This window comes from Lissotriton vulgaris, chromosome 8 (assembly GCF_964263255.1).
Source record: "Lissotriton vulgaris chromosome 8, aLisVul1.2, whole genome shotgun sequence".
NCBI classification, from domain to species: domain Eukaryota; kingdom Metazoa; phylum Chordata; class Amphibia; order Caudata; family Salamandridae; genus Lissotriton; species Lissotriton vulgaris.
In genome coordinates, this window is record NC_141696.1 from 18,744,357 (window position 1) to 18,888,535 (window position 144,179).

The 144,179-nt window shown below is 48.4% G+C and overlaps 1 protein-coding gene across 3 annotated transcripts; it reads right to left on the bottom strand.

Moving 5' to 3' along the window:
- Window positions 1-27,794: 27,794 nt before the first annotated feature.
- LOC147693250 (uncharacterized) lies at window positions 27,795-88,886 on the bottom strand. 3 transcript variants are annotated; one of them, XM_086933646.1, is made up of 8 exons: window positions 88,696-88,886; window positions 71,332-71,370; window positions 67,613-67,639; window positions 59,067-59,099; window positions 50,816-50,848; window positions 49,637-49,669; window positions 34,171-34,302; window positions 27,795-28,026 (listed from the first exon to the last, which is right to left on the bottom strand). In XM_086933646.1, exons 1-8 carry the CDS (start codon window positions 88,772-88,774, stop codon window positions 28,010-28,012), a joined length of 393 nt encoding a protein of 130 aa, XP_086789772.1. In that variant the 5' UTR covers window positions 88,775-88,886; the 3' UTR covers window positions 27,795-28,009. The 3 variants fall into 3 exon arrangements, with proteins under 3 accessions (XP_086789772.1, XP_086789773.1, XP_086789774.1); XM_086933647.1 differs by lacking the exon at window positions 50,816-50,848 and having other exon boundaries at window positions 88,696-88,832; XM_086933648.1 differs by lacking the exons at window positions 50,816-50,848; window positions 59,067-59,099 and having other exon boundaries at window positions 88,696-88,831.
- Window positions 88,887-144,179: the final 55,293 nt, after the last annotated feature.

Sequence of the window (144,179 nt, forward strand, 5' to 3'; positions counted from 1 at the left end):
GCCTCGAGATAGCGTCTTCTCACATATGCTGCACTCACCAATTTAGCTGTGGTATTCAATTCACCAGATAAAATAGCGAAAAAATCCAAAGCTATGATTTGTTGGTTCTTCATCAGAAGCCTGTTCATGTGCAGCTGAGTCCTTCTGCTGTTCAACAACTTCAACCAGTTGTAGGTCTTACACTGGTTCTTCTGATGCCATTTTTTTTAAACTGCCAAGGAAATAAAAAAACAGCATAATCTTGAAAATCAGTTTGGGACAGCTAATACAATAAACTAACCAATACCTGGAAAGTTAAAGAATGCAGAAATGGCTGTGTAGTTTCTTTCATAAAGTAAACTGTGTAATCCAATGAAATGTCTTTATTTGGTAGTCATATGCTACTGGCGAGTACCGGTGTCGTTGCGGCTTCCTGCTTCGCCGCAAAAACAAAATGTTTTTAGGGGGAACTGTTCTTTTTGACAAATGCATAGAAAAAATAAACTTAAACCAATATGTTACTAAACAGGTAGAGTCATAATGTATGTAAGACATGTCTATATATGTGTTTTACACTTTTTTTTAAAAGCAGCAGTATTTGTGGTTACTGACGTCGTCGCGACTTCCGGTGTTGCTGCAAACAAGGAAAATGCATTTTTGATGTTTTTTGACAAGTGAATATAAAGGGTAAAGTTAAATCAATATCTTACTAAACAGCTAAACTCAAACATTACGTAAAACATGTAAAGACAAGTTTTACACTTTGTCAAAAAGATGCAGTATTCACCACGAATGTCTGACATAATATTGACAGACAGAATATCTACATACAAAAATATCGACACAAAAATATCGAAATCAAAAATATCGGAGTCATATCTTCATAAAGGTAAGTACAAAAATATCGAAAAATTAATATCGTAGTACAAAAATATCGAAATTAAAAATATCGTTTTTTAAAATGTATTAATAATAATGTAAAAATAATTTTAAAATACATATAATTTTACAAATATTAAATAAAAATATTAAAACATAATTAAAAAATTAAAACTAATACATATACATTTAAAATAAATTAAAAACCTAATAATTTAATGTAATTTTATTTTTTTTAATTTCATTTAATTGATTTAATTTAAATTTATTTTATTTTTACCCTGTACGACTGTACCCCAAAAACCCAAAACTGACCCTGAACCCTAAAAATACCCCTTTACCCAAAAGCCCGAAACTGACCCTGAACCCTAAAAATACCCCTTTACTCAAAAACTGAAAACTGACCCTGAACCCTAAAAATACCCCTTTACCCAAAAACTGAAAACTGACCCTGAACCCTAAAAATACCCCTTTACCCAAAAACTGAAAACTGACCCTGAACCCTAAAAATACCCCTTTACCCAAGAACTGAAAACTGACCCTGAACCCTAAAAATACCCCTTTACCCAAAAACTGAAAACTGACCCTGAACCCTAAAAATACCCCTTTACCCAAGAACTGAAAACTGACCCTGAACCCTAAAAATACCCCTTTACCCAAAAACCCAAAACTGCCCCTGAACCCTAAAAATACCCCTTTACCCAAAAACCCAAAACTGACCCTGAACCCTAAAAATACTCCTTTACCAAAAATTAATTAATATTATTTAATTACCAATTAATTATTAATTAACAATAACAATAAAGTAAATATATTAGCACATTCGCTGTAATTAATTAAATTTAATAATTAATATTACTTTTTCCCAATTAATTAATTAACAATAACAAAAAATTATATATATAAAAAAATTACTCTAATTAATGTAATTAACTAATTAATATTAATTAATTACCAATTAATTATTAATTAAAAATATGTACAAAATTATATTAATTAATTAACTAATTAATATTAATTAATTACCAATTAATTATTAATAAAAAATATTTACAAACATATATTAATTAATTAATTATTATTAAATTACTTCCCACCCTATTCCCCTATAAACCCACAACCCGCTCTGATACTAAAACGCAAAATGTAAACAAATTTACAAATTTTCAAACATACATTACAAAACATGTTTAACAAACATATAAACAACATAATAAAATACATAACACTAATTTTTTTTTCGATATTAGTAAAATTCGATATTAGTAACATACATACCTTAAAAAAACGATATTCTGTCTGTCGATATTTTGGACATCGATATTCTATACTGTCGAAATTAAAACATCGATATTATTGTATATCGATATTTTAATTTCGATATTTTGTCTGCCTACCATTCACCACTACCAACGTCATCGCTAATTTGAGTGTCTCTGCGAACAAGGAGAAAGCATTATAGATGCGGATTTTTCAGAAAGGGAATACAAAGGGTAAAGTTAAATCAATATCTCACGAAACTTCACTAGACCCTGGAGAACTTTTAGAGAGCCTACCTGCTTTCCTGGGGTCGCTATCGACTTGGGACCGCTGCCCTGCGCTACTGTGCTAGCTCACCCCCCGCCGCCGATCTCTTACATCTTGGTGCGGCCACTGAGTGGGGGGAGCTTGAGGGACAGCAAGACTACAATTCCCAGCAATCGTCGTGGCCGGAAGTAGCATACCGGGGAATCGCGCCAGGAGGCGCTGAAATATCTGCATCATTCCCCGTGTCGCGGGAGCGCGCGGGAGTGTCCCGGTAGAAGCTCGGGACAAGGGCAGGACAGTTCGTGACTGTGAGGGACTGGACTGGGCCACCCCATTTCTATCTTTGATAGCGAATGTATGTTTTACCTGTGATACTGATAAATTGCTATACATACCCGTGTGCACTTTAGAGGCCATGACCACAAGTAATGATACAGGGAAAAAGGGTGTAGTTGGCGGTAGTGTCATGGGAACCCTAGATAATTTTATAATCAGAGCAGTAAGAGTCCTCGAAAAAGAAATCGCTTTAACAGAGACACGTTTGTCTTTGGACCCACTATATCACAGACGCTCATCTATGGGGGAAAATGTAAACTCTAGCACACCAACACAGGGAGGACTAAAAACAGGGCGTAACAACTTGATTACTGAAAACGAGAGTCCCATTATTAGTATAACAAACACATCATTGGCACAGAGTAGTGACTCTACCGAAGAACTGGAGGAGCCCAGTGACTCAAACGATGATAGCGTAGTCAGCAGTAACATATCGCTTCCCAGAACCAGGTCCAAAACTAAAAATACCATTACCATGGAGGGGAAACTAAAACTCATAAGGAAATCCCCACTAACCAGCCTAAAATATATAGGAAGAGAAGGGCAGATATGGTTAAAATAACAACGGGGAAAAGGAAGACCCAAGCAGCAAGCACCCAGGAGTGCAAGCATAGCAGTGCAAACTCACACAGCTACAGACCACACTCCCCCAATATACTCCCAGGTAACCACAGGCTCTGAAACTGAAACTGGTACGATAGACAATGCAGGCCAGGCATTGGGAAACTCACATTTTGTAGAGGGTCTTTTTCTAAAAATAGAACAACTGGACAAATAACTTATGCTACCTCTTCTCGAAAGAGTAAAGGGCAGGGGGAGAAACAGGTAAAAATAGAGGAAGTTTCAAGTTTAAATAACGAATTGCTGACAAAGTATGCAGTGCCGATACTGAGTCTAAATACTGCGATACCAGTAAACCCGCCAAAAAATACGAGTAGCTCCCCGGCTGTATCTGGCATAAGCAAGTCTGCCAAACGCACGCAACCACCCATAAGATCTGCTATGGGGCATGCAGATCTACTAAATAAGCCACAAGCAACATTGGGGGAAGCAATAACGGTACAACAAAAAATGCCCAGCATAGGGATTTAGAGTTAGAAACCGGAAACAACTGTGAGAAGAACCGGGACAAAGGGGCAGTTGAGGGTCTGAGAAATAAAGATTCAGATAGAGTAAGTTCAAAGCCTAAATACATACATATTGACCTACCACCTGATTCATTCCCATACACAGTGGTATTAATAGGGCTTACCTGAATTAGTAGAGGGCAAGTCGGAAAGCTATTTTGAATTAAAAAACAAAGTTAGCTACTGGCTAAATATGAATAGGCCCATTCCCCCATTCATGCATGGTGAAATCCTCCATGTTCGTAGATTGAGTTGGGTAGGGCAGAGACAGAAAGATCAAGAAGGGGACTGCATAGTAGTGAATTTCAGGGACAGGCGGTGGTAAAACATATCTGCGGATGGAGGGTGGGCTATACAGGGAGTAGGATACAAACAGTAGATCTGAGGTATTTCTACCCCCCATTGTCAATGGGCCAACGTAATATGCACCTAGAAAGCGCCCAGGGAGAGTGGTATAGAGATCTTTATAACAACCACTTTAAAGTCCCTATCCACAACCGCTTTGACATCCTACACCCACAGGAAGATCTTGAGGGAGTGGATTGACTGTGTAAGGAAATATCCACTCTTAATACACAAATTCTCCCTGATTCACGTAGGGCTATAGGCTCCAAGGAAAATGATGGAAAATCCTTAATCCCAGTAATATTAACAATTGCTTTAGATGATAAACTTGGAAATTCTAACCCAGATATTGTTAGGGATGTAAATCCCCAAGGGGACTTTGCGGTAGATAGTCAAGTCAAGTCAAGTCAGAGAATTTATATAGCGCACTACATACCCAGAGGGTCTCAAGGCGCTTAGGGAGGGGTGGGGGATTACTTGTCAAATATCCACATTTTAAGTTGCTTTCTGAATGCTAGGTGGTTCTGGGTAAGGCGAAGGTAAGTGGGAAGTGAGTTCCATGTTTTAGCTGCCAGGTAGGAGAAGGATCTACCTCCCATGGTGGTTTTGTTGATGGGAGGTACAGTGGCGAGGGCTTGGTTGGAAGATCGTAGTTGGCGGTAGGGGGTGTAGAAGGACAGTCGTGTGTTGAGGCATTCTGGTCCGATTTCGTAGAGTGCTTTGTGTGCGTGGGTTAGGAGCAGGAAAGTGATCCTCTTATTGACGGGAAGCCAGTGGAGGTTTTTCAGGTGGCCAGAGATGTGTTCTTTACGCGGGATGTCTAATATGATCCTGGCTGAGGCGTTTTGGATTCGTTGGAGTTTTTTCTGGAGTTTAGCGGTAGTACCTGCGTAGAGGGTGTTTCCGTAGTCCAGTCGGCTCGTGACCAGAGCATGGGTGACCGTTTTCCTAGTTTTGGTGGGGATCCAGCGAAATGTTTTTTTGAGCATGCGCAGAATGTTGAAGCAGGATGAGGAGATAATCCTAGTGACTTGGTTGAAGTATCAAGCACTGTGAGTCATGTGCTAAAAAGAGTCACCCTAAACCCACATGACACTGATTGCAATCTTAAAATACCCAGCTGGAATATCGCAGGTCTTGAAGCCAGATTAGCGGATAAAGACTGGCTAAATTTGATTTCCATGTATGACATTGTAATGTTTCAAGAAACATGGGCACTGCACGACCTGCATATAGATGGGTTTCATTGCTTTAGCACAGTGGCCACCAAGTCCCACTATGGCCGAGCTGTAGGAGGCCTGCTTGTCCGGATTAGCATAATGGCCGGGGGGAGTTTTAAGGACATAAATATAGACAACCCCAACATACAAATTATAGAATATAAGCGCCAAGTTTCCTTCTTTCTAATACATTTTTACAACAATGATTTTATCTCAGTTCCGAATAAGAATTTCGTAGCACTTTTTAATTCAAAGTCAAAGTCAAAAAGATTTATTGCATAATTAATAAAAATTATTACAATTTACACATGGTAAAATATTAATACAAAATTTGATACATTTGACTAAAATTGTTTCTCCTTCACAGTTAGAACATAGTGTAAAATGATATTTAAAAACTTTCTTCCAGAGATACTCCCCCTATCTACGGGTCTCAGATTGATTTTGCAAGTTTGTGCGATCTTTTACAGTCCCTAACGTTAAGGTGGTCAAATGTCCCGCCTCTTGACCTACCCCCTGTCCAGCTTGACTCAAACGTTTTTTCACCTCTGCCAGAAATTTAGTTCCCCGGCACGCCATGATAATAGAACTCCCTCCCAACCAACATGTTACAGCTTGTCTGCAGGAACGGATCTTTAGCTCATTAAAGGTGGGTTTCAGAAGTCGTTGCCTCTGTGCCATCAGTGCCGGGCAGACACACAGAAAATGGGCCAAAGATTCAGATTTATACCCACATAGTCGACATTGCTCAGTCTGGTGGGCTCCTTTCCAGGAAGGTTGTAGGTCCTTCGAGATGTGCATACCCATTCTATAGTCCATAAAAGCTTTTTTTAGATGCTCGTTAAAATGGGAAGTTAAGTAAGCATGTGGTTTTCCTGCTATGAAGGAATTTATAATGGACCAGCCATGTCGCTGTTTTATAAATGTACCTTTATCTTCTTGAAAAGATTTCTTTTTTGCTGCCATGTTGGCCGATCTATTTAAGCCTGCTTTGTCAATCCCGGCTTCCCAAGCTGCTTTCAACTCCAGCTCTTTCACACAGACTTTCAAGTACTTTCCCCAGGGGCACGGGGTTCCGGACTCCCCATGATTTTTTATTTCTCCCCAGCTTAGTTAGTCCATGGAATCTGGATCTGCAGATCTAAGTTTGTAGCACAGTTTTACGAAGCCTCTCATGCTCCTGTATTTCTGGTTTTGCAGACCAAATTCAAGCCTGACTTGCGTAGCTGAGGCACATTTTGGGAGATTAAAAACAGCTTTATAGATTTTGGTTTGATGATCATTTAGTGCGTCGGCTTCCTTGCCACACCAGGTGACCAAACCATAGGACAGGGTGGGCAAAATTTGGGCCGACATGACTTTCAACAGGTGCTTGTAATTTGGACAGTCCATTTTTGCCTTTAGTAAGCAGTAAGCGAAAATTAGGGTTTGAGCTTGGGCACATAATGCTGTTTTGTGCTCCGTTAGTTTTGCTCCCTGAGATATTGTAATTCCAAGGTACTTATAAGACCCTTGTTCTTCCACCTTTGCCCCGTTCGGCATCCATGTATACCTGAGTGTTTTAGGGTCTACTAGCCGGACCATTTTCGTTTTTTCTTTGTTTAGGTCCAGACCTTCCTGTTTCAAGTATGCTACTAATTTATTTAGTGCTCTTTATAATCCTATTGGCGGTTTACTCAGCAGTACTATATCATCTGCGTATTGCAGGCAAGGAATTCGATGATTAGACAATGATGGTGGGTGAACTTCATCCGACTCCAGCACGGTTGAGAGGTCGGAGAGGAAAAGATTAAAAAGAGTGGGAGCTAAAACACAGCCTTGTTTTAGGCCTTGGTGCGTTGGTATGCTCCTTGTTGTATAGGATCCTTTGCCCAATTTCACTCTTGCCCAGGTATTTTTATAAAGAACTTTTATTGCCTTTAAAAGATTGGTCGGCACACCCCAGGTCTTTAGTTTTCCCCATAATCGCTCTCTGTTAACCCGGTTGAATGCCGATATGATGTCGACAAAGCAGGCATACAGTCGTGTTCCCTTTGCTACCGCTCTGTCCATTAATATTGAAAGACAGGTCAAGTTGGTAACTGTCCCCATTTTCCGTCTGAAGCCTGTTTGGGACCGGGGATTCTGTTTGTTTCTTCACTCCAATCTTGCAGGTTTAAAAGAATGCAAGAGGCGTAGAGCTTTGCCTCCACATCTATTAAAGATATGAGCCTGTAGTTTGTTGGTTTGCGGTGGTCACCATGTTTAAATATTGGGTGAATGATACTGCCCTTCCAGGATGCCGGGACCTGGTCTTCTTTATAAATATGGTTGAAAAGTGGTGTTAGTGTTTCTGCCCAGAAGGCTGGGTCATGTTTGAAGATGCCGTTTGGCAGCCCATTCGGGCCAGCTGCCCCTTCTGCCTTTAGTCTTGATATTATTTTACACAGTTCCCCTCTGTTGGTTAATTCCGGAAATAAGAACGCTTCTTTTAAAACCTCCTCCGTCTCTAAGCCTTTGATATCTATGTTTTTTATTCCGATTGATTCTGCCTCATTTGTATTTATTGCCCTTAAATCATTCATGAGGCCTGCAGCTGATGTGCAATATAGGGTTTGTTCGTGCAGGGACCAAGAATCAGCTCCCACTCCTGCTTCCTGGTGAAATTTTGATCCTTTATTTAGATCATTTTTAATGCCCCAAAAGTCCCGACTGTTAGGGTGTTTTCCTGCACTTAGGAGTTTATACCACAACATTTCCTTGTAGGAGGACTTTGCAACACTCACTGACTTTCTGTAAAAGCTTCTGGCTTCAATCAGGTTTCCCTTGTTTGTCTGTAACCCGAGTTTTTTTTGGCGGGCTAGTGCTCGGACCTCTTTAGCTACCCTTCTTTTTTTTGTGCTCAATTCCATATTAAACCAAGGCTCCTTTTTGGAGATACACTTGCTCTGTTTCCCTGATGTTACTTGAAACTTGTGAAGCAAGTCCGAAATCAATTGCTCCCGATTTTTTTACAAGGTCTTCATCTTTTTGGGACCCCAGGTCGAATATTCGAGCTTTTGCGGCGGACTGAATTTTTTCCAACCCTTCTCCTCGCCATTTTAATTTCTTTAAGTTGAAGTTTGAAGCATGGTGTAAAAGACTGGGCATAATCGGAGCCAAATTCAATTTCTAAACTAGAGGAAAGTCGGGATAAAGGTGAAGGCCTGGGGACCGTATTGGGAGGGGACTTCAATGCCAAACTTCCAAATGATACCTGGGACAAAGGTATAGGACGAGGGGACCCAGCGATGCGGAGGGGATTGGAATTCAGAGCTCTGCTCAATGAACATATCATGAGCAACATAATGGACTCTAGCCCACAACCCACCACCCAGCCGGTACCAACACATAGAGGAAGGACAAGTACTTCAACTATCGATTATATTTTTGTCTCTCCGGGCCTAGCGGACCGTATACTGTCAACTGAGGTTGTGGCAACAGATTTCGGGGACCATAACCCAACGACAGTCATCTTACGATTAGCTCAACGGCCTGTATATCTTACTACACTGGGGGCGAGGGATATAAGCGTATCTACGGATAAGTTGAGGCTGAAATGGAGAGGCATAGACAAAGAGAGGATCACCGAGGCCCTAATAAAGGAGAATCAAACACTAATTAACTCATGTTCAGTTATAATGGCTAAAGCCAATGAAGTTATTGCATATTTCACCAAAATATGTTCTACGGTCAGAACCTTATTAACAGTACCGATACCCCATGGCCCAAAAGATCCGAAGTGGTTTGACGACAACTGCTCTGTGGCAAATAGAAATTTGCGTAAGGTCCTCACAGAGATCCCTCGAATCAGGGCAAATGTTAGTATGGAAAGGAAAGCCTATAAATCAGCACTAGAAGGGCGAAAGAGCAAACTCCTGGGAGAACGTTGGAAAGCCCTGGCAGAAACTGCAGCAGGGAAACATAGTAATCAATTTTGGGCAGCTGTAAAAGATCTCCGCAACATGGGCCAACAATTAAAATTGGAAAATTGTATTATTGCCAGTAGTATATGGGAATGTCATTTTTCCAAGATCCATGCCCCCCGCTCAACGACAGCAATAATAGTAGCAACTACCATGCCCCAGAACAGATTGGTAACCTGCAGATAACTATGGGGGAAGTGAAAAAGGCAATTTCCCAAAGTCTTGGGAAGAAGGCACCTGGACCTGATGGGTTGCCAATAGATCTTATCAAATGGAAACCTGAGCTATGGGCCCCAATCCTCGTGAAGGTTTTTAATAGCTTACCCCAAGCACCGATGCCTGAAAATTGGGGAACTAGTATAATTGTCCCTATTTATAAAAAGGGAGATAGGTTGGATCCTATGAATTACAGACCGATCTCGTTATTAGATAAGATTTTGGGTCGTGTTATTTATAATAGAATCGTTGTTTGGACAGAGGAAAGTGGCATTTTATCCCCGTGTCAACTCGGTTTTAGAAGCAGGGTGGGCACTGTGGAACAATGTTTAAATCTTAAATTAATTATTGATAAATATAACATTGCTCGCTCTGCCCCGATTTATTTAGCGTTTATGGACTGTTGTCCGCTTTTGATTTCGTTAATAGGTCCAAGCTTTGGTCTATTTTATTGGATTATTGATTAGACCATACATTGGTCCATTTTTTAGCTTTTTTACATACAGACCTCAAATCAAGGGTCAGGATAGGAAAGGGAGGGGAATTATCAGGGCCAATTAAAATAGGAAGGGGAGTTAGGCAGGGGTGCGTTTTAGCACCCCTGCTTTTTATCATTTACATCAATGGCTTGAGTACCTACCTTGAGAATTCCACCCCAGATGTCCCAAAAATAAACGGAAGACTGCTACCCGCACTCCTCCACGCAGATGATGCGGTCCTAATGGGCCGCACTCCTAACTCCCTGCGTATTTTATTGAAAAGTTTTGCAAAATATATGGATGAGTTAGATCTGCGGGTGAATTTTAAAAAGTCCTTTATAATGTCATGTGGCCCAGGAAAAAGACAGTTGAACACTATATCGGTCGGGATGAAAGACTTAGCACCACACATATGTTTCCATACCTAGGAATGGCCTTTGCTGCGAATGGCTCGTGGACTGGGCATTTGGCCCAGGCCACGAGCAAATTCTCAAAGGCCATCAATTCAATTTTAAGTATCCCCAAACCAAAGAAGCTGGGCATTACTAAAGCTATCACCAAAAGTTTTAATTTGCAATGTCTGCCGGTAGCTACTTACGGGGCAGAAGTATGGGGTTTTGGAAATAAACACTATATACAGCAGGAAGAAAAACGGTTTTGCAGAAAGTTGCTAAGTGTGCCAATCTCAACCTCTAATTATATTCTACACAAAGAATTAAATTTGCAGTTCATAGCGGATTACGTTAATGCTCGTCTGGTGGTATTTTGGCATTCCGTATGGACGAATAACTTAGCGACTTTGACTCAAGAAATTATAACCGATTGTCTCCGTTGCGATAGGGGAATGGAGATCCCATGGCTGTCGATTGTCCATAAAAGCCTGTGCAGAATAGGCAAAGAAAGTATTTTTACTGATCCTAGTGAAGCTAACATGGTGAATAAATCTGATCAGAAGAAAGCACTTTATGCACTTTATACAACGGACAGAATCACAATAGAATCAGTGAAAACTACGGTTGCTAGGTACATAGATAATGAATTATATAGATATCCTTTAGCAGTGTATCTAACATTACCTTTGACACAATGGGAAAGAAGTCTCCTGTTTCGACTGATGGCTGGTACTGCTAGTTTTATGTTAAACTTCCCTCTGGGTTATAATCCACGTCTAGGTACAATAAGCTGCCCCTGTGATGGGTTAAGTAAACAAAATGACTTGCATTTTTTCTTTTTATGTAATTTTTATTTGAAGTATGCAAAATGGCTTTTAATCCCACTTTTTAAAAAATAAAGACCAATTACTAGGGAAGAATCATATCAATTGTTGCTCACCCTGGACAATGAGGAGATAGTTGTTCTCACCTGCACTTTTCTAAAAATTGCCGTTCGTGCCCGCAAAATGATGGACAATGCCTAAAGCCCCATTTATTTAACCGTGCTTGATGTATGCTGCTTATAAATTTTTGAGGATTTTTAGAATAATTGTGTAAGTGGTATATGTACTTTTTATGGATTTTATGAAATTGTATGAAACGTATAGGTACTTTTATGAATTCGACGAAATTCGAATAAAGATTCTGATCTGATCTACTAAAAAGCTAGACTCAAACTTTATGTAAAACATTTATATATGTGTGTTTAACACTTTGTCAAAAACAAGCGGTATTTGCAACTACCAACATGATCACGACCTCTGGTATCTCTGTGATGAAGAAAAATGCATTTTTGACAATAAATACAAAGAGGAAAGTTAAACTAATATCTTACTAAAAAAGTAGACTGAAACTTTATGTAAAATATTTCTATATATATATGTTTTACACTTTTTCCAAAACAAGGGGTATGTGCTGTGTGTCCTCAGTGATTACAAATTCGTTCCAAAAAACTAAAAATATCAAAAATAAAATGATTAATGTACTTTTTAAATACATGGATGACAAGTACAACAATAAGTGGTGCACCACAAAGATGTAATGATCAATATCGAATTACAGAAAAAAATACAGGGCCATTATAGTTATGAAATTGAATTGAAAAAAGCTTACAAATTCACTGGAAAAAACAACGGCTACAGGGACATTATAGTTAGGCTGACATTTCAGTTGTACAAAGACTGAGAAATTCGAAAGTTATAGTTATCTGAGCCAACTAGAACTCAGTTACCCACAATGCACTGCTTATGACCTCTCACATATTACATCACCCATGACATAGTCAGTGACATAACTGATGACATCTCAAATGACATCACTGATGACATTTCAAATGACATCACTGATGACATCATCCAGAGAAACACTGACAAACCCACTTATACCCCATAAAACCTGTCATATATCCACTTCCATACAAACTCACCCACAGAACACACAAACTCTCACACATTTTGTCATTCATCCATAAGACCAGTAACACATCAACTGGCCATAGAGCCACTAACTCAACCACTAATTCACATATACAGCCACTCGTGCACCTGCTAGCTTACCAATACAGCCAGTTACAGATTAATTTATAGAGACATAGACACACATACACATCCACGCATACACCCATACATCTACTGATACAGTAAATGAGTTAACTATACACCTACTCACACATCTACTCAGTCACCCATACAGTCACTCACACAGTCACTAATTCACCCATACAATTACCAACAGAGCCACTCAGTTACTTATACATACACTAATACATATACTCACTCAACTATACAGTGACTAGTAGAACCACATACTTCCCCATACAACCTCTCTACCACTCTCTTACCCATACAACCACTCAAACACCTATTTGCTCACACATACAGCCACTCATACACCCACTCACTCTCCCATACACCCACTTACACACGTTTTGATACACTGAGACAGCCACACATCCACCCTGCACTCACCCACACAGACACATGCACTGCTTATGACCTCACATATTACATCATTCATGACATGATCAGCAACATCACGGAGGACATCTCAAATGACATCACTTATGACATTACTGCTGACATCTTCTGTGACTGTGAGTGTTTTAAAAAAGTGTATGTGTTTTAAATACATGTATACCACGGTGTATTAGTAAATTAGTGGGTGTATGAGTGCCTGTATGGATGATTTAGTGATTGTGCGAGTGATTGATTAGGTGTCTCAGTAAATATATGGGTGAGTGACTGGTTGTCTGAATGGTTGTATCAGTCTGGCAGTTGCTGTCTAAGCGCGTGACTGGGTATGTGAGTGGCTGTATTGGTGATTGATTGGTTGTCTGAGTACCTGCATGGGTGTCTGAGTGTCTATGTTGGTGGGTCAGAGTATGTATCTGCCTGTATGAATAAGTGAGTGAGTAAGTCAGTGCCTTATGGGTTAGTGAGTGTGCATATTGAAATGTGGGTAATTTAGTACATGTGTCAGTGGTAAATGGGTAACTGGATATGCTAAAGGCAGTATAGGTGTGTCATGGGGTACATGAGTGACTGTATGGCTGAGTGACTGAATGTGAGTGGATGTATAGGTGAGTGTGTGCTTGTGTCAGTGACCATATAGGTGAGTTAGTGCTTGTTAGTATCTGTATGAGTAAGTGAGTGTGTGTGTGTATGGGTGAGTAAGTGGTGTGTAACTGACTGCATGGGTGAGTGAGTATGTGTGTGAGTAGTTCTGTGGGTCACTGGCTCAGTGTGTGAGCGGCTATATGAGTGCATGAGAAGATATGTCAGTGGTTTTATTAAAGAGTGAGTGGGTACATGACTGGCTTTTGGGTGAGTAAGTGGATGTGTGTGTGGATCTATGAATCAGTGACTGGGTGTGTAAGTACTGGTATGGGTTTGTGAATGGGTTTGTGAATTATTGTGTGGGAGTGGGAGAGCATTCATGAAAGGTTATATGGGGGTGTGAGTAGGTACGTCAGTGATTCTGTGGATTATGTCATCAGTGATGTCATAAGTGATGCCATCAATGATGTCACTGATCATGTCATGAGTGATGAATTATGTGAGCTCATAAGCAGTGCATTGGGGGAAAGTTATAGTTAGGTAAGCTAATTATAACTGCTGAATTTCACTGCTTTTGTAAGAATGAAACCTGTCCCGAGCTATAATCTCCCTATAACCTTTGGTTTTTTCAGTGAATTTCTAAGGTTTTTTAAATTCTTTTTCCTAACCATAACGTCCCTGTACCATTGTTTTTTCAGTGAATTTCCAAGGCTTTTTAATTTTATTCCCCAACTATAACATCCCTATAACCTTTGTTTTTTCTATACATGTCTACGTTTTTTTAATTCTATTACCTTTTAGGGTGGGTAAGGGTTTTTGGGTAGGAAACGAGTTTTAGGGTATAGTGTGGGTATAGAATTTTAGGTGCTAAAGGGTTTTGGGTTGTGGGGTGGTTATGAGATTTTGGGTGATACAGGACATTTTTGGATTTAGGGGTTAGGGTGTGTATGGGTTTTTGGGTGGTAAGGCATTTTTAGGGTTTAAGGTAGGTATGGGTTTTTTGTGGGAAGAGTTTTTAGGGTGTTGGGTGGATTTGGTATTCTGGGTGCTAAGGGTTTTTTATGATTTAGGATTTAGGGTTCAAGTGAGTATGCGTTTTTTGCGAGTTACAGCTTTACATTGCAGTCATTACAACAACTGCAACACTACCACACAAGTCTATACCATGCAAGTCTTAAACACGCATATGCCTTTACTACGCATGCTTTAGCAAAGCAAGTTTCCCAATTAAGACATATGAATGTTAAACACTTGGATAGTTAAGACTTGCATAGTAGTGTCACTCCTGTTTTAATGAACCTGTTATAAAGTCATGCATGGTCATGGCTTGCATGGTTCTGTCATACATCCTCACCCAATCAATGTTAGGCACAAAGAGGATGTCACCATGAGAATGCTAAGCAAGGAGTCTTAGGCATGTGAAAGTGTAGACAATGTCCATGACTCCAGAAGTGAAGGACTTGTAGCATCCATATGGGAGGTACTATGCAAGCAGAAAAGGAGGTTATGACAGAGCACCTCTAGAAGCAAACTATGAAGCCATCACTCAGAGCTTTAGAGGACATGCTGATGCCTGCCCATCTACGGCTCCTCAAACTGGAGATGGAATTCTTGTTCTCAGCCAGGCCAAATGCCTCAAATGGGCCCATCCCAAGCTCACATGATCACCTATCATTATCCATGCTGACCAACTTATCTTGGTTTTCAATGTCTGAAAATGGTCTCCTTTTGTATAGCCCTTTTTGCACAACCTGCCTGTAACTATGAAGGGAATACGACATTGTTGGAGTCTGCTTCAAGTCCATCCAGTTTTAAGTGATGCTTTTGATGATATGTCATTCAACTATCCATCGTTTTTCACTACCTTATCTATGAAATTCATTGTACAATCACATTTATATTCTATATAGTCTTCACCATTGTGTCAGCCTTGAAAAGCTTAAAACACACTGTTCAGTACTAATTTCCCAAAATGTCCTTGATGGGTGACCTCTCTGTAAAGGTATTGTATATTAGTGGGGATTTAAATTAAAACTTCACTTACAAAAGTTAGGCAGAGTTAGTAAACTCCACAATTTATGAGGAAGATTAACACCTTGGCTGCTAGGTGTTTTCCCCTCCTGTGCTGACTTTTGATTATTTCCATTCTTTCATGACGAGCTCAGCTCATCACCAGCACAGCTCAACCGTGCATCATGACGAGCTGAGCTCGTCATGAGCATGGAAAGGGTTAAGGATCAGATTTAGAGTTTGGTGGATGGGCTACTCCACCACAAACATGATGGTTATCCCATCTGCCATATTACAAGCTCATAGAATATATAACTCACTTTTAATATAACAGACAGGATATCTGTCATGTTTGTGACTGAGTATCCCATCCTCGAACTCTAAATTAGGCCTGAAATTTCCTAACTTTCTCTATGGTAAGCTTTATACCTTTGGGCCTTCCTAGTGTGATGATTTCCAGATGCAGAATGTCCCAAGTAGAATAACCTCCAGAAAACCAAATGCTGAGTGTGGAGGAAAGCTTTGCATTTCATAAAGTCAGCCGAATTTACAACTTAACCTTCCTCTACATTGAATCCCATCTAATGGCATTTTTTAGTTCACGCTGACAGGGATTGTGTTTGTTGGTTGGGTAGGGTTTCACTCTCCTTGGCCAATAACATGATTTCTCAAAGCTTGGAAGAAGAAAAGATCAGAAGTGTTTATTATACATTTGGGTGGGAATGGATTGGTGCAGACAACGGTGTTAGAGCCAATGGAACATGTGTTAGAAATGAGACATGAGCAACAGATGATCACACATAGAGGAGAGATGTGATGCCAGGAGGAGTTGTGAGGAGTGCCAGAAAGTTTTTTCAAAAGCCCAGTACCTCTAGGATTCTGAAGAACCAAAGAAATAATAAGAATCTCTAGACATTAACTAACCTGGCCACCGAAAAACACTTGTATATATATATGTATATATTGATTGTATTGAATTTATTCTCCACTGTATATATTTGTTCACCACATGATCATCATTCACGATCTTCACACATTTGCACTTTTAAATTGACGTTGACAGTCTTTGTATGAAATATCTTATGGATGAACCAATTGATCTCAGGTCCTATTTTAATTTGTTAATAGGCCTTTGAATTGTGCTTGTTAGAGGGCATTACTTTCAGATTGCATTAATAGCATGCTGAAAACATCTGCGTTCTACCCGACAGAACCATTCTTTGTTTAAACTTTAATCATTGCATAGCAGTCATTGTGTCATTATGCTATCCTTTTATGGGAGTGTCTACAGCCCCCACACACCTCCCTCACATGTACTGAAGAACGACGGCAGTCCTGTGGGTTTCACTGCGGATAGGGCACCAGGAAACGCATGTAACCAGAACATGTCTCCTAAAGGATTACCATGGGGCACGTGACTATCAAGTGCGCCGTTGGTTCAGTGTCCCTTGGCCCACAGAACCCCAGTCATCGCTGGCTCACCTCTAAACTGGGATATGGATGGTCTATTTTATTGCTTCAATAGGGACCCTGGCACCAAGGGCACACAACTGACTGAACTGAGCACAACTATAGCCTTTTCATTTTTCAATAAAGAACATGACTTGAATATTCAGGTCTCGTTTTTTCTAATAAATTTCAATTGACATTTCAGATGTTTGTTCTCGACAGTATTTTTCTTCGAAATCTGAGATTTGTCCCTCCTTTTTATGCAAGTAAAATTAATTTTCTAAAGCTCTCTGTCACGTTGTGCCCTGAAATCTGCCATCATGGATGCCATCATGGATGCCATTTAGGTGAAGCCAGGGGTAGGCTCTGCCTCCTTGGACCTTCCTTTGTCATGAAGGCAGCACAGAACCAGAAAGTAAACAAGTGGTTAGCTTGCCTAGCTTCATGCTTGTCCCTTTTGCTCAGCAGTAAACAGAAGGCTGCAAAAGGGTAAAGGCTGGGAGCTGGTGATGTAGCACAGATTTCATCTGGATTCAGGCATTGCTTTATTTTTGTGTTTCAGACAGACTGCATTTAAAATGACACGCAGCATTTTGGTGCATACAAAGTGAAAGATATGAAATGAGGCCTGGCCATAAATGCTTTCAGCCTGAAATGCTTGTGCTGAATTAACATGTGTTTTTGCAGTGTAGAGAAAACTCGTGATTTCAGTGGCCTTTGTAACTTTGAAGATAATCATGGGATGTGTTCTCTCTTCCCAGCTCCTTTTCCTTGTATCTACACCCCCTGTTCTTGTCTTAAGAGACTTTGGCTTTGTTGCATATTTAGACAATGCATATTCAGTTCATAAAACATCTTCTTATAATGTGTATTAATTGACAATGCACCAACACTACACGCGGGGCAAAACGCATTTTGCATGAAAAGCTATCTAAAACATTAGAGCATGTTGCTATTAGTATGTATTAACTATGTGCGCTTTGAAAATTTTCACTGGTGCATGATTATGCTATGTAGTACATTACACATTTTTGCATGTTGTGCATAAATGATAGAAAAGCTGCTATAAACTAATAGCTTTTGCTAATACAGGGTACTAGTATGGGGGAGGTAAACATAATGGGTTTTATTTTCATAAATTAATACTTTTTTATTTTTGTTTTGTTTATGGGACCACCATAAAATGGCTGCCTGGGAATCCAGCATGGCTGGGAATTGTGCTGAATAGGAGCCACATGCGCAGAACGAGCTTGCCTCAAGTAAAGAGCCAAAGAGTCAAGGCTTCATTGAACTGTACATTCTTGTTATCGTGCCAATGTACCAGTGTTCGTGGAAAGTAACTTTCCTGCGTGCGATGTAAAAGGAAAACGGAAATGGACTGATACATTTTTCTGCCTTAATGTTGCACATTTGTATAATTATTGATTGTGAAACATAAGACTGTATTAAGCATTAATGCTTCCTTTGTTAAAACTGGTATGGGTTGGATTTGGCAATGAGAACAGGATGGTGAGACCCTCATGTCATTTATGCTAACCAATCACGGTGCAAGTTCTACTGAAAACTGCAACATTATTAGTACAGTCAGCCAAGAATTAGAGTATAAATAATGACCTCTTAGGGGGCGTGTTGGCTTCTCTTTAAGCCTTGGGCCTTAGTCTGAGAGGAAGGAGAGGAGAAGAAGCAGATGGGATCAGACGTCATATGGGTTAGGTACGCGAACGTCGTGGGTGCAGTCTGGGAAGAGATTGCGTCCGAGGAGAGATAGAGGGAAGTGGGGGGCATAGGCTAGCCTTGCACGTCATACTTTTGGCAAGGCAAATGCCCCTCCTTCACAGGCCTCTGTGGACCTGTGAAGGAGGGGCATTTTAAAGGAGCAGCTTTTCTGTCAGTCAATGGAGAGGGAGAGAGATAGAGGATCAGACCAGGGCAGAGAGTGCATCTGATGGGAACAGGTTTGGATTTCGATACTAAAACTCTAAGTTTATGCTTTGACAAACTAACTAGGTCTGAAAAAGATGTATTTGTCTTATGCATTTATTTCTCACTATGGGAGATTTCTGCCAATTATTAATTATTGATTAGCCTTGCATGAATCGTTCTTGAATTATAATTTTGATGAACTCCTTAAAGAATTGTGATTGACATTTAATGCCTCATTCCCTTCCTTTATGGAATGCATTGTATTCAATCTATAATATGTTCTGCATAAATTCCATTTCTTCTGTTTTCCAAATTCTGTAACCTGATTGATATTTAACTAATGAATAAAGGGTCAGAAAAACTTAACTTTTGACTAGAAAATAAAACCCTTTAAAGTACTCACCAACTCTCATTATTTCCTTAAATATTAATTGTATTTCGATTTTTCATGTTTATGGACACGGTGTCAAGGGTTCAACACCTTTTCAGCGGTAAATTAGAAGTAAATGAGTTTTTGCATTGAGAAATTACTGTGAAATTACTGCTGGATCAGTTTCTGATAGAAAGATGATGGTTATTATAAATTAGCTTGGTGATTAAGGATTATTATTATCACCATCAACTATTTGACTAACGATCCATTGACCTTAGGAGGAAAGTTGATCCGTGAAAAATAGTTTAGATATTGTCTAATACAGATCAAAGTGAAGAAAAACCCCAACCCTCTAGATCAGTTTCTAGTAGGAGAGGTAGGGTTAACACCATCACTACAAGGAGCATAGTTTAGTTTTAAAGCCTAAATAGTGCTAGAAAATAATAAACAGGATGAGGGAGTTGTGCTTACTCATTGACGGAAAATGGGCTATGGAAATAAAGTGAACTTGCGGCATTTCTGAAAACATTCCCACAATTGAGAGACAAACATATGCTGCGGTACCCACAAGTTGATGGATTGGTTGAAATTTTAAAAGATTTGTGCATTAATTTTACATTGCCATGCAAACTGAATTGTGGTTTGACTATAAGTTGTTGTGCAAAGGCCAGGTGAGGAGACAATGACAAGGGTTTGAATGAATACACCATCTTTTTCTGTTGTTATGGAGAAAAACGTAGCGGTGGTTACTTTCCTGAAGGGCAGAGTGCCAGCAAAGGATGTTGATTGGGTACAGATTAAAAGAACACAGAATGGAATTAAAGGTGTTTTGGTATGTGCAAATTCAGGTTTGAATGTTGTACTGCTGGAAAGGATGTCCTTTTGCCATCGTAATAACAGATTTGAGCATTGGAAGAAGAAATGTAAATTAAAACATGATGCACAAACACAGGAAGAAATGCAGGTGCAAATTATGCCAGTTAAGCAAATGCAAATGTCAGTTCAGAAACAAGTATCAATGGCAGTGGTTTTGCAAGCTCAGATGCTCTCACAAAATATGGAAAAAGCTCAAATTAATTTAAATATGTTGTCCAGAGCAAATGGGCATTATCTTGAGAGACCAAATCAGAACCCAATCCGACATGTTGCTTTGTTTGAAAATGAGAGTTTTAACCCTCAGAATTCGGAATTTACCAAGTCCATTGTGAAATCAGTGGAAGGTCCAGACTTAGTTGTAGGAGTTTTAAATGAAGAAATTACAAACCCAGTTTTAGAAGAATTTGCCCCAAAAATAGGCCCATTTGAGGAAAATTGCAAAGTTGTTGTTTGTGACTCAGGCCTACCAGGAAAACAGTTGTTTTGCAAATTAAACAGCACAAATTACTGTACGCAGATAATGTTAATATACAGATGCCTAATGATGATGTACATTTAAAAATGGCCCAACAAGAGACAGCTGTAGCATTGTTTTCAGAAAAGACAATCGAAAAATTATCTTCTGATTTGAAAGAAATAATATATACAGAAGTAAGGGAGTTCACAAAGAAGGATGTCAGAGTAATAAAAAGTGCAGAGCATGTCTTATTAAAACTAGAATCAGATGACATGTATTCAAGAACACCATCAGTTGCAGAAATGTTACCAATAAAAAGATTTTTGATGGAATTGATTGGAAGTTTATGTAACTTTTTTCTGATCACAGTTTCACAGAAACTAAATGAAAAGAACAGATTAGTGGAAGAGATTAAACGCATAACTTTTCTATGTTGTCCTATGGTACCAAATCCAGCCAATATATATTTTCACATTCCATGTGCTGAAGAATGGCTTACTGTTATTGATTTTTTTCAAGTTCATGTCACAGTGCCATTGCATGAGAATAGGCATGAGTACTGTCAAAAAGAAGATGAATGTCTGGGACACAAAATTGGAAAGGGAGGTAGAAAGGTGTCACCAGAGAAGGTGGAAATAATTCACCAGATGAATCCACCTCAAATTCAGAAAGAAGTCAGGACATTTTTGGGAATGGTTTGCTGCTGTAGAGAGTGGTTACTAAACCTTTCCCTAGTGGCTAAGCCTTTACTGAGGCTTACACACAAGGATGTGTCTAATCCGCTTCCATTGGACAACAATTGCACCAAAGCATTCCTAGATTTGAAAGAGAAAAAGTGTCGCACCCCAGCACTAGGAATGAAAGTTTATTTGAAAGAAAATACACTAATTTGCAGTGAGAGGGAAGGCTGCACTTTCGCAGTGCCTATAAAATAACACGAATGTTTTCAAAGGTCTGTGATGTATTTCCCAATGACCTTTGACCCTAACTTCACAGAAATGCCAGCAAATTAATTGGTTTGTGATGAACCTGAATATGAATGTCTAGATGTCATGAAAAATGCATAAAGCCAAGATCAGACTTTAAGGATGAATGTCTGATTCAGCCCAACAATGTCCATTTTGTAGATGGCCCATATTTGAAAGGTAACAATGACACATTAAGAGCAGCACATTCTGTGCTCCTTATACAGTATGTTGTCAAAGCTTCATGGCTTTCAGTAGTTACCTCAGTAAAAAATTCGAAATTGATTGCCCTTACCATAACATGCAGTATATCTGCTCAAATGGGAGTTACTGTTGTCATGGGAGAGCGAAATTCTAATTCAGTTGCACAAAATTGTGTTCTGTTAGCATATACATTCAATGGAATCTTCACAGGTGAATTAAAAGAGGATCAAGAAAATGTGTCAGAAGCAGAAAAACAGGGTTGTTTCAGAACTGTTTTTGAGAAAAGTGACAAATGCATAGTGGCAATTGTGTTATTGCAAAAACTGATGCCCAGGTATAAATTGCCAGTTTCTCTGCAATCAGATCATAATGAGGTCTCAAAGATAATGAGTGCAGAACAACAGATTGGACAAGGAGTGGATTATAGCTATCTGCCTGAAGTTTCAAGCATAATAAAGCAACAAAAAGGCAGCAGAGTTACACTTTGCAAAAGACTGTGTTTCAGCAACACCAAAGTGGCTTGAAAATGAATATGCAAATGCACTTGTGGAAAACACTGATGTGAACACTAGCCATTGCTGTGTAGGTCTGGTTGATGTACAGTATGCAGTTTCTCATCAGATTGCAGCTGCTACACGAGATCTGCATAATGGATGGTGCAACGACTTTGTTATGAGAGATGCTGTGGTGAAACATCTGAATCTGATCAAAATGAAAATAAAAGTGAAAGGTTTGGATTGAAAAAAGGTGCAAAGAATTGATGGTGCTCTGTCAGAGTTTCCCAGCGCCTAAGTAGTCTAATTTGCATGGGAAAAGTACAGAATGTCACACTGTATAAGCCATACTGATGGCAAGCTGATGACGAAGGGCAAGGAAATGCTGAAACTGTCCTATTTAATTCTCCTTTTATTATTTTAGTAACTTATTTTAGAGAAAACTAACAGTTCCAAGAAGCTACTTACAGAACTCTGCACTAAAAATGTAAGCTTGGCTATGTATGATCTGATTACAGACAAGACTTGTGCTTGCCTTAGAAATAGAAGTAACATTGTTATATGCCCAACTTTTGCAATAAAAATGTCACCTGTGAAATTAAATAAGTTTGATGATTTACAAATCATTTGAGGTATCATGATTTGATATCATCAAAAGGGAGGATTGATGTAGCTCAGATTTCATCTGGATTCAGGCATTGCTTTATTTTTGTGTTTCACACAGACTGGATTTAAAATGACACGCACATTTTGGAGCATTCAAAGTGAAAGATATTAAATGAGGCCTGGCCATAAATGCTTTTAGTCTGAAATGCTGGTGCTGAATAAACATATGTTTTTGCAGTGTAGAGAAAACTTGTGATTTCAGTTGTCTTTTTAGCTTTGAAGATAATCATGGAATGTGTTCTCTCTTACCAGCTCCATTTCCTTGTAATCTACACCCATGTTACTGTCTTAAGAGACTTTGGCTTTGTTCCAAATTTAGACAATTCATGTTCAGTTGATAACACATCTTCTTATAATGTGTATTAATTACCCATGCTGCAGCACTACACACGGGGCAAACACATTTTGCATGGAAAGCTATCTAAAACATTAGAACATGTTGCTATGAGTATGTATTAACTGAGTGCGCTTTGAAAATGTGCACTGGTGCATGATTATGCTCTGTAGTACATTGCACATTTTTTCATGTTGTGCACAAATGATAGAAAAGCTGCTTTAAACTAATAGCTTTTGCTAGGTAATACCTAATACAGGGCACTAGTATGGGGGAGGTAAACATAATGTGTTTTCTTTTCATAAATTAATACTCTTTTATTTTTGTTTTGGCTGATACATTTTTCTGCCTTAATGTTGCACATTTGTATAATTATTATTGATTGTGAAACATAAGACTGCATTAAGCATTAACGCTTCCTTTGTTAAAACTGGAATGGGTTGGATTTGCCAATAGGATGGTGTGACCCTCATGTCATCTATGCTAACCAATCACGGTGCAAGTTCTACTGACAACTGCATAATTATTAGTATAATCAGCCAAGAATTAGAGTATACATAATGACCTCTTAGGGGGCGTGCTGTCTTCTCTTTAAGCCTTGGGCCTTAGTCTGAGAGGGGAAGAGAGGAGAAGAAGCAGATGAGATCAGACATCATATGGGTTAGGTAAGCGAACGTCGTGGGTGCAGCCTGGGAAGAGATTGCGTCCGAGGAGAGACAGAGGCAGGTGGGGGCATAGGCTAGCCTTGCATGTCATATTTTTGGCAAGGCAGATCACATTCCTCTGTGGACCTGTGAAGGAGGGGCATATTCAAGGAGCAACTTTTCTGTCAGACAATGGAGAGGGAGTGAGAGAGATAGAGGATCAGACCAGGGCAGAGAGTGCTTCTGATGGGAACAGGTTTAGATTTATATGCTAACACCCTAGGTTTATTCTTTGACTAACTAACTAGGTTTGAAAAGATTTATTTGTCTTATGCATTTACTTTTTCTTTATGAGAGATTTTTGCCAATTATTAATTATTGATTAGCCTTGCATAACTCATTCTCGAATTATAATTTTCCTGAACTCTTTAAATAATTCTGATTGACATTTAATGCATCATTTCCTTCCTTTATGGAATGCATTGTATTCAATCTAACACATGTTCTGTATTATTTCTATTTTTTCTGTTTTCCAAGTTCTGTAACCGGATTGTTATTTGACTAATGAATAAAGAGTCTGAGAAACTTAACTTTTGACTAAAAAATAAAACCCTTTAAAATACTCACCAACTATTTAAATATTAATTGTATTTTGATGTTTCATGTTTATGTAAAGTTTCCTGAAGGTAATACACGGTGTCAAGGGTCCAACACCTTTTTAGCTGTAAATTAGAAGTTAATGAGGTTTTGCATTGAGAAATTACTGTGAAATTACCACTGGATCACTGGGACAGGTGGTTAAACATTTGATGCTATCAGAGTCAAAAAGTTAATGATATCACCTTTCCCACCACCGATAATTTGGTGACTTATTTTTTTATTTTGAATTTTTACATAGCATGAGCTCGACCTGAAGGTATTGAAGTGCTTTATATAGGCACCAATAACATTACACATTATTTTATTTTGTAGGCACAGGGAGATTAAGTGATTTGCATAGAATCACAGGATGCTGAGCCAACGCCAAGACTCAAACCTGGTTTCCAGTTCCAAAGTCGGCAGCTCTGGTTGTTATGCCTTATCCCGTGGCGGCTCCTCCATTAAGGTGGAAAAGCATTGTACCACTGCCCTCTGAACAGTGCAAAAAGGACCAAGAAAATGATAAAAGCATAGTTATTATCTTTTTATTTTTCTGCAATGAACAAGCCTCATGGTTTGATCGGTCATCTTAGGACGGCCAAACCAACATGAGCATTTAGCATTTCTACACCAGGCTGTGCTGCACAGACGGGTGGAGAACAGTCACAGGCTCCCAGGCTCTGTCTGAGTGGCAAACCAGGCCGCTCATTCCAATCACAACTTTGTTGTCCTACTGGTAATGCTATTACCAGCAGGACAGCAGCATTGTGATTGGCTTAGGGAAGTCTGGGAGCCTGCGAACCTGTGTGGTGCCGGGAGTCGACAGAAACAGATGAGGATGGACAAGAAGTGGCAGCCAGAAGGTAAGTGATTTTCTCCCCCACCACTGTTCTATAGCAGCCGCCAATGGCCACATCCTCTCTTTTAGAATAATCCATAATCCAGGACGTGGAGAAGTGTGGCTCAGGGGTTAGAGGCGGCAGACCCGGAAGCTGAGATCGGCCCTGGACCAGGGTTCAATTCCCCGCCTCGACAGAGCTTGGGCTCAATAATTCCACAGACTCGATAATTCTCGCTCCGGTGCCTACTCGACTCACGGGTTCACACTCTGCGACTCTGGGCAATAGCTTGCTTAATCTCCACAACGGGCCCTCGCGGCGGGATGCCTGGCTTTCACCTTGTGGATACCCTGCCGGGGTTATCTCACAGGGGAATACCAGGACGGGTTCCCTAAGCAAGCGCTTAGATGCCTGCGATGTGGGTGGTTTGCGCTATATAAATACATGTACATTTACATTTACATTTAAACTGGCGTGAGTATGTGCATGGACGAGCTCCCTTTTTGTGCACAAACAGTAAAGAATTGTGTGATGTCTAACTCAAGAGAGAACACCTGCACAGGCCACGTGACCTAGTGAGACCTCTAGTGGACGGAAGTGTGAATTGCACTCAGTCAAACACATGGCTTTGTACATTATCCACCCAAGGATGACAGCAGCATTTCTTCTCCCTCTTTTGTTGACCCCCAATGTCCCCCTCCCAAGGGAGAACTCACCACCCTCCCCCCCATAACTAAGGAATCTCTGACCTCCTTAGTACCTCTGGTCAAATCTGGCTCTCCACTTGACCCCTGTCCTGCCCATATTCTCCGCCACATCTTTGTCACCTGTCCTGACCCCCCCCTTCATCTCCTCAATAGCTCTCTTGCTCAAGGCGTGGTACCGAACCCCTTGAAATCTGCGGTTATTGTGCCTATCCTGAAAAAGCCCGGTGCGGACCCCTCTATCCCTGCAAACTTCCACCCCATCTCCCTCTTGCCATTTCTGGCAAAGGTGCTTGAGCGCCATGTCACCTGCGCTCTGAGCTCCTTTGTGGAGATGCAAGGAGCTCTTGCCCCCCGCCAGGCCGGGTTCCGCCCGCACACTCTACGGAGTCCGTTGTCATTTCGGTCTTGGACAACCTCAGGGAGGGTATGGATACCAACCAGCCCCAGGCCCTGGTGCTCCTCGATCTCTCAGCCGCTTTTGACACGGTGGATCATACCATCTTGCTTTCCCGTATCAAGGCGGCGGGGATCGGGGGCACCGCTCTGGTCTGGCTATCCTCCTTCCTGAGCGACCGCACCCAGGCCGTCCGCCTGGGTGATTTCACAGCGGACGTCCGGAAAGTTCAGTGCGGGGTCCCCCAAGGCTCTTCCCTTTCCCCCCTTCTGTTTAATCTTTATATCGCCCCTCTTATCTTCTCTCTGCAACAAATGGAGGTCGCCGTATTTAGTTATGCGGATGACCTCCAGCTTGTTTTCAATCTGTCCTCTTCCCCCTCTTCTGCTCTAAACTTCCAATCTATCATGCTCCATATCCGGGACTGGATGAACCACAACCACTTGAAGCTCAACCCCGATAAGACTGAGCTGGTGTTGACGGGTGGTTCATCCAGCCCCTGGTCCTCTCTGTTCTGGCCCCCCTCTCTTGGCCCTTCTCCTGTTCCCTCTACCTCAGACAAAACTCTAGGCATAAAACTCAATTCTCAATTCACCCTTCACTCCCAGGTCAGCTCTGTGGTTTCTTCTTCCTTCCTATCACTGCGCACTATACGCAGGGTGTCCCGTTTCTTTTCCTTTACCGCTCTCAAACTTATCATCTTGGCCATGGTGGTGTCCCGCCTGGATTACGGCAACGCCCTATATGCAGGTATTCCTGCATATAGCTTACGGCGTTTGCAACTGATCCAAAACCAGGCGGCCCGCCTGGTCTTCAAACTCTCGAAATTCCACCACTCCACCCCCCTCTTGAAGTCTTTACACTGGCTCCCTGTGCGGGCCCGGGTCCAATTTAAGCTCGCCTCCATCACCTTCCTGGCTCGACTGGGCTTGGCACCGGCGTTCATCTCATCTGAGATCACCCCTCACGTTCCCACCAGGGAACTACGCTCGTCCTCCCAGTCCCTCCTCACCATCCCACGCTACCGGAGAAAGAAGTGGGGAGGCTCGAAATTTGCCACCCTTGCCCCGCTCCTTTGGAACTCCCTCCCCCTTGAACTTCGAACCCTTACCCTGTACCCACAATTTCGGAAACTCCTCAAGGCTCATCTGTTCATGAAGTCCTTTGACTAAACCTCCGCAGTTTCCCCTGTCTTCTGGCCCCGGATTTTTGTTAGTTGTAGCGCCAAGAAACCGCTGGTGTATGTGCGCTTTAAAAATAATTTTAAACTCAAACTCAAACTAGGAAAAAACACTTTATGTAGATAATAATTGACCCACAGCAGTACATGGTTGACAGTTTGCAAACTGCACGTTTTCACAAAAAATTATGTGTGGGTGATAAGCTTCAGGTGTGTACACAGAGCGCCCGGGCGGAGATTTGAGAATCACATCTCTTGGTCCAGGGTCAGCAAAGGTCCGGTATTAGCGGGTCTTGTCGCTGAATCATTAGAACAGTTAATGATGGTGAAAACCTGCAAAATGAAACATAGCACTGATTACTAATTGCACAAATGTGTCTAACTGAGGTTTCAAAAAAAACTCAGAGGGGCAGATTTACAATAAGTGGCACATCCCGGCATATCAGCAGGGATGCACCACTAATTGTGCGCCATCCCTCCGCCACCATTGATGCGCTGCATTTACAATGCGGTGCAACAACGGGCAAAACCTGCACAGATGCATGACGCCTCTGTGCTTTGAAGGCGGCGCATTGCTGGAGACGCAGCTCCGGCAAGGCTCTAGGGGCCCTATCTGTACAATGCTGCGTCAATCCTTATGCCTGCTTCAAGCAGTCGCAGGGTTTTGACGCAGCTTGGGCCCCAAGGTGACTGAGTGAAATCTTGTAGATTTCATTCAGCCACTTTTAGGAGGCATTCCTGCGCCGGAACGCCTCCTTCTGGTGCAGGGCTTTACAACGTGACACATCTCCCAGATGCGTCAGGTTGTAAGTACCCCGCACCATGGCGCATCTTTTGTGCCACCGCTGCATCACAAAAGTGAGGGGGTAAGGGTCTTGTAAATGTGCCCGGGAGTGTTTATCAATAAATACATACACTTCCACACTCGGCCTTCCCGATGGAATCACATTGAGATATATGTCCTGAAAGTTAGCCAAGGCAGTATATTATCACAGATCACTCACTGTGCACCAAACCATCCAAGGTCTATGCCGTGTAATATGAGTAAGCTAAACAATGACCCAGATTATCCCAAGCCCCTCAGAATTACTCATACCACAGCCAGCGGAAACTGGAAGGGGAGTAATGATAGTTCCCACATCTTTCCCCGTATTTCATGTAGACTTTTCCCACTTGGTCTGTAGATTTTCTGACGTGTTTGCAGTCACAATGGAGCCGACACATAGCACTAACAGCCCCGGCTGCATATCTGGCCTACGTGTAATGAAGGCGTAAAGGTCTTGTTGAAATGCTCCTGTTGATCTATAGCATCTTTAATGAAGGTGTAAATGTCCTGTTAAAATGCTCATATACTCTAAACGTTAGAGTCAAAAGCGTCTTTAATCAAGGTATAAGTGTCTTGTTGAAATGCTTCTGTTACTCTAAAGCACCTTTAATGAAGGCGTAAGTGTCTTGTTGAAATGTTCTTGTTACTTTAAAGCCAAGGATCTTGGACATTCAAGCTAGGTTTAATACCACAAATGCACAAGTAATACATATGTTAAGGTTCTAAGTTAAGGATTATGGTCCTTCCCTGAAAGGACAGTCTTGTCCTTGGGTGTGGACAGGACAGGGTGGAGGCTTCACATACACACCCCATCGGTGCTAAGAGACCGGAAGAGGAAGAGGTGTTATTTCCTTTGGAGATTTTGTATGGATGTTCTGGGTACATGTCACATTTGTCTGGGCACTCCTGTTTATGTGTATGTGTAACCCCTCAAATGTAAGATTTTCACCGAACATTGGGTAAAGCCACATGCAATAAAGTGCGTGGTTACAGTTCCTTGCTTTGAGAGCTCCCTACTGAGGGGACCGGAGACACCCCATTCATGACGCTGCTCTAGACAGCGTCATTCAGGTCAGCTTTACAGAAGGGCTGGCATCTGAACAGACACTCTTGTTGCCATCACCCACAAAGACACCCTCCAATGCCATGCATCAGACGACAACATCACGGTAATCCTGGCACACCTCAACTTTCAGATCAGACTCAATGCAAGAATCATCATCAGAGGAACCCTCACCTACAGATCCCCAGTCCCCTGTCCTAGCTCTGACTTCATTGCCCCCGGCAATTGACTCCCAATACTATATCTTCCTTGGGGACCTGAAGTTCCACCTCAAAAGACCCTAACAACACCAACATCCCTACGCTCCTGGACAACATGAGCAACCTCTGCCTCTCTCAGCTGGTCTCCACCCTCAAGCTCATCGCAGGACACACACTGGACCATATCTTCTCCTCCAGTAACAGAATCAGGTTCTCCCTCACAACGGAACAAACTGAATGGACTACAACATTGTCCCTTTCACCCTCACCGGCTCACCAGTACCTCCAACCAGACCATCCACTGACCTAGCTGAAAACGGAATAAAATCACGAAACCCCTCTCGACCTCTGCCCTCAAAGCAAACAGTCTCAACCACTCCGACAACATCGAACACAAAGTCCAGAACTTCTTGAAGTGGACACCATCGCCCCTATGAAAAACACCCACAACAATAGACCATCAAAACGCGCCACCTGGTTCACCCCCACACTACAGGCCCCCAAACATGACTACAAGAAACAAGAAAGATGTTGGTTCTCCAACAAGAACCCCTCTGATCTCTGTTCCTTCAGTACAGCCCTCAACAACTACCACCAACATCTCAGAGAAGCCAAGAAGGATGCCCTCACTAACCACATCGATGCAAGCACCAACCATGCTAAAGCACACTTCACCATCCTCTGAGAGTTCTCCTGCCCAGATGTCACCAAAAACACAATTCATCCCTCAATAGCTTTCTGCAACACCCTAGCAGGCTACGTCTATAAAAAGATCACAGACATCTACAGCCACTTCGACCCCCAGCCCACCTACTTCACCCACCCCCATGCACACACTGACAGCCCCTGCATCCACTGAGTATTCGACTGGAAACAAGTCTTGATCTAAGACACTACTGTCATCACAAACTCAATCCACTCTGGTGCACACTTGTACCCCTGCTCTCACCACATCTACAACCTATGGAGCGAAGAGATCAGCATCATCCTCACAGAGTTCCTCAACACATCCATCATGACAACCACTGTCCCCGCCACATGGTAGTATGCAGAGGTCAAGCCACTCCTGAATAAACCCTCCACCAATCCCAGAAAACTCAAGAATTACCAACCCATATCTCTACTCCCTTCCCTGCCAAGGTCTTAGAGAAAGCCATCAACCACCACCTCACAGAATACCTTGAGCAGAACAACATCCTCAACACCACCCAATCAGGATTACAGGCCAACCACAGCACAGAGACTGCCCTAATCGCAGCTACGGAAGACATCAGACTCCTCCTCAACCAGGGGAAAGCGGCAGCCCTTATCTTGCTCAAGCTTTCCATAGCCTTTTACACTGTCTCCCATCACACCCGCATCACCAGACTCCACCACCAAGTCATCCAACACAACACCCTCAACTGGATCACCTCCTTTCTCTCTGGCTGAGCACAGAGGCTCCTGCTACCACCTTTCTCCTTAGAATCCAATGACATCATCTGTGGCGTCCCCCAGGACTCCTCCCTCAGCCCCACCCTCTTTAACACCTGTGTGATTTTTCAAGCAGACATTGCCCACACCCAAGGACTCAACATCATCTCATACGACGATGACACATAGCTCATCCTCTCCCTCATAGATGAAACCAACACCACCAGAGCCAACTTTCAGAGCACCATGTATGATGTTGAAAACTGGATCTGGGCCAACTGCCTAAAACTCAACTCAGAAAATATGGAGGTACTCATCTTTGGAGACAACCACTGCCACTTGAACAACTTGTGGTGGCCCACCACTCTCGGCCCAGCCCCTGTTACTTCCAACCAAGCACGCAACCTAGGAATCATCCTTGACAGCCAGCTAACCATGAAGAACCAAGTCAATGCCATCTCCTCCTCCTGCTTCAACACCCTCTACATGCTCCACAAGATCCCCGATGGATCCCCACCTCCGCCAGGATGACAGTAATTGAAGCCCTGATCTCCAATTGCATCAACTACGGCAATGCACTCGATGCCGGAACCACCACGCAACTACTCAGATGCCTCCAACCCATCCAGAACACAGCAGCAAGACTCATCCTCAACCTCCCCAAATAAATCTGCACCACCCCGACCTCAGAGCCCTCCACTGGCTCCCTGTTCAGAAAAGATACCTCTTCAAGCGCCTTACTCACGCCTTCAAGGACCTCAAAATCCTCGCCCCTCCTACATGAACCATCAAATGAAGTTACATTGTCCCACCAGGGAGCTCTACTCCTCCTTCCTTGCCCTGGCCCACGCCGCCTGAGCCAATGCGGAGACCGTTTCTTCTTCTACCTAGTCCCCAAGTCCTGGTACGACCTCCCTCTTCACCTGTGCACCTGCCTTCGCTTCTAGAATTCACCAAAAAGCTCAAAACATGGCTCTTCGATCAAGGATGGTAAGACCAAGTGCCTGGAAAAACCCCGGGGGGACAAGGTGTGCTTTACGAGAGAGTGCTAATAGGAAGCTGTTTCCCTTACCCGCCATTTCGGGTTTTTGATGATAATAAACTCGGTAAGTGATCCAGGGGGGACTCTGATTTTGGATGACAGTGGTGCCTCTAAAATACTTGATCTTATTCTGAATTTAGTGATCTAGATGGATTATCATACACTAGGATGAGAATAATCCAATATCGTTTGAAGCTGTTGAGAATCATGAATACATGAAGCGAGGGCCTTCACGTGGAAGAGCACCCAGTTCCCACGAGATCTATTGTGGGTGGGGGCAGCCCAAGGTTATAAAGAATAGATGTAGGTTACTCGGAAGTTTTGGCACCAAAGACATTTGTCTTTTTAGACTGTTGTATGTTAGTGATTTTGATACATATGAATATGGACAAGGGCCACTGATATTTTCATATCTTTGTTTTTGTCGTTTTGTTATTGGTTTATGTGTACAGGTTCCCCTTCACAAAGCGAAGGGCTCTATTTTATAAGGTGATATTTCCCTTTTTCACTTCTGGGCTTGTGGAAGGATAAGGGTGGTCACTCAGGGTCACAGAGGTGAGAGTCCTGAAGAAAGCCGGGGCACTGTCATTAGCTGCTGAAACATGTCGACACTTATGCAGGGTGGAGCAGGGGGCATTTGATAAATAGCGTTCCTCTACCTAGCATCCACGATTTCGTTTTAAATTCTGGACAGGGGACCTAATGTTAAAATTGTAGTAAGGATCCCCTGGTACCAGCTTTTATTACCACTGATTCTGGACCATTTTCTCACCTTTTGAGTTTTCACTAACCACTCACTGTATGTTGTATTGTCTTCCCCTCCAGTGTTGGGTGACCACGGCGGTGTGTTAGCAGCCCTATGATGAAGCATGACACTGCTGTGTGTGAGGGCACTTTTAAAAATAAGGTGCTTTTTCCTCTACTTACTATTAGAAACCTTGTATGATTTATTTTCATCCCTCTTCCTTTTTGTGATATAAGTCTGAGCGGGAGGCCGAAGGGGGTCTTGTTCCTCTCACCCCTCTGTTCTAGTGTGTTTTAGTGCTTTAGAAGAACCCTATGATTGGTGGTTGGTTGTATACTGGTTACCTACCTTCCTTTTTCTGCAGATTGCATATAGGTCAGTTGAATGTTGGCTCTGTTACAGCCCCTATTCGACTGGGGTCGGATGCACTTGTTATTGTCAGGTACTTTACCCACCCTACCTGTTATCCAGGTGTACGTGTGACCTTACATCAGGCCTGCCATCATGTCCAAGGAAGTGTGTACTATAACCGGAATCATCACAGCCAATCCGGAGCGGAGGCTGGGCTCTGTCTCCCCGGCCGGATGAGTGCCGAGGGGGGTGTACAGCCAGCCCACATTCTTAGTGGAGCAGATCACTCTGCCACCCCTGGGCCACCGTCTCTGTGAGACCACCTCTTTCCTGCTAGATCAAGGCGAGGTGGACATAATGAAACCCCTACTTCATTCAAGAGACGGTGAAGCAAGGCAGGGGCATTCTGCTTATAGTAACTGCAGCAGGAAGGAAGACCGGTGCAGGGGGACATGAATGGGGCAGGGGGCAGCAACGACAGGCATTTGGGGCTACACACAGACCTGGGACCCCAAAACAGGGTATCCCACCCTTCTCTGCAAATGTACCTTTTACATTCAGAGGAAATTGTGGGGCACAATCATGATGGAATATTCAGATTTACTCATGGATAACGAAAGAGAGAGAGAGGGGGAGAAAAAGAGAGAAAGAGAAACAAAGAGAGAGAGAGAGAGAGAGAGAGAGAGATTAGAAATAGAGGGGGAGAAGGGGAGAGTGCGGAAATGAGAGAGAGAGAGAGATTTAGAATGAGAGAGAGTTAGAGATAGTGAGAGACAGAGAGGCAGACAGAGAGATCGTCATGCTAACCTCAGTGTACTTTACTTTGCTCCCACTCACCTCCACCTCCGACACATCTTGATCCACCAACACACCCTGTTAAGGGGACACACCTCTGACGCCCTGGGCATGGGCGAAGAGACCAACACTCACGAGTACACTTTCCGAACCCTAGGAGACTGCCTAAAAACCCTGATAAAAAAACACAGAAAATGATTAAAAGCAAACTCCAAATATTCATTCCAAAATACAACCCTGTGTTGCCATTTTCAACCATTGTTACCATCACTTCACCCTTATTGTGACGAGACGTCAGTCCCAACACTTGTAGAACAGGAAAAGAGGCCAGCTGCCACCCACACATGTTGTGACGTCAGAGGACACGTCTTTTCTTCTCCAGGGGTCGTTGCATGTTTCACCTTGGCTTCCCGGCTAGTTCACGTCTTGCAGCACTGAGAGGGTGAGTGGACCCTGCTCTGTGCATTCCCAGCAGAGCTCTTACTAACAAGTGTCCCCTGAATCCCCCACCTGCCTTAGACACACAGGGGGACCCCTCACACACAGCTGCCCCCACTCCACCCTGTGGAGCACATTCATGACATCATCAGTGCATCACGTCTGTCACTGGAGGTATCAACTGCATTTCCAAGGACCTTCACGTTTCATGTGTATTTTCATTTTTAGGTCAAGCCTGGGCAGCGCATGCGCTGCTCTGCGAGGAATGCTGTATTTGAGTATGGACTCGAAGATCAACCCACTCTCCGCCCGTATTTTTAATTGGCGTGTGTCATTGCCCTTCGTAAATGCTGGTTTCTGATTCGTTATGAGGCTTGTTAGTCCCTCCTTAGTACCGCCTTGTCTTCATTTGTAACCGCCCGTTAGGACTGCCCCTTTTACATCTGTTGTTACACCGTATGTCTGTATTTAGCCTGTAGGCATTATTTTCTTTAATGAGTTTCTCCTACTGCAGGCACGACATGCTTTTCTTCACCATTCAGCGCGCCATGTGCGCTTTCACTTTCCACGCAGCCCGGGACAATGGCAGACGCTACTTTGAAATGAAATAGGTCTCATATTTATAGGACCTACTGGCATTGTAAATGACAATGCCTTTTATTTATTTGTCAAATATCAAAACAGATAAATAAAATGCATTCTCATTTACAGTGTCAATAGCTTACACTCCCGCAAATGTGCGACCTATTGTATTGCAAATGTTTGTTATGCAAGCTTTAAATGACAGTGGCATCGGTCTGCAGGTATGTCCATGGTATAAAACAAAGCATGCAGACCTTGACTCCTGCTGCAGCTGCCCCCTGTGGCCTCACTCACTTCCTGACACAGGCTGGTGACCTTTAAAGTCCAAGTTGATGTATGTCTTGACCCCGGTGACCCTCTCCCAGGTGCACCCAGGGGCTCCCCATCTGCACATACACTTGTGGTGAGGTGGATATAAAACAGCAGAGAGACTTTATTCTCCAAGTTATACCTAGGCCAAATCGACTGACACCTTCCCACAGTAGTAGAGCTAAACTGAGGGTAAAGTCCCTACATGTTTATGTAGTACCTATAAGGACAACTGTGAAACATGTGTTCATTTAGCTCGCCCCCCCACCTGCCACCTTAACCCCTTCCATGCTCATGACGAACCCCAGCCGTCATGCACTACGGTGCTCGTGTGCTGATGACGGCTGGGGTTCGTCACGGCCCGCCCCTGTGCGTGCTGTTTACAGCACACCAGGGGAATCGCGGCCGCATCGAAGGGGTTAAATGTGAACAGTAATTTGAGAAGTTTCCCAACCACTCTCAACTATTATCAACAGAAAGAATTAGAAACAAGTAACAATAGGCAATAAAGAACAAATACATAAAAACAATGATCCATAAATGTAAATGTTTGCAAGAAATGTTTATGTCCATGTGCTTAAGAAGGTGCAGCTCACCATCAGCCTTGAGCTGCTCTAGTGAAGGCACAATGCATGTGTGGATACAGCCTTGAGCTGCATTAGTGAAGTCACAATGTATGTGTGGATACAGCCTTGAGCCGCACTAGTGAAGTCACAATGTATGTGTGGATACAGCCTTGAGCTACGCTAGTGAAGTCACAATGTATGTGTGGATACAGCCTTGAGACGCACCAGTGAAGTCACAATGTATGTGTGGATACAGCCTTGAGCCGCACCAGTGAAGTCACAATGTATGTGTGGATACAGCCTTGAGCTACGCTAGTGAAGTCACAATGCATGTGTGGATACAGCCTTTAGCTGCATTAGTGAAGTCACAATGCATGTGTGGATACAGCCTTGAGACGCACCAGTGAAGTCACAATGTATGTGTGGATACAGTCTTGAGCCGCACTAGTGAAGTCACAATGTATGTGTGGATACAGCCTTGAGCCGCACTAGTGAAGTCACAATGTATGTGTGGATACAGCCTTGAGCCGCACTAGTGAAGTCACAATGTATGTGTGGATACAGCCTTGAGCCGCACTAGTGAAGTCACACTGTATGTGTGGATACAGCCTTGAGCTACGCTAGTGAAGTCACAATGTATGTGTGGATACAGCCTTTAGCTGCATTAGTGAAGTCACAATGCATGTGTGGATACAGCCTTGAGCTACGCTAGTGAAGTCACAATGCATGTGTGGATACAGCCTTTAGCTGCATTAGTGAAGTCACAATGTATGTGTGGATACAGCCTTGAGCCGCACCAGTGAAGTCACAATGTATTTGTGGATACACCCTTGAGCCACACTAGTGACGTCACAATGCATGTGTGGATACAGCCTTGAGACGCACCAGTGAAGTCACAATGTATGTGTGGATACAGTCTTGAGCAGCACTAGTGAAGTCACAATGTATGTGTGGATACAGCCTTGAGCCGCACTAGTGAAGTCACAATGTATGTGTGGATACAGCCTTGAGCCGCACTAGTGAAGTCACAATGTATGTGTGGATACAGCCTTGAGCCGCACCAGTGAAGTCTCAATGTATGTGTGTATACAGCCTTGAGCCGCACTAGTGAAGTCACAATGTATGTGTGGATACAGCCTTGAGCCGCACCAGTGAAGTCACAATGTATGTGTGGATACAACCTTGAGCCACACTAGTGACGTCACAATGCATGTGTGGATATAGCCTTGAGCTGCACCAGTGAAGTCACAATGTATGTGTGGATACAGCCGTGAGCCACCCAAGTGAAGTCACAATGTATGTGTGGATACAGCCGTGAGCCACCCAAGTGAAGTCACAATGTATGTGTGGATACAGCCTTGAGCTACGCTAGTAAAGTCACAATGCATGTGTGGATACAGCCTTTAGCTGCATTAGTGAAGTCACAATGCATGTGTGGATACAGCCTTGAGCTACGCTAGTGAAGTCACAATGCATGTGTGGATACAGCCTTGAGCTACGCTAGTGAAGTCACAATGCATGTGTGGATACAGCCTTTAGCTGCATTAGTGAAGTCACAATGTATGTGTGGATACAGTCTTGAGTTGCACTAGTGAAGTCACAATGTATGTGTGGATACAGCCTTGAGCCACCCAAGTGAAGTCACAATGTATGTGTGGATGCAGCCTTGAGTTGCACTAGTGAAGTCACAATGTATGTGTGGATACAGTCTTGAGCCGCACCAGTGAAGTCACAATGTATGTGTGGATACAACCTTGAGCCACACTAGTGACGTCACAATGCATGAGTGGATAGAACCTTGAGCTTCACTAGTGAAGTCTCAATGTATGTGTGGATAGAGCCTTGAGCCACACTAGTGCTGTCACAATGCATGTGTGGATATAGCCTTAAGCTGCACCAGTGAAGTCACAATGTATGTGTGGATACAGCCTTGAGCCACACTATTGACCTCACAATGCATGTGTGGATATAGCCTTGAGCTGCACCAGTGAAGTCACAATGTATGTGTGGATACAGCCTTGAGCTACGCTAGTGAAGTCACAATGCATGTGTGGATACAGCCTTTAGCTGCATTAGTGAAGTCACAATGCATGTGTGGATACAGCCTTGAGCTACGTTAGTGAAGTCACAATGCATGTGTGGATACATCCTTTAGCTGCATTAGTGAAGTCACAATGTATGTGTGGATACAGTCTTGAGTTGCACTAGTGAAGTCACAATGTATGTGTGGATACGGCTTTGAGCCACCCTAGTGAAGTCACAATGTATGTGTGGATACAGCCTTGAGCTACGCTAGTGAAGTCACAATGCATGTGTGGATACAGCATTTAGCTGCATTAGTGATGTCACAATGTATGTGTGGATACAGTCTTGAGTTGCACTAGTGAAGTCACAATGTATGTGTGGATACAGCCTTGAACCGCACTAGTGAAGTCACAATGTATGTGTGGTTACAGCCTTGAGCTGCACCAGTGAAGTCACAATGTATGTGTGGATACAGCCTTGAGCCGCACTAGTGAAGTCACAATGTATGTGTGGATAGAGCCTTGAGCTGCACCAGTGAAGTCACAATGCATGTGTGGATAGAGCCTTGAGCTGCACTAGTGAAGTCACAATTTATGTGTGGATACAGCCTTGAGCCGCACTATTGACCTCGCAATGCATGTGTGGATATTGCCTTGAGCTGCACCAGTGAAGTCACAATGTATGTGTGAGTACAGCCTTGAGCCACACTATTGACCTCACAATGCATGTGTGGATATAGCCTTGAGCTGCACCAGTGAAGTCACAATGTATATGTGGATACAGCCTTGAGCCGCACTAGTGAAGTCACAATTTATGTGTGGATACAGCCTTGAGCCGCACTAGTGAAGTCACAATTTATGTGTGGATACAGCCTTGAGCTAGGCTTTTGAAGTCACAATGTATGTGTGGAGACAGCCTTGAGCCGCACTAGTGAAGTTATAATGCATGTGTGGATACAGCCTTGAACTGCACCAGTGAAGTCACAATGTATGTGTGGATACAGCCTTGAGCTGAGCTAGTGAAGTCACAATGTATGTGTGGATAGAACCTTGAGCTTCACTAGTGAAGTCTCAATGTATGTGTGGATACAGCCTTAAACCACACTAGTGACGTCACAATGCATGTGTGGATATAGGCTTGAGCTACGCTAGTGAAGTCACAATGCATGTGTGGATACAGCCTTTAGCCACACTATTGGCCTCACAATGAATGTGTGGATATAGCCTTGAGCTGCACCAGTGAAGTCACAATGTTTGTGTGGATACAGCCTTGAGCCACACTATTGACCTCACAATGCATGTGTGGATATAGCCTTTACTGCACCAGTGAAGTCACAATGTATGTGTGGATACTGCCTTGAGCCACCCAAGTGAAGTCACAATGTATGTGTGGATACAGCCTTGAGCTACGCTAGTGAAGTCACAATGCATGTGTGGATACAGCCTTTACTGCATCAGTGAAGTCACAATGCATGTGTGGATACAGCCTTGAGCTAGGCTTTTGAAGTCACAATGTATGTGTGGTTACAGCCTTGAGCCGCACTAGTGAAGTTATAATGTATGTGTGGATACAGCCTTGAGTCACACTAGTGACGTCACAATGCATGTGTGGATATAGCCTTGAGCTGCACCAGTGAAGTCACAATGTATGTGTGGATACAGCCTTGAGCCACCCAAGTGAAGTCACAATGTATGTGTGGATACAGCCTTGAGCTACGCTAGTGAAGTCACAATGCATGTGTGGATACAGCCTTTACTGCATTAGTGAAGTCACAATGCATGTGTGGATACAGCCTTGAGCTAGGCTTTTGAAGTCACAATGTATGTGTGGTTACAGCCTTGAGCCGCACTAGTGAAGTTATAATGTATGTGTGGATACAGCCTTGAGTCACACTAGTGACGTCACAATGCATGTGTGGATATAGCCTTGAGCTGCCCTAGTGAAGTCACAATGTATGTGTGGATACAGCCTTGAGCTACGCTAGTGAAGTCACAATGCATGTGTGGATACAGCCTTTAGCTGCATTAGTGAAGTCACAATGCATGTGTGGATACAGCCTTGAGCTACGCTAGTGAAGTCACAATGCATGTGTGGATACAGCTTTTAGCTGCATTAGTGAAGTCACAATGTATGTGTGGATACACTCTTGAGTTGCACTAGTGAAGTCACAATGTATGTGTGGATACAGCCTTGAGCCACCCAAGTGAAGTCACAATGTATGTGTGGATACAGCCTTGAGCTACGCTAGTGAAGTCACAATGCATGTGTGGATACAGCATTTAGCTGCATTAGTGAAGTCACAATGTATGTGTGGTTACAGCCTTGAGCTGCACCAATTAAGTCACAATGTATGTGAGGATACAGCCTTGAGCCACACTATTGACCTCACAATGCATGTGTGGATACAGCCTTAAGCCGCATTAGTGAAGTCACAATGTATGTTTGGAAACAGCCTTGAGCTAGGCTTTTGAAGTCACTATGTATTTGTGGAGACAGCCTTGAGCCGCACTAGTGAAGTTATAATGTATGTGTTGATAGAGCCTTGAGCTGCACTAGGAAGTCACAATGCATGTGTGGATACAGCCTTGAGCTACGCTAGTGAAGTCACAATGTATGTGTGGATACAGCCTTGAGCCACACTATTGTCCTCACAATACATGTGTGGATATAGCCTTGAGCTGCACCAGTGAAGTCACAATGTATGTGTGGATACAGCCTTGAGCCGCACTAGTGAAGTCACAATGTATGTGTGGATACAGCCTTGAGCTAGGCTTTTGAAGTCACAATGTATGTGTGGCTACAGCCTTGAGCTGCACTAGTGAAGTCACAATCTATGTGGGGCTACAGCCTTGAGCAGCACTAGTGAAGATATAATGTATGTGTGGATACAGCCTTGAGTTGCAGTAGTGAAGTCACAATGTATGTGTGGATACAGCCATGAGCGGCACGTGTGAAGTCACAATGTATGTGTGGATACAGCCTTGAGCCACACTAGTGAAGTCACAATGTATGTGTGGATAGAACCTTGAGCTTCACTAGTGAAGTCACAATGTATGTGTGGATACAGCCTTGAGCCGCACTAGTGAAGTCACAATGTATGTGTGGATACAGCCTTGAACCACACTAGTGACGTCACAATGCATGTGTGGATAGAGCCTTGAGCCGCACCAGTGAAGTCACAATGTATGTGTGGATACACCCTTGAGCCACACTAGTGACGTCACAATGCATGTGTGGATACAGCCTTGAGCCGCACCAGTGAAGTCACAATGTATGTGTGGATACACCCTTGAGCCACACTAGTGACGTCACAATGCATGTGTGGATACAGCCTTGAGACGCACTAGTGAAGTCACAATGCATGTGTGGATACAGCCTTGAGCCGCACCAGTGAAGTCACAATGTATGTGTGGATACACCCTTGAGCCACACTAGTGATGTCACAATGCATGTGTGGATACAGCCTTGAGACGCACTAGTGAAGTCACAATGTATGTGTGGATACAGCCTTGAGCCGCACTAGTGACACCACAATGCATGTGTGGATGCAGCCTTGAGTTGCACTAGTGAAGTCACAATGTATGTGTGGATGCAGCCTTGAGTTGCACTAGTGAAGTCACGATGAATGTGTGGATACAGCCTTGAGCTACGCTAGTGAAGTCACAATGCGTGTGTGGATACAGCCTTGAGCTACGCTAGTGAAGTCACAATGTATGTGTGGATACAGCTTTGAGACGCACTAGTGAAGTCGCAATGTATATGTGAATAGAACCTTGAGTTGCACTAGTCAAGTCACAATGTATGTGTGGATACAGCCTTGAGCTACGCTAGTGAAGTCACAATGTATGTGTGAATACAGCCTTGAGCCGCACTAGTGAAGTCGCAATGTATGTGTGAATAGAGCCTTGAGCTGCACTAGGAAGTCGCAATGTATGAGTGGATACAGCCTTGAGCTGCACTAATTAATTCACAATGTATGTGTGGATGCAGCTTTGAGCTGTACATATGAAGTCACAATGTATGTGTGGATATGGAGTCTTGAGCCGCACTAGTGAGTTCACAATGTATGTGTGGATACAGCTTTGAGATGAAGCAGGAAGTCACAATGTATGTGTGGATACAGCCTTGAGCTGGGCTAGTGAAGTTACAATGTACGTGTGGCTACAGCCTTGAGCCGCACTAGTGAAGTCACAATGTATGTGGGGATAGAGTCTTGAGCTGCACTAGTGAAGTCACGATGCATGTGTGGATATAGCCTTGAGCTGCACCAGTAAAGTCACAATGCATGTGTGGATACAGCCTTGAGCTACGCTAGTGAAGTCACAATGCATGTGTGGATGCAGCCTTGAGCTGCGCTAGTTTAAGTCACAATGTATGTGTGGATACAGCCTTGAGCTGCACTAGTGAAGTCACAATGTATGTGTGGATACAGCCTTGAGCTGCACTAGGAAGTCACAATGCATGTGTGAATACAGCCTTGAGCTGCACGTGTGAAGTCACAATGTATGTGTGGATACAGCCTTGAGTTAGTGAAGTCACAATGTACGTGTAGATATTGCCTTGAGCTGCACTAGTGAATTCTCAATGTATGTGTGGATACAGCCTTGAGCTGCGCTAGTGAAGTCACAATGTATGTGTGGATACAGCCTTGAGCTGCACTAGTGAAGTTACATTGTATGTGTGGATACAGCCTTGAGCCGCACTAGTGAATTCACAATGTATGTGTGGATACAGCCTTGAGCTGCGCTAGTGAAGTTACAATGTAGGTGTGGATACAGCCTTTAGCCGCACCAGTGAAGCCACAATGTATGTGTGGATACACCCTTGAGCTGCACTAGTGAAGTCACAATGTATGTGTGGATAGAGCCTTGAGCTGCACTAGGAAGTCACAATGCATGTTTGAATACAGCCTTGAGCTGCTGTGAAGTCACAATGTATGTGTGGATAGAGCCTTAAGCCGCACTAGTGAAGTCACAATGCATGTGTAGATATAGCTTTGAGATAAAGCAGGAAGTCACAATGTATGTGTGGATACAGCCTTGAGCTGCACCAGTGAAGTCACAATGTATGTGTGGATACAGCCTTGAGCCGCCCTAGTGAAGTCACAATGTATTTGTGGCTACAGCCTTGAGCTGCACTAGTGAAGTCACAATGTATGTGTGGCTACAGCCTTGATCCGCACTAGTGAAGTCACAATGTATGTGTGGCTACAGCCTTGAGCTGCACTAGTGAAGTCACAATGTATGTGTGGCTACAGCCTTGAGCTGCACTAGTGAAGTCACAATGTATGTGTGGCTACAGCCTTGATCCGCACTAGTGAAGTCACAATGTATGTGTGGATAGAGCCTTGAGCTTCACTAGTGAAGTCACAATGCATGTGTGGATAGAGCCTTGAGCTTCACTAGTGAAGTTACAATGCATGTGTGGATATAGCCTTGAGCTGCCCTAGTGAAGTCACAATGTATGTGTGGATACAGCCTTGAGCTGAACTAGTGAAGTCACAATGCATGTGTGGATATAGCCTTGAGCTGCCCTAGTGAAGTCACAATGTATTTGTGGCTACAGCCTTGAGTTGCCCTAGTGAAGTCACAATGTATGTGTGGATACAGCCTTGAGCTGCACTAGTGAAGTCACAATGTATGTGTGGATACAGCCTTGAGCCGCACTAGTGAAGTCACAATGTATGTGTGGCTACAGCCTTGATCCGCACTAGTGAAGTCACAATGTATGTGTGGCTACAGCCTTGAGCTGCACTAGTGAAGTCACAATGTATGTGTGGCTACAGCCTTGATCCGCACTAGTGAAGTCACAATGCATGTGTGGATACAGCCTTGAGACGCACTAGTGAATTCACAATGTATGTGTGGATAGAGCCTTGAGCTGCACCAGTGAAGTCACAATGTATGTGTGGATAGAGCCTTGAGCTGCACCAGTGAAGTCACAATGCATGTGTGGATACAGCCTTGAGCCGCACTAGTGAAGTCGCAATGTATGTGTGGCTACAGCCTTGATCCGCACTAGTGAAGCCACAATGTATGTGTGGATACAGCCTTGAGCTGCACTAGTGAAGACACAATGTATGTGTGGATACAGCCTTGAGCTGCGCTTGTGAAGTCACAATGCATGTGTGGATAGAGGCTTGAGCTGCACTACTGAAGTCACTATGTGTGTTTTACACTAGTGATGTCATTAAGATGTATTTGTACATAAGGATGCTTTTTAGAAATATCAACTTGGAAGGCCTATTTTCCTGACAGCCTTAGAGCCTCCACTTGCAGAGACACTGACCTGTGACCTCCTGACCCTCCTCACCTGGATAATACTTGTGACCTCAGTCACAGGAGCCGGTGGGCCTGAACACGTCTGATGTTCAGTGCCTCTTGATCACCGAACTAGGAGGCTGTCTGCACCTAAGAAGTGAAAATCTTTCTCTGGGTTGAAAAGTTATAAATCCAGCCTCCTTTAAGGGTCCAGCTTTTTCCTATTCTGTTCTACTCTTAGTTCCACTGCTTTCCCTGACTCAGGTGTCTCATGACAGGTGTTGAGCGGAAACTCAAGTTATGAAGGTTGCATGTTTTCCTGAATCTGCAACTGCTAAAACTAGGACTTGTGCAAAAGTATGCTTTCAATGCTAGCCCAAGTCAATGAAATAAGCCTTTAACTGCAAGTCCAGACAGCCAGTGCTTGTGTATGCTTTCAATGCTAGCCCAAGTAAATGAAATAAGCCTTTAACTGCTAGTCCTAGGGGCCTGTGCTAGAGTCTGCTTTCAATGCTAGCCCAAGTCAATGAAATAAGCCTTTAACTGCTAGTCCTAGGGGCCTTTGCTAGAGTATGCTTTTAATGCTAGCCCAAGTCAATGAACACAGCCTGTGACTACTTGTCCTAGGGGTCTGTGCTAGAGTATGCTTTTAATGCTAGCCCAAGTCAATGAAATAAGCCTTTAACTGCTAGTCCTAGGGGCCTGTGCTAGAGTATGCTTTTAACGCTGCCCAAGTCAATGAAATAAGCCTTTAACTGCTAGTCCTAGGGGCCTTTGCTAGAGTATGCTTTTAACGCTGCCCAAGTCAATGAAATAAGCCTTTAACTGCTAGTCCTAGGGGCCTGTGCTAGAGTCTGCTTTCAATGCTAGCCCAAATCAATGAAATAAGCCTGTGACTGCTAGTCCTAGGGGTCTGTGCTAGAGTATGCTTTCAATGCTACCCAAATCAATGAAATAAGCCTGTGACTGCTAGTCCTAGGGGTCTGTGCTAGAGTATGCTTTCAATGCTACCCAAATCAATGAAATAAGCCTGTGACTGCTAGTCCTAGGGGTCTGTGCTAGAGTATACTTTCAATGCTACCCAAATCAATGAAATAAGCCTGTGACTGCTAGTCCTAGGGGTCTGTGCTAGAGTCTGCTTTCAATGCTAGCCAAATCAATGAAATAAGCCTGTGACTGCTAGTCCTAGGGGTCTGTGCTAGAGTATGCTTTCAATGCTACCCAAATCAATGAAATAAGCCTGTGACTGCTAGTCCTAGGGGTCTGTGATAGAGTCTGCTTTCAATGCTAGCCAAATCAATGAAATAAGCCTGTGACTGCTAGTCCTAGGGGTCTGTGCTAGAGTCTGCTTTCAATGCTAGCCCAAGTCAATGAAATAAGCCTTTAACTGCTAGTCCTAGGGGCCTGTGCTAGAGTCTGCTTTCAATGCTAGCCCAAGTCAATGAAATAAGCCTGTGACTACTTGTCCTAGGGGTCTGTGCTAGAGTATGCTTTCAATGCTAGCCCAAGTCAATGAAATAAGCCTTTAACTGCTAGTCCTAGGGGCCTGTGCTAGAGTATGCTTTTAATGCTAGCCCAAGTCAATGAACAAAGCCTTTAACTGCTAGTCCTAGGGGTCTGTGCTAGAGTATGCTTTCAATGCTACCCAAATCAATGAAATAAGCCTGTGACTGCTAGTCCTAGGGGTCTGTGCTAGAGTCTGCTTTCAATGCTAGCCAAATCAATGAAATAAGCCTGTGACGGCTAGTCCTAGGGGTCTGTGCTAGAGTCTGCTTTCAATGCTAGCCCAAGTCAATGAAATAAGCCTTTAACTGCTAGTCCTAGGGGCCTGTGCTAGAGTCTGCTTTCAATGCTAGCCCAAGTCAATGAAATAAGCCTGTGACTACTTGTCCTAGGGGTCTGTGCTAGAGTATGCTTTCAATGCTAGCCCAAGTCAATGAAATAAGCCTTTAACTGCTAGTCCTAGGGGCCTGTGCTAGAGTCTGCTTTCAATGCTAGCCCAAGTCAATGAAATAAGCCTGTGACTACTTGTCCTAGGGGTCTGTGCTAGAGTATGCTTTCAATGCTAGCCCAAGTCAATGAAATAAGCCTGTGACTGCTAGTCCTAGGGGTCTGTGCTAGAGTCTGCTTTCAATGCTACCCGAATCAATGAAATAAGCCTGTGACTGCTAGTCCTAGGGGTCTGTGCTAGAGTCTGCTTTCAATGCTAGCCAAATCAATGAAATAAGCCTGTGACTGCTAGTCCTAGGGGTCTGTGCTAGAGTCTGCTTTCAATGCTAGCCCAAGTCAATGAAATAAGCCTGTGACTACTTGTCCTAGGGGTCTGTGCTAGAGTATGCTTTCAATGCTAGCCCAAGTCCATGAAATAAGCCTTTAACTGCTAGTCCTAGGGGCCTGTGCTAGAGTCTGCTTTCAATGCTAGCCCAAGTCAATGAAATAAGCCTTTAACTGCTAGTCCTAGGGGTCTGTGCTAAAGTATGCTTTCAATGCTAGCCCAAGTCAATGAACAAAGCCTTTAACTGCTAGTCCTAGGGGTCTGTGCTAGAGTATGCTTTCAATGCTACCCAAATCAATGAAATAAGCCTTTAACTGCTAGTCCAGACAGCCAGTGCTTGTGTATGCTTTCAATGCTAGCCAAATCAATGAAAAAAGCCTGTAACTGCTAGTCCTAGGGGTCTGTGCTAGAGTATGCTTTCAATGCTAGCCCAAGTCAATGAAATAAGCCTTTAACTGCTAGTCCTAGGGGCCTGTGCTAGAGTATGCTTTCAATGCTACCCAAATCAATGAAATAAGCCTTTAACTGCTAGTCCTAGGGGCCTGTGCTAGAGTATGCTTTTAACGCTGCCCAAATCAATGAAATAAGCCTGTGACTGCTAGTCCTAGGGGTCTGTGCTAGAGTCTGCTTTCAATGCTAGCCCAAGTCAATGAAATAAGCCTTTAACTGCTAGTCCTAGGGGCCTGTGCTTGAGTCTGCTTTCAATGCTAGCCCAAGTCAATGTAATAAGCCTGTGACTACTTGTCCTAGGGGTCTGTGCTAGAGTATGCTTTCAATGCTACCCAAATCAATGAATCAAGCCTGTGACTACTTGTCCTAGGGGTCTGTGCTAGAGTATGCTTTCAATGCTAGCCCAAGTCAATGAAATAAGCCTTTAACTGCTAGTCCTAGGGGCCTTTGCTAGAGTATGCTTTCAATGCTAGCCCAAGTCAATGAAATAAGCCTTTAACTGCTAGTCCTAGGGGCCTTTGCTAGAGTATGCTTTCAATGCTAGCCCAAGTCAATGAACAAAGCCTTTAACTGCTAGTCCTAGGGGCCTGTGCTAGGGTCTGCTTTCAATGCTACCCAAATCAATGAAATAAGCCTTTAACTGCTAGTCCTAGGGGCCTGTGCTAGAGTATGCTTTTAATGCTAGCCCAAGTCAATGAACAAAGCCTTTAACTGCTAGTCCTAGGGGTCTGTGCTAGAGTATGCTTTCAATGCTACCCAAATCAATGAAATAAGCCTTTAACTGCTAGTCCTAGGGGCCTGTGCTAGAGTCTGCTTTCAATGCTAGCCCAAGTCAATGAAATAAGCCTTTAACTGCTAGTCCTAGGGGCCTGTGCTAGAGTCTGCTTTCAATGCTACCCAAATCAATGAAATAAGCCTTTAACTGCTAGTCCTAGCAGCCAGTGCTAGAGTATGCTTTCAATGCTAGCCCAAGTCAATGAAATACGCCTTTAACTGCTAGTCCTAGGGGCCTGTGCTAGAGTATGCTTTCAATGCTAGCCCAAGTCAATGAACAAAGCCTTTAACTGCTAGTCCTAGGGGTCTGTGCTAGAGTATGCTTTCAATGCTACCCAAATCAATGAAATAAGCCTGTGACTGCTAGTCCTAGGGGTCTGTGCTAGAGTCTGCTTTCAATGCTAGCCCAAGTCAATGAAATAAGCCTTTAACTGCTAGTCCTAGGGGCCTGTGCTAGAGTCTGCTTTCAATGCTAGCCCAAGTCAATGAAATAAGCCTGTGACTACTTGTCCTAGGGGTCTGTGCTAGAGTATGCTTTCAATGCTAGCCCAAGTCAATGAAATAAGCCTTTAACTGCTAGTCCTAGGGGCCTGTGCTAGAGTATGCTTTTAATGCTAGCCCAAGTCAATGAACAAAGCCTTTAACTGCTAGTCCTAGGGGTCTGTGCTAGAGTATGCTTTTAACGCTGCCCAAGTCAATGAAATAAGCCTGTGACTACTTGTCCTAGGGGTCTGTGCTAGAGTCTGCTTTCAATGCTACCCAAATCAATGAAATAAGCCTGTGACTGCTAGTCCTAGGGGTCTGTGCTAGAGTCTGCTTTCAATGCTAGCCAAATCAATGAAATAAGCCTGTGACTGCTAGTCCTAGGGGTCTGTGCTAGAGTCTGCTTTCAATGCTAGCCCAAGTCAATGAAATAAGCCTGTGACTACTTGTCCTAGGGGTCTGTGCTAGAGTATGCTTTCAATGCTAGCCCAAGTCAATGAAATAAGCCTTTAACTGCTAGTCCTAGGGGCCTGTGCTAGAGTCTGCTTTCAATGCTTGCCCAAGTCAATGAAATAAGCCTGTGACTACTTGTCCTAGGGGTCTGTGCTAGAGTATGCTTTCAATGCTAGCCCAAGTCAATGAAATAAGCCTTTAACTGCTAGTCCTAGGGGCCTGTGCTAGAGTCTGCTTTCAATGCTAGCCCAAGTCAATGAACAAAGCCTTTAACTGCTAGTCCTAGGGGTCTGTGCTAGAGTCTGCTTTCAATGCTAGCCCAAGTCAATGAAATAAGCCTGTGACTACTTGTCCTAGGGGTCTGTGCTAGAGTATGCTTTCAATGCTAGCCCAAGTCAATGAAATAAGCCTTTAACTGCTAGTCCTAGGGGCCTTTGCTAGAGTATGCTTTTAACGCTGCCCAAGTCAATGAAATAAGCCTTTAACTGCTAGTCCTAGGGGCCTTTGCTAGAGTATGCTTTCAATGCTACCCCATAATGGCACTCATAATCAGGGACTCAGTCTGCAAACCTTTCTCTGCTCTATCAGAACATCAATGACATATATAGATAGAGGAGGATGGCTATTTACTGAGACACAACTAAACAACAGACACCTTCATACAGTAATGTGGTACATTATTTGTGTTAAGTAGAGCTTGGGCTGCTGCTTGTGGGTGGGATCGCTGAGGTTTCTGCCACTAGTGATTGCGTTAACAGCGGAATGTGTTGTACGGAAGCATTATCATGAGTGAAACTCTCCAGGTTGCTTCCCCTGGAGTGTGAGTGGGGGCGGGGGGTGGGGTTGTTCTGCATGTGGTGACCATAGGGCAGGTTTGGGATGTTCCAACTCACCTCCAATTCCTCCATGGCCATTGTTGTTATGCCCTAAAAAGAAAGGAATGAAAGGAAAATTAAAAAAAGCATTTCCAACTGGACATTCACATGATGATTTGGATTCAATTTTGACATGTGTTGTACAGCATATAATCAGATGAACTGATGGGGAGTGCATATGTTCAGTTAGGATCGCTCATGGGTGATCACCTGCTAGTTTAAGAGTATCTACTATTGGGGAGATCCAGTGTTCAGGCAGGATCTCGCACGAGTTAACAACTGCTAGTCTTAGAGTATCTACTGATGGGGAGACCCCGCGATCAGTAAAGATTCCACGCGGGTGAATACCTGCTAGGCTAAGAGCATCTACTGATGGGGAGACCCTCTGCTCAGTAAGGATCCTTCGCGGGTGAAGGCTGTTAGGCTAAGAGCATCTACTGATGTGGAGACCCTCTGCTCAGTAAGGATCCCTCGCGGGTGAAGGCTGCTAGTCTAAGAGCATCTACTGATGTGGAGACCCTCTGCTCAGTAAGGATCGCTTGGGGGTTGAAAAGTTATAAATCCAGCCTCCTTTAAGGGTGCAGCTTTTTCGTATTCTGTTCTACTCTTAGTTCCACTGCTTTCCCTGACTCTCGTGTCTCATGACAGATGTTGAGCGGAAACTCAGGCTACGTAACAAAGACTTATGTTATGACGGTTGCATTTTTTCCTGAATCTGCAACTGCTAAAACTAGACTTGTGCTAGAGTATGCTTTCAATGCTAGCCAAATCAATGAAATAAGCCTGTGACTGCTAGTCCTAGGGGTCCGTGCCAGAGTATGCTTTCAATGCTAGCCCATAATGGCACTCATAATCAGGGACTCAGTCTGCAAACTTTTCTCGGCTCTATCAGAACATCAATGACATATATAGATAGAGGAGGATGGCTATTTACTGAGACACAACTAAACATCAGACACCTTCATACAGTAATGTGGTACATTATTTGTGTTAAGTAGAGCTTGGGCTGCTGCTTGTGGGTGGGATCGCTGAGGTTTCTGCCACTAGTGATTGCGTTAACAGCGGAATGGGTTGTACGGAAGCATTATCATGAGTGAAACTCTCCAGGTTGCTTCCCCTGGAGTGTGAGGGGGGGCGGGGGGTGGGGTTGTTCTGCATGTGTTGACCATAGGGCAGGTTTGGGATGTTCCAACTCACCTCCAAATCCTCCATTGCCATTGTTGTTATGCCCTAAAAAGAAGGGAATGAAAGGAAAATTAAAAAAAGCATTTCCAACTGGACATTCACATGATGATTTGGATTCAATTTTGACATGTGTTGTACAGCATATAATCAGATGAACTGATGGGGAGTGCATGTGTTCAGTCAGGATCGCTCATGGGTGAGCACCTGCTGGTCTAAGAGGATTCACTGGGGGTGAGTCCATGTCTTCAGTTAGGGTCCCTTACAGGTGATCACCTGCTAGTTTAAGAGTATCTACTATTGGGGATACCCAGTGTTCAGGCAGGATCGCTCACGAAGGAGCAGCTCCTAGGCTAAGAGTTTCTGCTTGTGGGAAACCCTCTGTTCAGTGAGGATCTCTCACGAGTTAACAACTGCTAGGCTGAGAGCATGTACTGATGGGGATACCCTACGCTCAGTAAGGATCACTCGCGGGTGAAGAGTGCTAGGCTGAGAGCATGTACTGATGGGGAGACCCTACGCTCAGTAAGGATCACTCGCGGGTGAAGAGTGCTAGGCTAAGAGCATCTACTGATGGGGAGACCCTCTGCTCAGTAAGGATCCCTCGCGGGTGAAGGCTACTAGGCTAAGAGCATCTACTGATGGGGAGACCCTCTGCTCAGTAAGGATCGTTCGCGGGTGAAGGCTGCTAGGCTAAGAGCATCTACTGATGGGGAGACCCTCTGCTCAGTAAGGATCGTTCGCGGGTGAAGGCTGCTAGGCTAAGAGCATCTACTGATGGGGAGACACCGTGTTCAGTCAGGATCGCTCGCGGGTGAAGGCTGCTAGGCTAAGAGCACCTACTGATGGGGAGACCCCGTGTTCAGTCAGGATCGCTCGCGGGTGAAGGCTGCTGGTCTAAGAGCATCTACTGATGGGGAGACCCTGTGTTCAGTAAGGATCGCTCGTGGGTGAAGGCTGCTAAGCTAAGAGCATCTACTGATGGGGAGACCCCGTGTTCAGTCATGATCGCTCGCGGGTGAAGGCTGCTAGGCTAAGAGCATCTACTGATGGGGAGACCCCGTGTTCAGTCAGGATCGCTCGCGGGTGAAGGCTCAAAGTCTAAAAGTATCTACTGATGGGGAGACCTCGTGTTCAGTAAGGATCGCTCGTGGGTGAAGAGTGCTAGGCTAAGAGCATCTACTGATGGGGAGACACCGTGTTCAGTCAGGATCGCTCGCGGGTGAAGGCTGCTAGGCTAAGAGCATGTACTGATCGGAAGACCCTCTGTTCAGTAAGGATCGCTTGCCGGTGAACAGTGCTAGGCTAAGAGCATCTACTGATGAGGAGACCCTCTGCTCAGTAAGGATCGTTCGCGGGTGAAGGCTGCTAGGCTAAGAGCATCTACTGATGGGGAGACCCTCTGCTCAGTAAGGATTGCTCGCGGGTGAAGGCTGCTAGGCTAAGAGCATCTACTGATGGGGAGACCCTCTGCTCAGTAAGGATCGTTCGCGGGTGAAGGCTGCTAGGCTAAGAGCATCTACTGATGGGGAGACACCGTGTTCAGTCAGGATCGCTCGCGGGTGAAGGCTGCTAGGCTAAGAGCACCTACTGATGGGGAGACCCCGTGTTCAGTCAGGATCGCTCGCGGGTGAAGGCTGCTGGTCTAAGAGCATCTACTGATGGGGAGACCCTGTGTTCAGTAAGGATCGCTCGTGGGTGAAGGCTGCTAAGCTAAGAGCATCTACTGATGGGGAGACCCCGTGTTCAGTCATGATCGCTCGCTGGTGAAGGCTGCTAGGCTAAGAGCATCTACTGATGGGGAGACCCCGTGTTCAGTCAGGATCGCTCGCGGGTGAAGGCTCAAAGTCTAAAAGTATCTACTGATGGGGAGACCTCGTGTTCAGTAAGGATCGCTCGTGGGTGAAGAGTGCTAGGCTAAGAGCATCTACTGATGGGGAGACACCGTGTTCAGTCAGGATCGCTCGCGGGTGAAGGCTGCTAGGCTAAGAGCATGTACTGATCGGAAGACCCTCTGTTCAGTAAGGATCGCTTGCCGGTGAACAGTGCTAGGCTAAGAGCATCTACTGATGAGGAGACCCTCTGCTCAGTAAGGATCGTTCGCGGGTGAAGGCTGCTAGGCTAAGAGCATCTACTGATGGGGAGACCCTCTGCTCAGTAAGGATTGCTCGCGGGTGAAGACTGCTAGGCTAAGAGCATCTACTGATGGGGAGACCCTCTGCTCAGTAAGGATCACTCATCGGGTGAAGGCTGCTAGGCTAAGAGCATCTACTGATGGGGAGACCCTCTGCTCAGTAAGGATCGCTCGCGGGTGAAGGCTGCTAGGCTAAGAGCATCTACTGATGTGGAGACCCTCTGCTCAGTGAGGATCGCTTGGGGGTTTAAAAGTTATAAATCCAGCCTCATTTGATGATCCTGCTTTTTGCCTATTCTGGTCTATGCTTCTCTCTCAGTTACACTGCCTTCCCTGACTCAGGGGTCTCCTGTCAGGTGTTGAGCTGACACTCAGGCTACGTAACAAAGACTCATGTTACCAAAACGTTATGTTTTCTTAAATCTACAACTGCTATAACTAGGACTGGTGCTAGAGTATGGCTTCAATGATATCCCAAGTCAAGCAAATAAGCCTGTAACTCAGTGGCGTAATGTAACTCGAGGGAGCCCCCCTGCAGGGTACGTGGAGGGGCCCCCTCTGAACTCAATCTGGTGCTCTCTGGCCGAAGTGCGGTGCTGAGGACGCTGCGGGGCCTGTGTAACGCCCCTGCTGTAACTACTAGTCCTAGGAGCGAGTATGCTCTCAATGCTAGCCCAAGTCAATGAAATAAGCCTGTAACTGCTAGTCCTAGCAGCCTGTGATAGAGTGTGCCTTCAATGCTAATCCAAGAAAATGAAATAAGCCTGTAACTGCTCGTTGTAGGAGGCCGTGATAGAGTACGCTTTCAGTGCCAATCCAAGTCATGGAAATAAGCCTGTAACTGTTAGTGCTAGGCGTCGATGCTGGAATATGCTTTCAATGCTAGCCCAAAGCAATTAAATAAGCCTGTATCTGCTACTCCTACTGGCCTGTGCTAGAGTATGCTTTCAATGTTAGAACACATCCATATAGAGTATACTGTCAATACTAATCCAAGTCAATAAAATAAGCCTGTAATTGCTAGTAGTAGGAGCTAGTGCTAGAGTTTCCTTTCAATGCTAATCCAAGGCAATGAAATAAACATTCAACTGCTAGATGTAGTAGCCAGTGCTAGAGTATGCATTCATTCAATGCTAGCCTAAATCAATGAAATAAGCCTGAAACTGCTAGCCCCAGCAACCTGTGTTAGAGCATGCTTTCAGTGCTTGCCCAAGTCAATAAAATGAGCATGTAACTGGTTGTTGTAGGCGCAGGTGCTGGAATATGCTTTCAGTGCTTGTCCAAGTCATTGAAATACACCTCATTCTGCATTTAAATATGAGGGTTGCTCATACACTTGATGTATAGATTAATCAGCAAGACATTAATTAATCTTAATCACACTAATATTCACATTTTCAACCATAGAATACAGATATTAGAAATACATTTAGAAATCCAAGAATTAATGAGCGGGTTTAAAAGGGACCAAAAGTCATGGATTCTTGAACTATTGGTCTGGGTATGGTCCATGGACCCAACTTCAAACAACACTGGTAAAGCCAAAGGTTCCTGGCAATTTTAGGTGATTGTATTCTTAATGTTAGTACCTGTGCTTATGAGGGAAGAAAGGTTTCTGTTTATAACAGTGCAGTGTTAAGAAGAAACCATGACATCAATCAATCAATCAAGAATTTGAAGAGCGCACTACTTACCCGTGAGGGTCTCAAGGCGCTGGGGGAAAAAAGGGGGGCACTACTGGTCGAACAGCCAGGTCTTGAGTATCCTCCTGAAGGTCAGCAGGTCTTGGGTTTGTCGTAGGCTCAGTGGGAGGGTGTTCCATGTCTTGGCGGCGAGGTGGGAGAAGGATCTGCTGCCGGTGGTTGTTCTTCGGATGCGAGGGATGGTGGTGAGGTCGGTGGGACAGAGCTGGCAGTTGGGGACGTAGAAGAAGAGTTGTCTCTTGGGTTAGGCTGGGCCGGTCTTATGGAGTACCTTGTGTGCGTGGATGAGGAGCTTGAAGGAAATCCTCTTGTTGACGGGGAGGCAGTGCAGGTTTCTCAGGGGGGGGGGGTGATGTGGCTGTGGCATGGAACATCGAGGATCAGGCGAGCAGAGGCGTTTTGAACGTGTTGCAGTCGTTTGATGAGCTTGGCCGTGGCTCCCGCGTGGAGGGCGTTTCCATAGAGTCTGCTACTGACGAGGGCCTGGGTGACCATTCTTCTTGCATCTGTCGGGATCCACCTGTAGATCTTGCGGAGCATGCGGAGGGTGTTGAAGCAGGAGGAGGAGACTGCGTTGACATGCTTGGTCATGGAGAGTGTTGAGTCGAGGATGACTCCCAGGTTGCGTACGTGGTCAGTGGGTGTCAGTGCCATAGGCCACCAGAAGTCATCCCAGGCCGAAGGGTTGGAGCCGAGGATGAGGATCTCCGTCTTGTCCGAGTTCAGCTTCAGTCTACAGATTTTCATCCAGTCGACGACGGCCTTCATTCCTTCGTGGAGGTTGGATTTGGCGGTGAGGGGATCCTTAGTGAGGGAGAGGATCAGTTGAGTGTTGTCGGCTTTGGAGATTATGTTGAGGTTGTGCTGTCTGGTGACTTGTGCGAGCGGGGCCTTGTAAATGTTGAACATTGTCGGGCTGAGGGATGATCCCTAGGGTACGCAGCAGATGATCTTGGAGGCTTCGGATCGGAATGGGGGGAGGCGGACGCTCCGGGTTCTGCCAGAGAGGAAGGAGGTGGTCCATTCCAGGGCCTTGTCTCTGATCCCTGCGTCGTGGAGGCGTGTGTGTAGTGTGCGGTGGCAGATGATGTCGAAGGTGGCGGAGAGGTCCAGGAGGATGAGGGCTGCGGTCGCACCGTTGTCCAGCAGGGTCCTGATGTCGTCGGTGGCAGCGATGAGGGCGATCTTGGTGCTGTGGTTGCTGCGGAAACCTGACTGGGATGAGTCCAGGATGCTGTTTTCTTCGAGGTATGGAGTTAGCTGTCTGTTGACGATCTTCACGATGACCTTGGCTGGGAACGGAAGCAGGTAGATGGGTCGGAAGTTCTTGAGGTCTCTCAGGACCGCCTGGGGTTTTTTGAGTAGGGCGTTGATCTCGGCGTGTTTTCAATTCTCTTGGAAGTTTGGTTTCTCGAAGCAGAGATTGATGATGTTGCGCAGGTGGGGTGCGATGAGATGCTGGCTTTGTTGAAGATATGGTGCAGGAGTGGGTCTGACAGCGAGCCGGAGTGGATTGTGCTCATGCTCTTGATTGTGTCATCTATGTTGACATGGAATGCAGTGAGGAACAACAAGAGTTTTCAGAAGTGTGCTACATAGAACAGGACGGCACGGGACACAGGCGGGTCGATAGAAGTCTCTCTGGGCGCTACCGGAATTTGGGAAACAGAACCATACATGGACTTGGAAAATCCGTTCCTGCTACTAGCGTTTCTCAATCTACGGACAGCATGGAATAGTGTGAGTATCAAGGAATGGCAGGTAAGTGGTCGTCTGCTGCCCTAAGTTTGTTTCCCCATAATGCTTTGCAATGAAAGCTCCCTTTAGGTGCTGTAATCTAGACATGAAATGGCCATTCACGCTGCTAAAAAGCAGTTTCACATTATGAGCCAAAAATACACTGTTTTCGGAGACCTAAGCAGGAATTCAAGGGAGATGCAAATCTCCAAAAAACTGACCATCAGCAGCATATTGTGGTCTACCCTCAGAGAGCTTGTACACATTCTGGCCTACAGCAGCAGAATGTATGCTACCCTCAGACAGCCTGTGCAAATACTGGCCCTCAGCAGCACAATTTAGGCTACCCTCAGAGAGCCTGTACACATTCTGGCCCTCAGCAGCAATTTTTAGGCTGCCCTCGGAGAGCCTGTACAAATTCTGGCCCTCAGCAGCACAATTTAGGCTACGCTCAGAGATCTTGTACAGATTCTGGCCCTCAGCAGCACATTTTAGGATTACACCCAGAGAGCTTGTACAGATTCTGGCCCTCAGCAGCACATTTTAGGCTTACACTCAGAGAGCTTGTACAGATTCTGGCCCTCAGCAGCACATTTTAGGCTTCCCTCAAAGCGCCTGTACAAATAGACGAGGCCAGGCAGCTGCTAAAAAAATGTCTTGGAGATGGTTTGGAGCAGTACATCTATACGCCTTTCAGAAAAACACAAGGGACAACAGTGGTATTGTTCTGAATGTTCACAGTAAAGCTTTAACGGAGCAGAGGTTGGGTTTAAAGAACACAGCCAAGGTGCATAGGTGCCTACACCGAAAATACAAACAATGAGCCTGCGGGTGGGTGTTGTTTTCAGCCCTCTGTAGAGAACAACCAGATATGATTCTTTCACATCAAAGCTCCTTTTGGGGCATCAGCATTGGAGCTGGAGGTAAAATATGCTGTATTTTGAAGCACAATTTTACATTAACTGCTCTGCATTTTCATTAATCGCTTTTGATCAACTCTGGCTCGTCCTCCTGCTTCCATACCCTCGGCCTCCTACGTAAGACCTTCGAATCGATCCCCTCGAACACAGAAAGACCATCACTGGTCACTGGTGACTAGCAGGCTCGACTACGGCAATGCACTCTATGCCGGAAAAAACAAAAACCTCACCCGCAAGCGACAGAACATCTAAAACGCCGCCGCAAGACTGGTCCTCAACCTACCAAGACACTGCCACATCTCCCAGGACCTGCGCACACGCTACTGGCTCCCTATCAAAGCTACAGACACCTTCAAGATGCTAACATACGCTCACAAGGCCCTCCACGACACTATACCAGCATACCTGAACAGCCGACTCAAATTCCACGCACCCCAAAGGACCCTACGATCAGCCCAGCTCTCTTACGCTGTGGTCCCCCGCACCAGAAAGACCACATCGGGAGGCTGCTCCTTCTCCTTCCGCGCAGCTAGAGTCTGGAACAACCTTCCTCTCCACCTCAGACAGATAACAACACTCCCCATATTTGTAGGAAACTTCAAAACCTGGCTCTTCAACAGTTCCCCTCCTTGATGGACTGGAACCTGCGACACCCACCAGCGCCTTGAGGCCCTTACGGGTGAGTATTCACGCTTAACGAACATCTGATTGGTTGATTTGAAACCGAGCTGTCCAGAGTTCTCAACCTGTCCATTTCAGGTGATGCCATTTGGAAACAAACACAACACAATACAAGCAGGCGTTTCAGAGCTGCCCGCCTTGAAGCCTGCAGTTTTGGCAAGAAGCACCTCAGAACCTGGATCTGCCTGAACATGTAAAGATACTTGCAGAAGGGTTGTGGGAAAGCTCAGAACCTTACTCTTTATTCCTCCCAAATTGAAGAAAGAAAAATCATTCGCCTGCTCCTTCCCTGTGCATCCGCCAAGAGTCTGAAGTGGTCTACCCCCAGAACTATGGGGCAATCAGCCATGCCTATGCTTCAGGAAGAACCTTAAACTAGTCCCACTCAACAGACACCTGAATCCACCCACCTAGGATGATGGCTTGCCTCTGTGCGTCCCCCCTCCCCCCTCATACTGGAGAGTCTGAGCAGCTCTACCTCCTCAAACATTGAACAATTAATCCACCTTTTATCGTTCACTACAACCCATTATGCCTACTACTATTTCTCACTATACTTTGTAGAAGTACTTGAAGTCTGCTCAACCCTCGTGAAGCGCTGTGATGACCCCGGGCCAAGTACACGCTACAGAACACTCCAACCATAAAATGAAATAAAGGCACAGATGATACAGGAACAGGAGAGACGGATTTTGGGGTCATCCTTCTATCCAGAGATATCACTCCGGGTGAGATGTTGGCACTCATAGTCAGGGACTCAGTCTGCAAACCTCCCTCTGCTCTTACAGACCATCAATGACATATATAGATAGAGAAGGATGGCTATTTACTGAGACACCACTAAACATCAGACACCTTCATACAGTAATGTGGTACATTATTTGTGTTAATAGAGCTTGGGCTGCTGCTTGTGGGTGGGATCGCTGAGGTTTCTGCCACTAGTGATTGCGTTAACAGCGGAATGTGTTGTACGGAAGCATTATCATGAGTGAAACTCTCCAGGCTGCTTCCCCTGGAGTGTGAGTGGGGGCGGGGGTGGGGGGGTTCTGCATGTGGTGACCATAGGGCAGGTTTTGGATGTTCCAACTCACCTCCAAATCCTCCATTGCCATTGTTGTTATGCCCTAAAAAGAAGGGAATGAAAGGAAAATTAAAAAAAGCATTTCCAACTAGATATCTTTGTTCTTAATTTAAGTTTATATATTTATTAGACAAACAAATGAAAACGTGGTTTCACTTTTGATATCTGATTCGCAGTGTATAGTCAGTTTTCAGGGGTTTTACGTTACTCCCCAGAGTAGCCTACACTCTCTCCTCCCAGCAGCCAAAGAACTTTCACTTCTGAGTGTCCAAATCTTGCACAGCTGAGGAGGTCTGGTGTTACCTCTCCTCGTGATTACAACTCATGCTCCCAGCAGACACTCTCCTTCCCTCTTCGCCCCCTCTGCTGTAGTCCTAGGACCGAGTCCCTGGCTCGCTGGCCAGGCAGCTCCTGGAACCCCCTCGAGCCCCTTGGATATGGAGGGCTCGAGGGACCAGAGGAACAACACTTTGCTCTGGGTTTGCATCACAAAAGGGAACTTTTTTTAAATTAAATGTACGTTCCAACACAAAACTACATTGGAAAGGTACCTCGCAGTATCTCAAGGGAATTCGTTCATGGGGTGACCCTGTGTTCTGTGAGTATCCCTCATGGGTGAACATCTGCTATGAGGAGAGGATCTGCTGATTGCGAGGCCCCCTGTTCAGTCAGGATCGTTCGCGGGTGAAGGCTGCTAGTATAAGAGCATCTACTGATGGGGAGACCCCGTGTTCAGTCAGGATCGCTCGCGGTGAAGGCTGCTAGGCTAAGAGCATCTACTGATGGGGAGACCCCGTGTTCAGTCAGGATCACTCGCGGTGAAGGCTGCTAGGCTAAGAGCATCTACTGATGGGGAGACCTCGTGTTCAGTCAGGATCGCTCGCGGGTGAAGGGTGCTAGGCTAAGAGCATCTACTGATGGGGAGACCCTCTGCTCAGTAAGGATCCCTCGCGAGTGAAGGCTGCTAGGCTAAGAGCATCTACTGATGGGGAGACCCTCTGCTCAGTAAGGATCACTCGCGGGTGAAGGCTGCTAGGCTAAGAGCATCTACTGATGGGGAGACCCCGTGTTCAGTCAGGATCGCTCGCGGGTGAAGGCTGCTAGGCTAAGAGCATCTACTGATGGGGAGACCCCGTGTTCAGTCAGGATCGCTCGCGGTGAAGGCTGCTAGGCTAAGAGCATCTACTGATGGGGAGACCCCGTGTTCAGTCAGGATCGCTCGTGGGTGAAGGCTGCTAGGCTAAGAGCATCTACTGATGGGGAGACCCTCTGCTCAGTAAGGATCCCTCGCGAGTGAAGGCTGCTAGGCTAAGAGCATCTACTGATGGGGAGACCCTGTGTTCAGTCAGGATCGCTCGCGGGTGAAGGCTGCTAGTCTAAGAGTATCACTGATGGGGAGACCCCGTGTTCAGTCAGGATCTCTCGCAGGTGAAGGCTGCTAGGCTAAGAGCACCTACTGATGGGGAGACCCCGTGTTCAGTAAGGATAGCTCACGGGTGAAGGCTGCTAGTGTAAGAGCATCTACTGATGGGGAGACCCCGTGTTCAGTCAGGATCGCTCGCGGGTGAAGGCTTCTGGTCTAAGAGCATCTACTGATGGGGAGACCCTGTGTTCAGTAAGGATCGCTCGTGGGTGAAGGCTGCTAGGCTAAGAGCATCTAATGATGGGGAGACCCCGTGTTCAGTAAGGATCGCTCGTGGGTGAAGGCTGCTAGGCTAAGAGCACCTACTGATGGGGAGACCCCGTGTTCAGTAAGGATCGCTCGTGGGTGAAGGCTGCTAGGCTAAGAGCATCTACTGATGGGGAGACCCCGTGTTCAGTAAGGATCGCTCGTGGGTGAAGGCTGCTAGGCTAAGAGCATCTACTGATGGGGAGACCCCGTGTTCAGTAAGGATCGCTCGTGGGTGAAGGCTGCTAGGCTAAGAGCATCTACTGATGGGGAGACCCCGTGTTCAGTCAGGATCCCTCGCGGAAGAAGGCTACTAGTCTAAGAGTATCTACTGATGGGGAGACCCCGTGCTCAGTCAGGATCACTTGCGGGTGAAGGCTGCTAGGCTAAGAGCACCTACTGATGGGGAGACCCCGTGTTCAGTAAGGATCGCTCGTGGGTGAAGGCTGCTAGGCTAAGAGCACCTACTGATTGGGAGACCCCGTGTTCAGTAAGGATCGCTCGCAGGTGAAGGCTGCTGGTCTAAGAGCATCTACTGATGGGGAGACCCCGTGTTCAGTAAGGATCGCTCGTGGGTGAAGGCTGCCAGTCTAAGAGTATCTACTGATGGGGAGACCCCGTGTTCAGTCAGGATCGCTCGCGGGTGAAGGCTGCTGGTCTAAGAGCATCTACTGATGGGGAGACCCCGTGTTCAGTAAGGATCGCTCGTGGGTGAAGGCTGCTAGGCTAAGAGCACCTACTGATGGGGAGACCGCGTGTTCAGTCAGGATCGCTCGCGGGTGAAGGCTGCTGCTCTAAGAGCATCTACTGATGGGGAGACCCTGTGTTCAGTAAGGATCGCTCGTGGGTGAAGGCTGCTAGACTAAGAGCATCTACTGATGGGGAGACCCCGTGTTCAGTCAGGATCGCTTGGGGTGAAGGCTGCTAGGCTAAGAGCATCTACTGATGGGGAGACCCCGTGTTCAGTCAGGATCACTCGGGGGTGAAGGCTGCTGCTCTAAGAGCATCTACTGATGGGGAGACCCTGTGTTCAGTAAGGATCGCTCGCGGGTGAAGGATGCTAGGCTAAGAGCACCTACTGATGGGGAGACCCCGTGTTCAGTAAGGATCGCTCGCGGGTGAAGGCTGCTGGTCTAAGAGCACCTACTGATGGGGAGACCCCGTGTTCAGTAAGGATCGCTCGTGGGTGAAGGCTGCTAGGCTAAGAGCACCTACTGATGGGGAGACCCCGTGTTCAGTAAGGATCGCTCGCGGGTGAAGGCTGCTGGTCTAAGAGCACCTACTGATGGGGAGACCCCGTGTTCAGTCAGGATCGCTCGCGGGTGAAGGCTGCCAGTCTAAGAGTATCTACTGATGGGGAGACCCCGTGTTCAGTCAGGATCGCTCGCGGGTGAAGGCTGCTGGTCTAAGAGCATCTACTGATGGGGAGACCCCGTGTTCAGTAAGGATAGCTCGTGGGTGAAGGCTGCTAGGCTAAGAGCACCTACTGATGGGGAGACCCCGTGTTCAGTCAGGATCGCTCGCGGGTGAAGGCTGCTGCTCTAAGAGCATCTACTGATGGGGAGACCCTGTGTTCAGTAAGGATCGCTCGTGGGTGAAGGCTGCTAGGCTAAGAGCATCTACTGATGGGGAGACCCCGTGTTCAGTCAGGATCGCTCGCGGGTGAAGGCTGCTGGTCTAAGAGCATCTACTGATGGGGAGACCCCGTGTTCAGTAAGGATCGCTCGTGGGTGAAGGCTGCTAGGCTAAGAGCACCTACTGATGGGGAGACCCCGTGTTCAGTAAGGATTGTTCGTGGGTGAAGGCTGCTAGGCTAAGAGCACCTACTGATGGGGAGACCCCGTGTTCAGTCAGGATCGCTCGCGGGTGAAGGCTGCTGGTCTAAGAGCATCTACTGATGGGGAGACCCTGTGTTCAGTAAGGATCGCTCGTGGGTGAAGGCTGCTAGGCTAAGAGCATCTACTGATGGGGAGACCCCGTGTTCAGTCATGATTGCTCGCGGGTGAAGGCTGCTAGGCTAAGAGCATCTACTGATGGGGAGACCCCTTGTTCAGTCAGGATCGCTCGCGGGTGAAGGCTCCAAGTCTAAAAGTATCTACTGATGGGGAGACCTCGTGTTCAGTAAGGATCGCTCGTGGGTGAAGGCTGCTAGGCTAAGGGCACCTACTGATGGGGAGACCCTGTGTTCAGTAAGGATCGCTCGTGGGTGAAGAGTGCTAGGCTAAGAGCACCTACTGATGGGGAGACCCCGTGTTCAGTCAGGATCGCTCGCGGGTGAAGGCTGCTAGGCTAAGAGCATCTACTGATGTGGAGACCCTGTGTTCAGTAAGGATCGCTTGTGGGTGAAGGCTGCTAGGCTAAGAGCACCTACTGATGGGGAGACCCCGCGTTCAGTCAGGATCGCTCGCGGGTGAAGGCTGCTAGTCTAAGAGTATCTACTGATGGGAAGACGCCCTGTTCAGTCAGGATCGCTCGTGGGTGAAGGCTGCTAGGCTAAGAGCACCTACTGATGGGGAGACCCCGTGTTCAGTAAGGATCGCTCGTGGGTGAAGGCTGCTAGGCTAAGAGCACCTACTGATGGGGAGACCCCGTGTTCAGTAAGGATCGCTCGTGGGTGAAGGCTGCTAGGCTAAGAGCACCTACTGATGGAGAGACCCCGTGTTCAGTAAGGATCGCTCGCGGGTGAAGGCTGCTAGGCTAAGAGCACCTACTGATGGGGAGACCCCGTGTTCAGTAAGGATAGCTCACGGGTGAAGGCTGCTAGTCTAAGAGTGTCTACTGATGGGGAGACCCCGTGTTCAGTCAGGATCGCTCGCGGGTGAAGGCTGCTAGTCTAAGAGTATCTACTGATGGGGAGACCCCGTGTTCATTCAGGATCGCTCGCGAGTGAAGGCTGCTAGGCAAAGAGCATCTACTGATGCGGAGACCCCGTGTTCAGTCAGGATCGCTCGCGGTGAAGGCTGCTAGGCTAAGAGCATCTACTGATGGGGAGACCCCGTGTTCAGTAAGGATCGCTCGCAGGTGAAGGCTGCTAGGCTAAGAGCATCTACTGATAGGGAGACCCCGTGTTCAGTCAGGATCGCTCGTGGGTGAAGGCTCCAAGTCTAAAAGTATCTACTGATGGGGAGACCTCGTGTTCAGTCAGGATCGCTCGCGGGTGAAGGCTGCTAGTCTAAAAGTATCTCCTGATGGGGAGACCCCGTGTTCAGTCAGGATCGCTCGCGGGTGAAGGCTGCTAGTCTAAGAGCATCTACTGATGTGGAGACCCCGTGTTCAGTCAGGACCCTCTTGGGTGAAGGCTGCTAGTCTAAAAGTATCTCCTGATGGGGAGACTTTGTGTTCAGTCAGGATCGCTCGTGGTTGAAGGCTGCTAGTCTAAGAGTATCTCCTGATGGGGAGACCCCGTGTTTAGTCAGGATCGCTCGCGGGTGAAGGCTGCTAGTCTAAGAGTATCTCCTGATGGGGAGACCCCATGTTCAGTCAGGATCGCTCGTGGGTGAAGGCTGCTAGTCTAAGAGTATCTACTGATGGGGAGACCCGGTTCAGTCAAGATCGCTAACGGGTGAAGGCTGCTTGTCTAAGAGCATTACTGATTGGGAGACCCTGTGTTCATTCAGGAACTCTTGCACGTGACGGCTGCTTGTCTAAGAGCATCTACTGATGGGAGACCCCGTGTTCAGTCAAGATCCCTCGCGGGTGACGGCTGCTTGTCTAAGAATATTACTGATGGGGAGACCCCTGTGTTCATTCAGGAACTCCTGCGGGTGATGGCTGCTTGTCTAAGAGCATCTACTGATGGTGAGACCCTATGTTCAGTGAGGATCCCTCGGGGTGAACACCTGCTGGTGTAGGAGCATCTACTGATGGGAGACCCTGTGTTCAGTCAGGATCGCTCGAAGGTGACGGCTGCTAGTCTAAGATTATTACTGATGGGGAGATCCCATGTTCAGTCAGGATCGCTTACGGGTGACAGCTGCAAGTGTAAGAGTATCTACTGATGGGGAGACCCCGTGTTTTGTCAGGATCACTTGCGGGTGAAGGCTGCTAGTCTAAGAGTATTACTGATGGGGACCCGTGTTGAGTCAGGATCGCTCGCCGGTGACGGTTGGCAATCTAAGAGTATTACTGATGGGGAGACCCCATGTTCAGTCAGGATCACTCGCGGGTGATGGCTGCAAGTCTAAGAGTATTACTGATGGGGATACCCCCTATTCATTCAGGATCGTTCGCGAGTGACGGCTGCTAGTCTAAGAGTACTAATGATGAGGAGACCTTATATTCAGTCAGGATCGCTAGCGGGTGACGGCTGCAAGTGTACGAGTATCTACTGATGGGGAGACCCTATGTTCAGTCAGGATCGCTCGCGGGTGATGGCTGCAAGTCTTAGAGTATTACTGATGGGCATACCCCCTGTTCCTTCAGGATCGTTCGCGGGTGACGGCTGCTAGTCTAAGAGTACTAATGATGAGGAGTCCTTATATTCAGTCAGGATCGATCGTGGGTGAAGGCTGCTAGTTTAAGAGTATTACTGATGGGTAGACCCCGTGTTCAGTCAGGATTGCTCGCGGTTGACGGCTGGCAATCTAAGAGTATTACTGATGGGGAGACCCCGTGTACAGCCAGGATTGCTCGCGGGTGACGGCTGCAAGTGTAAGAGTATCTACTGATGGTAAGACCCTGTGTTCAGTCAAGATCGCTAGCGGGTGACGGGTGCAAATGTAAGAGTATGTACTGATGGGGAGACCCCGTATTCAGTCAGGATCGCTCGCGGGGGACAGCTGCAAGTCTAAGAGTATTACTGATGGGGATACTTCTTGTTCTTTCAGGATCGTTCGCGGGTGATGGCTGCTAGTCTAAGAGTACTAATGATGAGGAGATCTTATATTCAGTCAGGATCACTCGCGGGTGAAGGCTGCTAGTCTAAGAGTATCTCCTGATGGGGAGACCCCGTGTTCAGTCAGGATCGCTCGCGGGTGAAGGCTGCTAGTCTAAGAGTATCTCCTGATGGGGAGACCCCGTGTTCAGTCAGGATCGCTCGCGGGTGAAGGCTGCTAGTCTAAGAGTATCTACTGATGGGTTGACCCCGTGTCCAGTCAGTTTTGCTCGCGGGTGACGGCTGCTAGTTTAAGAGTATCTACTGATGGGGGACCCGGCGTTTAATGAATTAAACAAAACTAACATTGCGTGTAGTGTCTTTATATTTAGATATAAAAGTGCTTTATTTGAACAAAAGAGAGATTGGATTAATAATATCCTTGCAAATGTTTAAATGTTTCATAAGGATTCTGACAGAACCATATGTGTTTATATTGACAGTAACTCAAAGCATTCAGAGGTGCTGCTTTGCTTTACCTAGCATCCAGGCGCTCTTCCATGGATGATACATGGCTTCCCCATGCAACCACCCATGGGTTTTGTTGCACAACCCTGCCCACTAATAATTGGAGACAGGGGTTTGCACCAAAAGTAAATGCCCTGTCAAAGCAGGTGTTAAAAGGGAGTAATACTTGTATTTCTCCTAACTTTTCCCACTTTGCATGTGTGCTGGACTGTACAGCACGCATCCGAAGTGGGAGAAGTGTAAAAGTGTCTCTCTCCCATTACAAAACCTATGTCAGACTCACGCAGACACCTTTGCACTATGGTGCAAAGCTGTGTGCGTGGTGTTCAGCAGTCTGATTGTGCACCAGAACTAGTGAGAGACCAGGATAGTGCAATGTCTTTGTAGGTATGGTGCCTCCCTCTCCCCTCCGTCTCGCGCAACGCAGCAACTTTGGGCGCTGCACTGCGTTCGGTAATAGTCTTGATAATTTGGGTTTATGAATGGTGGAGAGCTTGGGCCCTCCCCGCTGCCCACACTCACTCCCTGTGCTCAGAGACACTTGAAGCATGGGGGCATGGACTGAAACCTGTCCCACTGTACCGTGTGTCTGTCTCTGAACCCGCAAACCAAAAGCAAGGGCAGGGGGGATGCCATTGGTGGAATTGGTGTATCATTCCCCCAAAAAGAATTCCTCTGCTCATTAGGCTAAAGAGGGAACTGCTGGTAATTCTCTGATTGGAAAAGGCTGACTGATTGAGCACAGACCCTGACCCCGCAGCAGTGACGGCGGCCCCTGGGTCTCTGGGCAGGGCACCACTGGCTATGGCATTAGTAGAACACCTTTCTATCCAGAGATATCCCTCCGGGTGAGATGGTGGCACTCATAGTCAGGGATTCGGGCTTAAGAAAAAATCCTAAACTTACTACTTTTGGCATTCACAGAAGGCATTTAGTAGTAGTGAAGTTAGGATTGTGTCTTAAGCTTGACTTAAGACAAATTTAAGACAAACTTAGGACAGACTTAAGACAGACTTAAGACAGACGTAAGACAGACTTAAGAGAAAATCCTAACTTTACTACTACTAAATGCCTTCTGTGAATGCCAAAAGTAGTAAGTTTAGGATGTTGTCTTAGGTTAGTTCTGTGAATCGGCCCTCAGTCTGTAAACCTTTCTCTGCTCTTACAGACCACCAATTTCATATATACATGGGGCAGATTTACAAGCCCCTTGCTCCACTTTTGCGTCACTTTTAACAAGTGAAAAGTGACGCAAAAGTGTGGCAAGGGGCCTGCAAATCTGTCCCATAGAGCGATGGATACTTATTATTAAATATTGCAACACTGCAATGTTGCACACTGGTTCACTAGAGGTTGTCTGCTTTTTTAACGATGGGTAATTATGTTTTGTGCTCTTGGCGCGGCTGATGAAAGCAGGATGTGTTGAACTATAATCTCATGAGGGAGACTCTCCCGGTTACTTTCCTTGGAGTGTTGTGTGTGTGTGTGTGGGGGGAGGGGGTCTTCATGTGGGGACCATGGGGGGCATTGCATTGTTCCAACTCACCTCCTCCGTGTCCATGGTTATTATTTCCTAAAAAGAAGGGAAGGAAAGGAAAAGTGAAAATATGCATTTCTCGCTGGACATCTTTTTTCATAACAATTTTTTTAGTTAATTCACATCATAAATGACAATTTGGTTTCACTTTTGATACTTCAGAGCACTCGTTTTTCAGGAGTACGAATTCCCTCTCATCCCCTGTAGCATACACTCTCTCAGCACTCGTTGAAAATGCCGGCTCATCCCAATGAACGCATTTGGGGGCATATTATCAAGAAGCGGCGTTAACATTATCGCTGCTTTATCGGCAGCCAAACTGCCACTAAAGCGGCGATAATGGGCTTGATAATATGCCCTTGTGGATTCCCATAGCAGCCCAGGTTCTGGTGTGAATATGGGCTTCTGTTGGACTTCTCTACGGCATATAATTAAGCCCCTTATGGCCGCTTTAGCAGCAGTTTCCTGCCCATAAGGCAGCGTCAATTTTAACGCTGTGCTTGATAATATGCCCCGAAGTTCCAAGCAATTCTAATTGTCCAAATCTTGCAAAGTTGAGGCGGTGTGAGGTCCATCCATTCCCCTTTCCCCAAGGATGTATGCCCCCCTGCTCATGGTAACACGTCATACTCCCAGCGGATAATATACTAACCCCCCCTGCTGCAGCCACTGGGCTCACAGCCATGCAGACCATGGGGCAATGCTGAGTCCTTTGTCTGACGGTGAGGACAGGAAGACTTGAGGTCAGCTCAGAGTCTCCTGTTTACAAGAATGCTTGTATCCTGCTGCCCCAAGCAAGTGCCCCATGAGGTTAAAACAGCCCCAGCCACGTCCCACCTTGGTTCTGGAGCGGACTACCAAGAGGAAGGGGGAGGCATTTTGGGGATGATGTATCATTCCATAAAAAAGAGACCCCCCTTGCTAACTGGTTCATTGGAAGAAGATGGCTGAAGGTGGAGATCAGGGCTCAAACTGCAGATGAGAGAGGGGGGACCACAGGCTGGCCACATTTAGAGGAGGGTGCTGCCCCCTTATAGGGCAGACAAAAAGGTGAATTCATCTGAACAGAGAAGAAAGCTGTTAGCTGAGAGAAACAACTTTGTGAACACCTAGGAAAAATACAAATGGAATTGGAGGATAATAATTTACAAACTGTGTGACGTTGAAATAAGCGGGCCCCATGGGACTACATTTATTTGGAGCCCCCATAATGTGAAGGCATCTGAAACAAGATAGGCGGAAGGATGTGCCCGATCAGAGCCGAATCACCAGAACAAGACCCAGATATCCCCGCCCACACGCAGTGGAGGTTCAGAGTGCTGGACCTATTCCCACATGCTGCACAGAAGCATCATGAAACTCATCCGTGTCTCGATTGGTTTGCGCTTGGTTGCATGACGCAGTATGAAAAAGGCGGTTCCAGTTGGGTTGAGGCTGTTTGAAAGTACAGAGAAAACATAATGAAAAAAGCAAAAATGCAAAACCCAAATAAAAATGCTCTCTTTTAGAACCAGCTGCTTACCCCTTCTAATCAATTTCCCCCTAGCTTTTTTTTCTGCACTCTTCCATTATCAATTATTGTCCATAAGCTCAAATTCATTTTGTTATGCACATTCTAAGTAAATCCATTAACGTTGTATCTCAAAAAATCGATTGATACCATTAGCTAATATAAAAAATGATATAGCATAAATTTCTAAATGCGCTACATCAATATTTATCCCTGACCTGAGCCAAAATGTATTTGCCTAACCCGTGCAAATGATTTTTAATAATCTAATCAAGAGGCGTCATCCTGTTGCCATCTATATTCCACTAATCAGCACTTCCTGCCCTGTTTTAATGCGTCAATTACCATCAATTGATTTTACTCCTATTGAACTGTCAATCCAGCACCTAACATGGCAGCTGGCAGGTAGCGGCAATTTCTGATCTGCATGCTAGATACATACCTTCGTTTAGACCTTTGGGCACCCATGAACACTGCTCTGGGTGGACCTCCTTTGGGCACCCATGAACACTGCTCAGAGTGGTCCACATTTGGGCACCCATGAACACTGCTCTGGGTGGACCACCTTTGGATACCCATGAACACTGCTCAGAGTGGTCCACATTTGGGCACCCAAGAACAATACTCAGGGTGGACCACCTTTGGGCACCCATGAACACTGCTCTGGGTGGACCACCTTTGGATACCCATGAACACTGCTCAGAGTGGTCCACATTTGGGCACCCAAGAACAATACTCAGGGTGGACCACCATTGGGCACCCATGAACAATACTCAGGGTGGACCACCTTTGGCACCCATGAACAATACTCAGGGTGGTCCACCTTTGGATACCCATGAACACTGCTCTGGGTGGTCCACCTTTGGATACCCATGAACACTGCTCTGGGTGGTCCACTTGTGAACACTGCTCTGGGTGGTCCACCTTTGTGAACACTTCTCCGGGTGGTCCACCTCTGGGCACCCATGAATACTGCTCTGGGTGGTCCACCTTTGGATTACCCATGAACACTGCTCTGGGTGGTCCACCTATGGGCACCCATGAACAATACACAGGGTGGACCACCTTTGAGCACCCATGAACACTGCTCAGAGTGGTCCACATTTGGATACCCATGAACACTGCTCTCGGTGGTCCACCTTTGTGAACACTGCTCTGGGTGGTCCACCTTTGTGAACACTTCTCTGGGTGGTCCACCTCTGGGCACCCATGAACACTGCTCTGGGTGGTCCACCTTTGGATTACCCATGAACACTGCTCTGGGTGGTCCACCTTTGGGCACCCATGAACAATACACAGGGTGGACCACCTTTGGGCACCCATGAACACTGCTCTGAGTGGTCCACCTTTGGATACCCATGAACACTGCTTTGGGTGGTCCACCTTTGGATACCCATGAACCCTGCTCTGGGTGGTCCACCTTTGGATTACCCATGAACACTGCTCTAGGTGGTCCACCTTTGGGCACCCATGAACACTGCTCTGGATGGCCCACCTTTGGATTACCCATGAACACTGCTCTGCGTGGTCCACCTTTGGATTACCCATGAACACTGCTCTGGGTGTTTCACCTTTGGGCACCCATGAACACTGCTCTGGGTAGTACACCTTTGGATTACCCATGAACACTGCTCTGGGTGATCCACCTTTGGGCACCCATGAACACTGCCCCGGGTAGTCCACCTTTGGGCACCCATGAACACTACTCTGGGTTGTCCACCTTTGGATTACCCATGAACACTGCTCTGGGCAGTCCACCTTTGGGACTGGCTGCTTATATCTATGAAAACAAAAATCACACTCAGAAACTTTGGAGTCTCCATGTTTGCCACATAATTGTTTTCAGCCCTAATCTATTCAATCCCATTGTCTTAAAATTTGAAATTGTGATTCACAGGAATGGCTGGTGAGTTGTATATACAGAAGTACACAAAGGTGATAACCTTTTAAGGCACTTCAATGCTTTTTTTAATGCTAGTATTTAATAACTAAACGCCAAACACCTTCCTGATCACATCCACACAGTATTGTTGTTCACTTGCTAGCGGCTATTAATGCGATGGTATAATTGTGGTTAGTGCTGTTGGCGCTCCTGTGAAGCGAGCCTGCGCTCTACTGTGCATTATCCTGAGCGAAGCTCTCCAGGTAACATCCCTGGGCGCTGTATGTGGGTGCTTCATGTGTGACCCCAAGGCAGCCTTGCATGGTTCCAACTTACCTCCAAACCCTCCGTTGCCGCCATGATTATCATGATGGTCTGAAAAGGAACAGAAAGCAAAGAAAGGTCAAATGACGTCTCCAACTGGACATCTCAGCTCATAATTTTATTCAATTTTTATGCATATTACAGATGAAAATGTGGTTTAACTTTTCATACCAGTTGCACACTTTACTATCCCTTCAGTTATTAGTAGTCCTAAATCACCTGCCCCAGAGTGACGTGTCCCGGGACTTCTCAGCAGCCGTACAAATGTTATTGTTTGTCACACCAGTCAACAACCAAAGCACTGTCTGATGGAGCCCGACTATTACCTGCGACAGTCTGTAGGAAAGGGCTCGAGAGCAGTGACGGAGAGAGTCATGACTCAATGACGTCTCAGAGCCCGCCCAGACACCATCCTCACCTCTACAAGATGGCTCCGGACAAGGGGGAGGAGTGTGAACCATCCCTCATGCCTCTGCCCCACTGCACCCCATATCTCCTTCACACAACGTGATAGGTCCCTAAATCATGAGCCGTGCCTGAAATGTTCAAATAGTTGCAAACCTTTCCTGATTGTTACAAGTCTGGCTGGGCTGAGGTTGTCACATCGTTGTGTGTAGTGGTGCACAGGAGGGGACAGGCTGAGGTTGTCACATCGCTGTGTGTAGTTGTGCACGGGAGAGGACAGGCTGAGGTTGTCACATTGCTGTGTGTAGTTGTGCACGGGAGGGGACAGGCTGAGGTTGTCTCATTGCTGTGTGTAGTGGTGCACGGGAGGGGACAGGCTGAGGTTGTCACATTGCTGTGTGTAGTTGTACACGGGCGAGGACAGGCTGAGGTTGTCACATTGCTGTGTGTAGTGGTGCACGGGAGAGGACAGGCTGAGGTTGTCTCATTGCTGTGTGTAGTGGTGCACGGGAGGGGACAGGCTGAGGTTGTCACATTGCTGTGTGTAGTTGTACACGGGAGGGGACAGGCTGAGGTTGTCACATTGCTGTGTGTACCTGTGCATGGGTGGGGACAGGCTGAGGTTGTCACATTGCTGTGTGTAGCTGTGCACAGGAGGGGACAGGCTGAGGTTGTCACATTGCTGTGTGTAGTTGTGCACGGGAGGGGACAGGCTGAGGTTGTCATGTTGCTGTGTGTAGCTGTGCACGGGAGAGGACAGGCTGAGGTTGTCACATTGCTGTGTATAGCTGTGCACGGGAGGGGACAGGCTGAGGTTGTCACGTTGCTGTGTGTAGCTGTGCACGGGAGGGGACAGGCTGAGGTTGTCACATTGCTGTGTGTACCTGTGCACGGGTGGGGACAGGCTGAGGTTGTCACATTGCTGTGTGTACCTGTGCATGAGTGGGGACAGGCTGAGGTTGTCACATTGCTGTGTGTAGCTGTGCACAGGAGGGGACAGGCTGAGGTTGTCACATTGCTGTGTGTAGTTGTGCACGGGAGGGAACAGGCTGAGGTTGTCATGTTGCTGTGTGTAGCTGTGCACGGGAGGGGACAGGCTGAGGTTGTCACATTGCTGTGTGTACCTGTGCACGGGAAGGGACAGGCTGAGGTTGTCACATTGCTGTGTGTACCTGTGCACGGGTGGGGACAGGCTGTGAATGTCTCATTGCTGTGTGTAGTGGTGCACGGGAGGGGACAGGCTGAGGTTGTCTCATTGCTGTGTGTAGTGGTGCACGGGAGGGGACAGGCTGAGGTTGTCTCATTGCTGTGTGTAGTGGTACACGGGAGGGGACAGGCTGAGGTTGTCTCATTGCTGTGTGTAGTTGTGCACGGGAGAGGACAGGCTGAGGTTGTCACATTGCTGTGTGTAGTTGTGCACGGGAGGGGACAGGCTGAGGTTGTCTCATTGCTGTGTGTAGTGGTGCATGGGAGGGGACAGGCTGAGGTTGTCACATTGCTGTGTGTAGTTGTGCATGGGAGGGGACAGGCTGTCAATGTCTCATTGCTGTGTGTAGTGGTGCACGGGAGGGGACAGGCTGAGGTTGTCTCATTGCTGTGTGTAGTGGTGCACGGGAGGGGACAGGCTGAGGTTGTCTCATTGCTGTGTATAGTGGTGCACTGGAGGGGACAGGCTGAGGTTGTCTCATTGCTGTGGGTAGTGGTGCACGGGAGGGGACAGGCTGAGGTTGTCTCATTGCTGGGTGTAGTGGTGCACAGGAGGGGACAGGCTGAGGTTGTCTCATTGCTGTGTGTAGTGGTGCACGGGAGGGGACAGGCTGAGGTTGTCTCATTGCTGTGTGTAGTTGTGCACGGGAGGGGACAGGCTGAGGTTGTCATGTTGCTGTGTGTAGTGGTGCACAGGAGGGGACAGGCTGAGGTTGTCACATCGCTGTGTGTAGTTGTGCACGGGAGAGGACAGGCTGAGGTTGTCACATTGCTGTGTGTAGTTGTGCACGGGAGGGGACAGGCTGAGGTTGTCTCATTGCTGTGTGTAGTGGTGCATGGGAGGGGACAGGCTGAGGTTGTCACATTGCTGTGTGTAGTTGTACACGGGAGAGGACAGGCTGAGGTTGTCACATTGCTGTGTGTAGTGGTGCACGGGAGAGGACAGGCTGAGGTTGTCACATTGCTGTGTGTAGCTGTGCACGGGAGGGGACAGGCTGAGGTTGTCACATTGCTGTGTGTACTTGTGCACGGGTGGGGACAGGCTGAGGTTGTCACATTGCTGTGTGTAGCTGTGCACAGGAGGGGACAGGCTGAGGTTGTCACATTGCTGTGTGTAGTTGTGCACGGGAGGGGACAGGCTGAGGTTGTCATGTTGCTGTGTGTAGCTGCGCACGGGAGAGGACAGGCTGAGGTTGTCACATTACTGTGTGTAGCTGTGCACGGGAGGGGACAGGCTGAGGTTGTCACATTGCTGTGTGTACCTGTGCACGGGTGGGGACAGGCTGAGGTTGTCACATTGCTGTGTGTACCTGTGCACGGGTGGGGACAGGCTGAGGTTGTCACATTGCTGTGTGTAGCTGTGCACAGGAGGGGACAGGCTGAGGTTGTCACATTGCTGTGTGTAGTTGTGCACGGGAGGGGACAGGCTGAGGTTGTCATGTTGCTGTGTGTAGCTGTGCACGGGAGGGGACAGGCTGAGGTTGTCACCTTGCTGTGTGTACCTGTGCACGGGAGGGGACAGGCTGAGGTTGTCACATTGCTGTGTGTACCTGTGCACGGGTGGGGACAGGCTGTGAATGTCTCATTGCTGTGTGTAGTGGTGCACGGGAGGGGACAGGCTGAGGTTGTCTCATTGCTGTGTGTAGTGGTGCACTGGAGGGGACAGGCTGAGGTTGTCTCATTGCTGTGTGTAGTGGTACACGGGAGGGGACAGGCTGAGGTTGTCTCATTGCTGTGTGTAGTTGTGCACGGGAGAGGACAGGCTGAGGTTGTCACATTGCTGTGTGTAGTTGTGCACGGGAGGGGACAGGCTGAGGTTGTCTCATTGCTGTGTGTAGTGGTGTACGGGAGGGGACAGGCTGAGGTTGTCACATTGCTGTGTGTAGTTGTACACGGGAGGGGACAGGCTGTGAATGTCTCATTGCTGTGTGTAGTGGTGCACGGGAGGGGACAGGCTGAGGTTGTCTCATTGCTGTGTGTAGTGGTGCACGGGAGGGGACAGGCTGAGGTTGTCTCATTGCTGTGTGTAGTGGTACACGGGAGGGGACAGGCTGAGGTTGTCTCATTGCTGGGTGTAGTGGTGCACGGGAGGGGACAGGCTGAGGTTGTCTCATTGCTGTGTGTAGTTGTACACGGGAGGGGACAGGCTGAGGTTGTCTCATTGCTGGGTGTAGTGGTGCACGGGAGGGGACAGGCTGAGGTTGTCTCATTGCTGTGTGTAGTGGTGCACTGGAGGAGACAGGCTGAAGTTGTCTCATAGCTGTGTGTAGCTGTGCATGGGAGAGAACAGGCTGAGGTTGTCACATTGCTGTGTATAGCTGTGCATGGGAGGGGACACGCTAAGGTTTTCACATTGCTGTGTGTAGTTGTGCATGGGAGGGGAGAAGCTGAGGTTGTCATGTTGCTGTGTGTAGTTGTGCATGGGAGGGGAGAGGCTGAGATTGTCACGTTGCTGTGTGTAGTGGTGCACGGGAGGGGACAGGCTGAGGTTGTCACGTTGCTGTGTGTAGTGGTGCACAGGAGGGGAGGGCTGAGGTTGTCACATTGCTGTGTGTAGCTGTGCACGGGTGGGGACAGGCTGAGGTTGTCACGTTGCTGTGTGTAGTGGTGCACGGGAGGGGAGGGCTGAGGTTGTCACATTGCTGTTTGTAGCTGTGCACGGCAGGGAACAGGCTGAGGTTGTCACATTGCTTTGTGTAGTGGTGCACGGGAGGGGACAGGCTGAGGTTGTCTCATTGCTGTGTGTAGTGGTGCACGGGAGGGGACAGGCTGAGGTTGTCACATTGCTGTGTGTAGGTGTGCGCAGGAGGGGACAGGCTGAAGTTGTCACATTGCTTTGTGTAGTTGTGCGCGGGAGGGGACAGGCTGAGGTTGACACGTTGCTGTCTGTAGCTGTGCACGGGAGGGGACAGGCTGAGGTTATCACATTGCTGTGTGTACCTGTGCACGGGTGGGGAAAGGCTGAGGTTGTCACATTGCGGTGTGTAGCTGTGCACAGGAGGGGACAGGCTGAGGTTGTCACATTGCTGTGTGTAGTTGTGCACGGGAGGGGACAGGCTGAGGTTGTCATGTTGCTGTGTGTAGCTGTGCACAGGAGGGTACAGGCTGAGATTGTCACGTTGCTGTGTGTAGTGGTGCACGGGAGGGGACAGGCTGAGGTTGTCACGTTGCTGTGTGTATTGGTGCACGGGAGGGGAGGGCTGAGGTTGTCACATTGCTGTGTGTAGCTGTGCACGGGTGGGGACAGGCTGAGGTTGTCACGTTGCTCTGTGTAGTGGTGCACGGGAGGGGAGGGCTGAGGTTGTCACATTGCTGTGTGTAGCTGTGCACGGCAGGGAACAGGCTGAGGTTGTCACATTGCTTTGTGTAGTGGTGCACGGGAGGGGACAGGCTGAGGTTGTCTCATTGCTGTGTGTAGTGGTGCACGGGAGGGGACAGGCTGAGGTTGTCTCATTGCTTTGTGTAGTGGTGCACGGGAGGGGACAGGCTGAGGTTGTCTCATTGCTGTGTGTAGTGGTGCACGGGAGGGGACAGGCTGAGGTTGTCTCATTGCTGTGTGTAGTGGTACACGGGAGGGGACAGGCTGAGGTTGTCTCATTGCTGGGTGTAGTGGTGCACGGGAGGGGACAGGCTGAGGTTGTCTCATTGCTGTGTGTAGTTGTACACGGGAGGGGACAGGCTGAGGTTGTCTCATTGCTGGGTGTAGTGGTGCACGGGAGGGGACAGGCTGAGGTTGTCTCATTGCTGTGTGTGGTGGTGCACGGGAGGAGACAGGCTGAAGTTGTCTCATAGCTGTGTGTAGCTGTGCACGGGAGAGAACAGGCTGAGGTTGTCACATTGCTGTGTATAGCTGTGCATGGGAGGGGACACGCTAAGGTTTTCACATTGCTGTGTGTAGTTGTGCATGGGAGGGGAGAAGCTGAGGTTGTCATGTTGCTGTGTGTAGTTGTGCATGGGAGGGGAGAGGCTGAGATTGTCACGTTGCTGTGTGTAGTGGTGCACGGGAGGGGACAGGCTGAGGTTGTCACGTTGCTGTGTGTAGTGGTGCACAGGAGGGGAGGGCTGAGGTTGTCACATTGCTGTGTGTAGCTGTGCACGGGTGGGGACAGGCTGAGGTTGTCACGTTGCTGTGTGTAGTGGTGCACGGGAGGGGAGGGCTGAGGTTGTCACATTGCTGTGTGTAGCTGTGCACGGCAGGGAACAGGCTGAGGTTGTCACATTGCTTTGTGTAGTGGTGCACGGGAGGGGACAGGCTGGGGTTGTCTCATTGCTGTGTGTAGTGGTGCACGGGAGGGGACAGGCTGAGGTTGTCACATTGCTGTGTGTAGGTGTGCGCAGGAGGGGACAGGCTGAGGTTGTCACATTGCTTTGTGTAGTTGTGCGCGGGAGGGGACAGGCTGAGGTTGACACGTTGCTGTGTGTAGCTGTGCACGGGAGGGGACAGGCTGAGGTTGTCACATTGCTGTGTGTACCTGTGCACGGGTGGGGACAGGCTGAGGTTGTCACATTGCTGTGTGTAGCTGTGCACAGGAGGGGACAGGCTGAGGTTGTCACATTGCTGTGTGTAGTTGTGCACGGGAGGGGACAGGCTGAGGTTGTCATGTTGCTGTGTGTAGCTGTGCACAGGAGGGGACAGGCTGAGATTGTCACGTTGCTGTGTGTAGTGGTGCACGGGAGGGGACAGGCTGAGGTTGTCACGTTGCTGTGTGTAGTGGTGCACGGGAGGGGAGGGCTGAGGTTGTCACATTGCTGTGTGTAGCTGTGCACGGGTGGGGACAGGCTGAGGTTGTCACGTTGCTGTGTGTAGTGGTGCACGGGAGGGGAGGGCTGAGGTTGTCACATTGCTGTGTGTAGCTGTGCACGGCAGGGAACAGGCTGAGGTTGTCACATTGCTTTGTGTAGTGGTGCACGGGAGGGGACAGGCTGAGGTTGTCTCATTGCTGTGTGTAGTGGTGCACGGGAGGGGACAGGCTGAGGTTGTCACATTGCTTTGTGTAGTTGTGCGCGGGAGGGGACAGGCTGAGGTTGTCACGTTGCTGTGTGTAGCTGTGCACGGGAGGGGACAGGCTGAGGTTGTCACATTGCTGTGTGTACCTGTGCACGGGTGGGGACAGGCTGAGGTTGTCACATTGCTGTGTGTAGCTGTGCACAGGAGGGGACAGGCTGAGGTTGTCACATTGCTGTGTGTAGTTGTGCACGGGAGGGGACAGGCTGAGGTTGTCATGTTGCTGTGTGGAGCTGTGCACAGGAGGGGACAGGCTGAGGTTGTCACATTGCTGTGTGTAGCTGTGCAAGGGAGGGGACAGGCTGAGGTTGTCACATTGCTGTGTATAGCTGTGCACGTGAGGGGAAAGGCTGAGGTTGTCACATTGCTGTGTGTAGCTGTGATTGGGGGAGAGGCTGAGGTTGTCACGTTGCTGTGTGTAGTTGTGCACGGGATGGGACAGGCTGAGGTTGTCACGTTGCTGTGTGTAGCTGTGCAAGGGAGGGGACAGGCTGAGGTTGTCACGTTGCTGTGTGTAGCCGTGCACGGGAGGGGACAGGCTGAGGTTGTCACATTGTTGTGTGTAGCTGTGCACAGGGGGAGAGGCTGAGGCTGTCACATTGCTGTGTGTAGTTTTGCACGGGAGGGGAGAGGCTGCGGTTGTCATGTCGCTGTGTGTAGCTGTGCACGGGAGTGGAGAGGAGAGGCTGAGGTTGTCATATTGCTGTGTGTAGCTGTGAAAGGGAGGGGACAGGCTGAGGTTGTCTTATTGCTGTGTGTAGTTGTGCATGGGAGGGGAGAGGCTGAGGTTTTTTCATGTTGCTGTGTGTACCTGAGCACGGGAGGGGACATGCTGAGGTTGTCACATTGCTGTGTGTAGGTGTGTACGGGAGCGGACCGGCTGAGGTTGTCACATTGCTGTGTGTAGCTGTGCACGGGAGAGAGTCTGATGTTGTCACACTGCTGTGTGTAGTTGTGCACGGGAGGGGAGAGGCTGAGGTTGTTACGTTGCTGTGTGTAGTTGTGCATGGGGAGAGGCTGAGGTTGTCACATTGCTGTGTGTAGCTATGCACGGGAGGGGACAGGCTGAGGTTGTCACATTGCTGTGTGTAGCTGTGCACCGGAGGGGACAGGCTGAGGTTTTCACATTGCTGTGTGTAGCTGTGCATGGGAGGGGACAGGCTGAGGTTGTCACATTGCTTTGTGTAGTGGTGCACGGGAGGGGACAGGCTGAGGTTGTCATGTTGCTGTGTACTTCATATGCTCAAAAAAATCTTCCATTGGATCCCTGCCGAAACAAGAAAGACTGTCACCCACGCACTGGTTACGAGTCGACTAGACTACGGAAACACCCTCTACGCCGGAATTACAGCCAAATTACAGAAAAAACTCCAACGCATCCAAAACGCATCAGCAAGACTCATTTTGGATATCCCTCCCCAAGATCACATTACCGGCCACCTGAAAGACCTCCACTGGCTTCCCGTCAACAAGAGAATAACATTTCGTCTCCTCACCCACGCACACAAGGCCCTCTACAAACTAGGGCCCGAATGCCTCAACACTCGACTATCCTTCTACACACCCACCCGCCAACTAAGATCCTCCAATCAAGGCCTCGCTGCAGTTCCGCGTATCCAAAGATCCACGATGGGAGGTAGATCCTTCTCCTACTTGGCGGCCAAGACCTGGAACTCACTCCCCACTCACCTCCGCCTTACACAGAACCGCATCTCCTTCAGAAAAGAACTTAAAACCTGGCTATTCCATAAATAATAATCCCCCCCCCCCAAGCGCCTTGAGACCCTCTGGGTGAGTAGTGCGCTATATACATTCTTGAACTTGAACTTGAACTTGACAGGCTAAGGTTGTCACATTGCTTTGTGTAGTTGTGCATGGCAGGGGAGAGACTGAGGTTGTCCTGTTGCTGTGTGTAGTTGTGCATAGGAGGGGAGAGGCTGAAGTTGTCACGTTGCTGTGTGTAGTTGTGCACGGGAGGGGACAGGCTGAGGTTGTCACGTTGCTGTGTGTAGTGGTGCACGGTAGGGGAGGGCTGAGGTTGTCACATTGCTGTGTGTGGTTGTGCACATGAGAGGACAGGCTGAGGTTGTCATGTTGCTGTGTGTAGCTGTGCACGGGAGGGGACAGGCTGAGGTTGTCACATTGCTGTGTGTAGTTGTGCGCGGGAGGGGACAGGCTGTGGTTGTCACATTGCTGTGTGTAGTTGTGCACGGCAGGGGACAGGCTGTGGTTGTCACATTGCTGTGTGTAGTTGTGCACGGGAGTTGACAGGCTGAGTTTGTCACATTGTTGTGTGTAGTTGTGCGCGGGAGGGGACAGGCTGCGGTTGTCATATTGCTGTGTGTAGTTGTGCACGGGAGGGGACAGGCTGTGGTTGTCACAATGCTGTGTGTAGTTGTGCACGAGAGTTGACAGGCTGAGTTTGTCACATTGTTGTGTGTAGTTGTGCGCGGGAGGGGACAGGCTGTGGTTGTCACATTGCTGTGTGTAGTTGTGCACGGGAGTTGACAGGCTGAGTTTGTCACATTGTTGTGTGTAGTTGTGCGCGGGAGGGGACAGGCTGAGGTTGTCATGTTGCTGTGTGTAGTTGTGCACAGGAGTTGACAGGATGTGTTTGTCACATTGCTGTGTGTAGGTGTGCGCAGGAGGGGACAGGCTGAGGTTGTCATGTTGCTGTGTGTAGGTGTGCGCAGGAGGGGACAGGCTGAGGTTGTCATGTTGCTGTGTGTAGGTGTGGCAGGAGGGGACAGGCTGAGGTTGTCACATTGCTGTGTGTAGTTGTGCACGGGAGGGGACAGGCTGAGGTTGTCACATTTCTCACAGGAATGAGTTATGGTCGGCAGGTATGGATGGTATAGTAGGCAGATACAGTAGAAATGTTTGTATTGTAGTGATATTTTCTATGGCAGTTATTCTGAGGTGCACACTTTCGGTATGTTTCGTAGATAAGCGGTTATAGTAAGCATCTATGGTATGTAGATTTGTTAGGTGTGTTAGGAGACCTAAAGACTAGCATGTAATGGGGAAAGGATGATGTAGATAAACCCTGCTCTCTGTTGCCCACTTATGTCCTTCCTCTGATGGAACAACACAGCCAGTGGGGCTTTTTTCTCCAGGTAGCACACATTTTAATAACAACATGGTACAGAAGAAAGACACCTTCCCATGGGGTAAGAAAATCAAGCACAAAAAAAAGTTAAAAACAGAAAGGGTAGAGATTCAGCAGTCTGACTCTGAAAGCTGCTGGTCCCCTCATCCTTCCTAAGCTAATGTCATCGGGTGATGATGCACTGTATGGTGACAGCGGGGCCACAATCTCCACTTCAATCGGCTTCACATTGTTGCCCTCACAGACCTAACCAGAGGAGGCAAAAACTGGAGAAGGACTTCGTAACACACACACAGCTATTACGAACAAATTAAGAACTTGCTATGTGCAGCAGTGGACATGTTGGAGGGAACAATGGGGCATATTTACAAGGAAGTGGCGGAGTGCAGCCACTGGGGTAACGAAAAGTGTGGGGGCTCCCTGCACGGTACGTAGTGGGGCCCCCTCCGGGCCCAATCAGGAGTTCTCCGGCAGAGTGCAGTGCCTAGGGGGCCCCTTGGAGCTTGGGGCCCCCCGCACCGCGGGAGCTGCGGAGGCCAGTGTTACGCCCCTGAGTGCTGTGTTAGCCTTCTTGGCTTAACGCTGCGCTCTGCCACTTCTGAAACAATGGTGTCCCTTCCTCACATAAACAATCTCAAATGGTGATTTGTAACTTCTATATGAGTTGTATTCATGCAGCGCACATAGAAGTTGCAACTCCTCATCTTTCAAATGATTGTTAATGTGCAGGAAGGGACACTTTGTTTCAGAAGTGGCAGAGCGCAGCGTTAAGCCAAGAAGGCTAATGCCGCACTCCGGCACCTAAATCCTAACTCTGCAGCAGTACGAGCCAGTGAAGGCCTTTGAGGGACCTTCAGGAGACTCCTTTAGTTCTTTCACAGTGTCTCTTCATTTCAAAACTGAAGCATTTTCAATAGTCTATGCTATGAAGCCATAAGTGTTGCTCATTTATCTTACACAACTAATAACCACTGGCAAAGCCTATAGTTGTCTTGTTGTAGATGTAATGTTATTTGTTGTAGTATATATCTGGATGCATTAACAGAAGCAGCAGGCCTGGATTACCAGTCGGGCAGCACACTACACTAAGGACATGTTTTTAGCTTATGTGTTTTTAAGCCACATCCTTAATTACATTGGCCACGCCAATTTGAGAGTCCCTAGTTTCTTCATTCCACGTAAAGCCCTGTCTCTGAGGTTGCGTGTGCCAGTGCTCTGCTAAAGGGCAGGAAGCTCTGAAGTCGAGCGATTCACAGCAGGTTCACAAGTTTGGCCTGTGAGCGGGTCATGGCGGCATGAACGGCACCCCTGCTGCTGCTGGACGAGGGCTTTCGGTGCAGAGGACTGTAGCACGAATGCACCACTTGGCCTTCCGTGCACTGCTCTCCCTCATAGGGGGCAGGTAGAGTGGCTGTGTTTGACGCTATGGCGGAGTGATCTTTGCAGGGAGATGTGCTGAAAGAGAAGGAGGGACTACTTTATCTCTTGGATTTCGGCGCATGCACAGATGTAAACCAGCCAAAGGCTGTCACTCACCTGACAGCTGACATACCAACTGGTGTCCTGTGGGCCAATCCACAATTGGTGCTGCCTACAAGCCAAAGGCTGAAATAGGGAGCAAATTATATAGTTCATTTGAGTGACAACTCAACAGAGCAATGGCAGAAGAGGGCTGACCCAAAGTCTATTTCTATGCATGCAATTTTTGGTTTTATATTTTAGGTCTAGCTTTGGGCAGGCTTGGCTATCTCACCAGCTTCATTTTTCATATATTTGATAAATATACATTTATGCACACATATATACAAGGGCTTTCGGTCAGCTCTCTTCATCCATTGGTCTGCTCAAGTCCATTCACATATTGCTTCTACCCGCCCCCCCCCCTCCCCACAGCAGCGGGACAGCGTTCTCCACAATTCAGTGCCAGGGCTGGTGTGCCGTGACCACTTGTTATTTTTTAGGTCTCGCGACCTATCGATGCGCGCAAGCGCATCGAGCGTAGCGAGAATTCATGTGGCGAAAACATCTTCAAACCAAAGGGCTTTCAGCCCCGCGGTTTTCATGCAGTGCCCGTGTACATGCACGCGCATCGCATCCAAGCCCACCCCAGTCCTCCCCTAGCAGCACTCCTCCCACGCCAGCAACTCCCCCCTCCCACACCAGCACCTCCCCTCTCTCGCATTCGCGCCATCCGGCTTCTCCTCCCCTAGCAGCACTCCTCCCACACCAGCATCTCCCCCCTCCCACACCAGCACCTCCCCTTTCTCGCATTCACACCCACCCACCAGGCTCTCCCGCCCCCATCAGGCTTCCCTCCCAATCCGCCTGCCTCCCCTCGCGCATTCACGCTCCCCCACCAGGCTCTCCCGCCCCCATCCGGCTTCCCTCGTAATCTGCCTGCCTCCCCTCGCTCGCATTCCCGACCCAGGCTCTCCCGCCATGGAAAATAAAACCTGTAAACTTTTTTGTCATGTTTCACTGCACTAGGCGTTTATTTTAAATGATTTAGTCAGGACTGAATATGCAGGCTAGATATTTTGGCTTTCTTGTGCATTTTCAGATGTGTGTTTGCTTTGGTGGTGATGTTCCGGTTACATATTTCTGAAAGCTTTTATTTTATACATCATTTTTAGCGAAACGGAATTTCAGGAACACAAATGCATCAATCAGAATAAGACTTGCTTGGTACGGACGGGCATTCGTACATGCCATGGCTCTCACTGACGGGTAGGCATGCACAGACATGGTACAGTCGGGGCGGACTGAAAAGCATGTGCAGATGGTAGGAAGAGATTCGTATAAGGACGGCAAAGATCACATGCAAGATACACCTCAGTCGCCGACACCGAGACAAAGTCACAGACAGTTTCGTACACACATACAGATGAACTGATCCAGACAGACACACACAGCACTCCTCCCACACCAGCATCTCCCCCCTCCCACACCAGCACCTCCCCTCTCTCGCATTCACGCCCACCCACCAGGCTCTCCCGCCCCCATCAGGCTTCCCTCCCAATCCGCCTGCCTCCCCTCGCGCATTCACGCTCCCCCACCAGGCTCTCCCGCCCCCATCCGGCTTCCCTCGTAATCTGCCTGCCTCCCCTCGCTCGCATTCCCGACCCAGGCTCTCCCGCCATGGAAAATAAAACCTGTAAACTTTTTTGTCATGTTTCACTGCACTAGGCGTTTATTTTAAATGATTTAGTCAGGACTGAAGATGCAGGCTAGATATTTTGGCTTTCTTGTGCATTTTCAGATGTGTGTTTGCTTTGGTTGTGATGTTCCGGTTACATATTTCTGAAAGCTTTTATTTTATACATCATTTTCAGCGAAACGGAATTTCAGGAACACAAATGCATCAATCAGAATAAGACTTGCTTGGTACGGACGGGCATTCGTACATGCCATGGCTCTCACTGACGGGTAGGCATGCACAGACATGGTACAGTCGGGGCGGACTGAAAAGCATGTGCAGATGGTAGGAGGAGATTCGTATAAGGACGGCAAAGATCACATGCAAGATACACCTCAGTCGCCGACACCGAGACAAAGTCACAGACAGTTTCGTACACACATACAGATGAACTGATCCAGACAGACACACACAGCTGGCGTCCTTACCCCACCCCCTAAGAGTAAATTTTGCGGTGTCTGAACGTAAAGCAAACCACTGCTCAAGCCCCATTTTGTCATTTCAAAATTCTTGTTTCCAGTTTACTTCAAACTTCTCCTTCTTCGCACTCCATTGGACTGCATGTGCTTTCTAGGCCTCAACTCTGTACTGCTTCCCCTCACATCCCTGTTCCCCATGCTCTCCTTGTAAATCCCCACACTCTCCAAACTCATCTTTGCTTTGACTGCTCCTCGCAGTCCCACACCTTTTTTTCCCTAACACGCCAGCTTCTATGTTGCCTCCCTGCCCGTCCTTCCTCCAATAACCCTACCTGATCCACCGTTGCAGTCCCACTCTCCCCATTGTGTTTTTATACGTTTCTTTTGTATGTTTAATGTGATAGCGCATGTGACGTGAACACAATTTCCTTACTGACTGAACCCCGTATAAGAGTCTCTACTGTACCGCCTCGTGAGCCCATGGTCTACTGTGTAACCTGTTAGACTACAGACAGACATACACAGCACTACAGAACCAATTGGAGGACGCCACAAAAGGATTTGCTACAATTCTAAACCCACGTGGGAAAGTAAATGCTTGAAACCGGCACTTTCTCTTTTTGTACCAGGATTAAAGCAATAGGTTTAGGCTTCTTCTCCCCCTCACTCGCTTTCCTCCCCCCACTCGCTGGCCACGTCAAACGCGAGAGCTTTAAAGAGGCTTGCTTGAAGGCAATCTGCTTCCCCGCTAATCAGTTTTTTCCCCTCCCACTTTTCCTTTGATGTCCGCCGCGCGTGGCCTCTGCCTGTCGCCTAACATGGTTGTTGGTCCTACCACCTCTCACAAAGCTGCATTTACAATTCTGAGCAGCACTGTATATAAACGTGCCAGTAATCGAAATCGGCAAGCTGTTTTTTTTTTTTTGGGTTGGATTAAGATCGGATGTTTGCTGCATTATCTTGCCCCCCCCTCAGTTGGATTGCACTTTGTCTTCGCTGTGTTTAAAATTAATCTCAGTGCAGGGAAGGTTATTTACTGCAGACGTTTTCTGTAAACGTTTCATTCTCTTGTTTAGATATCTGCATAAGCTTAGACTTTAATTTTCATGGCAAATAAAGTCAACTCTGAGCTTTATTGAGAGAGTAGTTTCCTAATTTGTTTTTAAACTATTTTACATCGTAATACGTTTGCTGAGGTCGAGAAAGCATTTTGCCTTTGAGCAGCTGTCTTTTATCCCAGGAAAACGACTGCCCAGCAACTGAAATGCAACTTGCAAAACATCTTCTTAAATAATAATTGGATGCATGCTAAAAAGTCCATCTATCCGTCCTACATGGCATTTCTGAAAGCTGAGTCTTCCCCAGTCTTCATTATAAACATGCAGACAGTCACCGTCATAACAAAGTGGCTCGCTCCTTAAAGGGTTCCTCCACTAGAATGCTCACACAGTACATAGGCTGCGCTGTTGTGGGAATGGATAAGAATGGCAGTGTGGTGACCACTTCCAAAGTTTCCTTTTTAGGGGTGGCTAATAATTGTTTTTAACCGTCACACCCTCACCCACCCTCACACCCCCTCACCCTCACCCACCCTCACATCCCCTCACCCTCACCCCCACACCCCCTCACAACCCTCTCACTCAGCCTCACACCCTCACACACTCTCACCCTCACACCCCCTCACTCACCCTCACACACTCACACACCCACTCGCCCTCACCCTCACAGCCCCTCACCCTCACCCTCACACCCTCACACCACTCAGCGCTACAACACATATGTGTGTGTAGGTGCAAATGCAATGTTCTTGGATTTTCGTCACAATAAAATACACTGAACATAATCTTCACAAAATGTATTTACAAACGTTTAAGCTATTGCCATTATTTAAGTATTAATTATTTACAAAATTAAAAGCCATTGTTATTTGTAATATCATTACATCTAAGTCACGTAAATACAACACACATTGCATTACAAATGCTATAGGTGTCACATTTGCGAAAGTTACAACTATTGACATTGTAACTGACAAAGCTATTAATTTTGCTATTTTCAAAACCAACACATAAATTAAAAAAGTGTCATTTACAATACCAATCACTCAAACTTTCCTAATGCGAGAAGTTAAAAATATGGGCATTGTAAATCACAAAAAAAATAAAAAGTTATTTAGAAAACCAATAGCTCAAACTTTCCTACTGCGAGACCTATTGGCAACGCCAGTGCTTGTTTTATTTGTTACTAAACTACTTTTGATTATTGGATCAGGTAATCTCGTTGAAATATACCAAATGCATGTGGTATGTGCAGGCACTGGGTGCCAACATTGAATGTTTATTTAAAACCTTATTACAAAACTAAAAAGCCGCCTGTCCAGGTGTATGCTGGAGAAGACATGTGTTAATTAAATTTCTAAAGAAAATGTACAAAACATAAAAAAAACAAGGAATGACAAAGCCAGTGGGCTGGCAGCCAACACCAGGACTAATGGTTTTGCCACTCCTTGTTTATTGTACATTGCATAAGTTTGTGTAAACAGCTGAAGCTGCTTCTGACTCAGATCCAAACACAAGGAGCCAAGAACATCAGTAGGTCATGCTGCCAAGAGCATGAGTAGGTCATGCTGGCAAGAGCATGAGTAGGTTATGGTGCTGCAGAACGAACGGATGTGCACGTGGTCTCACTGTTTTGTTCAGATTGGGCCGTATCACATATTGAGCTAAAAAGAGAAGTTCGTAGCAGTCGACTGCCCCGCTCGATTGGGTTGGTTCATCTCCTGCTGTAGTGGACATCAAACATAAACTAAAGCCACTTCTGGGATCCCCACTGCTTCCATTGTCCGCCACCTGTTGTCGGAGCAGCTCAGGGGGGCATTTATTCATTCAGGGTAACATCCATGCCCTCCGTCCGAGCCCCAGGGTTTGATCACCTGAGCTTTTGTTTTAAGAGCCCCCCTGCTGAGTGACCACGCCCCTGCTGCGCTTGTTTTGGGGGCTGCTCTGAGTGACATGCAATAGACAACCAGAGGGAGGCTCCAGTTGTCTGTGATGACACTCTGGACATCAAGGTGAGAACATGCCCCCCATAATTATCGACAATTAACACATTTCTAAAGTGAACAGTGACTCCTTTGGACATCAAGGTGCTAGAATGTAAGGCAGCAACAAAGAGGAGAGGCCATCTAGAATTGTGTGCACCCTGTGATCATCTGCCCTCGCTTGTAAGTGCGACAAGTGGTCAGAGGAATAACTTGGCCTCTCCCATCTGACCTCCTGCCACCCACCCCCACCACTCCCTGGAGCATCTTTGCAAGCGCTTATAACCACAGACATGTCATGTTTTGTGACGTTCTGGTGGGTACATGCCCTTTGCCTTCATTAAAAATTGGAGTAAAGTCATTTAACCTGGCTTAACACCGCCTTGTGAATAAGGCTCCCTTTCACGCAGCACGTACCGTGAAAGGTGGGGCAAGGGGAGTTGCAGAGGGCGTTCTGCCCCATATTTATAAGGGTGGGGTAAATATGGACCAGCACCAGGGAAAACCTGGTTTCAGCCTGATGAAACGAGGAGAAATGATTAATTTCTCCTGGTTTTTGCTGTTTCTCTGTGCACTCCATTTTGCAGCACAGATGGAAACCTCAAACCGCCGGTGGTGATTGTCGATGTGCAGGAAGGTGTTCATAAAAACAGCTTCTTTTAGATCAAAACAGGAGCTCACAAATGAGATGTGGCCGGGGTCACAACGATTATTTGCAATGTTAGTGAACTGCTGCAGAATCACAATATTGAACAAGCATGTCACTATCCCCGAATACTAGATGTACTTACCTTTAGAGTGTGGGCCAGTGCGCCTGCGCACTGTCAGGGACCTGGCCGAAGAGGGCATGAAAGAGCTGACACTGGATCATACATTCAAAGAGGTCAGGACTGGCCCCCATATGCTCGGCTCAGGGTCCCTGAAATCCTTAGATGTCCCTGCATGCAGCTCCTAGCAGACTGGCTGTAAGTCACAAGAAAGTGCTGGCTCTCTCACCTAGTGGTGTTGAGGACACCTCCTGGGACCAGAGGGCGACCCCCGCGAGGAGGAGGAGGAGGGAGCCTGCAGTCTTCATGCTGATGCTGGGGAGGGCGCCGAATGCTCTGAGGCCAAACCTCGGGCAGGTTTTAAGCTCTCCCTGGGTGGAGGCCTCCTTGTCAATCACACCTGAGCCTCAATCTGGATTCAAGGCAGGTCCAGGCACACCTACATCGATTTATGGAGGAGCGAAAACTCCCTGCATGGACACAGGTTCTATTCTGGGCCCAGTTTCATCTAATTAAGTAATGCTTTAATTATCAATACCTGTTAATTATTCCTTGAGTGAAACTCTCACGAGAAATCAGATCCACAAAGAGATTCCTCGAAACCAAAATTCCAGAATAGAGCCTCTACCTGGAACACGTAACACAGCGGGAGCGCGCAGGGGTCTGGGCTTCAAGGCACTGAGGCCCAGCTCCTTGCTGACACTCTGGGTGATCCTGAACAAACTCACTTCGTTGTGCACTGTGATACCTAAACATGTTTGCAAAATGTAGAAGGGTAACCAGAGGCTCAACCTACCATTTGGTCTCCTGACGGGTGGCCAGTGCCACTCGAAATGAAATGAAAATGAAATACGGCGCTTGGGGCCGTCGGGAAGATTAAGCCAGCTATTGCCCAGAGTCACATGGTGCTGGGCTGACCTGCCGCTGGCGCCGGGATCGAACGGTGAACCCTGTGGTCCGGTCTCAGGCACTCTGGCCGCTGCGCCACACCTCTTCCACTTGGGTCTTTTCCATCGCCAAAGCCTTAAGTCAAGAACTTGGACATTTGGTTTGACCAAAAGTTGACTTTTAATGATCAAGTCACAGCTTTAGCAAACAGGTGTTTTGGGGTTCTCAAGTCTTTGAAACATGGTATCGGGCTCCTCATCTGCCCAAAAGACAGTAATCCAATCTTTAGTCCCCTCGCGGCTGGATTACTGCAATATCTTGTATTTGGGTGTCTCCCAGTCACAGCTGCTGAGACTCCAAAGGTTTAGAACTTGGCAGATTGGCTGCTATTGAGTCTTTCAAAGTGGGCTCCCAAGACCCAGCTCTTCTTGGGCTTCACTGGCTGCAGTGAAGAAGGGTGTCACTCTCAAAGCCGTCTGTCAGCCTTTGAAACCTGGGATGTGCTCCTTCAGTCTGAAAGCTATGGCCTCCCAACTTGTGTAACACTGCGGATACCTCTGCCGTGCGAGGCATGCATTACTTGAGTAACATTACTGATATCTCTGCAGTGCAAGGCCTGCATTACTTGAGTAACATTGCAGATACCTCTGCTGTGCGAGGCCTGCATTACTTGAGTAACACTGCAGATACCTCTGCAGTGCGAGGCATGCATTACTTGTGTAACATTGCAGATACCTCTGCCGTGCGAGGCCTGCATTACTTGAGTAACATTACTGATATCTCTGCAGTGCAAGGCCTGCATTACTTGAGTAACATTGCAGATACCTCTGCTGTGCGAGGCCTGCATTACTTGAGTAACACTGCAGATACCTCTGCAGTGCGAGGCATGCATTACTTGTGTAACATTGCAGATACCTCTGCTGTGCGAGGCCTGCATTACTACTGTAACACTGCGGATACCTCTGTCGTGCGAGGTCTGCATTACTACTGTAACACTGCGGATACTTCTGTTGTGCGAGGCCTGCATTACTACTGTAACACTGCAGATACTTCTGTTGTGCGAGGCCTGCATTACTTGTGTAACATTGCAGATACCTCTGCCATGCAAGGCCTGCATTACTACTGTAACACTGCGGATACCTCTGTCGTGCGAGGTCTGCATTACTACTGTAACACTGCGGATACATCTGTTGTGCGAGGCCTGCATTACTACTGTAACACTGCGGATACTTCTGTTGTGCGAGGCCTGCATTACTTGTGTAACATTGCAGATACCTCTGCCGTGCGAGGCCTGCATTACTACTGTAACACTGCGGATACTTCTGTTGTGCGAGGCCTGCATTACTACTGTAACACTGCGGATACTTCTGTTGTGCGAGGCCTGCATTACTTGTGTAACATTGCAGATACCTCTGCCGTGCGAGGCCTGCATTACTACTGTAACACTGCGGATACTTCTGTTGTGCGCGGCCTGCATTACTTGTGTAACACTGCAGATACCTCTGCTGTGCGAGGCCTGCATTACTACTGTAACACTGCGGATACTTCTGTTGTGCGCGGCCTGCATTACTTGTGTAACACTGCAGATACCTCTGCTGTGCGAGGCCTGCATTACTACTGTAACACTGCGGATACTTCTGTTGTGCGAGGCCTGCATTACTTGTGTAACATTGCAGATACCTCTGCTGTGCGAGGCCTGCATTACTTGTGTACATTGCAGATACCACTGTCGTGCGAGGCCTGCATTACTACTGTAACACTGCGGATACTTCTGTTGTGCGAGGCCTGTATTACTTGTGTATCATTGCAGATACCTCTGCTGTGCGAGGCCTGCATTACTTGAGTAACATTGTTGAAATCCATGCTGTGTGAAGACCGAGTTACTTGTGTAACACTGCAGATACGTCTGCTATGCGAAGCCTGCATTACTAGTGTGACATAGGTGATAACTCTACTGTGCAAGGTCTGCATTAGTTTTGTAACACTGCGGATACCTCTGCCGTGCGAGGCCTGCATTACTTGTGTAACACTGCAGATACCTCTGCTGTGCGAGGCCTGCATTACTACTGTAACACTGCGGATACTTCTGTTGTGCGAGGCCTGCATTACTTGTGTAACATTGCAGATACCTCTGCTGTGCGAGGCCTGCATTACTTGTGTACATTGCAGATGCCTCTGTCGTGCGAGGCCTGCATTACTACTGTAACACTGCGGATACTTCTGTTGTGCGAGGCCTGCATTACCTGTGTAACATTGCAGATACATCTGCTGTGCGAGGCCTGCATTACTTGAGTAACATTGTTGAAATCCATGCTGTGTGAGGACCGAGTTACTTGTGTAACACTGCAGATACGTCTGCTATGCGAAGCCTGCATTACTAGTGTGACATAGGTGATAACTCTACTGTGCAAGGTCTGCATTAGTTTTGTAACACTGCGGATACCTCTGCCGTGCGAGGCCTGCATTACTTGTGTAACACTGCAGATACCTCTGCTGTGCGAGGCCTGCATTACTACTGTAACACTGCGGATACTTCTGTTGTGCGAGGCCTGCATTACTTGTGTAACATTGCAGATACCTCTGCTGTGCGAGGCCTGCATTACTTGTGTACATTGCAGATACCACTGTCGTGCGAGGCCTGCATTACTACTGTAACACTGCGGATACTTCTGTTGTGCGAGGCCTGTATTACTTGTGTATCATTGCAGATACCTCTGCCGTGCGAGGCCTGCATTACTTGTGTAACACTGCAGATACCTCTGCTGTGCGAGGCCTGCATTACTACTGTAACACTGCGGATACTTCTGTTGTGCGAGGCCTACATTACTTGTGTAACATTGCAGATACCTCTGCTGTGCGAGGCCTGCATTACTACTGTAACACTGCGGATACTTCTGTTGTGCGAGGCCTACATTACTTGTGTAACATTGCAGATGCCTCTGTCGTGCGAGGCCTGCATTACTACTGTAACACTGCGGATACTTCTGTTGTGCGAGGCCTGCATTACCTGTGTAACATTGCAGATACCTCTGCTGTGCGAGGCCTGCATTACTTGAGTAACATTGTTGAAATCCATGCTGTGTGAGGACCGAGTTACTTGTGTAACACTGCAGATACCTCTGCTATGTGAAGCCTGCATTACTAGTGTGACATAGGTGATAACTCTACTGTGCATGGTCTGCATTAGTTTTGTAACACTGCGGATACCACTGCTGTGTGAAGCCTGGATTTACTTGTGTAACATTGCAGATGCTGCTACTGATAATGCATTACTTGCATTAGTTGTGTAACTTTTCTGATACCTCCGCTGTGTGAGGCCAGCATTACTTGTGTAGTGCTGCGGATACCTCTGCAAAGTGAGACCTGCTTTACCTGTGTAACATTGCAGATATCTCACCTGTATGAGGCCTGCATTACTTATGTAACATTGTGGATTTCTCTGTTGCGTGTGGGCTGCATTGCTTGTGTAAAAGTGATATTTGTGCTGTGTGAGGCATGCATTACTTGTGTACATGGCAGATACCTCTGCTGTGTGAGTTTTGTATTCCTTGTGCAATATTGCACATTACTGATATCTCTGCTGTGCGAGGCTTGCATTACTTGTATAACACCTCGGATATCTCTGTTGTGTGAGGCCTGCATTGCTCATGTAACATTACTGATGTTTGTGCTGTGTGTGAATTGCATTACTTGTGTACATATCAGATACCTCAGCTGTGCGAGGCCTGCATTACTTGTGTACATTGCAGATACCTCAGCTGTGCGAGGCCTGCATTACTTGTGTACATTGCAGATACCTCAGCTGTGCGAGGCCTTCATTACTTGTGTACGTTGCACGTTGCTGAATCCTCAGCTGTGTGAGGCCAGCATTACTTGTGTACATTGCAGATACCTCAGCTGTGGGAGGTCTGCATCACTTGTGTACGTTGCACATTGCCGAATCCTCAGCTGTGTGAGGCCAGCATTACTTGAGTAACATTACCTCTACGTCCCTCGTCCTCGACCCAGTCATCACACATGAGGTATTCCACACTACAGGAAACAAAACAGGAAACGCTTTTAGCCTCCACCCACCCTCCTGTCAGGTGCTATAACACACCTCACCACCAGAAGCAAATCCTGTTTTGTTTCCTGTCGGTGGTTTACTTGATGGGAGACGCTGGGGTGAGTGCCGAGCGCTTACCTGCTTCGTTTGTCCTATGGATCCTCTTCTGCTGGGCTCTGGGGGGCTCCCATGGACCGTCGTGGGATTACTTGGAGTGGGGCTACTGGGCTTCCCTTTCTCCTCCTGGGCTCAGGTGACCCATACTGCTGGGCTTTATGGGTCTTCCTGTTTCGTTTCCTGCCCTGGTCTCTGTTCGCGCTGCTGGATGTGCTGCGAATCTTCCTCCTGCTGCTTGCTGTTCTTTCCTGCTGGATCCTCGACCGTGGACAAGGTAGGGGTTTGGGGCTGTGAGTGCTGGGCTGTTCTGGGGCGCGCTCCTCCCCTTTGGATTCCCCGATGTCGCCAGTACCTCTTTGCCTTGTGGGGGCCCTGGTGACGGCTCCTGCGTGTGCCTCCGGGACGCGTTGTTCTCCCTGCTGCACTGGGACGGCCGGCTGTCTCGGCGGCGTCTTCCTGGATTTGCGCGCATGGGCATTGCCCCCTGTTACACCTGTCAGCCGTGTTCGGTGCCGAGTGCTGGTGTGGGCGGGCACCCGGGTGGGCTCCGGGCGCTCCGGTTCTTGGGGCGGAGACATGCCTGTTCTGTGTTTGTACACGGTTGCGTGTCTCAATTATTGGACATTATGAAGATTGGAGCCTGAGCCTGAGCTATGTGACTGTACGGTGGCTCCTGGAGCTGCCGGGGATTGCACCCGGAGCCTCATCAGGGCGATTTCTGCGCTCTTCCGGGGTGTGGATGTGGCTATTCTTTTGGCGCTGCCGACTTTGGTGCTGGGATTCACGGTTCGCAGCTCGCCTGTCCCGCATCCGCATTGGCCCTTGCTGGTACCTTTTTAGGGGAGCGCTTTCTGGAATGTTGCATGCAAGCTTCCTCTGTGGTCTTTGCTGCGCATCCTCTGCATTGTGAGTTCTAAGTTGCCCAGTGTTCGAGAGCGCTGTGGACAGGACACTGACCTTCTGCTTGCCACTTGGCGTCCAGGCATGGCGTCTGGTGGGAGTCTACTTAAGGTACGTGCTCAGCAATGTTGTTCTTTCATCTCTATAAAATTGAAGGAGTAAAATACACTGTGCTACGTCCCCTCTCCTACCCTCTACTGTTTTTTTGGGGTAGTTGCACGCCGGATGTTTGGAGTTCGGCTTGGAGCGTTGGTCGTGTGCTACCTCTGTCGTGTGGGAAGGTGCTCCTCTCCTGTGCCTGCATCTTCCCCTTTTTTCTGGTGGGGCCTCCTCCCCTCTCCTGTGATGCCTGGAGGTGTGCTGATGCCCGGTTTGGGCGCCTTCTTCTGATCATCTGTTGCTTGCTGTTGGGATTTCTGCCTTTCTTAGGATTTTCTTATTGCCTCTTCTCTGCCGGTGCCTCTTTTGTGTCCGTGGTTCTGTTGCGGGTGTGGATGGTACCGGATCTTTCTCCATGCCCTGGTTTGTGTCCTTGCTTTCTCCATTATAGGATGTGGCTGACTCTTTGCCTGTCTCCGTTCCTGTGGACTCTGAGGTGGCCAGTCTTGTGGGTCGTCCTTCCATGGCTGCTGGTCACGTTCTGATGGACGGTGTGGGCGTGTGGGTGGATTCTGCCCTGAAGATGTCTTCTGCCGCTTCTCATCTGGCTGTTCGTTCTGGCATTCATGGGGCGTACATTGTCCGGTCTTTGCTGACCGATTTACAGTCCCTGTTTTCGTCCACGCAGGAGGGTGCCAGTTGTCCGGTGTAGCTGGAGTCTATGGCCCGCCTGGAGGAAAATGTCTGTCGGACGTCGCCTTTGCTTCTGTGAGGGCTTCTGCTGTGTCCTGTGGTTCTTCTGTTGCTGCCCACCATATCCTATTTCTGCGGGATTGGATGGCGAACGCGGCCCGGCGTTCCATGGCTTTGTGGCTGCTTTTCGCTGGTGCCTGTCTGTTTGGTGACTCGCTGGAAGAGTAGCTACACAGGGTCTTCAAGGAGCGCAAGCATTCTTTATCTTTTCGTGACCTTCCGACCCGGGGGGGTCCCTCGTTTTCGGGTGCCAGGACTTTCCGCCAGCCTTCCAGGTTTCAGCAGTCCTACTTTCGGACTCATCATGGCTCTGGGCATTCTTTCCCCCGGGCATTTCAGAAGAAGTCCCAGAGGGGTGCCAGGTCTGGTCCGCAGCATTCCTGACTGGGCCGCCCTTGGGGTCGTTCTCGCTGGTGATCCTCCTCTGGTTGGTGGGAGACTTCGCAGGTTCCTTCCTGCTTGGTGCCTGACGTCCTCGGACAGATGGGTGCTGGATGTCTTCTCGAGGGGCTACCGGATCGGATTCTTGTCCCTCCCTCCCCTCTCCGGGGTGGTGGTGACCCCTTCTCCTCGGGATGCTTCCCGCCGTCTGGCCTTGTTGGACGGGGTTTGTTCTTTGGTCAGCAAACTGGCGGTTGTCCCGGTTCCCTTGGCGGAGCAGGGGTTGGGCGTTTACTCCATCATCTTCGTGGTGCCAAAGATCACGGGGGGGGGTTCCGGGTGGTCATCGACCTTCGGGGTCTTACCTTGTTTGTAAGGAAGATCCCGTTCAAGATGGATTCCCTCCGGAAGATTGTTCCGTTGCTCCAGTCGGGTTGGGTGTTCTCCGCGCTCGACCTCCAGGATGCGTATCTGCACATCCCGGTGGCTGTGTCAGATCAGCGCTTTCCTGCGGTTCTGCCTGGAGGGTCGGCCCTAGCAGTTCTGCGTCCTTCCCTTTGGTCTTCGGTCTGCCCCCCGGGTGTTCACCGTGATGGTGGCTCCCTTGGTGGCCCATCTCCTTCTCCTGGGGATGTCTGTGTTCCCGTATATTTGGACGGCTGGAGGGTTCAGGATCCGTCCCTGGAGGTCATGTCTCACCACCTTCACTTGACCATGTCTACGCTCAGGGTCCACGGGTTTTTGATCAACTTGCCCGAATGTCACCTGGAGCCTGCGACCCGGAGGACCTTCATCGGAGCCTTGTTCGATTCTGTGTTGGGCAGGGTGTTCCTGCCGGACGCCCAGATTCGTCACCTGCAGTCTTTTCTGAGGAAGTTGTCGCAGGCCTCTGCTCCCCTCCTTCAGTGGCTGGAGGTTCGGGCCACATGGCTGCTTCAGTTTTCACCGTGCCCTAGGCCAGGGTTCTTCTGCGGCCTCTGCTGTGGCATGTGCAGCAGTGGGTCCCCTTTCCTGTCCGGGATTTTGCGGTTCCTGTTCCTGTGTCTCTGGATGTTGTGTCTGCTCTCCAGTGGTGGCTGGACCCCTCCCACCTTTCCGTGGGGATGTTGTTTTGTCTCCCTCCTCCTCTGGTTGTGACAACGGATGCGTGGCCTCGGGCTGGGGCGCGACTCTGGCCCGTTGGGTGTTGCAGGCGCGTTGGCTCCCGTCGGAGTCTCGCAGGTCGTCCAACTGGAGGGAGTTGTCTGCAGTGGAGAGGGCGGTTCGCTATTTCCATCTTCATCTGGGGGGTTGCCATGTCCTGGTGAGATCGGACATCACGGTGACTATGGCGTATCTGAATCACCAGGGGGGGACCCGTAGTTCCTCCCTGAATTTGGTGGCCTGTTCCATCTCGGCTTGGGCGGAACTTCATCTTCTGGCCCTGTCTGCTCATCACGTTCGGGGTGTTGACAATGTGGTGGCTGACTCTCTTGGCCGGATGTTTCCCCCGTCTCTGTCCCTGTGTCTGGCTCCCAGGACCTTTCGGATGCTTTGCCTGAGGTTTGGGACTCCGGCTCTGGACTTGTTTGCCTCTGGGTCCCATGCCCTGGTGCCCCTGTTCTGCTCCAGGTCTCCGGAGGTGGGCGCGGGGGGGGGTGGATGCCATGTCTCTCCTTTGGCCTCCCTGGCTTCTCTATGCCGTTCCTCCCTTTCCTTTGATTCCTGCGTTTCTGCTGAAGGTTTGGCGGGAGGGGGCTCAGGTGGTGGCAGGGCTGCCTCAGTGGCCGAGGAGGTCCTGGTCCTCTGCTGCTGGGCCTGACGGTCGGGCCTCCTTGGCTTCTGCCCCATCACCCCTCTCCTCTGTGATCTCCGTCCCTCTTTCTGGTTCCCCTCTCCTTGGCGGTTTGGGGGTTGAACGGGTGTCTCTTGGGACCCTTGGTCTGCCCGTCCACTTGATTTGGTGCTGCGGGCTTCTCGTAGGTTGTCTGCCTTGTCTTCCTATTCGGTGCGATGGTATTCTTTTTCGTGGTGGTGTTCCTCCTCTGGTTTCCTTGCTGGGCCTTTAGGGTGCTATCCGTGCCTTCCGGGTCCCGGATTCCTTTCTTCCTTTTGATGGCTTGTTGGGTTTCTCGCCTTTTTCCGAGTTTCTCTCTTCTCCCTCTGTTCGCTGCCCCCTTGGGGTCTCTCCTTGGTGTTGGGTGTTTTGCGGTCTTCCCCTTTCGTCCCTTTGGAGTCTGTAGACCTGGAAATTCTGTCGTGCCTGGTGGCTTTCTGTTCTTTTTTTTGGCCTCGTACGTGCCTTGTACATTTCTGTGGCTCGTTTTGGGGTGTTTCACTCTTCTGACTCTCTCCATGTCCTTTGGCTTGGCTGGTTTGGCTGCGGCTGCTTCCTGGCTCTCTTTGGGTCACTGGTTTATGGCGGTCTTTGCTCTTGCCTATCTTGGTACTGGTTTGCCCTGTCCGGCGGGTTTCCTGGCGCGTTCCGCTTGGGGCCTGTCTGCCTCCTGGGCTGCTTACCTGGGTGTGTCTCTTGGTGGATTTGTCGGGCTGGGTCCTGGGCCGCCGAGTCCGCGTTCATGCGGCACTGATGGTGGGGTTGTGCCTTGTCTGACCGGACCAGTTTTTGGTCGTGGGGTGTTGCTGGCTGTGGGGGTTTTCTTTCCCCTCCGGTGTGATTCTGTTGTTTCTTGCAACTTTATCTTGCTGCACTCCTTTGTGTCTGGTCTGTGTTTTGTTGTGTGTGGGTTGCCAAAGGCCTGTTTGGGCGTTTCTTTGGTATGCCTCATGTGTGATGACTGGGTCGAGGACGAGGGACGTAGTGGTAATGCTATGATTACGTATGGTAATCCCCATTACTCTTAGTCCTACTCGTCCTCGACCCAGTCATACAACCCGCCCGCCCTCCCTTTCCAGGCCTTTGGTGCTTGGTACATCAGGATTTGCTTCTGGTGGTGAGGTGTGTTATAGCACCTGACAGGAGGGTGGGTGGAGTCTAAAAGCGTTTCCTGTTTTGTTTCCTGTCGTGTGGAATACCTCATGTGTGATGACTGGGTCGAGGACGAGTAGGACTAAGAGTAATGGGGATTACCATACGTAATCATAGCATTCCTCATCACTGCTGTGTGACGCATCCTCAACACAGTTAGTTCCATTCCTCATTGGCTGCTTCATCAACAATGGAGCGGGATTCCACATCGCAGCCTCAGAACGGACATATTTCCCCGGGCTGCGCAACTCAGCATCAACGCGGACGTCACAGCTCAAGCCTTGATGACCTCATCACGGCGCACCCTTGCTCCAACTTGGTACCAAGGAATTGTTTTGGCGCGCTACACTTCTTTGATATGGATCCACACAATGCTCCGCCAGCTAGTATTTAAGGTATCATGTTTAGTGGCCCAAACAGGGTCCCTGAAGCCGCTCCACATTCCATCATATTCGGCCTGAACTTGCGACTTTGTTCTGGTTTTGTGCTTTTGGCGCTATTTTCACTAAAATCTTGAAAATTGCATTTTTCTGGTTTACTGATTAGATTTTTATTTTGGCGTTGTTTAATTTAAAGACAGTGTGTGTTCAGCATTTTATTACTGTTTGAAGGCTTGCACAAATCCTTTACTCATTGCCTGAGTGCTCTGTGCCAAGCTTCCTGGGGTTGAGCTCAGGTTATTTCAGGGTTTGCTTGGGACTTCACCCTTAAAAGGATTGTGGGCGCTGCTTGAGCAGAGTTCTCATCCCCTCAACCAATAACCTAATTTCTTACACCCTCTGAGTGAGGTCTCTGGTTGAATGAAATCATCTTTGTGAGTAAGGTTCTCGACACAAACATGGTCTCGAACTGAGAAAGAACCCCCCCCCCCTTTCTAAGGTTCTCTTAACCAGTAAGGCACTGGACTTTGGTAATATTCTCCACTTAGTCTCAACATGTAAGACCGGGGGACGTAAGATTTCAACATTTTGGGATTCACTTAGAGGTCAGCGTAGAAGTTATTTGGCGCCCTTTCACATCTGTGCAATGTCTGAGCTGTTTGCGGACACACCTGGCTGGCTGTGATTTTGTCCTGCCTGTTCCCACCAGGGCTGCTGGTGGAGTGAAGTGCAGAACTCACAGTATTATTGTTTGCAAGCCTTTCTTCTTGCCAGTTTCAAGTACAAACTGTAATATCTGTAATGAGGATCCTTCTTGTGTTAGCAGTGGTAATGATTGTGCTGATAGTACCATTGAAAGCAGCCTTTGCCCCCCTGTAGAGAAGATGCTCATAAACCTTCAGCAGCACCTGGTGGTACCCTTGTAACTATCAGTTGTTTCCAGATCCTCACTCTGGCAGTGCTTTTCAGGCAGGTAAGTACTACCATGTGTGCGGTGTTACTCTCCCACCTCAGTTTCATGACTGCTCATGCCTGACTGTGGAAGAGCAGGCAGTCTGCATGTTCATGGTTGCTGAATGATTTTTCACATTTCACTGTATACCAGCGGGTTCTAAATCCTAAATCAAGATCAAAATCTAGGCTCTGGCGGCACAGAGACGCGGCAACTGATGCAGTACTTGTCTGCGATTAGTTTGCAATTCATGATTGCGTTATTGGCTCCTGCTTCCAGGCAGCTGCCACCTTGAAGTGGGAAACATCCTTTACAAACAACAAAGACCTACCTTTACAACGCAGTCACTAGCACAACTAGGACGCGTTCCCTTAACCCGCAAGTCGGCTTGCCCTAAGAGACAAATTGTTGGACTGGTCTTGGATTCTTTAGTCCAACATCTTCCCTACTTTTGTGTAAACTAGAGTTGGAATAGTAATTTATACTATTCCAAAGTCCAGCAACCCGCTAAGGCAAGTTGTTATAATGACTTGCATGGTAAAGTAATGCATTGAAACGTCGCAGTCGGGGGAGTGACTATGTTGAAAAGGCATGCAGGGTAAAGTAATGCATTGAAACGTCACAGTCGGGAGAGTGACTATGTTGAAAAGGCATGCAGGGTAAAGTAATGCATTGAAACGTCGCAGTTGGGAGAGTGACTATGTTGAAAAGGCATGCAGGGTAAAGTAATGCATTGAAACGTCGCAGTCGGGGGAGTGACTATGTTGAAAAGGCATGCAGGGTAAAGTAATGCATTGAAACGTCGCAGTCGGGAGAGTGACTATGTTGAAAAGGCATGCAGGGTAAAGTAATGCATTGAAACGTCGCAGTCGGGGGAGTGACTATGTTGAAAAGGCATGCTGGGTAAATGCATGCAGGGTTCCGTCACATAACCCCTGCGTCACATAGAAGGCTTTTGGCATCTGTAATGTGGGTGTCGTACACGGGCAACCCACTCTCCCTCTTAGAAAATACCTGCTTGAACTGTGCTTAAAGAACCAATGGGTCAATTGGTGACTTTGCATATTGGGGATGTCTCTTCCGCCGTTGTTACCCTTTGAAGTGCATAATGCCAGTGGCCAATGGCGAGCAGGAGCTTAAGACTCCTCACACAGTCATTAAAGTTCCTAGTGAGTGTCCCAGCGATGACTAGTCTTTTGCCGGTAAATGATTTTACTAGCTCTACATTTTAACCAATTTGATTGAATTTGCAGTATCGGGAAGGTCTGGTAGTAGAGTGGGAAACTCATTAGAGTCTTCTGTTTTTGAGGCTTTGGAATATGAGGTGCTGTGCAGGGGTTTGGGTGCAGTGCAACAGAATGACCTCCTTTGCAATGACGTCTGTATATCACCCCCTGCTGCTGTGCAGGGGTTTGGATGCAGTGCAACAGAGTGACCTCCTTTGCAATGAAGTCTGTATATCACCCCCTGCTGCTGTGCAGGGGTTTGGATGCAGTGCAACAGAATGACCTCCTTTGCAATGAAGTCTGTATATCACCCCCTGCTGCTTTGCAGGGGTTTGGGTGCAGTGCATCAGAATGACCTCCTTTGCAATGAAGTCTGTGTATCACCCCCTGCTGCTGTGCAGGGATTGGATGCAGTGCAACAGAATGACCTCCTTTGCAATGAAGTCTGTATATCACCCTCTGCTGCTGTGCAGGGGTTTGGATGCAGTGCATCAGAATGACCTTCTTTGCAATGAAGTCTGTATATCACCCCCTGCTGCTGTGCAGGGGTTTGGGTGCAGTGCATCAGAATGACCTCCTTTGCAATGAAGTCTGTATATCACCCCCTGCTGCTGTGCAGGGGTTTGGGTGCAGTGCATCAGAATGACCTCCTTTGCAATGAAGTCTGTATATCACCCCCTGCTGCTGTGCAGGGGTTTGGGTGCAGTGCATCAGAATGACCTCCTTTGCAATGAAGTCTGTATATCACCCCCTGCTGCTTTGCAGGGGTTTGGGTGCAGTGCAACAGAATGACCTCCTTTGCAATGAAGTCTGTATATCACCCCCTGCTGCTTTGCAGGGATTGGATGCAGTGCAACAGAATGACCTCCTTTGCAATGAAGTCTGTATATCACCCCCTGCTGCTTTGCAGGGATTGGATGCAGTGCATCAGAATGACCTCCTTTGCAATGAAGTCTGTATATCACCCCCTGCTGCTGTGCAGGGGTTTGGGTGCAGTGCATCAGAATGACCTCCTTTGCAATGAAGTCTGTATATCACCCCCTGCTGCTGTGCAGGGGTTTGGATGCAGTGCATCAGAATGACCTCCTTTGCAATGAAGTCTGTATATCACCCTCTGCTGCTGTGCAGGGGTTTGGATGCAGTGCATCAGAATGACCTCCTTTGCAATGAAGTCTGTATATCACCCCCTGCTGCTTTGCAGGGGTTTGGATGCAATGCAACAGAATGACCTCCTTTGCAATGAAGTCTGTATATCACCCCCTGCTGCTTTGCAGGGATTGGATGCAGTGCAACAGAATGACCTCCTTTGCAATGAAGTCTGTATATCACCCCCTGCTGCTTTGCAGGGATTGGATGCAGTGCAACAGAATGACCTCCTTTGCAATGAAGTCTGTATATCACCCCCTGCTGCTTTGCAGGGATTGGATGCAGTGCAACAGAATGACCTCCATTGCAATGAAGTCTGTGTATCACCCCCTGCTGCTGTGCAGGGATTGGATGCAGTGCAACAGAATGACCTCCTGTGCAATGCAGTCTGTATATCACCCCCTGCTGCTGTGCAGGGGTTTGGGTGCAGTGCAACAGAATGACCTCCTTTGCAATGAAGTCTGTATATCACCCCCTGCTGCTTTGCAGGGATTGGATGCAGTGCAACAGAATGACCTCCATTGCAATGAAGTCTGTGTATCACCCCCTGCTGCTGTGCAGGGATTGGATGCAGTGCAACAGAATGACCTCCTTTGCAATGAAGTCTGTATATCACCCCCTGCTGCTGTGCAGGGGTTTGGATGCAGTGCAACAGAGTGACCTCCTTTGCAATGAAGTCTGTATATCACCCCCTGCTGCTGTGCAGGGGTTTGGATGCAATGCAACAGAATGACCTCCTTTGCAATGAAGTCTGTATATCACCCCCTGCTGCTTTGCAGGGATTGGATGCAGTGCAACAGAATGACCTCCATTGCAATGAAGTCTGTATATCACCCCCTGCTGCTGTGCAGGGATTGGATGCAGTGCAACAGAATGACCTCCTTTGCAATGAAGTCTGTATATCACCCCCTGCTGCTGTGCAGGGGTTTGGGTGCAGTGCAACAGAATGACCTCCTTTGCAATGAAGTCTGTGTATCACCCCCTGCTGCTGTGCAGGGGTTTGGATGCAGTGCATCAGAATGACCTCCATTGCAATGAAGTCTGTATATCACCCCCTGCTGCTGTGCAGGGGTTTGGATGCAATGCAACAGAATGACCTCCTTTGCAATGAAGTCTGTATATCACCCCCTGCTGCTGTGCAGGGGTTTGGATGCAATGCAACAGAATGACCTCCTTTGCAATGAAGTCTGTATATCACCCCCTGCTGCTGTGCAGGGGTTTGGATGCAGTGCAACAGAATGACCTTCTTTGCAATGAAGTCTGTATATCACCCCCTGCTGCTGTGCAGGGGTTTGGGTGCAGTGCAACAGAGTGACCTCCTTTGCAATGAAGTCTGTATATCACCCCCTGCTGCTGTGCAGGGGTTTGGATGCAATGCAACAGAATGACCTCCTTTGCAATGAAGTCTGTATATCACCCCCTGCTGCTGTGCAGGGGTTTGGATGCAGTGCAACAGAATGACCTTCTTTGCAATGAAGTCTGTATATCACCCCCTGCTGCTGTGCAGGGGTTTGGGTGCAGTGCAACAGAGTGACCTCCTTTGCAATGAAGTCTGTATATCACCCCCTGCTGCTGTGCAGGGGTTTGGATGCAGTGCAACAGAATGACCTCCTTTGCAATGAAGTCTGTATATCACCCCCTGCTGCTTTGCAGGGGTTTGGGTGCAGTGCATCAGAATGACCTCCTTTGCAATGAAGTCTGTATATCACCCCCTGCTGCTGTGCAGGGGTTTGGATGCAGTGCAACAGAATGACCTTCTTTGCAATGAAGTCTGTATATCACCCCCTGCTGCTGTGCAGGGGTTTGGGTGCAGTGCAACAGAGTGACCTCCTTTGCAATGAAGTCTGTATATCACCCCCTGCTGCTGTGCAGGGGTTTGGATGCAGTGCAACAGAATGACCTCCTTTGCAATGAAGTCTGTATATCACCCCCTGCTGCTGTGCAGGGGTTTGGGTGCAGTGCAACAGAATGACCTTCTTTGCAATGAAGTCTGTATATCACCCCCTGCTGCTGTGCAGGGGTTTGGATGCAGTGCAACAGAATGACCTTCTTTGCAATGAAGTCTGTATATCACCCCCTGCTGCTGTGCAGGGGTTTGGATGCAGTGCAACAGAGTGACCTCCTTTGCAATGAAGTCTGTATATCACCCCCTGCTGCTGTGCAGGGGTTTGGGTGCAGTGCATCAGAATGACCTCCATTGCAATGAAGTCTGTATATCACCCCCTGCTGCTGTGCAGGGGTTTGGATGCAATGCAACAGAATGACCTCCTTTGCAATGAAGTCTGTATATCACCCCCTGCTGCTGTGCAGGGGTTTGGATGCAGTGCAACAGAATGACCTTCTTTGCAATGAAGTCTGTATATCACCCCCTGCTGCTGTGCAGGGGTTTGGGTGCAGTGCAACAGAGTGACCTCCTTTGCAATGAAGTCTGTATATCACCCCCTGCTGCTGTGCAGGGGTTTGGATGCAATGCAACAGAATGACCTCCTTTGCAATGAAGTCTGTATATCACCCACTGCTGCTGTGCCGGGGTTGGAAGTGTTCAACAAAATGGCTACCATTTATTGCGATCTACAAGAAGCCCACCTCTGTTGTGCTGCAGCTTGGCACGGCCCACCATTACGACTTCCTTTTAATGTGGTTTGTACTGGTCCCCATTGCTGCCGTGCACTAGCATGGCACGGTGCAACAAAAACACTTCTTATTAATGTGGTTTGCATTGGACCACACTGCTGTTGTGCAGGAGCATGGCGGCTCAACAACATGACTGCTGTGCTGGAACATGACGGCTCAACAACATGACTGCTGTGCAGGAGCATGACGGCTCAACAACATGACTGCTGTGCAGGAGCACGGCTCAACAACATGACTGCTGTGCAGGAGCATGGAGGCTCAACAAGATGACTGCTGTGCAGGAGCATGGCATGGTGCAACAACATGACTGCTGTGCAGGAGCATGGCATGGCTCAACAACATGACTGCTGTGCGGGAGCATGGCATGGCTCAACAACATGACTGCTGTGCAGGAACATGGCGGCACAACAACATGACTGCTGTGCAGGAGCATGGCGGCTCAACAACATGACTGCTGTGCAGGAGCAGGGTGGCTCAACAACATGACTGCTGTGCAGGAGCATGGCATGGCTCAACACAGTCCCACTTGTGGGACACCCCCGCGCCGCACGGCCACCAGCTGCTGCGTGTGCCCCTTGCCTGCCCTCTGCCTCGCTGCTGCCTCGTTTGCCGGTTGCCGGCTGCCTCCGCTGCGGTTGTTTTTGCCCTTGTTTTGTCGAGAATTTGTGCCTGTTTTGTTTAATTCTCATTTTGCCCTCTTTTTGTCGAGTATTTGTGCCTGTTCTGTTTAATTTTTATTTTCCCCGTGTTTTGGTTTTCCTTCCTTGTTGTCCGCCTACCTCGCCGCCCTCGGCCTAAGCGTGGGCGGAAAATCCGTTCCGCTCGCGGATTTTGCGGATTTTCGGGAAATCCGCAATCCGCGAGATTTGCGGATTTCCCGCAAAATCCGCAAATTCGCACAGAGCGGATTTTTTTGGCGGCGCGCGGCGTTGGTGATACAATTTTGGCGGCGCGCGGCGTTTATCATCGTTTGCCGAGTTGTTTTTCTCGATATTTTGCGAGTGCTGCGCCATTTTGGATCTTGCTGTGTGATCCCGCGGGAATTTGGCGAGCGCGATTACGTCATCGCGGCTTGCCAACTTGCACAGCGAGAGTTTGTCAACGCGAGTACGGCGAGATCACGTCTCGCGGTACTTCGCAATTGCGAGATTTGAGATGCGGCGAGCGAAAATATAAATTTGCAATTCTGCACAAGAAATCCACCAGCAAGCAGCATAAACCTTCTAGAAATGATGATTTTTATGTGAATAACTCCTTAGTTTGACATTTGCCTGCACTTTTTTAGCGAGGAGTCCATTTTGGGGAGGGGGCAGGGGGGTGGGAGGAAGGAAGTGCCCCATAGTCTTCAACTTCCTGTTCCTGTTCAGCAGGCTCCTCCCAGTGCTTTGTCCATCTCCTGGTCACTTTTCATTTGGATGTGGACCTGGAAGGATTACTTTTTGTGGATGCTGCTGGATCTTTGGATTTGAGGCCTTTTTGACTTTGTTTGGATCACTGTTGGATTAGAAATTTTACAAGTAAGTTTGTTTGGGGCATTACAGTTGCTGCAACTAAAATTTTGGGATTTTCGATTTTTGGGCTGTTTTGGGGCCTTTTGCCCAGGGGTACTCAGTGGTGGGTGGACTGATTCTTTCTGTGGGTTGTCTTGAACTTAAACATCATGGAGGCCATTGATGAATTGGGATTGTGCTGATTTTTCTGTGTTTTTCGATTTTTTTTTTTTGTAAAATTTTGTGTTTTTCGATTTTTGACCTGTTGTTGGGGCCTTGACCAGGGGTAGTGAGTGGTGCATGGGCCTAGTCTTTCTGTGGGCTGTCTTGAATTTAAACATCATGGAGGCCATGGATGGAATGGGATTGTGCTGATTTTGCAGTGTTTTTCGATTTTTGGGCCTGTACTTGTGGCCTTTTCACCAGGGGTATTTGAGTCTAGCATGGGCCTAGTCTTTCTGTGGGCTGTCTTGAATTTAAACATCATGGAGGCCATGGATGGAATGGGATTGTGCTGATTTTGCAGTGTTTTTCGATTTTTGGGGGTGTTCATGGGGAGGGACATGCCATGTGGCTGGTGGCCATTTTGAGTGCAGCTACAGGCACTGGCCATGTGCTGGCAGGCAAGTGGCCATTTTGAATGCAGGCTTTGTTGTTAGGCCTCCAACCATTTTGCCTACTTTTCAACCTTTATTTATGCCCAGGGGTAGTGAGTCTTGCATGGGCCTAGTATTTCTGTGGGTTGTCTTGAATTTAAACATCATGGAGGCCATGGATTGAATGGGATTGTGCTGATTTTGCAGTGTTTTTCGATTTTTGGGCCTGTACTTGTGGCCTTTTCACCAGGGGTATTTGAGTCTAGCATGGGCCTAGTCTTTCTGTGGGCTGTCTTGAATTTAAACATCATGGAGGCCATGGATGGAATAGGATTGTGCTGATTTTGCAGTGTTTTTCGATTTTTGGGCCTGTACTTGTGGCCTTTTCACCAGGGGTATTTGAGTCTAGCATGGGCCTAGTCTTTCTGTGGGTTGTCTTGAATTTAAACATCATGGAGGCCATGGATTGAATGGGATTGTGCTGATTTTGCAGTGTTTTTCGATTTTTGGGGGTGTTCATGGGGAGGGACATGCCATGTGGCTGGTGGCCATTTTGAGTGCAGCTACAGGCACTGGCCATGTGCTGGCAGGCAAGTGGCCATTTTGAATGCAGGCTTTGTTGTTAGGCCTCCAACCATTTTGCCTACTTTTCAACCTTTATTTATGCCCAGGGGTAGTGAGTCTTGCATGGGCCTAGTATTTCTGTGGGTTGTCTTGAATTTAAACATCATGGAGGCCATGGATTGAATGGGATTGTGCTGATTTTGCAGTGTTTTTCGATTTTTGGGCCTGTACTTGTGGCCTTTTCACCAGGGGTATTTGAGTCTAGCATGGGCCTAGTCTTTCTGTGGGCTGTCTTGAATTTAAACATCATGGAGGCCATGGATGGAATAGGATTGTGCTGATTTTGCAGTGTTTTTCGATTTTTGGGCCTGTACTTGTGGCCTTTTCACCAGGGGTATTTGAGTCTAGCATGGGCCTAGTCTTTCTGTGGGTTGTCTTGAATTTAAACATCATGGAGGCCATGGATTGAATGGGATTGTGCTGATTTTGCAGTGTTTTTCGATTTTTGGGGGTGTTCATGGGGAGGGACATGCCATGTGGCTGGTGGCCATTTTGAGTGCAGCTACAGGCACTGGCCATGTGCTGGCAGGCAAGTGGCCATTTTGAATGCAGGCTTTGTTGTTAGGCCTCCAACCATTTTGCCTACTTTTCAACCTTTATTTATGCCCAGGGGTAGTGAGTCTTGCATGGGCCTAGTCTTTCTGTGGGTTGTCTTGAATTTAAACATTATGGAGGGCATGGATGGATTGGGATTGTGCTGATTTTGCAGTGTTTTTCGATTTTTTTGTGCTCTATAACTGAACTGATGTTCCTCTGTCTTCCATTTTTTTTTAGGTGCACAAGACTCAAGAGAACCACCAGTGCCAGGAAGAAGTCCTGCAGCGGTGTGTGTGTGCAGCATAACGTCACGGGACGTCACGTCTGGCCTCAGACAACTCTACAATTCGTGCAACTGCGGCCTGCTGTCTGACCTGCTCTGAAGAAGATGGCCCCGCCCCCAAAGAAAGTTCTCCGTAGCTCCTCTAGCAAGAAAGTTGCTAGTAAGGAGCAGAAGAAGCAAGTTACCAAGGAGGCTGGTGTGCCACCCGCCACTTTTTTTGGGAGCAAAAAAAAAAGTACGTCTGCAGCAGCAGGATCTGCTGGGGACCAACCTGAGAGCAGCACCCCTGCTCCATTGGGTTCAGTGCCTCCACCACCAAGGCAACTTAAGTCAAAGCCCTTGAGTGCTTCAGAGGCAGTCAGTGTACTTCTCCAATCACCATCGACCAGTGATGTTGGCTCATCGCAAGAAAGTAGCAGCAATGTCCCTGAATCAACACAGGTTGTTGTAACTCATCTGACAAGTGTTGAACAACCACAGCCGCAACAACACCATGTGCAAGTACACGCCCAAGTACATGTGGAAGGAGAGGCAGCAAAAGGAGATGCGCAAGCAAAGGTGCATGGAGGTTCACAAGTGCCCACAATAGTTGTTCCTCCCGAAGTAGGGGCACATTTGGAAATCGACATTGAAGCTGAGGTATCATTGGAAGCCACTCCTCCTGATGATCATTCATTGTCTTCCACATCCCTAGCAAGGAAAAGATCAAGGGGGGTGTCTACATCTTCTTCAAGCCCACCTCGTTCTGGTGCAAGTGATCTGTCTTGGGAACCACAACTGCGGTCTGACAGTGAGGCAGAGGCACACCATGATCTGACACCGGCACCTAAGCGTAAAAGGAAGGTCGTCCAAAAACTCAAACCTATGGAGTGTGATGAGGCTCAACAAGAAGTGACAGATACTGCTGGTGATGAAGCCTCTCACGATGACGACGAGCCAGTCATCACAAAGGTCACTGCAGCCCCACCGGGCATGCAGCAAAGAGACATTTTGACCCTATCCCGAGAAGCTGCTGTGCGTGATGATGATGTCGGCGAGGAGGCAATGGAAATGGAATCATTAGATTTGGAGTTAAGTAGTACACCAAAACCTACCGCTTCCATATTTCTTCGCAAGAAGGTACCCACCTCGTCCTCGACCTCAATTCGTGGTGGTGAAAGTGCAAAACGTACTGAAGTTCGGCAATCCACATCCTCCACTTCATCTGTCATTAGCAGCAGGACCACCACCACCAGTATCGCCGCCTCCTCCGGCCCCCGAAGACATTTCAAGTCTCCAGTTTGGGACTTCTTTAGTGTTTGCCCAAAAAAGGAAAACATAGCCATTTGTAGCCTTTGTAAGCTTCGATTTAGTCGTGGTAAGCTTGGTTCTAACTATGGTACCGGAGGCCAGAGAGGTCATCTTGAGAGAAGGCACGCTGTCGAATGGTTTCCGCACCTAGAGGCGGTCAAGAAAGCCGGAATTGCACGTAATGAAAACGTTGATTTGTCATCTGCTGATGACGAGGAGGTAGAAGAAGACGATTCAAACACTTCACTTACACCCAGTTCCCATGTCAGCAGCACACCCCATGGGAGCCACACTAAGAGTGTGGGAGAGAGTGAGACATCAATGCGGAAAAGTTCATCAGCGAGCGTAACTGGGTCGAAGAGATCATCATCATCCCGTAAATCATTGGTCCAGGGCAACATTAAAAAGATGTTGTTTACAGAAGCGCAATATGAACGCAACCACCCAATGACCCGTCTGTATAACACTAAGCTGGCTAAAATGCTAGCTCTGGACCTTCTCCCTTTTTCTTTTGTAGAAGGGGTTGGTTTTCTAGAATTAGTGACAGCGCTCTGCCCTAAATGGAAGGTTCCTAGCCGGTTCTATTTTGCCCGAGTTGCAGTTCCAGCACTACATGAAGATGTTCTGAAGGTGATTGGGGCAGCTTTGCAGAAGAGTGCTGTTCACACTATACATCTGACAACAGACATGTGGACCAGTGGCGCAGGCGCTGATTACATGTGCATCACTGCACACTGGGTCTCTTTTTCAGGGGCTAAAGCAAAGCTAAACTCAGGTGTTGACACTAACATTGTTTTTAAAGGTGCTCGGAAACATGCAACACTAGCCATGTTTGGTTTGGAGAAACGTCACACAGCAGAAAACATTTTGGATGTCTTTAACACAAAGGTCCTTAACTGTCTGTCCCCACTAAAACGCAAGGTTGGTTATGTTTCCACGGACAATGGCTCCAATATAGTTAAGGCCATGAGGGACGGTTACTATTTCAGAGTGCCGTGTTTGGCGCACTGTATAAACCTGGTTGTCCAAAAATTCTTGGGTAATAAACGCAGTGCAGCGTACAGTGTATTGGAGAACTGCCGAAAAATTTGCAAGCATTTCAGGCATTCTTTTAAGGCCCGCAAGCAGCTGAGGAGCATGCTATATCAATGTCAAATGCCAGTGAAAGCACTCATCCAGGAGGTGGTAACACGTTGGAACTCAACCTTCTACATGCTTGAGCGTCTGTATGAGCAGTATACGCAACTCGATCAATATTTCTTGAAAGAGGGTATAGAGGAGCTGAGGATGGGTGGGCCGCAATGGAACATAGTTGAAAGCCTAACACGCATGCTTCGTCCTTTTGAGGTCTTCACGCGTGCAGTCAGCAAGGAGGACTCTAATTTGGGAAAAGCTATCCCATTGTTGTACATGCTGGAGGACCAACTGAAGGAGGTGTGTTCTGTGTTTCGAAAAGATGACAAAAAGAAAGACTCTTTGCTTCTGGCTGAGCAATTATTAGAGCTCCTACAAGGTGATGAACGTCTTAAAAAGATCCACTCAGAACAGCATTACATTTGTGCTACTATTCTGGATCCACGCTACAAAAAGGCGCTGGCAGGCAGAGCATTCTTTCCTTTTGCTGATGAAGATGTTACAAAGTACAAACGTTGGCTAGCCTTGTCAGCCAAGAAGTTTGAAACAGAACGGCTGGAAATTGAAGGAAATGGCAGTACATCAGCAGGCCATCCCCAGTCAAAACAATCCACTTCTGCACCTGTGGCTGTGGCACAAGTGACCTCTCAGCCGTTAAAGACACCGGCAACCGGATCATCTGCACGAAAGACAACAGAAACATTGGAGGCTGAAGAGGATTGGCTAGCTCTGCGTGGGTTTGGTTCTCAAAAGGTCAGAGGCACAGCAAGAGCTACGCAAAGTGGAGGAACCTTGGAGGAGGACCTTGAGTCGATGGTGAAGGACTATCTGAATGACTCCACAGAGGTCTATGTTAATTCTGACCCATTGGCGTATTGGCATGGGAAAAAAGAATTGTGGCCACAGCTCACCAACCTGGCTTTAAACTACTTGTCTTGCCCACTCGCAAGTGTGTTTTCTGAACGGGTTTTCAGTGCGGCTGGTGGGATTGTAACTCCCAAACGGAGCCGCCTCTCGCCCAAAAATGTGGAGAGGTTAACAATGATCAAGATGAATCAGCACCTCATACCACCAGATATAAGAGTACGAGAGAGCGTGCCGGATGAAGAGGAGGTGGCCAGCACCATAGATGAGGGAATTTCTACTCTGTCAGGTGGCACTGACCTCACCCTGGCTGAATTCGCAGAGTATGATGACGAAGCCTTATTCTTATTCCTGGACCGTGATACCGACTTCGAGCCCTGAAAATGAGACAACGAATCAATAACTTTCTTTTTCATCCTTATTCACTTTTATTCCTGTGTGTCTGTCTTTCTTTGTTGTGCACAGTTAATATAATTCAAACTTTAATCAGATAATCACAAAAACAAGCCCATCAGCAGAACTGTCTTCACTTGTTTGCTAATTTATTTGAAGGTGCCGCAGTCTGCATTCCTCAGGTTCACAAGTTCAGAAGAACATGCTCCTCTATCCTCCTCCTCCAGACTCCTATTTCCATCAAAGCAGAGGGCTGGTTTACGCCCAATGAAGAAAGACTCAGCACTTGTGGGGGTGTTGTTCTACCTCTTTGCAGGTGAGTTGACGGGTCTGGGGCCATTGCTGGGAAGCACTAAAAGTGGTTTGTGCCAAATCCGAGGCGGAAAATTTTTTGTGTTTTTGATGACTTGCTTGCCTTTGAGGTGCTCTTAGGGGGGGTTCCGTCTGTTTGTGGGTGAGTTTCGTGGTCTGAGAGCATTGCTGGGACACTCTAATCTTGATTGCATTTGCTTTTCAGGAAATCCGTCGTGCCAACCCCGACTTATGGCCTAGCTACGCAGCGCGTTTGGACCGAAGGCCCAGAAATATTGCAAGTATGAGATTTCGCTTTTGGCCTGTTTGGGGGTGTTATGCTTCTTGGCGGGTGGGTTGCCGGGTCTTGGGGCATTCCTGGGAAGGTCTAATACCGGGTAGAAGTGGTTGGGACAAAATCCAGGCCGATTTTTTTTGGGGCTATTTCTGACATTTTGCTCTATGTAGCGTTTTCGGGGGCCTGTTTGGGGGGCTTCCTGGTGTTTGTGGGTGAGTTTCGTGGTCTGGGAGCACTGCTGGGACACTCTAATCTTGATTGCATTTGCTTTTCAGGAAATCCGTCGTGCCAACCCCGACTTATGGCCTAGCTACGCAGCGCGTTTGGACCGAAGGCCCAGAAATATTGCAAGTATGAGATTTTGCTTTTGGCCTGTTTGGGGGTGTTATGCTTCTTGGCGGGTGGGTTGCCGGGTCTTGGGGCATTCCTGGGAAGGTCTAATACCGGGTAGAAGTGGTTGGGACAAAATCCAGGCCGATTTTTTTTTGGGCTATTTCTGACATTTTGCTCGATGTAGCGTTTTCGGGGGCCTGTTTGGGGGGCTTCCTGGTGTTTGTGGGTGAGTTTCGTGGTCTGGGAGCACTGCTGGGACACTCTAATCTTGATTGCATTTGCTTTTCAGGAAATCCGTCGTGCCAACCCCGACTTATGGCCTAGCTACGCAGCGCGTTTGGACCGAAGGCCCAGAAATATTGCAAGTATGAGATTTTGCTTTTGGCCTGTTTGGGGGTGTTATGCTTCTTGGCGGGTGGGTTGCCGGGTCTTGGGGCATTCCTGGGAAGGTCTAATACCGGGTAGAAGTGGTTGGGACAAAATCCAGGCCGATTTTTTTTGGGGCTATTTCTGACATTTTGCTCTATGTAGCGTTTTCGGGGGCCTGTTTGGGGGGCTTCCTGGTGTTTGTGGGTGAGTTTCGTGGTCTGGGAGCACTGCTGGGACACTCTAATCTTGATTGCATTTGCTTTTCAGGAAATCCGTCGTGCCAACCCCGACTTATGGCCTAGCTACGCAGCGCGTTTGGACCGAAGGCCCAGAAATATTGCAAGTATGAGATTTTGCTTTTGGCCTGTTTGGGGGTGTTATGCTTCTTGGCGGGTGGGTTGCCGGGTCTTGGGGCATTCCTGGGAAGGTCTAATACCGGGTAGAAGTGGTTGGGACAAAATCCAGGCCGATTTTTTTTTGGGCTATTTCTGACATTTTGCTCTATGTAGCGTTTTCGGGGGCCTGTTTGGGGGGCTTCCTGGTGTTTGTGGGTGAGTTTCGTGGTGTGGGAGCACTGCTGGCTATATATACTTTACTTTGCAAGAGGTTTGAAGCAAATCCATGGTGGCTGAGGGGACTTAGGGCCTAGCTGCAGAGCGCGCGCGGAGTGATTTGGGAAATTTGTGAAAAAGTGACTAAGTCCCCATTTTTGTACTTTTGCTCTTTGGCTGTTTGGGGGTCTTCTACTCGTTTTCTCCTGGGTTGACGGCTCTGGGGCCATTGCTGGGAAGCTCTAATACCGGATAAAAGTGTTTTGGACCAAATCCCAGGCGGAATTTTTTTTGTGTTTTTGATGACTTGCTTGCCTTTGAGGTGCTCTTAGGGGGGGTTCCGTCTGTTTGCGGGTGAGTTTCGTGGTCTGGGAGCACTGCTGGGACACTCTAATCTTGATTGCATTTGCTTTTCAGGAAATCCGTCGTGCCAACCCCGACTTATGGCCTAGCTACGCAGCGCGTTTGGACCGAAGGCCCAGAAATATTGCAAGTATGAGATTTTGCTTTTGGCCTGTTTGGGGGTGTTACGCTTCTTGGCGGGTGGGTTGCCGGGTCTTGGGGCATTCCTGGGAAGGTCTAATACCGGGTAGAAGTGGTTGGGACAAAATCCGCGCGGAAAAGCCTTTAGTTTTGGCACTTTTTGTAACTTAGGGTTCGTTAGGGTTAGCCCTAGCAGCAGGATTGCATGTGTTTCGGGGTGTTCTAGATTTTTCAAACTGAGTTCTGGGGTCTTAGAGCACTCGTGAGAATGTGTAATTTTGGTTGCAAGTCATTTGAAGAAAATCCATGGTGGGAAAGGGGGGATTTGGCATAGTTAAAGAAAGCCTTTGCCACTATTCTTAACTTAGGGTTCGTTAGGGTTAGCAGTATTTCTATTGCATGTGTTTGAGTGGGGGGGATTTCGAGTCTTGGAGCGATGCTGGCTATGGCTACTTTTGCTTGGTTGCTTGCAAGTGGTTTGAATGCAATCCACGGTGGGTAATGGGTAATTAGGGTACTTCGGCCTACTTTTACTTTCAAAGTAAGTTTTGTCACCAGTTTTCTGCTAGGCCTCGTTTTTTGAGATTTGATTGGGGGTCTTCTACATTTTTGCGACTGGCTTTAGTAAGGGTCTGGGTGGGAGCACTGCTAGGAAGATCTAATTTTGTTCTAAAACACAGTTTACAGTACACCTAGCTTGAGGGGCAAGATCCGATAGATTAATTTGCCCATACTTATTTATCCTTCAAAAGGTGACTCAGAGTACGCACTTTCAAAAACATTGTACTGTCTACTAGGAAAAACAAATTGTGACTTTTTGCACTCCACAGCCTACATACCTTATATTTATTTATCAGTGGTGTTGTAATATTATATCACTTCCTGTTTTTCGTTGAATAATTACAGGCCGGGTTTCAGTCTCTGCAATGGGGAAAAAAGGATGGAGTCAGGCTTCACAGTAGCGAGCCACAATTCAGCATCAGGCAGGCAGTGGACAGGGTGTCTTCTGGTGACCAACATCGATGGACGAAGCGTCGGCTGCAATGGAGGAGTGCCGCTAATAGGAGGATTTTTTTTCTGCGGGCAACTTACTTACCACTTCCAACAGGACCACTACAACCACATAGATACAGTATCCCTTGCCTTTTTCTCTGACTGTGACTGCATTTCTTGGCTCTCTCTCTGCTTCTACATTGATCCCTTAACACATCACTTAGTCCACTCCACTATCACATCTGCACCACACATAGTCATTTGTAAGTGCTCCTACGTAATTCGCAAGTCGCAGCACGCCCCAGGCCGTAGAGGACTGGGATGGCCCCAATGATGAAGCATGTCACCAAGGGGCAACCCTGGTGAGTGAGGGGACACCTAGAAAAAAAGCAATTTCTCCTTTTCTATCTACTATACCTTCTGTCAGGTTACGCAGCCCCTAAGCGCCTACCGTACTATGAAACTACATTTCCCATGAGTAGGCGGGAGACTTGCAGACTATTTAGTGAGACTATATGAGAGTACCCTTGTATGTTAGGACAGCACTTCACTGATGCCTGTCTTGTCTTCTGTTACAGGTATCCTTTCCCTGCTGACCCTACCTTTACCCATCCCACATTTTTTATTTTAGTTTGTTATTTTTCTCCCCCGCCTAATGCCTCGAACACCCTGTGTTTACACTTCTGGGTGTTGGTGACATTTGGAGGTGGAACCATATTTGCATCGACTGGATCACGGGGAGTAAACCTGACACCTTCCAGACCAACCCCATTGAGTGTTGTTGTGAATGGATTTATAGTGACCAGCAAGGCTCTCAGGTATCTGGCTACAGAGACCTTATGTTGAATATAGTTATCAATATTTCCACCCACGCCCTGTACTGTCGCATTCTTTCTTCCACAGTTGTCGAAAGTACTAATTACTTTTAACTGACATGCATGCAGTTACAGTAGTGTATGCACTTTCAAAGATTGATGGATAGGTTTGTACCCAAAGATTTGTTTATGTTCACAATTGTTCGTCCATGCTGTGCTACTTTTTCTTGTCTCCCAAAACCTTTCCCAAAAACCCCCGTACCCATCCATTTTTCAAGCCCTAACCCTCTTCCCCCGGGCTGTGTGGTTTTGATTGATGTGTGACTAAATTACAGCAATAAATCCACACACTTGCTGGGGAGGATAAGGTGATAGCAACAGGCTGGTGAAGAAATCCGAGGATATATTCTTACTCTGCTTGACAAAGACCCATGGCTAATGTCAAAGAACTTCAACCGAATTAGTTATACTTTAACATTTGTTAGGCTACAACGTGGCACTGTTCTAGTGTACTTCTGTCACCTGCTATATTCTGTATTGTACCTTTGTATTGCTCAGGAGGACAAACCAGATTTCATTTTCTTTTTTTCATAGGCAAGCAACTGCCACTGTGTCACACCACTAGTACCACCGCTATGAGGAAATTTTATCCGCCCAGGATTGCCAACCTTATTTGCTGTTTCCCGTGGAGCCAGCCCTGGGCCTAGCCCTACTTGCAAACAGAAATTACAGGTAAGATAGGCGTTTGGTTGGAGGTAGTATAATGGAGTATTAGGAGAGACGAGAGATTTGATTGACGGTAGTACTACTAAAGTCCTAGGACTATTCAGGAAAACAAACTTACTGTTATGTTAAACCCCCACCCACCAGACTCAAAAGCAGTAAAAAACAGGTATGGTCAGATAAAGTTTCAAAAAGTATATTTTTATAGCCCTAACAAAAGAATCTCCCGCAAGACCCTCCCTAACCCCAACGATTGTCCTTCAAAAGTCCCCAAAAATCACAACTCCCAATTCCCACCCCCCAAAAGTCTCTAAAAAAGGGGCAAGGGACACTATGGCAGGGTGCTGTTGGAATTAGCAGCCAGGGCATCATGCTCCTTGCGGAGGGTGGCAAGTTCGAAGCGGAGGCCCTCCACCACGTTCTTATAATTATGGACCTCCTGCTCCAGGTAGGACAGTCTGAGGGATAAGCGGCGCCGGTGTGCCTTGCAAATCCTGTGAGGGGCAGCTGCTTTCTTTGCTGCTGGGCGGTGGCGTTTGGCTTTGGTAGCCCGGCTCCGTACCGCTAGAGCACTGCGCTGGCTGGCAGCCCGCACGGAGGAGGAGGCAGCTGTCCCAGTGGACGTTGTTGTTGTTCCAGACTGCGTCTCCTCCTCCTCCAGGGACACCAGCCGCCGATATTCAGCAACAGTGGCATCCAGCCTCCGTTGCCGGGCCATTCGAGCCAGCTCCTTCCTCCTTGATGGTGTCTTGGATTTGGAAGGAGCAACTACATGAAAAAAGAAAGACATAGTCTGTAACCAATGCTCCTTAAGATTAACACAAAATGATTGAGCAGAAAGTTGTCACAGTACAAGTAGCAAATTGAAAGCACAGTGCATAACTATTGAGGACAGTATCTATGTAACCTCCGACTTCTTCATCCTTGCTCTAACATTAGTGGGAGTTTAAGGAACAAATTCTACGAGCACTATGGACTTCTATTACAGTCGACTATGACAGTACACCACTCTTATTCTTCTTCTTCTCTCTTGTTTAGGAAAATTGGTACGTTATCTTATGCAAGCCGGCATAATGCCAGCGCAGTGAACTTGCACCCGAGAAAAACAGACGCACACCATGGTGAGTGAGACAGACTTGCGTTACTGTACCGGTCCAGTACATGCAGGTGGTGAAGCTCTTACTTTTCTATTACGGGTGGCACTGAGAATACTCTGTTAAAAGGGCTACTGCTTAATTAATTTAGCTTTCACCCTACAGTGCAAATGAGTATTAGAAAAGGAAAATGAAGAAGCTAAATTATCTGATTATCTATCACTTCACATGGGATGTATTTGATGACATATGGGATGACTTTAGGTGCTTTGCTTATTATTGAGTGAACAGTGATACCCCCACACATGAATGACGTACTACTACTAAACTAAAGTTATTAAGGGAGGTAGGGAGTGCCCACCGTAATAACTGGATATATGCTGTGCTTACAGTTGCAATACAAACTACTGCTACTATTCATGGTAGTCTTTGGACAACGTTACAACTTCTTTTCCTTGCCTTTCCTACACTGGAACGGACGTGCGGGACGGGTGCGGTGTTACATGCTCTTCAAAGTAACACTTAGTTCATCCAGTGACCGTCTACTCTCTCTAGATTCACATATGCTATCTAAGAGTCAGATAGTACCATGAATGATCCAGGCATCCATCCATTCAAAGTATATTGCACACATACAGTTTCTGTCTCACCCACCCAGGCTGTTCTCCTTCCACCCATCCTTGCTTCATCATTCACCCAGCCATGCACCATACCATTTTCTTACCTTCCCAGCCACCTCGGGGACCAAGCAAACACATATCATTCTTCTTTGCCAGTCATCATTACATTTCTCGTGCTTCCACACTTACTTACACCCTTCTTTCGCTTTTCGTTCATCCCATCCATCAAGTTCACCTCAGATCTGATTGGGATTCTTCTCGCCAAAAACTTCACAGCTAAGTCGAAGTACATTTAGAGGAGGCTACTACCTGCTTTTTTTATAATACACCCGTGCAGAAAGCACACTCTGCAGTCTTCAATCTCAATGACTAAGGAATGTATAGCTTACCTCTGCCCGCCACCACCGTGTGAACCCTCACAGGCATGTCCTTTTCCGGCACTTGCACCGCCTCCTCCCCAGAGTTGTCCTCCTCGTCCAATGCCACCACCTCCGCGCTGGCCCCGTCTCCAGATGTTCCACCTACAAAGTACATTTAATAATGTTAGAATACACCACTCACTACTATATAATATTTGGTCTAGGAGGAAGAAAGAAATGTGAAAAAAAGTGTACAATTTAATAATTTTTGACTGTGTACTCTAGAGTAAAAATGTCCCTTTTTCCAGGGAAGGCTGTTGTCTTGCTGCACTTTTTGGCACAACTGATGAATGTTTGCTTTTTACTTTTTAACACGCACCACTTTTTCTCCTAACAGACAGAACCTTGACTTCTAAGAACACGAGCAGGATCAAGTTCAAACCAGGTGAGAGCTCGGCTCGACCACAAGAAATGTGTCCAATTAATCGTCAGCACTAAGCACTTTTCCATTTTCAGTTACACGTTCACTTTTATGACAAACTTGAATTTAATAAATGTGTTTACTTTTAATAAAGCTTTTAAACTTAAATAGACTCTGTGGTTTTTGGTCCTCCAGACTAGAGTGGATGAGCTAAAGGTTTTCGAATTTTTGCAAGCATGAGTCCGTGCCTCTGCCATCGGTGACTTTGGGAGCTAAATGACTCTGCCACACTATCTAGTCAGTAAGGAGATTGGGGGTTCAACTACAAAGTCTGTTATCACTGAGGTATGTGGAAAGTCTAACAGTTACAGCACCTATTATGATTGATAAGCTAAGCGATGCATTATTTAGTGTCCATAGTTCTGTTTGTGCAGATTTGTCCCTGCAACAGTAGTAGAATGGATTGTCCTATCCAAACCAAAAGTAAAGTAGTATCTTATTATTTCTTGGTGGTGGTCATTCACCTTTTTATTGTTGGCAATGGTCAAAGCATAAACATTTAGAATACTTGAAAAGACATTATGGACAATCCCAGAGGACTACACTCAGTGCATAGAGCTATTGCTGACTAGAATGGGAGTCCAATGGAAATGCCAAATGTGCAATCTTAGTTAGCTACACAGACAGACTAATAAGAATAATCTAGTAATACCACACGGAGTCATAGGGATAAGAATTTAGATCCTGTCTACAAGAAGATCAAAGACGATTTAGAAAAAATCGAATGAGGAACGCTAGGAAAAAATAAGTACTCTATATTAAAATTAAAACTTACTGGGGCCAGCAAAGGAGCCCTCGACTGCCCGGTCCTGGCCTGCATCGACAACAGCACCCTCCTCCTCCTCCTCCTGTGTCCTCCTCTTGCCCCTGGGGGAAGCTGATGTACAACATGAAAGAAAGAAAAACAGAAAACATGGATGATATTTATTTCTCAACCAAATCAAACATTTAAAAAAGAACTAACAAAGTAACAAAATATTTTTGCGAAATAGCAAATAGGGAACGACTCCACGGGATATATTATTGACCAATCTCATGTGGTCGACTACGTCATTACTTTAGTATTGCTTGATTTGCGGACCGTCGAATTGGAAACTACCCTATGTAACTCACTAAACAAAGTACTAAAAAGGTTTGCCTAGGATTGGCAGGCAGCAGTCCGCAGCACGCAAAGTGACAGCCAAAGTCCATCGTGATTGAAGATCAGCGACAACACTAAAGTTTCCTACTACATTCACCAGTCATTAAAATACTCAAACTATTAATCCACCACCACTATTTCTTCTTATCGCCATGTGTACAAAGGAAGGACTGGACTTGAGTCTGTAGGGGCTGATTTATAAGGCCCTTGCGGCTCTTTTGCTCCATTGTTGCGTGACTTTTGTGACGCAGCGACAGCACAAAAGAGGCGCAATGGTGCGGCGTATATTAACAACGTGACGCATCTGGGAGATGCATCACGTTGTAAAGCCCTGCGCCAATAGGGGTGTTCCGGCGCAAGGGAGGGCGTTCCTGCGCAGGAACGCATCCTAAAAGTGGCTGAGGGAAATCTACAAGATTTCAATCAGTCACTTTGAGGACAATGATGCGTGACTCAAACCCTGCGCCTGCTTGAAGCAGACGTACGGCTTGACGCAGCATTGGGGAGATAGGGCACCCCAGAGAATTGATGGAGCTGCACCATCGTTGCGACGCAACTCCAGCAATGCGCCACCTTTACGGCACAGATGCGTAACGCTTTGGTGACGTTTTGGGCCCATGGCGCGCCGCATTGTAATACGGCGCACCATGGGTGATGGTGGCGTGACGCACAATTACTGGCGCATCCCTGCAACTTTGCAGGGATGCGCCGGTAATTAAAAATCTGAACCTTAGTGTGTAGCATTGCGCAGTTCTTTCAACTACACTCATACATAATTTCACAGGCCAATGAAATGAACACAAAATCTAAAACAAATAAGCATAGTAGCAACACTACTGAGAAGGAGAGCAGTGTACCTGAAATGCACAGAAGATTTTGAAATAAAATGTACCTACAATGTAATGAGCAGCATTATTGCTCTTGGTAAAAAACAAAAATTTGCAATATAATAACACAGCAGGAGAAAACATAGTAGTAAAGACATAGCTACTACTACTCACCAAGCCCGGGGATCTCAAGGCCAAGGAGGTCGAGCAGATCTCGCTCACGGGTCAGGACATCCGTCCAGCGGTGGGTGGCCTGGTTGTAGGTGCGCCAGACCCGAGAGTGGTGGTAAATGGCCTGGCACACCTTCTCCCACCGCTTCCGGCGCTCCCGGGCCCCGTACCCGGCACTGATCTTGCCGCCTCCCATGATGGTCCTGGGGAGGCGGCGCTGAACATAAAAAATGAGTTGGGCCACCTCCTCCGGGGTAAAGATCTCCCGTGGCATCACTAGCTCCCCCCTCAAACGCCCGCACGGGAGCCGGACACGGGGTGCGGGACCCTTCCCCTTCTCGGGATGCTTCCCGGCTCCCTTCACCATGGTCTGGGCGGAAAGGAATAAAGAAAATAGAATAGGGAAGAGAAGAAAAGAAAAGAGTTTACAAAAGTAGTTTAAAATTAACCAAAAGTAGCAGTAAACACAAAAATATAGGGCTAGAAAAATAGAGGGATAGATAATAAGTAAAATAGATTAAAAAAAACTTCAAACAAGCAAAGGATGGCAGAGATTGACAGAGGATACAAAGACCATGCCCAGAACCATAGCAATGAATGAGAAACAAGATGGCCGCGCCCGTTCACGACCGCGCGGGTAAGTTCGCGCGAGATTTTCCTTGCGAACACGCGCGAGACTGTACTGGCAAACCGCGGACTTTGCGAGATTACACTTCGCGCCCGGAAACGGAAATACGTCAGGCAAACAAGATGGCTGCGCCCTTGAACGACCGCGAGGGTAACTTCGCGTCTTGCGCTACGAGCGGCTCGCAAAAACGCACAAAACCTTGCCAACTAACACGCCGCAAAAAAACCAAATTGCATATTCGCACGAATTTGCGGCTTCCGAATCCGATCTTGCGCGTGTTCGCACCCCGCGAACCCCGCGAAATTGCAGAAAAACGAGTTTTTCAAAAGTGAAAGCACTCGGCAGGGGCAAGAGTTCAAACTCATCATTAGTAACAATTCCCGGTAGTGCTTCCTGACTGGGGCCCCTCCAGAATTCAGTTGCTAGTTGCAACAATTGTATGACCCTGCTCTGACCCTCACAGCAGGCTCATACAATAGCTACAAGTAGGCCACAAAGAAGGTCCTGGGGAAAAAAATGCACTGCAACAGAAAGCAAAATTACAGATAAGGAAGCAGGTGCCAGACTGGAATTTTAAAACAGTGACACATTAATAAACTAACCCCAAATTAATTCATCTGAGTTGAAGCAGGGATGGTGTGCTTGCTTTTCCCCCCCCATAATCTACAGTAATGATGAACCAGAGGGTGGCATTGATGTAACAGAGGGTTGCAGTGGTGAAACAGAGGGTGCTGGGAACCTGTGATGATGAACCAGACGTAGAAACAACATAATTCGCGACCGTTGCACGACGAAATGTAAGTTCGCAATTGCGAACTGGTACGAAACCCTCGCGAACTGGCAGAAATCCTTGCGAACACAAAAAAAAAAAAAAATCCACAAATTCGCAAGAATTCGCGGATTTTGCGGATTGCGAGTTCGCAAATCCGCAAAATTCGCGAACGCGAGATCCGCAAAATTCGCCCATGCTTAGGCTCGGCCCTCCCTTCCCGCCACCGCCGCTTTTCCCCGCCCCTTTTTCTATTCTGTACCCTCCCCGCTCCCGCCTCCCAGCTGCTCCGCCCACCCGCGCACTTGGCCTTAAATGGCGACCGTGCGACGCAGGTGAGTGTGACCCACTTGTGGGACACCCCCGCGCCGCACGGCCACGAGCTGCTGCGTGTGCCCCTTGCCTGCCCTCTGCCTCGCTGCTGCCTCGTTTGCCGGTTGCCGGCTGCCTCCGCTGCGGTTGTTTTTGCCCTTGTTTTGTCGAGAATTTGTGCCTGTTTTGTTTAATTCTCATTTTGCCCTTGTTTTGTCGAGAATTTGTGCCTGTTCTGTTTAATTTTTATTTTCCCCGTGTTTTGGTTTTCCTTCCTTGTTGTCCGCCTACCTCGCCGCCCTCCCCCCTCCCTTCCCGCCACCGCCGCTTTTCCCCGCCCCTTTTTCTATTCTGTACCCTCCCCGCTCCCGCCTCCCAGCTGCTCCGCCCACCCGCGCACTTCGCCTTAAATGGCGACCGTGCGAACGTGCAGCGGTCACGCGCAGCGGGCGCGCCGATTGTGCGCCGAAGGCGCGCCAAAGGTAAGCCCGTCTACGCCCATCCGCGCCTGGACCGCGCCCAGTGCCAGGACCCCTGGCCCACGAGGACCCCGACCGACCCGCCTGACGTACTCCGCCGCCACCCTCACCGCTCTCAACACCGGCCGACTCCCAGAATGCCATCAAGCCACTCCACGACGTACCCACGGACCTTTCAGCTGCCACGCCTGCAAGTTCACCTGCATCCGGACCAGCCTCGCACAAGCACCCACCAAGCCGAACTCCAGCAGCACCCACCTCAAGTGCATCCTGCTCAACACCCGCTCCGTCCACAGACACGCCATCGAACTCTGGAACCTCCTCGACACCACAGCTCCAGACGTTGCCTTCCTCACGGAGACCTGGATGAACGCCTCTTCAGCTCCCGACATCGCCATCGCCATCCCAGAGGGCTACAAGATCGTCCGGAGGGACCGAAACGCCAACCAGATGGGAGGAGGCATCGCCATCATCCACAGGAGCACCATCCGTCTAACGACCAGCACCGACAACACCCTGACCACCGCCGAACACCTGCATTTCCAGATCCACACCAACCCGAACACCACCCTCAGAGGCACCCTGATCTACCGACCCCCTGGACCACGCACGCAATTCAGCGAGGACATCGCCGACTTCGTCAGCCCGCATGCCCTCCCCTCCGCTGACTACATCCTCCTGGGAGACCTCAACTTCCATCTGGAGAACAACAACGATCGCAACACCAGCACCCTGCTCGACAACCTCGCCAACCTGGGACTCAAGCAACTGGTGTCCACCCCCACCCACCTCGCCGGACACACACTCGACGCAGTCTTCTCTTCCAGCACAGACATCGACTTCAGCCACGCCACAGAGCTTCAATGGACGGACCACAGCTGCGTCCACTTCACCTTCAAGAAAACGACGACCCACCAACACCAGCAACAGGCCGCCCGCAGAAGCTGGAACAAGATCACAGCAGACCAGCTCGCCACCTCCCTGAGCCAGCACCCTCCTGCCAGCTCAGCGAACCCCAGCCAGGCCGCCGACAACCTCACGAAGTGGATCAGCAACTGCGCGGACGAACTCGCCCCACTGAGGACCCCGCCTAGCAGACCCGGCAGCAAGAAAGCCCCATGGTTCACCGACGAACTCAAGAGCTCCAAGAAGAACTGCCGAGCCCTCGAGAAAGTCTGGAGAAGGGAACCGACACCGGACAACAGGACCTCCTTCAAACTTGCCACCCGGAAACACCACCAGCTGATCCGCGCCGCCAAGAAAACAGCATTCAAGGACCGGTTGGACAACAACGCACACAACTGCAAGGAACTCTTCAACATCGTGAAAGAGCTTTCCAACCCCAGCGCAGGAAACAACGACATCACCCCATCGCAAGACCTCTGCAACTCCCTCGCTTCATACTTCCACAACAAGATCGCGGACATACACAACAGCTTCAACAACCAACCAACGCACACCATGACCGAGCAACCACCCCCCACCACCACCCTCCACGCCTGGACCCCGATCAGCACCGAAGACACCATCCGCACGATGAACTCCATCCACTCCGGATCACCGACTGACCCCTGCCCTCACCACGTCTTCAACAAGGCCGACGCTGTCATCGCACCCCACCTGCGAGACATCATCAACACATCCTTCGACACCACCATCTTCCCTGAGAGCTGGAAACACGCCGAACTCAGCGCTCTACTCAAGAAACCAACAGCGGACCCCACCGACCTCAAGAATTACCGCCCCATCTCGCTCCTCCCGTTTCCAGCCAAAGTCATCGAGAAGACCGTCAACAAGCAGATGGCCGCTTTCCTCGAGACGAACGGATCCCTCGACCCCTCACAGTCCGGCTTCCGAGCCAACCACAGCACCGAGACCGCCCTCATCGCCGCCACCGATGACATCCGAGCCCTGATGGACAATGGAGAAACAGCGGCCCTCATCCTCCTAGACCTCTCCGCGGCATTCGACACGGTCTGCCACCGCACCCTAGTACGGCGCCTCAGCAACATCGGAATCCAGGACAAGGCGCTGGAATGGATCATCTCCTTCCTCGACGGAAGAACACAGAGAGTCCGCCTACCACCGTACAAGTCAGAGGCCTCCGAAGTCATCTGCGGCGTCCCCCAAGGATCATCTCTGAGCCCCACCCTCTTCAACGTCTACATGAGCCCCCTCGCGGCCATCGTACGCAAACACAACCTCAGCATAATCTCCTACGCCGACGACACCCAGCTGATCCTCTCCCTGACCAACGACCCCGCCGCCGCCAGAGCCAACCTGCACGAAGGGATGAAAGAGGTAGCCGAGTGGATGACGACCAGCCGCCTGAAACTGAACTCGGACAAGACGGAGGTCCTCATCCTGGGCTCCTCTCCCTCCGCCTGGGACGACTCCTGGTGGCCTCCCGCCCTGGGCACCGCACCCAAACCGACAGACCATGCACGCAACCTGGGCTTCATCCTGGACTCCTCCCTCTCCATGACCAGGCAAGTCAACAACGTCTCCTCGGCGTGCTTCAACATCCTACGCATGCTACGGAAGATCTTCTGGTGGATCCCCACCGAGACCAGGAAGACCGTCACCGAGGCCCTCGTCACCAGCCGACTGGACTACGGCAACGCCCTCTACGCCGGTACCACCGCCAAGCTCCAGAAGAGACTCCAGCGGATCCAGAACGCCTCAGCCAGACTCATCCTCGACATCCCACGAACCAGCCACATCTCCGGACATCTGAGAGACCTTCACTGGCTCCCCATCAATAAAAGAATCACCTTCCGCCTCCTCACCCACGCACACAAAGCCCTACACGACCAAGGCCCGAGCTACCTCAACAGCCGAGTCAACTTCTACGCTCCCAAACGCCACCTCCGATCAGCCAACCACGCCCTTGCCGCCGTCCCCCGCATCCGAAGAGCGACTACAGGAGGAAGGTCCTTCTCCTACCTGGCCGCCAAGACCTGGAACTCCCTCCCGACCGACCTGCGCCTGACCCAAGACCACCTCTCCTTCAGGAAGAAGCTGAAGACCTGGCTGTTCGAGCAGTAGCGGCACCCCCCCCCCCGCCCCCAGCGCCTTGAGACCCTACGGGTATGTAGCGCGCTTTATAAGTGTCACTGATTGATTGATTGAACAACATGCCTGCTGTGCAGAAGCATGGCGGCGGCTCAACAACATGACTGCTGTGCAGGAGCATGGCATTGTTCAACAACATGAGTGCTGTGCAGGAGCATGGCGGCTCAACAACATGACTGCTGTGCAGGAGCATGGCGGCTCAACAACATGACTGCTGTGCAGGAGCATGGCATGGCTCAACAACATGACTGCTGTGCAGAAGCATGGCGGCTCAACAACATGACTGCTGTGCAGGAGCATGGCATGGCTCAACAACATGACTGCTGTGCTGGAGCATGACGGCTCAACAACATGACTGCTGTGCAGGAGCATGACGGCTCAACAACATGACTGCTGTGCAGGAGCATGGCACGGCTCAACAACATGACTGCTGTGCAGGAGCATGGCATGGTGCAACAACATGACTGCTGTGCCGGAGCATGGCACGGCTCAACAACATGACTGCTGTGCAGGAACATGGTGGCTCAACAACATGACTGCTGTGCAGGAGCATGGCGGCTCAACAACATAACTGCTGTGCAGGAGCATGGCATGGCTCAACAACATGACTGCTGTGCAGGAGCATGGCATGGCTCAACAACATGACTGCTGTGCAGGAGCATGGCATGGCTCAACAACATGACTGCTGTGCAGGAGCATGGCATGGCTCAACAACATGACTGCTGTGCAAGAGCATGGCGGCTCAACAACATGACTGCTGTGCAGGAGCATGGCATGGTGCATCAACATGACTGCTGTGCAGAAGCATGGCATGGCTCAACAACATGACTACTGTGCGGGAGCATGGCATGGCCCAACAACATGACTGCTGTGCAGGAACATGGCAGCTCAACAACATGACTGCTGTGCAGGAGCATGGCGGCTCAACAACATGACTGCTGTGCAGGAGCATGGTGGCTCAACAACATGACTGCTGTGCAGGAGCATGGCATGGCTCAACAACATGACTGCTGTGCAGAAGCATGGCGGCTCAACAACATGACTGCTGTGCAGGAGCATGGCATTGTTCAACAACATGACTGCTGTGCAGGAGCATGGCGGCTCAACAACATGACTGCTGTGCAGAAGCATGGCGGCTCAACAACATGACTGCTGTGCAGGAGCATGGCATGGCTCAACAACATTACTGCTGTGCAGAAGCATGGCGGCTCAACAACATGACTGCTGTGCAGGAGCGTGGCATGGCTCAACAACATGACTGCTGTGCTGGAGCATGACGGCTTAACAACATGACTGCTGTGCAGGAGCATGGCATGGCTTAACAACATGACTGCTGTGCAGGAGCATGGCGGCTCAACAACATGACTGCTGAGAAGGAGCATGGCATGGCTCAACAACATTACTGCTGTGCAGGAGCATGGCATTGCTCAACAACATGACTGCTGTGCAGGAGCATGGCGGCTCAACAACATGACTGCTGTGCAGGAGCATGGCATAGTGCAACGACATGACTGCTGTGCAAGAGCATGACATGGCACAAAAACATGACTGCTGTGCAGGAGCATAGCATGGCTCAACAACATGACTGCTGTGCAGGAGCATGGCATGGCTCAACAACATGACTGCTGTGCAGGAGCATGGCATGGCTCAACAACATGACTGCCGTGCAGGAGCATGGCCTGGCTCAACAACATGACTGCTGTGCAGGAGCATGGCGGCTCAACAACATGACTGCTGTGCAGGAGCATGGCATGGCTCAACAACATGACTGCTGTGCAGGAGCATGGCATGGCTCAACAACATGACTGCGGTGCAAGAGCATGACGTGGCACAAAAACATAACTGCTGTGCATGAGCATAGCATGGCTCAACAACATGACTGCTGTGCAGGAGCATGGCATAGCTCAACAACATGACTGCTGTACAGGAGCATGGCATGGCTCAACAACATGACTGCTGTGCAGGAGCATGGCGGCTCAACAACATGACTGCTCTGCAGGAGCATGGCATAGTGCAACAACATGACTGCTGTGCAGGAGCATGGCATGCTGCAACAACATGACTGCTGTGCATGAGCATAGCATGGCTCAACAACATGACTGCTGTGCAGGAGCATAGCATAGCTCAACAACATGACTGCTGTGCAGGAACATGGCGGCTCAACAACATGACTGCTGTGCAGGAGCATGGCGGCTCAACAACATAACTGCTGTGCAGGAGCATGGCATGACTCAACAACATGACTGCTGTGCTGGAGCATGACGGCTCAACAACATGACTGCTGTGCAGGAGCATGGCATGGCTCAACAACATGACTGCTGTGCAGGAGCATGGCATGGCTCAGCAACATGACTGCTGTGCAGGAGCATGGCATGGCTCAACAACATGACTGCTGTGCAAGAGCATGGCGGCTCAACAAGATGACTGCTGTGCAGGAGCATGGCATGGTGCAACAACATGACTGCTGTGCAGGAGCATGGCATGGCTCAACAACATGACTGCTGTGTGGGAGCCTGGCATGGCTCAACAACATGACTGCTGTGCAGGAACATGGCGGCACAACAACATGACTGCTGTGCAGGTGCATGGCGGCTCAACAACATGACTGCTGTGCAGGAGCATGGTGGCTCGACAACATAACTGCTGTGCAGGAGCATGGCATGGCTCAACAACATGACTGCTGTGCAGAAGCATGGCGGCTCAACAACATGACTGCTGTGCAGGAGCATGGCATTGTTCAACAACATGAGTGCTGTGCAGGAGCATGGCAGCTCAACAACATGACTGCTGTGCAGGAGCATGGCGGCTCAACAACATGACTGCTGTGCAGGAGCATGGCATGGCTCAACAACATGACTGCTGTGCAGAAGCATGGCGGCTCAACAACATGACTGCTGTGCAGGAGCATGGCATGGCTCAACAACATGACTGCTGTGCTGGAGCATGACGGAGCAACAACATGACTGCTGTGCAGGAGCATGACGGCTCAACAACATGACTGCTGTGCAGGAGCATGGCACGGCTCAACAACATGACTGCTGTGCAGGAGCATGGCATGGTGCAACAACATGACTGCTGTGCAGGAGCATGGCATGGCTCAACAACATGACTGCTGTGCAGGAACATGGCGGCTCAACAACATGACTGCTGTGCGGGAGCATGGCGGCTCAACAACATAACTGCTGTGCAGGAGCATGGCATGGCTCAACAACATGACTGCTGTGCAGGAGCATGGCATGGCTCAACAACATGACTACTGTGCGGGAGCATGGCATGGCTCAACAACATGACTGCTGTGCAGGAACAAGGCGGCTGAACAACATGACTGCTGTGCAGGAGCATGGCGGCTCAACAACATGACTGCTGTGCAGGAGCATGGTGGCTCAACAACATGACTGCTGTGCAGGAGCATGGCATGGCTCAACAACATTACTGCTGTGCAGAAGCATGGCGGCTCAACAACATGACTGCTGTGCAGGAGCATGGCATTGTTCAACAACATGACTGCTGTGCAGGAGCATGGCGGCTCAACAACATGACTGCTGTGCAGAAGCATGGTGGCTCAACAACATGACTGCTGTGCAGGAGCATGGCATGGCTCAACAACATTACTGCTGTGCAGAAGCATGGCGGCTCAACAACATGACTGCTGTGCAGGAGCGTGGCAGGGCTCAACAACATGACTGCTGTGCTGGAGCATGACGGCTCAACAACATGACTGCTGTGCAGGAGCATGGCATGGCTTAACAACATGACTGCTGTGCAGGAGCATGGCGGCTCAACAACATGACTGCTGTGGAGGAGCATGGCATGGCTCAACAACATGACTGCTGTGCAGGAGCATGGCATGGCTCAACAACATGACTGCTGTGTAGGAGCATGGTGGCTCAACAACATGACTGCTGTGCAGGAGCATGGCATAGTGCAACAACATGACTGCTGTGCAAGAGCATGACATGGCACAAAAACATGACTGCTGTGCAGGAGCATAGCATGGCTCAACAACATGACTGCTGTGCAGGAGCATGGCATGGCTCAACAACATGACTGCTGTGCAGGAGCATGGCATTGTTCAACAACATGACTGCTGTGCAGGGGCATGGCGGCTCAACAACATGACTGCTGTGCAGAAGCATGGCGGCTCAACAACATGACTGCTGTGCAGGAGCATGGCATGGCTCAACAACATTACTGCTGTGCAGAAGCATGGCGGCTCAACAACATGACTGCTGTGCAGGAGCGTGGCATGGCTCAACAACATGACTGCTGTGCTGGAGCATGACGGCTCAACAACATGACTGCTGTGCAGGAGCATGGCATGGCTTAACAACATGACTGCTGTGCAGGAGCATGGCGGCTCAACAACATGACTGCTGTGGAGGAGCATGGCATGGCTCAACAACATGACTGCTGTGCAGGAGCATGGCATGGCTCAACAACATGACTGCTGTGCAGGAGCATGGCGGCTCAACAACATGACTGCTGTGCAGGAGCATGGCATAGTGCAACAACATGACTGCTGTGCAAGAGCATGACATGGCACAAAAACATGACTGCTGTGCAGGAGCATAGCATGGCTCAACAACATGACTGCTGTGCAGGAGCATGGCATGGCTCAACAACATGACTGCTGTGCAGGAGCATGGCATGGCTCAACAACATGACTGCCGTGCAGGAGCATGGCATGGCTCAACAACATGACTGCTCTGCAGGAGCATGGCGGCTCACCATCATGACTGCTGTGCAGGAGCATGGCATGGCTCAACAACATGACTGCTGTGCAGGAGCATGGCATGGCTCAACAACATGACTGTTGTGCAAGAGCATGACGTGGCACAAAAACATGACTGCTGTGCATGAGCATAGCATGGCTCAACAACATGACTGCTGTGCAGGAGCATGGCATAGCTCAACAACATGACTGCTGTACAGGAGCATGGCATGGCTCAACAAAATGACTGCTGTGTAGGAGCATGGCAGCTCAACAACATGACTGCTCTGCATGAGCATGGCATAGTGCAACAACATGACTGCTGTGCAGGAGCATGGCATGCTGCAACAACATGACTGCTGTGCAGGAGCATGGCCGCTCAACAACATGACTGCTGTGCAGGAGCATGGCATAGTGCAACAACATGACTGCTGTGCAGGAGCATGGCATGGCTAAACAACATGACTGCTGTGCAGGAACATGGCGGCTGAACAACATGACTGCTGTGCAGGAGCATGGCGGCTCAACAACATGACTGCTGTGCAGGAGCATGGTGGCTCAACAACATGACTGCTGTGCAGGAGCATGGCATGGCTCAACAACATTACTGCTGTGCAGAAGCATGGCGGCTCAACAACATGACTGCTGTGCAGGAGCATGGCATTGTTCAACAACATGACTGCTGTGCAGGAGCATGGCGGCTCAACAACATGACTGCTGTGCAGAAGCATGGCGGCTCAACAACATGACTGCTGTGCAGGAGCATGGCATGGCTCAACAACATTACTGCTGTGCAGAAGCATGGCGGCTCAACAACATGACTGCTGTGCAGGAGCGTGGCATGGCTCAACAACATGACTGCTGTGCTGGAGCATGACGGCTCAACAACATGACTGCTGTGCAGGAGCATGGCATGGCTTAACAACATGACTGCTGTGCAGGAGCATGGCGGCTCAACAACATGACTGCTGTGGAGGAGCATGGCATGGCTCAACAACATGACTGCTGTGCAGGAGCATGGCATGGCTCAACAACATGACTGCTGTGCAGGAGCATGGCGGCTCAACAACATGACTGCTGTGCAGGAGCATGGCATAGTGCAACAACATGACTGCTGTGCAAGAGCATGACATGGCACAAAAACATGACTGCTGTGCAGGAGCATAGCATGGCTCAACAACATGACTGCTGTGCAGGAGCATGGCATGGCTCAACAACATGACTGCTGTGCAGGAGCATGGCATTGTTCAACAACATGACTGCTGTGCAGGGGCATGGCGGCTCAACAACATGACTGCTGTGCAGAAGCATGGCGGCTCAACAACATGACTGCTGTGCAGGAGCATGGCATGGCTCAACAACATTACTGCTGTGCAGAAGCATGGCGGCTCAACAACATGACTGCTGTGCAGGAGCGTGGCATGGCTCAACAACATGACTGCTGTGCTGGAGCATGACGGCTCAACAACATGACTGCTCTGCAGGAGCATGGCATGGCTTAACAACATGACTGCTGTGCAGGAGCATGGCGGCTCAACAACATGACTGCTGTGGAGGAGCATGGCATGGCTCAACAACATGACTGCTGTGCAGGAGCATGGCATGGCTCAACAACATGACTGCTGTGCAGGAGCATGGCGGCTCAACAACATGACTGCTGTGCAGGAGCATGGCATAGTGCAACAACATGACTGCTGTGCAAGAGCATGACATGGCACAAAAACATGACTGCTGTGCAGGAGCATAGCATGGCTCAACAACATGACTGCTGTGCAGGAGCATGGCATGGCTCAACAACATGACTGCTGTGCAGGAGCATGGCATGGCTCAACAACATGACTGCCGTGCAGGAGCATGGCATGGCTCAACAACATGACTGCTCTGCAGGAGCATGGCGGCTCACCATCATGACTGCTGTGCAGGAGCATGGCATGGCTCAACAACATGACTGCTGTGCAGGAGCATGGCATGGCTCAACAACATGACTGTTGTGCAAGAGCATGACGTGGCACAAAAACATGACTGCTGTGCATGAGCATAGCATGGCTCAACAACATGACTGCTGTGCAGGAGCATGGCATAGCTCAACAACATGACTGCTGTACAGGAGCATGGCATGGCTCAACAAAATGACTGCTGTGCAGGAGCATGGCAGCTCAACAACATGACTGCTCTGCATGAGCATGGCATAGTGCAACAACATGACTGCTGTGCAGGAGCATGGCATGCTGCAACAACATGACTGCTGTGCAGGAGCATGGCCGCTCAACAACATGACTGCTGTGCAGGAGCATGGCATAGTGCAACAACATGACTGCTGTGCAGGAGCATGGCATGGCTAAACAACATGACTGCTGTGCAGGAGCATGGCGGCTCAACAACATGACTGCTGTTCAGGAGCATTGCGGCTCAACAACATGACTGCTGTGCAGGAGCATGGCTCAACAACATGACTGCTGTGCAGGAGCATGGCGGCTCAACAACATGACTGCTGTGCAAGAGCATGGCTCAACAACATGACTGCTGTGCAGGAACATGGCTCAACAACATGACTGCTGTGCAGGAGCATGGCATGGCTCAACAACATGACTGCTGTGCAGGAACATGGCGGCTCAACAACATGACTGCTGTGCGGGAGCATGGCGGCTCAACAACATAACTGCTGTGCAGGAGCATGGCATGGCTCAACAACATGACTGCTGTGCAGGAGCATGGCATGGCTCAACAACATGACTACTGTGCGGGAGCATGGCATGGCTCAACAACATGACTGCTGTGCAGGAACATGGCGGCTCAACAACATGACTGCTGTGCAGGAGCATGGCGGCTCAACAACATGACTGCTGTGCAGGAGCATGGTGGCTCAACAACATGACTGCTGTGCACGAGCATGGCATGGCTCAACAACATGACTGCTGTGCAGAAGCATGGCGGCTCAACAACATGACTGCTGTGCAGGAGCATGGCATTGTTCAACAACATGACTGCTGTGCAGGAGCATGGCGGCTCAACAACATGACTGCTGTGCAGAAGCATGGCGGCTCAACAACATGACTGCTGTGCAGGAGCATGGCATGGCTCAACAACATTACTGCTGTGCAGAAGCATGGCGGCTCAACAACATGACTGCTGTGCAGGAGCGTGGCATGGCTCAACAACATGACTGCTGTACTGGAGCATGACGGCTCAACAACATGACTGCTGTGCAGGAGCATGGCATGGCTTAACAACATGACTGCTGTGCAGGAGCATGGCGGCTCAACAACATGACTGCTGTGGAGGAGCATGGCATGGCTCAACAACATGACTGCTGTGCAGGAGCATGGCATGGCTCAACAACATGACTGCTGTGCAGGAGCATGGCGGTTCAACAACATGACTGCTGTGCAGGAGCATGGCATAATGCAACAACATGACTGCTGTGCAAGAGCATGACATGGCACAAAAACATGACTGCTGTGCAGGAGCATAGCATGGCTCAACAACATGACTGCTGTGCAGGAGCATGGCATGGCTCAACAACATGACTGCTGTGCAGGAGCATGGCATTGTTCAACAACATGACTGCTGTGCAGGAGCATGGCGGCTCAACAACATGACTGCTGTGCAGAAGCATGGCGGCTCAACAACATGACTGCTGTGCAGGAGCATGGCATGGCTCAACAACATTACTGCTGTGCAGAAGCATGGCGGCTCAACAACATGACTGCTGTGCAGGAGCGTGGCATGGCTCAACAACATGACTGCTGTGCAGGAGCGTGGCATGGCTCAACAACATGACTGCTGTGCTGGAGCATGACGGCTCAACAACATGACTGCTGTGCAGGAGCATGGCATGGCTTAACAACATGACTGCTGTGCAGGAGCATGGCGGCTCAACAACATGACTGCTGTGGAGGAGCATGGCATGGCTCAACAACATGACTGCTGTGCAGGAGCATGGCATGGCTCAACAACATGACTGCTGTGCAGGAGCATGGCGGCTCAACAACATGACTGCTGTGCAGGAGCATGGCATAGTGCAACAACATGACTGCTGTGCAAGAGCATGACATGGCACAAAAACATGACTGCTGTGCAGGAGCATAGCATGGCTCAACAACATGACTGCTGTGCAGGAGCATGGCATGGCTCAACAACATGACTGCTGTGCTGGAGCATGGCATGGCTCAACAACATGACTGCCGTGCAGGAGCATGGCATGGCTCAACAACATGACTGCTGTGCAGGAGCATGGCGGCTCACCAACATGACTGCTGTGCAGGAGCATGGCATAGCTCAACAACATGACTGCTGTGCAGGAGCATGGCATGGCTCAACAACATGACTGTTGTGCAAGAGCATGACGTGGCACAAAAACATGACTGCTGTGCATGAGCATAGCATGGCTCAACAACATGACTGCTGTGCAGGAGCATGGCATAGCTCAACAACATGACTGCTGTACAGGAGCATGGCATGGCTCAACAAAATGACTGCTGTGCAGGAGCATGGCAGCTCAACAACATGACTGCTCTGCAGGAGCATGGCATAGTGCAACAACATGACTGCTGTGCAGGAGCATGGCATGCTGCAACAACATGACTGCTGTGCAGGAGCATGGCGGCTCAACAACATGACTGCTGTTCAGGAGCGTGGCATGGCTCAACAACATGACTGCTGTGCAGGAGCATGGCATGGCTCAACAACATGACTGCTGTGCAGGAGCATGGCTCAACAACATGACTGCTGTGCAGGAGCATGGCGGCTCAACAACATGACTGCTGTGCAAGAGCATGGCTCAACAACATGACTGCTGTGCAGGAACATGGCTCAACAACATGACTGCTGTGCAGGAGCACGGCTCAACAACATGACTGCTGTGCAGGAGCATGGCTCAACAACATGACTGCTGTGCAGGAGCATGGCTCAACAACATGACTGCTGTGCGGGAGCATGGCATGGCTCAACAACATGACTGCTGTGCAGGAGTATGGCGGCTCAACAATATGGCTGCTGTGCAGGAGCATGGGTCAACAAAATGACTGCTGTGCAGGAGCATGGTAGGGCTCAACAACATGACTGCTGTGCAGGAGCATGGCATGGCTCAACAACATGACTGCTGTGCAGGAGCATGGCGGCTCAACAACATGACTGCTGTGCAGGAGCATGGCTCAACAACATGACTGCTGTGCAGGAGCATGGCATGACTCAACAACATGACTGCTGTGCAGGAGCATGGCATAGTGCAACAACATGACTGCTGTGCAGGAGCATGGCATGGCTCAACAACATGACTGCTGTTCGGGAGCATGGCAGCTCAACAACATGACTGCTGTGCGGGAGCATGGCGGCTCAACAACATGACTGCTGTGCAGGAGCATGGCTCAACAACATGACTGCTGTGCGGGAGCATGGTGGCTCAACAACATGACTGCTGTGCAGGAGCATGGCATGGCTCAACAACATGACGGCTGTGCAGGAGCATGGCTCAACAACATGACTGCTGTGCAGGAACATGGCATAGTGCAACAACATGACTGCTGTGCAGGAACATGGCATAGTGCAACAACATGACTGCTGTGCAGGAGCATGGCATGGCTCAACAACATGACTGCTGTGCGGGAGCATGGCGGCTCAACAACATGACTGCTGTGCGGGAGAATGGCATGGCTCAACAACATGACTGCTGTGCAGGAGCATGGCTCAACAACATGACTGCTGTGCAGGAGCATGGCTCAACAACATGACTGCTGTGCAGGAGCCTGGCATGGCTCAACAACATGACTGCTGTGCAGGAGCATGGCTCAACAACATGACTGCTGTGCAGGAGCATGGCGGCTCAACAACATGACTGCTGTGCAGGAGCATGGCTCAACAACATGACTGCTGTGCAGGAACATGGCTCAACAACATGACTGCTGTGCAGGAGCATGGCTCAACAACATGACTGCTGTGCAGGAGCATGGCTCAACAACATAACTGCTGTGCAGGAGCATGGCTCAACAACATGACTGCTGTACGGGAGCATGGCATGGCTCAACAACATGACTGCTGTGCAGGAGCATGGAGGCTCAACAACATGACTGCTGTGCAGGAGCATGGCATGGCTCAACAACATGACTGCTGTGCAGGAGCATGGCGGCTCAACAACATGACTGCTGTTCAGGAGCGTGGCATGGCTCAACAACATGACTGCTGTGCAGGAGCATGGCGGCTCAACAACATGACTGCTGTGGAGGAGCATGGCATGGCTCAACAACATGACTGCTGTGCAGGAGCATGGCATGGCTCAACAACATGACTGCTGTGCAGGAGCATGGCGGCTCAACAACATGACTGCTGTGCAGGAGCATGGCATAGTGCAACAACATGACTGCTGTGCAAGAGCATGACATGGCACAAAAACATGACTGCTGTGCAGGAGCATAGCATGGCTCAACAACATGACTGCTGTGCAGGAGCATGGCATGGCTCAACAACATGACTGCTGTGCAGGAGCATGGCATTGTTCAACAACATGACTGCTGTGCAGGGGCATGGCGGCTCAACAACATGACTGCTGTGCAGAAGCATGGCGGCTCAACAACATGACTGCTGTGCAGGAGCATGGCATGGCTCAACAACATTACTGCTGTGCAGAAGCATGGCGGCTCAACAACATGACTGCTGTGCAGGAGCGTGGCATGGCTCAACAACATGACTGCTGTGCTGGAGCATGACGGCTCAACAACATGACTGCTCTGCAGGAGCATGGCATGGCTTAACAACATGACTGCTGTGCAGGAGCATGGCGGCTCAACAACATGACTGCTGTGGAGGAGCATGGCATGGCTCAACAACATGACTGCTGTGCAGGAGCATGGCATGGCTCAACAACATGACTGCTGTGCAGGAGCATGGCGGCTCAACAACATGACTGCTGTGCAGGAGCATGGCATAGTGCAACAACATGACTGCTGTGCAAGAGCATGACATGGCACAAAAACATGACTGCTGTGCAGGAGCATAGCATGGCTCAACAACATGACTGCTGTGCAGGAGCATGGCATGGCTCAACAACATGACTGCTGTGCAGGAGCATGGCATGGCTCAACAACATGACTGCCGTGCAGGAGCATGGCATGGCTCAACAACATGACTGCTCTGCAGGAGCATGGCGGCTCACCATCATGACTGCTGTGCAGGAGCATGGCATGGCTCAACAACATGACTGCTGTGCAGGAGCATGGCATGGCTCAACAACATGACTGTTGTGCAAGAGCATGACGTGGCACAAAAACATGACTGCTGTGCATGAGCATAGCATGGCTCAACAACATGACTGCTGTGCAGGAGCATGGCATAGCTCAACAACATGACTGCTGTACAGGAGCATGGCATGGCTCAACAAAATGACTGCTGTGCAGGAGCATGGCAGCTCAACAACATGACTGCTCTGCATGAGCATGGCATAGTGCAACAACATGACTGCTGTGCAGGAGCATGGCATGCTGCAACAACATGACTGCTGTGCAGGAGCATGGCCGCTCAACAACATGACTGCTGTGCAGGAGCATGGCATAGTGCAACAACATGACTGCTGTGCAGGAGCATGGCATGGCTAAACAACATGACTGCTGTGCAGGAGCATGGCGGCTCAACAACATGACTGCTGTTCAGGAGCATTGCGGCTCAACAACATGACTGCTGTGCAAGAGCATGGCTCAACAACATGACTGCTGTGCAGGAACATGGCTCAACAACATGACTGCTGTGCAGGAGCATGGCATGGCTCAACAACATGACTGCTGTGCAGGAACATGGCGGCTCAACAACATGACTGCTGTGCGGGAGCATGGCGGCTCAACAACATAACTGCTGTGCAGGAGCATGGCATGGCTCAACAACATGACTGCTGTGCAGGAGCATGGCATGGCTCAACAACATGACTACTGTGCGGGAGCATGGCATGGCTCAACAACATGACTGCTGTGCAGGAACATGGCGGCTCAACAACATGACTGCTGTGCAGGAGCATGGCGGCTCAACAACATGACTGCTGTGCAGGAGCATGGTGGCTCAACAACATGACTGCTGTGCAGGAGCATGGCATGGCTCAACAACATGACTGCTGTGCAGAAGCATGGCGGCTCAACAACATGACTGCTGTGCAGGAGCATGGCATTGTTCAACAACATGACTGCTGTGCAGGAGCATGGCGGCTCAACAACATGACTGCTGTGCAGAAGCATGGCGGCTCAACAACATGACTGCTGTGCAGGAGCATGGCATGGCTCAACAACATTACTGCTGTGCAGAAGCATGGCGGCTCAACAACATGACTGCTGTGCAGGAGCGTGGCATGGCTCAACAACATGACTGCTGTACTGGAGCATGACGGCTCAACAACATGACTGCTGTGCAGGAGCATGGCATGGCTTAACAACATGACTGCTGTGCAGGAGCATGGCGGCTCAACAACATGACTGCTGTGGAGGAGCATGGCATGGCTCAACAACATGACTGCTGTGCAGGAGCATGGCATGGCTCAACAACATGACTGCTGTGCAGGAGCATGGCGGTTCAACAACATGACTGCTGTGCAGGAGCATGGCATAATGCAACAACATGACTGCTGTGCAAGAGCATGACATGGCACAAAAACATGACTGCTGTGCAGGAGCATAGCATGGCTCAACAACATGACTGCTGTGCAGGAGCATGGCATGGCTCAACAACATGACTGCTGTGCAGGAGCATGGCATTGTTCAACAACATGACTGCTGTGCAGGAGCATGGCGGCTCAACAACATGACTGCTGTGCAGAAGCATGGCGGCTCAACAACATGACTGCTGTGCAGGAGCATGGCATGGCTCAACAACATTACTGCTGTGCAGAAGCATGGCGGCTCAACAACATGACTGCTGTGCAGGAGCGTGGCATGGCTCAACAACATGACTGCTGTGCTGGAGCATGACGGCTCAACAACATGACTGCTGTGCAGGAGCATGGCATGGCTTAACAACATGACTGCTGTGCAGGAGCATGGCGGCTCAACAACATGACTGCTGTGGAGGAGCATGGCATGGCTCAACAACATGACTGCTGTGCAGGAGCATGGCATGGCTCAACAACATGACTGCTGTGCAGGAGCATGGCGGCTCAACAACATGACTGCTGTGCAGGAGCATGGCATAGTGCAACAACATGACTGCTGTGCAAGAGCATGACATGGCACAAAAACATGACTGCTGTGCAGGAGCATAGCATGGCTCAACAACATGACTGCTGTGCAGGAGCATGGCATGGCTCAACAACATGACTGCTGTGCTGGAGCATGGCATGGCTCAACAACATGACTGCCGTGCAGGAGCATGGCATGGCTCAACAACATGACTGCTGTGCAGGAGCATGGCGGCTCACCAACATGACTGCTGTGCAGGAGCATGGCATAGCTCAACAACATGACTGCTGTGCAGGAGCATGGCATGGCTCAACAACATGACTGTTGTGCAAGAGCATGACGTGGCACAAAAACATGACTGCTGTGCATGAGCATAGCATGGCTCAACAACATGACTGCTGTGCAGGAGCATGGCATAGCTCAACAACATGACTGCTGTACAGGAGCATGGCATGGCTCAACAAAATGACTGCTGTGCAGGAGCATGGCAGCTCAACAACATGACTGCTCTGCAGGAGCATGGCATAGTGCAACAACATGACTGCTGTGCAGGAGCATGGCATGCTGCAACAACATGACTGCTGTGCAGGAGCATGGCGGCTCAACAACATGACTGCTGTTCAGGAGCGTGGCATGGCTCAACAACATGACTGCTGTGCAGGAGCATGGCATGGCTCAACAACATGACTGCTGTGCAGGAGCATGGCTCAACAACATGACTGCTGTGCAGGAGCATGGCGGCTCAACAACATGACTGCTGTGCAAGAGCATGGCTCAACAACATGACTGCTGTGCAGGAACATGGCTCAACAACATGACTGCTGTGCAGGAGCACGGCTCAACAACATGACTGCTGTGCAGGAGCATGGCTCAACAACATGACTGCTGTGCAGGAGCATGGCTCAACAACATGACTGCTGTGCGGGAGCATGGCATGGCTCAACAACATGACTGCTGTGCAGGAGTATGGCGGCTCAACAATATGGCTGCTGTGCAGGAGCATGGGTCAACAAAATGACTGCTGTGCAGGAGCATGGTAGGGCTCAACAACATGACTGCTGTGCAGGAGCATGGCATGGCTCAACAACATGACTGCTGTGCAGGAGCATGGCGGCTCAACAACATGACTGCTGTGCAGGAGCATGGCTCAACAACATGACTGCTGTGCAGGAGCATGGCATGACTCAACAACATGACTGCTGTGCAGGAGCATGGCATAGTGCAACAACATGACTGCTGTGCAGGAGCATGGCATGGCTCAACAACATGACTGCTGTTCGGGAGCATGGCAGCTCAACAACATGACTGCTGTGCGGGAGCATGGCGGCTCAACAACATGACTGCTGTGCAGGAGCATGGCTAAACAACATGACTGCTGTGCGGGAGCATGGTGGCTCAACAACATGACTGCTGTGCAGGAGCATGGCATGGCTCAACAACATGACGGCTGTGCAGGAGCATGGCTCAACAACATGACTGCTGTGCAGGAACATGGCATAGTGCAACAACATGACTGCTGTGCAGGAACATGGCATAGTGCAACAACATGACTGCTGTGCAGGAGCATGGCATGGCTCAACAACATGACTGCTGTGCGGGAGCATGGCGGCTCAACAACATGACTGCTGTGCGGGAGAATGGCATGGCTCAACAACATGACTGCTGTGCAGGAGCATGGCTCAACAACATGACTGCTGTGCAGGAGCATGGCTCAACAACATGACTGCTGTGCAGGAGCCTGGCATGGCTCAACAACATGACTGCTGTGCAGGAGCATGGCTCAACAACATGACTGCTGTGCAGGAGCATGGCGGCTCAACAACATGACTGCTGTGCAGGAGCATGGCTCAACAACATGACTGCTGTGCAGGAACATGGCTCAACAACATGACTGCTGTGCAGGAGCATGGCTCAACAACATGACTGCTGTGCAGGAGCATGGCTCAACAACATAACTGCTGTGCAGGAGCATGGCTCAACAACATGACTGCTGTACGGGAGCATGGCATGGCTCAACAACATGACTGCTGTGCAGGAGCATGGAGGCTCAACAACATGACTGCTGTGCAGGAGCATGGCATGGCTCAACAACATGACTGCTGTGCAGGAGCATGGCATGGTGCAACAACTTTGGTGCTGGAGACCAGAGTTCGAGCCTCGGGTCGCGTCCTCAATTGCGATCCTGGGCAAATCCCTTCATCTCCCCGCGCCTGAATGTGTCATATAAATACGGTGCTCATGTAAAGCGCTCCATGGCCTTCGGCCCGATTTCAACATGACTTCCTTTTGACATGGCTTGCAGCGAGCCCCACTGCTTCTGTGCAGGAGCACAGCGAAGGGCGACAAGATGACTTCCTTTTTTTTTTATTCACAACAGGTTTTATTGATTGATTAGGCAAGGGATAATCACAGTTTTCCACAATCAGGAAGACAATGTCAAGTAGCAAAGCACATTTCAATATACACACAACCCAATCAATTGGAGGAAAGGAAATGAAAAAGGGAAAGGGAAACAAACCCCCCTACCACCCCCAGCCCCCCCAACTACCCAGTGTCCCATCTACCTACCCCTTATCCCACCCTAACCCCATGCACGTGATCACAACAGCTCCGTCAATTGATTATGATATAGCAATCATCGAGTGTCACTCTAGGCCTGAAGGTCCTCTACAGTAGGCAAGTCTTCGTCCGGGGCAGCTGGAGGTTCCAGAGTCAAACCCCTGTAGTCTGCCCACCGCTTCCATATTTTAAAGTTTTTCCGTGGGCATCCTCTGGCCTCAAACACGGGCCGCTCCAGTCCCATAAAATAATCAAGACCTGCCTTCCAGGCCCCCAGTGGCGGAGCACGGTCACTCTTCCAAGCCACCGCCAGGTCCCGCTTAGCCACCACTAGACCCAACAGCAGAAGGTGGTGTTTGTAGATATTCCCGCCCACATTCTCCAAAACATGTAATAGACCCAACCGGGGGGAGCGGGGGAGATCCCACCCCAGCACCTCTGACAGACAGCTCCAACCCCGTTCCAGAACCGGGTCAGACCAACGCAAGACCAAACCGTGTGCAACAGCGTACCTCTCTCAGTCCCACAACGCAGGCACTCTGGGGATGCAATCAGGCCCGCCCTCCACAATCTTTCCCGAGTATAGTATGCCCTGTGTAGGTATTTAAACTGGATCAGTCGGAGACGTACTGTGATTGCAGCTCCACGTGGGGACTCCAAGGCCTCCCTCCAATCATCCTCATCAAGGGGGCCAACATCCCTTTCCCAGGAATCTTTGAGTGGGAGCAAATAGGCCGAGCAATGAGTGACTAGGGTTTGATAAATTCGGGACACCTTCTTGTCTC

What these genes read in the sequence shown, in the direction of transcription:
- LOC147693250 (XM_086933646.1), bottom strand. Translation starts at nt 88,774, where the DNA reads ATGAAGACTGCAGGCTCCCTCCTCCTCCTCCTCGCGGGGGTCGCCCTC. An exon ending in TAACCATGGACACGGAGGAG is followed by an intron (nt 59,100 to 67,612) that starts GTGAGTTGGAAC and finishes CCTTCTTTTTAG; the next exon opens with GGCATAACAACAATGGCAAT. An exon ending in TGGCCATGGAGGAATTGGAG is followed by an intron (nt 34,303 to 49,636) that starts GTGAGTTGGAAC and finishes TTTTTTTATCAG; the next exon opens with GGTTTTTAGGCAGTCTCCTA.